Below are 121,896 nucleotides of genomic sequence, written 5' to 3'. Positions count from 1 at the left end.
AGGAGATCCGCCCTGAGATTTCTTTGAAAGGAATGATTCTAAAGCCGAAACTCCAGTACTTTGGCCACCTCATGGGAAGAGTTGACTCATTGGAAAAGACCCTGATTCTGGGTGGGATTGGGGGCAGGAGGAGAAGGGGACGACAGAGGATGAGGTGGCTGGATGGCATCACTGACTCGATGGACGTGAGTCTGAGTGAATTCCGGGAGTTGGTGATGGACAGGTAGGCCTGGCGTGCTGTGATTCATGGGGTCGCAAGGAGTTGGACACGACTGAGTGACTGATCTGATCTGATGTCTTTTATGCTTTTAGGGCCTGGCAAACCAAAGTGAAGTCGCTCAGTCGTGTCTGACTCTTTGGGACCCCATGCACTGCAGCCTGCCAGGCTCCTCCGTCCATGGGGTTTTCCAGGCAAGAGTACTAGAGTGGGTTGCTATTTCCTTCTCCAGGGGATCTTCCCAACCCAGGGATTGAACCCAAGTCCCCCACATTGCAGGCAGATGCTCTTACTGTCTGAGCAAAAACTTAAAATATTATAAACATCTGTGAGTCCCAAAGAAATAGAAATGTGATACAGCTTCTGACATCTTTCCTCTCTCTCCCAAACACAAATTCCTTTTAAATACAAAGTGCATGTGTCTTCTGTCTGGGCTAGTTTATTATTTGAACAAGTCAGGCCGGGACAAGAAGTCTTAGACAGGATCTAATGCGAATTGATATAGAAGAGAAGTACAGTTTTTTGAAATTTTACTTCAGGGTTTTCTTTCTGGAAACACTTTGATTTTTTCTTTCTTTCTTTTTTTTTTGCAGTAAATTAACATGTTCATGACTCTGATTACAGACAGCTTGGGTTGAAGAAAACCCAAATGGAATTTATTTTAAATATTATTGAGCCTTCAAAGGACCAATTATTGATAGGTCAGTAGTTTATAACCCTCAGTACTGAACTGGGCAAAAATAACTGTTTTATGCTCATTTTTGCATGTAAGAACAGCTTGTGAACTATTTGTCACTATCTTTTGTGTGTTGCTGATCTTAGTGGCTATGATAAAAAAGTTAAATAGTTTGGAATTCAAGTGCAGCACTTGTTGGCTATATTACAAAGCACCTGCTTCAAAGTGTCTTTCTTGGATCACTCTGCAGCATGTCCTTTTTCTTCTCTTTTTCCTCTTCCTCTTTTATCTTTTATCTTCGTTTCATCCTTTCACCTTTCCCCTCACCTCTCCTGTCTGTTTCTCTCCACATTTCCTGTCTCTCTCACCAAATACTTTATAATACCAAATATTGGCCAAAAATAAATACATCATAAGACTACACTCTGTGAAGTCATTTGTTTTTTAAAGGTTATATTCCATTTACATTTATTTATTTATTTATTTTGCTTTGGTCTGTATATTTTCTTTTCCTTTTTAAAAAAAATTAATTTATTCATTTTAATTGGAGGCAAATTACTTTACAATATTGTGGTGGTTTTTGCCGTAAATCAACGTGAATCAGCCACGGGTGTACATGTGTCCTCCCATCTACGAAGTCTTTCTTTGAATAGTGAGTTAAATTTAAAGTTCCTCTTTTCCCAGAAAACTCCACACCCAGTCATAAGTTGAATCTAGAAGGATTAAATTTCTTATGTATTGGAATATGGCTTTAGCAAGTGAGTTAATGAAACAAATAATCCAAGGAAAACCCACAAAAGTAAAAAAAGCAATAATTAAATCTTTATGTTAAAGATTCTATTAATAGCTTGCTTCAATTTTTTAAATCTGAGGACCTTCCCTTTTGACATTTATCCATGTTCTCCTTAACTGTTTATTTGCATTTTCAGAATCTTTGCCCAGAAACCCACTCCAGTATTATTGCCTGGAGAATCCCAGAGACAGAGGAGCCTAGTGGTCTGCCCTCTATGGGGTTGCACAGAGTTGGACACGACTGAGGCGACTTAGCAGCCGCAGCAGCGGCAGCAGCAGAGAGAATTTTGAAGTTTTCTTTAGTGATAAATTCATGAAAAGAGTTAAATCATACAACAACAACAATAATAATGTTTAAAATGTTGTAATCTTTACAGTAACCCTAAATACAGTCATACATAACCCTCCTTTAACAGGTGAAAAAATTGAAGAAAAGAGGGATTAAATGAATCAATGTTATATAGTTAATAAAGTGTAAGTCCCAGATTTAAACTAAGGCTTTGGGTTTTTAAGTTCCTCTTTCTTTGTACTTTAATGTATTTCTAACTTTACCTTTCTTCTTTTTTCTCTCCCACTTTCTCTTTTCCTCTTTTTAATTTTACTTTTTTCTTTCTCTCTCTCAGTAAATGTTCAGTTTTTGACCAGGGGAGGAGAAACAGTTTATGAATAAGATTGCAATTGTAGTAATGCATATTTTTGCCTTCAATGGCACACACTGTTGAAAAAAGAGATATGAGTGTGAAACAGTGTGACCAGTGCTATAATGGGCATTGACTGCAGCCTCCTAGATCTGGAAGATGCACACATTTTCAGTCTTGAGGAAGTGAAGAAGCTATCAGACAGGCAAAGTAGGAAAAGATATGGCTAATGAGGATCTTATCTTTTGAGTCTTTCTGTTTCTCACTGGCAGACACGTCCAGCCTTTCCAGGAATAGAATCCATATATCTTTGGGTGTTTGTGAACGTGCCACCTACGTGTCCACATCATGGATCGGCTCTTAAAGTTTGATGTGTTTTTTCTTTTCTGATTTTAAAAGTTATACATTTTTTTTGTCACCAAAAATTAAAAACAAATTAGTAAATGATAAAGAACAAAATAAATACCACATATATTTTCACTTGAAAGGATATACAAAATAAAAACCTTTTTTATGGCTTTGTGCTTGTTTTTGGCTTTTGTAAAACTAAAGAAAATAGGCATTCCATGAAATTATTTATTCCTTAAGTAAAAGGGTTATAATTGAGGATGACTGTGACTTTCTTTCCAGCAAAGTGTCTTGTCACCGGAACGGAATTCATGGAGAGGATGAATAATGTGATGGAATTCCTCCTCCTGGGCCCAACTCAAAATGTGAAGCTTCAGAAATTTTCCTTTGTTGTGTTTTTAATTGTCTACTTGGTCAACTTGGCAGGCAACCTGCTCATCATGATCACCATCAGCGCCAGCACGACCCTAGGATCCCCTGTGTAGTTCTTCTTGTCTCGTTTATCCTTTATAGATGGCTGCTGCTCTTCCTCCATGACCCTTAAGATGCTAGTTGACTCCCTTACTATGAGAAGAGCTGTCTCTTTTAGGGGGTGTATGACTCAAATCTTTGTCGAGCATCTTTTTGGTGCTGCTGAGATTATCCTTCTCATGGTGATGGCCTATGACTGTCATGTGGCCATCTGTAAACCCCTGCACTACAAGACCATCACGAGTTAACGGCTATGTAGCTTTCTTGTGGGAGTGGCCTGGGCTGGAGCCTTTGTCCATGCAGCCATTCAGATCCTGTTTACAGTCTGCCTGCCCTTCTGTGGCCCTAACGTTAGAGATCATTTCATGTGTGACTTGAACCCTTTGTTGAAACTGGTCTGCATGGACACTCATACCTTTGGTCTCTTTGTTGCTGCCAACAGTGGGTTCATCTGCCTGTTGAACTTCCTCCTTTTGATGGTCTCCTGTGTGGTCATCTTGTGCTCCCTAAGGACCTATAGCTTGGAAGGAAGACACAAAGCCTTCTCCACCTGTGTCTCCCACATCACTGTGGTCATTCTGTTTTTTGCACCCTGCATATTTGTATATATGCATCCAGGGATCACCTTTTCCATTGATAAAGCCATGGCTGTGTTTTATACCATGATAACACCTATGATAAATCCTTTAATCTACACCCTCAGAAATGCAGAGGTGAAAAATGCTATGAAGAAGCTCTGGATCAAAAAGTGACTTCAACTGAGAAATAATCACAGCAGCAAAAATTACTTTGTCTTTTAAATACAAAGATAATATACTTTCCCTGGTTTAGTGCCAAGTGAACACCATATGTAAAAGTATGTTGGTGTTGGCATATAAATCCTTTGAGGGAAATTTCAGGCAGAAAATTGTTTATCACATCCAGATACCCTATTTAGATTTATTTAGTGCCCATTTGGTTGTCAAACTTGGATATACTTTCAGAATTATTTGGAATACTTATTAAAATGTACATTCTCAGGACACAGCTCTAGAGATTCTAATTCAAAAGGACTGTTGGGTTGGCTTTTCTACATTATAAATAAATTTATACAGATGTTTCTAAGTGGGTGATTTATGCATACACTGAATAATAGTGCAGTAGATAATATATGCATCCTCAACTGATTAATGGATCACCTGATTAAAGCATATCCTGGGGATTATCTTTCATAGCATATGCTATGAGAATCACAAAACTTTCAGTTCTTCATAGATCATGCAATGCATGCTTACTACCTTTGCAATGCCAAACAAAAAATATAGTATTCTGAGAAAATAGAAGTGTTTTTGGTCTTTATTCTCCATCTTCTCTTTCTATACTTTTAAAATATTTTGCTACTTATGGTCTGTTTTGTTGTATTTTTTCTCTCTGTGCTTGCAAAGGGAAGATCTATCATCTATTCTTGTTGAGTTATTTAGACTATCAATAAAATTCATTTTTTTTTGTAATCTCAACTATTCATTCATATTGAGAACACTGCTTTTACAATTTTCCTCTGTGAAAGAGGACTTTATGTACCATTTTTATACGCACATTTGGAGGAATGTGTGATAGTGTTTAATATTCTATGATGGTTAAGAGTAGTCTCTGAGTAAGATAGATCTGAGATCAAAAATTTGCCTCACCACATCCAGTATGAGCTTTGGCAAATCATACCTTTCTGAGTTAAAGGAGAACGATAGAGGCTGTATCAGGATTAAGTAAATAATCCTCATGGATCTTTTATCACCAATAAGTGTTCCATAGCTGTTAGCCATCACAAATACCATTCCTGGAGTCTCTGTAACTGTGTAGAATCACTCATTCATCTAACATTTCTGAGCATTAGGAGAGATAATACATGATTTCTCTGCATCTGCTGTGAAGAGTAAGACTCTGAGCTGATGGGCCTTATAGCATTTCTTGGGGGCTGGAGTGATTCCCAACATTCTTGGCCATTACTGACCACTCTTCCCTGCTTTTCTGATTTCCATTGGCTTCATGTCCCTTAGGCTTTGGGGCTGATCCACTTATAGGTATGGTTTCCCCTAAACCTCCCTGGTTGTAGGACCAAAAGGTCATTTTATTAACTTGAGATCAACACAACAGGCAACCAGAATATGACCAGATATTTGTGTAGAGAAGGTCGTATAGTGCAGTGGTAAGAGTTGACTCAAGTCAGACTTTCTGAGTTTTCATGTTACTTGGGAAAGTTATTTAACCTTTCTACCTTACTTTGGCCACCTCATGCGAAGAGTTGACTCATTGGAAAAGACCCTGATGCTGGGAGGGATTGGGGGCAGGAGGAGAAGGGGACGACAGAGGATGAGATGGCTGGATGGCATCACTGACTCGATGGATGTGAGTCTGAGTGAACTCCGGGAGTTGGTGATGGACAGGGAGGCCTGGCGTGCTGCGATTCATGGGGTCGCAAAGAGTCGGACATGACTGAGCGACTGAACTGAACTGAACCTCATTATTTATCTATAACTACAGTAGCTATAATGCCTATCTTATAATGATATGGGGCCAGTTAAGTGGGTTTACAGATATTAAGTGCTTGAAGAGGTTTCTAGCTCACGGTAAATGTTATAAAAATGTTTTTTAAAAGGAAAAAAAAAATATTGACTGGTGCTGACCTGCCTTCCAGCAAGGCCAGATTTGGGATTGTATCTCTTCTTGAACTGGCAAGAGAATCGTTCCTTCTAGATCAGGACGTCCATGAATCTTACCTTGGTTCCTTAGTTGAAAAAGATGCTTCCTTATATGAGCAGTACTGTGTCAGATAACTTTTTCCCTTGAACTAACAGAGCTAGTATTGAATTCTACCTCATTAGTTTATGTAACACTGCATGTATTTCATAAGCTCACGGGATCTTTAGTCTCAGTTCATACATGCAGTGGAATGGTAGTTCATTTCATAGGTTTATTTCAAGCATTAGATGAAGACATGTATACAAAATATCCATGACAGTGCTTTTCACTCAGTGGGTGCTTGACAATTGTCATTATCTTTGCCACTTCCTTCATATCCTCCTCAGTTTCCCATTTCTGTCTGACTTAAAAAAAAAAAAAGCTGTATAATTTACATTTATTTTTCAACTCTATGTAGTTATTATATTAGGAGGTCATGAAGAACTTCCAGAATTCTGAGAGTAACTGCTACTGCTGTTAAGTCGCTTCAGTCGTGTCCGACTCTGTGTGACCCCATAGACGGCAGCCCACCAGGCTTCCCCGTCCCTTGGGTTCTCCAGGCAAGAACACTGGAGTGGGTTGCCATTTCCTTCTCCAATGCATGAAAGTGAAAAGTGAAAGTGAAAGTGAATTTGCTCAGTCGTGTCCGACTCCTAGCGACCCCATGGATTGCAACCTATCAGGCTCCGCCGTCCATGGGATTTTCCAGGCAAGAGTACTGGAGTGGGGTGCCATTGCCTTCTCCGTCTAAGAGTAAAGTCCCCTACATTAATGCAAGAAACATGGGATTCACTTTCTAAACTATCCACATTAAAATGTGAACATCTCCAAACTTAAAATCAGGTTCAGGAAGATCCCAACATTTGATAAACTTTGTATGACAACTTAAAAACCTGTAGGGCAATAATCAGTGATTGTAGTAAAGGCTATTGTTATTTACTATGATTTGGCTGGTGCTGCAAAAGCAAGTTTTTATTTAATCTCCATGAAAGCCTTATGAAAATGGATAATGTTATTCCTGCTTTCCAGAAGAATTAACTGAAGCTTGGAAAATTTAAATAATTTACCAGAGATCACAACTAGAAAACACCTGAGGTTGGTGTTGACCCTATTGAATTTGGGATTAGAACTTGCATTCTTAAAGAGTACACTCTATATCATAGTCATGACACACATCACACAGCTCACAACATTTTCTAGTGGAGGGAGATAGGTGGTAAGTAAGAAACCTATAAAAAATTGCATTCAGAGTGCAAAGTGCTTAAAAAATGGAAATACCTGACATGATAGTGACTCAGATGGCAGGGGCCGCTTTAGATTGTGTGTTCAAGGAAGACCCAAGAGCAAGAAGTTATAGCAATTGTCTAACAATGTCCAGGATGAGAGACACTGAGCTGAAGGTCATAGTTAAAACCACTAGAGAGGAATTTGTCCATGTGGGAAGGGAAGTTTTATCTGACCTGGATGAGTATCATTAACTTTTTCTAACTCAAAGATCACCAACAACCTTAATGTTATGATTAATTAAGTTCCACTCAAATCAGGAGGAAGTGAAATAGAACATATGTACTCAAGCAACCTCTTTCCCCAGAACTCGTGCTCACTTCTCAGCAGGGGTTCTCTTTGATGAACTCTTTGGTGTAGTCAGCAGCATAGATTTCCCCATTGCTCTTTGTGGCTTCTTTTAATTTCTACAGTGTCTGTCATGTAAAAGCATTAATTTAGAAGAGCTGGGTTAAACTGCTCGGTAGAAAGAAAGTTATCCATTTAATCAAATTTACACTATAAGTAATTGGTCTTGGTCTATCTCCTTACCTTGGACAAGGTGAGGAGACACCCCTCGTCCAAGGTAAGGAGCAATGGCTGCGCTTTGTGAAGTAGCCATGAAGAGATACCCCACGCCCAAGGTAAGAGAAACCCAAGTAAGACGGTAGGTGTTGCAAGAGGGCATCAGAGGGCAGACACACTGAAACCATACTCACAGAAAACTAGTCAGTCTAATCACACTAGGACCACAGCCTTGTCTAACTCAATGAAACTAAGCCATGCCTGTGGGGCAACCCAAGATGGGCGGGTCATGGTGGAGAGATCTGACAGAATGTGGTCCACTGAAGAAGAGAATGGCAAACCACTTTAGTATTCTTGCCTTGAGAACCCCATGAACAGTATGAAACGGCAAAATGATAGGATATTGAAAGAGAAACTCCCCAGGTCAGTAGGTGCCCAATATGCTACTGGAGATCAATGAAGAAATAACTCCAGAAAGAATGAAGGGATGGAGCCAAAGCAAAGAGAATACCCAGTTGTGGATGTGACTGGTGATAGAAGCAAGGTCCGATGCTGTAAAGAGCAATATTGCATAGGAACCTGGAATGTCAGCTCCATGAATCAAGGCAAATTGGAAGTGGTCAAACAAGAGATGGCAAGAGTGAATGTTGACATTCTAGGAATCAGCGAACTGAAATGGACTGGAATGTGTGAATTTAACTCAGATGACCATTATATCTACTACTGAGGGCAGGAATCCCTCAGAAGAAATGGAGTGGCCATCATGGTCAACAAAAGAGTCCGAAATGCAGTACTTGGATGAAATCTCAAAAACAACAGAATGATCTCTGTTCATTTCCAAGGCAAACCATTCAATATCACAGTAATCCAAGTCTATGCCCCAACCAGTAACGCTGAAGAAGCTGAAGTTGAACAGTTCTATGAAGACCTACAAGACCTTTTAGAACTAACACCCAAAAAAGATGTCCTTTTCATTATAGGGGACTGTAATGCAAAAGTAGGAAGTCAAGAAACACCTGGAGTAACAGGCAAATTTGGCCTTGGAATACGGACTGAAGCAGGGTAAAGACTAATAGAGTTTTGCCAAGAAAACGCACTGGTCATAACAAACACCCTCTTCCAACAACACAAGAGAAGACTCTATACAAGGACATCACCAGATGCTCAACACCGAAATCAGATTGATTATATTCTTTGCAGCCAAAGATGGAGAAGCTCTATACAATCAGCAAAAACAAGACCAGGAGCTGACTGTGGCTCAGACCATGAACTCCTTATTGCCAAATTCAGACCGAAATTGAAGAAAGTAGGGAAAACCACTAGACCATTCAGGTATGACCTAAATCAAATCCTTTATGATTATAAAGTGGAAGTGAGAAATAGATTTAAGGGCCTAGATCTGATAGATAGAGTGCCTGATGAACTATGGAATGAGATTCGTGACATTGTACAGGAGACAGGGATAAAGACCATCCCCATGGAAAAGAAATGCAAAAAAGCAAAATGACTGTCTGGGGAGGCCTTAAAAATAGCTATGAAAAGAAGAGAAGTGAAAAGCAAAGGAGAAAAGGAAAGATATAAAATCTGAATGCAGAGTTCCAAAGAATAGCAAGAAGAGATAAGAAAGCCTTCTTCAGCGATCAATGCAAAGAAATAGAGGAAAACAACAGAATGGGAAAGACTAGGGATCTCTTCAAGAAAATCAGAGATACCAAAGGAACATTTCAGGCAAAGATGGGCTCGATAAAGGACAGAAATGGTATGGACCTAACAGAAGCAGAAGATATGAAGAAGAGATGGCAAGAATACACAGAAGAACTGTACAAAAAAGATCTTCACGACCCAGATAATCATGATGGTGTGATCACTGACCTAGAGCCAGACATCCTGGAATGTGAAGTCAAGTGGGCCTTAGAAAGCATCACTATGAACAAAGCTAGTGGAGGTGATGGAATTCCAGTTGAGCTATTACAAATCCTGAAAGATGATGCTGTGAAAGTGCTGCACTCAATAAGCCAGCACATTTGGACAACTCAGCAGTGGCCACAGGACTGGAAAAGGTCAGTTTTCATTCCAATCCCAAAGAAAGGCAATGCCAAAGAATGCTCAAACTACTGCACAATTGCACTCATCTCACACGCTAGTAAAGTAATGCTCAAAATTCTCCAAGCCAGGCTTCAGTAATATGTGAACCGTGAACTTCCTGATGTTCAAGCTGGTTTTAGAAAAGACAGAGGAACCAGAGATCAAATTGCCAACATCTGCTGGATCATGGAAAAAGCAAGAGAGTTTCAGAAAACCATCTATTTCTGCTTGATTGACTTTGCCAAATCCTTTGACTGTGTGGATCACAATAAACTGTGGAAAATTCTTCAAGAGATGGGAATACCAGACCACCTGACCTGCCTCTTGAGAAATTTGTATGCAGGTCAGGAGCAACAGTTAGAACTGGACATGGAACAACAGACTTGTTCAAAATAAGAAAAGGAGTACGTCAAGGCTGTATATTGTCACCCTGCTTATTTAACTTATATGCAGAGTACATCATGAGAAACGCTGGACTGGAAGAAACACAAGCTGGAATCAAGATTGCCAGGAGAAATATCAATAACCTCAGATATGCAGATGACACCACCCTTATGGCAGAAAGTGAAGAGGAACTCAAAAGCCTCTTGATGAAAGTGAAAGAGGAGAGTGAAAAAGTTGGCTTAAAGCTCAACATTCAGAAAACGAAGATCATGGCATCCGGTCCCACCACTTCATGGGAAATAGATGGGGAAACAGTGGAAACAGTGTCAGACTTAATTTTTTTGGTCTCCCAGATCACTGCAGATGGTGACTGCAGCCATGAAATTAAAAGACGCTTACTCCTTGGAAGGAAAATTATGACCAACCTAGATAGCATATTCAAGAGCAGAATTACTTTGCCAACAAAGGTCCATCTAGTCAAGGCTATGGTTTTTCCAGTGGACATGTATGGATGTGAGAGTTGGACTGTGAAGAAAGCTGAGTGCCGAAGAATTGATGCTTTTGAACTGTGGTGTTGGAGAAGACTCTTGAGAGTCCCTTGGACTGCAAGGAGATCCAACCAGTCCATTCTGAAGGAGATCAGCCCTGGGATTTCTTTGGAAGGAATGATGCTAAAGCTGAAACTCCAGTACTTTGGCCACCTCATGGGAAGAGTTGACTCATTGGAGAAGATCTGATGCTGGGAGGGATTAGGGGCAAGAGGAGAAGGGGACGACAGAGGATGAGATGGCTGGATGGCATCACTGACTCGATGTCATGAGTTTGAGTGAACTCCGGGATTTGGTGATGGACAGGGAGGCCTGCCGTGCTGTGATTCATGGGGTCGTAAAGAGTCGGACATGACTGAGAGACTGATCTGATCAGCCTCTGCCCAATTTCAATCCCTCCACTCCCTTCAAACACACGTCTCTTTGAACTTGTCCTATATCATTCTTTACCTTGTTCACTAGCTCCAGGTGCCATGGCCTTGCTTTTGCCCATGAACCTGTGAACTCAATCTCTTTATTCCCCCAATACTCTTCCTCGAGACCTCCATCTGGTTGGATCATGGTCCCCACTCAGACTGCAGTTCACCTGTCCCCTCCTTAGAAGTATTCTTCAGCCCCCACTATAAAATCATTGTCTATCTCCCCGAATTTCTCTCTATCACATCACTCTATTACCTTTTCTCTACAGCATCTTCATCATCTGATTACTTCATTTAGTTGTTTATTATCTCTCTCTTCTAATTAGTATGTAAACTCCATGTAGTAGAGGTATTGGCTGTTTTAGTCACTACTGGATTTCCAGTACATAGAATAGCCTTGGAATAGAATAAATGCTTAATAAATATTTTCCAAATAAAAGGCTATCACTTCTAGTTACCCCTTTTAAGAGTAAATACAGGACTTCCCTGATGGTACAGTGGATAAGAATCTGCCTGCCAATGCAGGGGACATAGGTTTGATCCCAGGTCCGGGAAGGTGCCACATCTACTGAGCCTGTGCTCTAGAGTCTGCAGCCTGCCACGACTGAGCTTGCGTGCTGCCATCATTGATGCCCCCATGCGCCTAGAGCATGTGCTGTACAGCAGGAGAAGCTTGTGCACCACAGCGATGTGTAGCCTTCGATCATCACAGCTAGAGAAAGCCTGCAAGCACAAGGAACACCCAGCACAGCCTAAACAAATAAATAAAGAGTAAATGCATTTTTAAAAGGTACACTTGTTAACTGGTTGCTTCTGAAATTGATAATGGTGACTTTGATTCTTGTTGATAAATTGAAATGGAGAAATTAGATCAGTTTAGTATATCAGTCAGGATTCCTAGCTGATGATGGAATCTCCATAGGGAGTTTAAGTAGAAAAGGTACATGATAATGTGATTGAATCTTAAAGAATCTTTGAAAGGATTAGCTCCTGCTTGGAAGAATGTGTATCCTGCTGTTGTTGGATGAAGTAGTCTATAGATGTCAATTTTATCCAGTCGATTGAAGCTGTTGAGTTTAGCTATGCCCTTACTGGTTTTATGCCTACAGGATCTGTCCATTTCTAATAGTGGATTTTTTATAGTTAGAAGTCTCAAACTCTAATTACCTTCCTAAGTTGTTCCATTTTTTATTGTCTGACTTTATTATTAGAGTTTTATGTGAATGCAAGCTGAGTTTATCCTGATTTTTTTTTTGTTTTATTAACTATTATATCCATAGCTCATAGAATAAAACCTGGAAAAAAATAGATGTTCAATTTTTAAAAAAATAATGAATGATTAGATAGCTATTGCAACTACATTGGAGATAAGAATTTCATGTGTTCAACTTCACACTTCTACAGAAAAAAGTTGATTAGGTAAAAGAAAACAAAAAGTCTTTCTATGGCAAAGTAGAGAAAGTGTCAAACTCATCTTCACTGGAACAAAATGACAGGCCGATATTTCATTTTCAGCTGGCAATATTTCCATAATGGTTCTGAGGCTGTTTGTTTGCTTGTTTGTTTTTCTCTTGTTACATATTCCTTACCCTAGTTATGTGATGCGATTGGTTTAACAGGGTTTTGTTTGTTTTTAATATGTAGATGTTCTTTAAGATTTGGTGGAAAATCCCATTGAATTTAATTAAACAGCAATCAGATTTGGATACATTCCAATTGCAGGACTCCATGATTAACACCATGAGAAGGTACAGTACCATCATGACATTTTGTTTAAGTAGACGATGTTGTCCTCTTAAGAGCTAATGTAATGAATGCAGGAGATGCTTTAGTAGGTTTAAACCATGATATAAAAAAGACACAAGAATGCCATCTCCAAATCTAAAGTAGAACTATTTGGCCATATCAATACAATAGAACGAGACTGGTTACACATTGGAATGGTAGTTATTTTTTATTGATATTACTAGAACAGAATGAATAAGATAGAAATTTCCCTGGTAGAATAGCTACTCTTATCTTCATATGTAGACACAGGATGACACAGGAATCTTTTTTTTTTTAGTTTCTGAGAAACTTTTCTAATGGGAAATTTTTAGTTTTTCTTGTATCATGATTCCTCTGAAATGAAGCTACAATGTAGGTTATAATTTTCTGAGATACTTGGAAGACCATGGAGAAAATGAACAGACAAAGGCATATGAAATCAAATATGCCTTCAAAGGACAATGCAGCTTTTTGTCCTCGATGAGTAAAGCAGATGGCCCAGAGACTTCTAGGTCTTCATGAGTGGGATAAAAATCCTCCTTCAAATTGTGAGCAAGTTCCCAAAAGGTAAGACTTAAGTTAATAGTGGAAACCAGGCTTTGCATTTGTATAAATTTCTGTATTACAGTACATAGGAAATCATATTGCTTGAGTTTCTAAGAACTGAAATTAAAAAAAAAATAAAAACAAACTGCTGACCATAGAGAAAATAAAATAAATCAAAGTTAGATTCCAATTCCAGGCCTGTCATTTAAAAGCAGGTAACTTTGGGAAAGCTAATTCTGAGCCTCAATTTTTTTAAAACTCTAAATTGGAGATTTTTTTTCTTGTCGTTGTGAACATAAAACGTGATACTTTACATTACATTACAGTACATAGGAAATCACATGGCTTGAGTTTCTATGAGCTGAAAATTAAAAAAAAAAAACAAACTGCTGGCCATAGACAAAATGAAATATAATTGTATGTTATATAAATATAATTATATATACTTATATGAGTATACATGGGCTTCCCCAATGGCTCAGTGGTAAAGAATCTGCCTGCAGTGAAGGAGAAACAGGAGACATGGATTCAATCCCTAGGTCAGGAAGTTCCCCTGAAGGAGAGTATGGCAATCCACTCCAGTATTCTTGCCTGGAGAATCCTATGGACAAAGGAGCCTGGCAGGCTACAGTCCACAGGGTCACAAAGAGTTGGACACAACTAAAGTGACTGAGTGCATGTTTATATATATGCATGTGTGTATCTGATTTTGTAAATATATATGAATGTAACATTTGAACAAAATTTTGCATAACAAGTGAAATTATAGATGTTCTTCTAGTCTTGGTATTTCTTTTCATTAAGATATTTTGGTCTATATTAATGAAAACAGTTGAATAAAAATGATTGTTTTCTCATCATGTTTTACATTTTAGAGGGGAGCTTGCTGATATGCTTAAATTGAATTTCTGATATTTTGGAAAAAAAAAAGTGAAGATTGATTATTCATGTTGGTTCAAGAACTCTGTTACACACATATATGTAGTCCACTAGATACTCACAAAAACTCAGTTAAGTACCTACCAAAATCTCATTTACAAATATGAAAATTATGACTCAGAGTGGTGACCTACTTATTTAAAGTATTATACCTAGATTTATAAAAGCATATATTATAGGCTTTGAAATATCTTTCATGATAAAAATGATATATATTTTCTAAAAGAAGAGTTGTACAGACATTTGATTTACACATAATAATGATGAAGTGTATCTAAAACCCAGTTTCATAAGGCTTTTGGCTTTCATGTCATATAAACTTGTCTCTGGAGTAGAAAGAGACATTTGTGATCAAATATAATAGTTTGCTAAATGGAAACCTCCTCAAGGGATGTTCAATATCACTGAGTATCAAGTGGAACAAGATTAGAACATGGCTGGTTAAGACTTATATGCTATTTGTCATGAAATGGTTAAAAAATTAAATGAAGTCAGGAGCCATCTTTGAACCTCAAGAGGTATCCTTATCTGGAAAAGAAGGAGAGTGAAAGCATGAAAAGATGCTTCCACAGTTACACTCCTATCGTCCTCTGATAGTATCACTCCTGGTATAGGGCCTGACCATTAGTGAATTAGTAGACACTCTGAGATGTCTCTGAGTTTAAATTACCTGAAAAATGTGACTCAAGGTTAAGTAGCTGGTAAATGGTAAGTAGTTGTACTGTTCTACAATATATTCCATCGTTTTAGAGGTAAAATGTTTCTGATCTCTGAAATAACATTCTACAAAAGAATAAATGGAACTACAGAGATGGAAAAGCACTTTGCCTATCTGAGGGCTAATATAAAGTCTTAGCCGAGTGAACATGGAGAATTGTAATACATGAGCTTGGGGAGGCAGTATCTGAAACAGTGATTATTACGGCTTATATGATATAGCTGAGGACACAATTATGGTTACTTTGTGTACTCTTAAAATTTATATGTTGGTGTCTTAATCTTTAAAACGAGAGAATGTGAGCTTATCTGGAAATGGGTTCTTTACGGAGGTAATTTATTTAAAATAGGATCAGTAGGGTGAGCCTTAATGCAACAAGACTGGTTTTCTTATTAAAAGGGGAATTCAGATACAGATAGGCTTACATGGAGAACACCATGTGAACTTAAATCTGGTCATCTTTAAGCCAAGGAAAGAAGCAGGGAACAAGTCCTTTTCTCACAGTCTTTAGAAGTAACCAATACTGTTGACACCTTGATTTAGAATTTGGTGTAATGATAAATTTCCATTTTTTAATTCCACCCAGTTTTTGTTTTGTTATAAAAGCTCTAGAAAACTGATAAAGATATTGATACAAAGAAGTATTATAGTAAATACCAAAAAATGTGCAAGTGGCTTTGGGATTGGGTAATGGGTAGATGCTGAGTTTTGGGCTGCCTGATAGAAAAATCCTAAATTGCCTTTAAGCGACAATTGGTAGAAATATGAATAATAAAAGGTGATTTCAATGTTCCAAGAAGAGAACAAGGAGGGCTGTAGAGAAAGCATGTATCATCTGAGAGAAATATGCTGCTGTTGCTGCTAAGTCGCTTCATTCGTGTCCGACTCTGTGCGACCCTGTAGACAGCAGCGAATTAGGCTCCTCTGTCCCTGGGATTCTCCAGGCAAGAATATTGGAGTGGGTTGCCATTTCCTTCTCCAATGCATGAAAGTGAAAAGTGAAAGTGAAGTCGCTCAGTCGTGTCCGACTCTTAGCGACCCCATGGGCTGCAGCCTACAAGGCTCCTCCGTCCATGAATTTTCCAGGCAAGAATACTGGAGTGGGGTGCCATTGCCTTCTCTGAGAGAAATATATATATATATATATATATATATATATATATATATATATATAAAACCAGAAATTATATCACGTTGCTAGAAATATGATGTTTGAGGTCTCAAATGAAATGAAGAACATCTTACTGGAAGTAGAAGCTGGAAGGAAGGCAATTATTCTCCTGAATAAGCAGGCCTAGCAGTTAATACAGAGAAGGCAATGGCAACCCACTCCAGTACTCTTGCGTGGAAAACCCCATGGGCGGAGGAGCCTGGTAGGCTGCAGTCCATGGGGTCACAAAGAGTCAGACACGACTGAGCGACTTCACTTTCACTTTTCACTTTCATGCATTGGAGAAGGAAATGGCAACCCACTCCAGTGTTCTTGCCTGGAGAATCCCAGGGATGGGGGATCCCAGAATCCCTGGTGGGCTGCTGTCTGTGGGGTCGCACAGAGTCGGACACGACTGAGTGACTTAGCAGCAGCAGCAGCAATATGGAATTTTGGGGGAATTCTTTTAAAACATTTCTACAATGTGAGTAATAACAATTTTATGAAATATTTAGAAGATTCTGTGAAGAAAATGGGCTGACATAGTCATGTGAAATCAAATATATTTTTAGAAATAATGCAGAGTTTTGTGTTTGGTGTTCACACTGGATTGAAGACATTTCTATGTCTTTACAAGATAGTTGCAAAGGCGACTTGCTGGCTGTGAACAGGAATCCAAAAGGTAAATTTATAACAGTTAATAGTAGATGCCAGATTTTTCAGTTGTGTTAATTTATTTCCTATGTAGGAAATCGCAAACTTGGACTTATAAGAATTGAAAAGTTGAAAACCTTTTCCTGGAATCACAAGATTTTTGAAGTGAACTAGTTTAAAATTCAGTTTCTCTCACTGAAAAATGTATGATTTTGAGAAAATCAAATATTATAAGCCTGTTTCTTTAAAAAAAATGAAGTTAATATTTCTTACTGTGAAGACTAAATTTTATACCTTAAATGTGACTTTATAAGTGCACAGAGTACATGCACTTATACATATGGAGATATGAAACATCAGTGTAAGCATGGAGATTTGTTTATCCCTAAGTCACATCTAAATTTTTGCCACCCCATGGACTGTAGCCCACCAGGCTCCTCTGTCCATTGGATTTCCAAGGCAAGAATATTGGGGTGGCTTGCCCTTTCCTTCTCCAAGGGATCTTCCCAACCCAGGAGTTGAACCCCTGTCTCCTGCTTGGAGAGAGATTCTTTACCACTGAGCCATCTGAGAAGTCCAAGCATGGAGATAATATCTAACATATAGTTTGGCATAAAAATGATAAATATTCTTACAATGTTAATACTTCCTTTTATTAAACTATTCTCTACCACATAATGAGATGGAGAACATTTAGGAAGGAATAGGTTAATTGTGGAATATTGAAAATGTATTTAATAAATTTAATAAATATGATTAAAATGTATTTTAATAAATATTAAATTGATATCTGTTTGGATATGTCAATTAGATAGTTGCATACACGTTTATTACTAAATTTCCCACTTTGAATGTGTAAGTTACCTTAAGTGAGTCTTTACTTAAATTTTTCACTTTTGTGATTTTATACCTGGTTCATCTTTTCGTGGAATTCCCTATTTATGCACTATTATCTTACTTTTCCTATAAAACTCAGCGGAAGTATTGTTTTCTTTGAGAAACCTTCCCAGATCCAGAGTTGATTATAGATATTCTGGAAATGTGAACCCTTATCCATGAATATATTTGTAGTGACACTTATAAAATTTGTTGGTATGGTCTGACCCCTCATTATACATCTAATCACTGAGAATAGGGAAACATTCTTGTTTGACTTTATGATCCTAATGGCAGGTTTAACACATTGAGTGAATAAAGTACATTAAGCTTATAAGCCATGTAAAGATGTTTTTAATTTTTTGATTTGATTTCTAGGTAAACTGTTCCTCATATCTGAAGTCAGCACCTATAAGGAATAGATGGAACCAAGAAGCAATGTGACTCACTTTGTCCTCCTGGGCCTCACACAGAATCCAAAGGAGCAGAAAGTCCTTTTTGTTATGTTCTTGTTCTTCTACATTTTGACCATGTTAGGCAACATGCTTATTGTAGTGACTGTAACATTTAGTAAGACCCTGAACTCACCAATGTACTTTTTTCTTGCTAGCTTATCATTTATGGATGCCATTTATTCCTCATCTATTTCTCCCAAATTGATTTCAAGCTTGTTCGTGGGGAAAAATACCATATCCTTCCGATCCTGTATGACCCAGCTGTTTACAGGGCATTTCTTTGGTGGATCAGAGGTCTTCCTTCTGCTAGTGATGGCCTGTGACCGCTATGTGGCCATCTGCAAGCCCTTGCATTACTTGGTGATCATGAGGCAGAGAGTGTGTGTTGTGCTGCTGGTGGTGTCCTGGGTTGGAGGTTTTCTGCACTCAATTGTTCAACTTAGCATTATTTTTGGGCTCCCATTCTGTGGCCCCAATATCATTGATCATTTTTTCTGTGACATGTACCCTCTACTGAAACTCGTCTGTACTGACACCTATGTCATTGGCCTCTTAGTAGCGGCAAATGGAGGACTGATCTGCACTATAGTGTTTCTGCTCTTGCTCGTCTCCTATGGAGTCATCCTGCACTCTCTGAAGAACCTGAGTCAGGAAGGGAGGCGGAAAGCCCTCCAGACCTGTGGTTCCCACATCACTGTGGTTGTCTGCTTCTTTGTTCCCTGCATTTTCATGTATGTGAGACCTGCTAAGACCTTCCCTATTGACAAATCATTAAGTGTGTTTTATACAGTCATAACCCCCATGCTGAATCCATTAATCTACACTCTGAGAAACTCAGAGATGACAAATGCCATGAATAAGCTTTGGAGAAGGAACACGGCATTTTATGGTAAAAAAGTGCATCATCCACCATGAAGGGGGTCATTTGACATCAGAGACCACTTCCTCGGAATTCAGTAGCTTTCTCAAATCTGATGCTGATTTCTTTTTCTTCAAAGAATTTATAATTATAATACAAAAAGTTATACTATAACCATACAACTGTGCTGTTAATAACATGAATAGTTCCTCTCCATGGTAGAATGTAAGGTCTGTAATATTTTGTTATCACTGTACCTGGAAAGATGTAAGGCTTATATTGAAGGAGCCAATATCATGTAACAGATTAGTGAGGAAATTTTATATAGTTACACCAATTTTTAACCCATTGATGCATTTTTTCTTTTTTAATTTTTTCGAGACAGTATTTATTTTTAGTTAGATTCTGGTCTTTTAAGTTATTCTTTTTATTATGCTATTTAAAGTATTTAATGCTATATACTCTGTGTTCTTTATAAAATTTCAGTTGCATTATACATAAAACTTTCATGTAACCCTAATTTTTTTTAAACAATTGAAGTGAAATAGGTAATAATAAATAGTAAAAGTGCAAATCATACAAAATGGGAGAAAGTGTAGAATACATTTCCTATTTATCTCTCAATATATTTTCTAGTCCACTTCTGCAGGGGCACTCTATTTCTTAAGATCCATCTGGTAATAATCTATGTAAAAGCAATTGTATTTAAATACATGTATTTTTTTTTCTGTGTAGGTAAACTTTGCACTTTTAGTAACATCTGCGAAGTATTTCCTAGTAGTTCATTTAGATCCAATCCTTAATTTTTCCCATACTACATCATACTCCTTTATAGAGACACACTGAAATTGTTTCCATTCTTTTTCATGTTGTTCCTAAACTTTTTCTATGAAAAGTAATTTTGAAATAAAAATATATTTTTGAATGTGTGCCAGTATGAGCTCCTGGAAGTGAAGTTGTTGATATATGTGTTGTGTCTGAATCAGTGCTCAGGTAATACATTTATTTAAAATATTGATGGTCATAGCTATTTCCATCTTTGAAGTTGTACAAACAGCTACACTCCTGTCCACAGTCCGTGAGAATATTTTTGTCCACATTCTCAAAATCAGTCCTGATAAATACTGATGGCATATGATAATCAGATTAAATTTATTTGAAATTTGGTTTTATAATTTACCACAAGTCCTTTTGATATAATTGGGTTTGGACATCTTTTCACTTGTTTGATATAATTTGTATTTTTTTCCCCTAGAATTGTCTGTTACTCTCTTTTATCTATTCATTTAATTGTTGATCCTTTCCATGCTGATTTTTATGAAATAATTGTCTAATAAAGAAATGACACTTTTGGCTATTGTACACATAATGGATATCTTTCTGGCTAGTCACAGAGCAAGGTGCCCTGGAGCTGGTGTCATTTTGCTGGTTGGTAGAATGGTCAGGCCAGGGTGTCCCGGGTGGTGCTGGCCTGCTGGTGAGTGGGCTGGGATTGACTGGGCTGGCATCAGGGCCACGGTCTGGTGGGTGGGGCTTTGGCTCAGTGGGTCCTGGGCTGATGCTTGCCCACTGGTGGGTGAGACCAGGACCTGGGGCTAGGGCTAGCCCACTGGTGGTGGAGCCAAGTCCCAGCGTCCCTGGCTGTGGGCCCAGGGGCCCCAGAGCTTGTGTTGTCTGAGTGTTTAAAGGTCCCAGAGTTTCTGGGCTGGTGTCCTTGTTACTACCCAGGGTTCTTGACCTCCTTAATCAATAGAAATTGATTACAGACCAGACAAGAAATTCAGGCAAGACTTTGTTGTGGTCCCCGCTGCAGCAGGGGGTAGGAAGACAAACTCCTTAGGTGGTATTGTGTGCAGGGGGCATGCACAGGACCCTACTTTTCTCCAGACTCTCTGCTTTTTGCTCCAGGCTCCTCAAAAGTGGTGTGTGTTCATGCCAAGTCTCTTCAGTCTAGTCTGACTCTTTGTGGACAGTTGCCCACCAGACTCTTCTGTCCATGGGGTTCTCCAGGCAAGAATACTGGAGTGGGTTGCCCTGCCCTCCTCCAGGGGATCTTCCCAACCCAGAAATTGAACCCGTGTCTCCTGAGTCTCCTGCATTGCGGGCAGATTCTTTACCACCGAGCCACCGGGAAAGCTCCTATTACCTTAGTTCTTAAACTTATTTTAAAAATTGTGGTCAAATATACATAACAAAATTTTTTATTTTAACCATATTAAAGTGGCATCAATTCACCCTGTTATGCAAACGATATCACTGTCTATCATCGGCAGAACATTTCCAGCTTCCCAAACTGAAATTCCACAGCTATTAAATAAGATTTCCCATTTCCACGCAGTGAGCCCCAGGCAATCACCATTCTACTTTCTGGGAACTTGGCCACTTTAAGTGCCTCATGTAAAGTGGAATCATTTTTTTTTGATTGCCTTTTTTCACTCAGTGTAATATCCTTTCCCCATTAAATGCTGTTGGCACCCTTGTTGAAAATTATCTAAGCACATGTAAAAGGTTTATTTCTGGACTCTCTGAATTCCATTGGTTTGTTGTCTGTCTTTATTCCAAAACTGGTGCTGTGACTACCGTTGTTTGTGTAACGTTGTAGAATCAGGGATATTAGACTGACCACTTTCTCTTTCCTTTTCAAGACTGACTTGCAAAATCCTTGAGATTTCTTATGAGTCTTGGCATGAATTTTTCTATTTCTGCTAAAAACATTTTTTGGGGTTTTGATAAGGATTGCACTGAATCTGTAGGTCAGTTACAGTCATATTAATATCTTAATGCTATTAAATAACCCAATTCATAAAATTCTTTCCATATATGGGTGTGTGTTCTCTGAGTAACATATTGCAGTTTTCAGTTTACAAGATTTTTGTCTCTTTGGTTATGTTTTTCCTTAACTATTTTATTCTTTATGATGTGCTTGTAGGTGGAATTATTTTCTTTATTTCTCCTGGGTTGTTCATGATAGTATAGATATTCAACATCATTTCACATAAAATCTCAACAAATTGGAAATAGAAGGAGTGTACCTTGACATAACAAAGTTCATATATTTACAGATCACAGCTAACATCATCCTCAACTTTGAAAGATTGAAAACTTCCCCATTAAAATATGCACGAAGAGGGCACTCTCACAAGCCCCTTTTACCATAGTATTGCCATAAAAATTCTTGTGAAAATTTTAGAGTTTTCTAAGTATAGCTCCTGTCAACTCTGAGAGTAAGATAATTTTATTAATTATCTCACTTTTTAAATTGAGTTTTACTTTCTGTAATAGTGCTTCTTTATTTAAAACCTTTTTTATTTTATATTGGTGTATAGCCAATTAATGAGTGTCACCAGTGGCTCAGTGGTAAAGAATCCATCTGCAATGCAGGAGACTCAGAAGACAAGGGTTCAATTCTTGGGTTAGGAAGATTCCTTGATGACATGGCAACCCACTCTAGTATACTTGCTTGGATAATGCCGTGGACAGAGGAGCCTGGTGGGCTATAGTCCATGGTTCTTAAGAAACTGGATGTGACTGAAGTGACTGAAAATGAAGGCACAGCCATGAACAGTGTTGTGATAGCTTCAGGTGGACAGCAAAGGGACCCAGTCACGAAACCACGTATCCATTCTCCCCAAACTCCTTTCTCATTCGGACTGCCACATAACACTGAACAGAGCTTCCCGTGCTGTACAGTGGGACCCTGTTGGTTATCCACTTTAAATGAAGTGGTTTGAACATGTAGATCTCAGTCTTCCCAACTATCTCTCCCACATTGTTCTCCACTGACAACCATAAGTTTGTTCTCTGCATCTCTGAATCTGTTCTGCTTTGTTCCTTGGTATCATTTCTGTAACAGTGCTTCTGATGGTATTTGTTTTCTATCCTTTCAATATCATCTTAAACATATCCTTTTAAGAAAAATAATCTCTGGTTATATTATCCATAGTAGAATTTTCCCTCTTATTTTCTGTCACGCTACCCTATTTCTTAACTTATAAGTAGTGAAAAGAATAAAACTACTTTATTAAACTGTTTCTTTCTTTATTATCTGAATCATAAATAAATAACATCCATGCAGGAGAAAAATTTTGCATGATTTTCCAACCGATTTTAGAAATTGCTGGGCTCTCACTCAACATACAATTGCTGGCATAACACAGGTGTCCTAACCTTTTAAAAATTAATAATTGGATAAATAATTAGCTGTTATCTCTAAAATGCTAACACATTTAGTTGCATTTTCTGATATAATTTTATATCTCTAACAAAATTTTAAGCTGAGAATAAGTTCAGTTCAGTTCAGTCATTCAGTCATGTCCAACTCATTGCCACCTCATGGACTGTAGCAATCCAGCCTTCATTGTCCATCAACATATCCCAAAGCTCACTCAAATTCATGTCCGTCAAGTTGGTGATACCATTCAACCATCTCATCCTCTGTCCCCTTCTCCTCCCACCTTGAATATTTACCAGCATCAGGATCATTTCAAATGAGTCAGTTCTTCACATCAGGTGGCCAAAGTATTGGAGCTTCAGCCTCAGTCCTTCCAGTTAATATTCAGGATTTATTTCCTTTAGGATGGACTGGATCTCTGTGCAGTTCAAGGAACTCTCAAGAGTCTTCTCCAACACCATAGTTCAAAGGCATCAGTTCTTCTGCACTCAGCTTTCTTTATAGTCCAACTCTCACATCCATACATGACTATTGGAAAAACCATAGCTTTGACTAGATGGACCTTTGCAAAGTAATGTCTCTGCTTTTTAATATGCTGTCTAGGTTGGTCATAGTTTTTCTTCCAAGAAGCAAGTGTCTTTTGATTTCATGGCTGCAGTCACCATCTGCAGTGATTTTGGAGCCCAGGAAAATAAAGTCTGTCATTGTTTCCATTGTTTCCCAATATATTTGCCATGAAGTAATGTGACCGAATGCCATGACCTTTGTTTTCTGAATGTAGAGCTATAGCCAGCTTTTTCCCTTTTCTCTTTCACTATCATCAAGAGGCTCTTTAATTCTTTGCTTTCTGCCATAAGGGTGGTGTCATCTACATATCGGAGGTTATTGATATTTCTCCCGGCAATCTTGATTCCAGCTTGTGCTTCATCCAACCCAGCATTTCGCATGGTGTACTCTGCATTTAAGGTAAATAAACAGAGTGACAATATACAGCCTTGACTCACTCCTTTTGCAGTTTGACCCAGTTCGTTGTTCCATGTCCGGTTCCAGCTGTTACTCCTTGAGCTGCATACAGATTTCTAAGGAGACCCGTAAGATGGTCTGGCATCCCATCTGTTAAGAATTTCCCGCAGTTTGTTGTGATCCACACAGTCAAAGGCTTTGGCATGGTCAATAAAGCAGAAGTAGATGTTTTTCTGGAACTCTCTTGCTTTTTCAGTGATTCAACGCATGTTGGCAATTTGATCTCTTGTTCCTCTGCCTTTCCTAAATCCAGTTTGAACATCTGGAAGTTCTCTGTTCACATACTGTTGAAGCCTGGCCTGGAGAATTTTGAGCATGACTTTGCTAGCATGTGAGATGAGTGGATCGGGTGGTAGTTTGAATATTCTTTGGCATTGCCTTTCTTTGGGATTGGAATGAAAGCTGACCTTTTCCAGTCCTGTGGCCACTGCTGAGTTGTCCAAATAGCTGGCATATGAGTGCAGCACTTTAACAGAATCAGATTTTTGGATTTGAAATAGCTTAGCTGGAATCCCATCACCTCCACTAGCTTTGTTCGTAGTGATGCTTTCTAAGGCCCACTTGACTTCACATTCCAGGATGTCTGGCTCTAGGTGAGTGATCACAAAATCATCATGATTATCTGGGTCATGAAGATCATTTTTGTATAGTTCTTCTGTGTATTCTTGCCACCTCTTCTTAATATCTTCTGACTCTGTTAGGTCCATACCATTTCTGTCCTTTATTGTGCCCATCTTTGCATGAAATACTCCCTTGGTATCTCTAATTTTCTTGAAGAGATCTCTAGTCTTTCCCATTCTATTGCTTTTCTCTACTTCTTTGCATTGATCAATGAAGAAGGCTTTCTTATCGCTCCTTGCTATCCTTTGGAACTCTGCATTCAAATAGGTATATCTTTCCTTTTCTCCTTTGCTTTTAGCTGCTCTTCTTTACTCAGTTATTTGTAAGGCCTCCTTAGACAACCATTTTGCCTTTTTTTTTTTTTGCATTTCTTTTTCTTGGGGATGGTCTTGATCACTGCTTCCTGTATAGTGTCATGAACCTCTGTCCATAATTCTTCAGGCACTCTATCAGATCTAATCCTTTGAATCTATTTGTCACGTCCACTGTATAATCATAAGAGATTTGATTTAGGTCATAACTGAGTGATCCTGTGGTTTCCCTACCTTCTTCTGCTTAAGAATTTTTAAAATTAAAATTTAGTTTAAATTTAAAATTTAAGAATTTTTTTTTCTCTATACAGTCAGAAAAAGCAAGACTGGGAGTTTACTGTGGCTCGGATCATGAACTACTTATTCCCAAGCTGAGAATATTGAGTAGTAAATAGAAGAATGGAAAATCTTCCTCTGCCAGGTGCAGGAAATATATAACAAAGAAGTTCACTGGGACAAAATGATTCGGGTGATTTTATTCTTGATTGGCAATTGTCTCATAATGATTCTAAAGCTATTTTTCCATGTTGCGCCATTATGATATTTAATATGAAATTTGGTCTAATAATATCTTTACCTCTAGATGTTCTTTAACAACTTTGTGGAAAATTCCAGTGTATTAATTAAAGCAAGAATCAGTCTTGGACACATTCCAATTCCAAGACTCCATGATAAATTCAGCTGGAAGGGATGAAATATTCCATAATCTCACCCTTAACAGGGAGAAGATGCTATCCACTTAGTGATTGTCATACATTTTTCAGGAGGTCATTTCTTACACTTAAAGCATGACAAAAAAATCGCAACAGTCTTTCGAAATCTGAAGTCAACTAGTCTGTCCATGTTAACGTGAGTGTGAGAAGAGCTAAACATTCAAACGCTATTTTTCGTTTTGATGTTAGTAGGAAATAAGTTGTGAAAAACTTCCCTAGGAAATGGCTAGTTGATATCTATGTTTTCTATGAATATGGAGGATTTGCTGGTCATTTTGATACATTTCCTGATGTGATAAACTATTTTTTTCTGTGTGCCATGGAACTCCTTTCAAATAATCTATATTTTATATAAAAATGAACTTCTGAATAATCAGAAGACTCAGTGGAGGAAAAGGACAGACTGCCAAATGAAATAAACTCAAGTAATAAGGCAGCATTTGGCCTCTGTCATCAAACTGGATGAAAAACAATTTCAAGTGTTTATGAATAACTTCAAATCATCCTTAGATTCTGAACAAACCTCCACAAGGTAAGACTAACAGAAAATAATGAGAACCAGGCTCACAATTGTATGACTTTCTTTATGTTAGAAACTAAATTACTTTGAAGTCAAACAAATGTACATTCAGTTCTAGATATATCACTTAGAAATGTGTGATTTTGGGAAAATAAATGATATGTTCTGAGTATTAGATTCTTCAATTATAAAATGGCAATTGCATTTCTTATTATTGTAAATATTAAATGTGATACATTAGACTATGGGTGCATAATTGGAATATACTGTAGCAGTTTTGAGCAATAGAGTGATATCATCAGAATAAAACTTAAAAAGACAATTTGAGCTGCTTTAGGAGAACCAATTTTTTGAGAATAAACACAAAAAAACTTGGTAGGAGGGTACTGCAGAAGACCAGGAAAAAATTAAGAAGGGAATGAAAAATTAGTGATATATTTTGAAAGTGGAGACAACAGGATTTAATAAAGTTTTATGAGAGTATCAAGTGCAGAGGACGGCAATTTTTTTGTCAGGACAACAGCATGGAAAATGATAGTATTTAATGAGATAAATAGGGAATGCCTCTTTAAATTTTGTATAGGAACTGCTTCTGTTTTTCATGGAAAATTTAAAAGCTAGTTTTATAAATACTAAATTGCCAGTCAACTGGATGTCAAAAACTAGAGATGTTGCACATGCAAATTTGAAAATTAAGGGAGACAGAAGGGCTGGAGACACAAAATTAGACTGCTGCAGCATTTATTGGTCAGGAAAAGGGAAATATCCACCTGAAGACCTAAGACGTATCAATGAGGTCTGAGATAATTCAAGACAGGGATCTTCTATTCATAGTTTTGTCTACTCACATTGATTATGCAAATTACCTTAAGAGGTGTTACACATTTGTGACTTTATAAACGATGCTCCTTTTCATGGAATTCTCTTCCCATCTTTTTTTATCCTCTCATTAAAAACAAAACAAAACAAAACAAAACAAAACTCAGCTGAAGCATTGACTCCGTTGGGAAGTCTTCTCTGATTCTAGTTTGATATGCACCTATGCTGTGATTCTTAGCACTGTGTGAATATTCACGCAATGGCTGAAATTGCCTGATTCCTTATTATGTGTCACATCACTGAGGGTAGAGTTCCAAGGCTTTTTCAAGCTGGTAATTAGAATGTTCTTGACATATTGGACCCAAAATGTATGCCATTCACAATCTTCTCTTGAATGGATATATTAAAAAATTAAACATTTAATTCTCCCCACCCCCACCTTGTTTTATATGCAAACTGCTTCTAATACACAAACTCAGCTCTTGTAAGAACTAGACGGAACCAAGGAGCAATAGCAAAAAGTCCTTTTTGTTATGTTCCTGGTCTTTTACATTTTGACTGTACTGGGCAACTTTCTCATTATCATTACTGTAACTGTCAGTGAGACCCTGAACCCACCGATGTACTTTTTTCTTGCTAGCTTATCATTTATGGATGTCACTTATTCTTCTATTACCCCCAGATGGATTTCAGACTTATTCTTTTGGGGAAAAAACATACCCTTTGAATCTTGCATGACCCAACTGTTTGCAGAGCACCTTTTTGCTGGATCAGGGGTCTTCCTTCTGCTGGTGATGGCCTATGACCGCCATGTGGCCATCTGTAAGCCCTTGCATTACTTGGTGATCATGAGGCAGAGGGTGTGTGTTGTGCTGCTGCTGATGTCCTGGTTTGGAGGTTTTCTGCACTCAATAATTCAACTTAGCACTATTTATGGGCTCCCATTATGTGGCCCGAATGTCATTGATCACTATATGTGTGACATGTACCCTTTATTGAAACTCGTCTGTACTCACACCTATGTCACTGACCTCTTAGTTGCATCCAATGGGGGGCTGATCTGCACTATTGTGTTTCTGCTCTTACTCGTCTCCTATGGAGTCATTCTGCATTCTCTGAAGACCCTGAGTCAGGAAGGAAGGCGGAAAGCCCTCCAGACCTGTGGTTCCCACATCGCTGTGGTTGCTGCTTTGTTCCCTGTATTTTCATTAAGGCAAGACCTGCTAAGACCTTCCCCATTGACAAATCTGTGAGCATGTTCTATACAGTCATAACCCCCATGCTGAACCCATTAATCTACAGTCTAAGAAATTCTGAGTTGACTAATGCTATGAAGAAGCTCTGGCAAAGGAACACCATATCTGATATTAAATAAGTGCATCATCTACCATAAAGGGAGCCATTTGACATCGGGGTTCATTTACTTAGATTACAAAAGTAATTTTAAAATTTGATTCTGATTTCCCTTTCTTCAGAGACTTTGTGATAATTATATGAATGTTTGCAATTAATACAGCTATGCTATTATTAACAGTTTACCTACTTACTAGGATATAAGGTCTATAATTTCTTGTTTATTACTGTACCTAGAAAGAGGTAATGCCTATATATCTAGGAATTAGTAATATATTTTAAAAAATAGAGACATCACTTTGCCAACAGAAGTCCATATGTCAATGCATAGTTTTTCCAATAGTCATATATGGATATGAGATGTGGACCATACAGAAGGCTGAACACAGAAGAACTGATGCTTTTAAACTGTGGTGCTGCCAAAGACTCTTGAAAGTCCTTTGAAATGTGAGGAGGTCATACTAGTCAATCCTAAGAGAAATCAACCCTGACTATTCATTGGAATAACTGATGCTAAAGCTGAAGCTCCAATACTTTGGCCACCTGATGGGAAGAGTTGACTCATTGGAAAAATCCCTGATGCTGGGAAAGATTGAGCACAGGTGGAGAAGGGGGTGACAGAGCATGAGATGGCTGGATGGCATCACCAACTCAATGGCCATGAATTTGAGCAAAGTCTAGGAGACAGTGAAGGACAAGGAAGCTTGGTGCACTGCAGTCCATGGGTTCATGAAGAGCTGGATATGACTAAATGTCAAGAACAGTAATTTAAGATGGATTAAGAAATTATTATCAGTTTTACTGATTTTTAGGTTTATATATAGTTAACTTAAACTTTTTATATAGAATTTTAACTATTATATAGTCACCCTGAAATTTAATCAATTCATGTATTTATCTTTTTTACTCTTTTTCAGAGACAGGATACTTTTTATATAGATTTGTGTCATTTAATTGGAACATTTTTATATATACAATTTTATATATTTAATTTTATATAAGTTGCTTTCTTTACTATATTTAAGTTGCATTATTCACAAAATGTTTAATTTAATGCTTTAACTTTATAAGAAAAATTGAAATTGAAAAAATATATTAATAAATAGTATAAAGGAAAACCAAGTAAACTGGGATGCAATGTCAAATAAATTTCCTATTTTTCTCTCAGTATTTTCTAGTCCTCATGCTCAGAATTTAGCCCTAAGTTTGTTTCTTAATTGATGGCTTAATTGGTGGCTCAGTCAGGAAAGAACCTGCCTGCAACACAGGAGACCTGGTTTCAATCCCTGATTCCAATCCCTGATTCAAGATCTCCTGGAGGAGGAAATGGCAACCCACTCTAGTATTCTTGCTTGGGAAATCACATGGAGAGAGGAACCTGGTGGGTTATAGTTCATGGGGTTGCACAGAGTCAGATAAGACTTAGCGACTAAATCACTACCACCAATAATCTTTGAAACAAAATATATTAACCAATGTATATTTGCTTCTTTCTATATATGTAACACTTGCTTTTGGTATCTGACATATGAAAAATATTTCTATTATCAATCTATAATATCCCTTAACTTTTCTTAAGCTACACAATACTCTGTATAGATTTATACTAAAATTGACATGTCCATTCCTCTTCATTTGGTTCCTAAATGTCTCTATGAGAAATAATTTTCCAATAAATATGTTTTTGAATCGTGCAATTATGAGTTCCTAGGCATAGAATTTTTTTTTTTGCTATTTCTTTTTTTTAAAATTTTAATTTTAATTTATTTTTTTTTACTTTACAATATTGTATTGGTTTTGCCATACATCAACATGAATCCGCCACGGGTGTACACATGTTCCCAATCCTCCCCATACCATCCCTCTGGGTCATCCCAGTGCACCAGCCCCAAGCATCCTATATCCTGCATCAAACCTGGACTGGCAATTCATTTCTTATATGATATTATACATGTTTCAATGCTATTCTCCCAAATCATCCCCCCTCCCCCACAGAGTCCAAAAGACTGTTCTATACATCTGTGTCTCTTTTGCTGTCTTGCATACAGGGTTGTCATTACCATCCTTCTAAATTCCATATATATATGTGTTAGTATACTGTATTGGTGTTTTTCTTTCTGGCTTACTTCACTCTGTATAATAGGCTCCAGTTTCATCATCCAGAGGGATGGTATTGGGAGGGAGTTCAGGATGGGTAACACGTGTACACCCGTGGCGGATGCATGTTGATGTATGGCAAAACCAATACAATATTGTAAAGTAAAAATAATAATAATAATAAAAAATAAAAAACTTATATATATATATATATATATATATATATAAAAAAAGAAATCAAGCAGATAATATCCATCCCAGGAAGGGAGTCTTAAAAAGAGAGGTTTCCAAACACCAGAAAACACTCTCACTGCTGAGTCTGTGGCAAGCCTTGGAAGCACAGAGGGCAACATAATAGGTAGGAAAAATAAGTAAATAATTAAAAGCCACAGATTATGAGCCCAACGGTAACTCCTCCAGCGGAGAAGCAGCTTAGCGGCTGGCCATCGGAAGTTGACAGAGATCAGTTGAAAGCAATCATCAAAGCTGATCCTCTTATAATTACACAAGAAGTTGAGGAAGATCAAAATCAACTGTTCTATTGTCATGCAGTGTTTAAAGCAAACTGGAAAGGTGAAAAACTTCAATACTTGGATGCTTTATCAACTGACCAATAATAAAAAATTGTTGCTTCAAAGTGTCATCTTTTCTTACTCTGTACAACAACAATGAACCATTTCTCCATCAAATTGTGACCTGCGACAAAAAGTGAATTTTATATGACAACTGGCAACAACCAGCTCAGTGGTTGGACTAAAGAGAAGCTCCAAAGCACTTCCCAAAGCCAAACTTGCACCAAAAAAAAAAAAAAAAAAAAGTCATGGTCACTGTTGGTCTGCTTCTGCTTCTGCTCTGATCCACTACAGCTTTCTGAATCCCAGTGAAATCATTACATCTGAGAAGTATGCTCAGCAAATCAATGAAGTGAAGTGAAATGAAATGAAAGTCGCTCAGCTCTGTCCGACTGCAATCCCAAGGACTGTAGCCTGCCAGGTTCCCCTGTCCATGGGATTCTTGAGGCAAGAATACTGGAGTGGGTTGCTATTCCCTTCTCCAGGGTATCTTCCCAACCCAGGGATTGAACCTGGGTCTTCTGCATTGCAGGCAGATTCTCTACTGTCTGAGCCACTAGAGAAGTCCCAGCAAATCAATGGGATGCACCAAAAACTGCAATGCCTACAGCCGGTATTGGTCAACAGAAGGGGCCCAGTTCTTCTCCAGGATAATGACCGAGTGCACCTCACACATACAGTTTTTCAAAAGTTGAATGAACTGGTCTAAGTTTTACCTCATCTGCCATATTCAGCCTGACCTCTTGCCAGCTGACTACCACTTCTTCAAGCATATCCCTTCAACGACTTTTGCAGGGAAAACACTTCCACAACCAGTAGGAGGCAGAAAATGCTTTCCAAGAGTTTGTGGACTCCCCAAGCCCAGATTTTTACATACAGGAATAAATAAATGTATTTCTCATTGGCAAAAATGTGTTGATTGCAATGCTTCCTGTTTTGATTAATAAAGATGTTTGAGCCTACTTATCAATATGTTGATTTAATAGTCACAGTCTGAAACCACAATAATGTTTGCACCAACCTGTTTTATTATGACTCACTGCAACTTCTATTTAACATATCGCTGATCCATGTAGCATAAATTACTCCCTGTCACTTTGAGGGTAAACCCATCCCACTCAGTGTTTCATCAGTAACTTTGGTACCTCTATTTGCAAGGTGGAGTTTTGGTCTAATCTGTAGTGCAAATTCTCATTGCTTTGTAGGCAAGGAAGTTTCCTATTGTAAAATCTCATCTTTCCTCTGCAAAACCAGACAATCTGAAGTCCGGAGGAGCACAAAATCCTTCAACAGTGTTTGATAACTTGCTTTTAAAATCTGAGTTTGAAACTCCAAAATAAAGAGTTTGTGTTTTTGTTCCTTCTTTCTCCTTCTTTCTTTCTTCTTCTTCTTCTTTTTTGTCTACTTTCTTTATTGATTCATCCTGAGAACTTAAACAATGCCTGGCCCACAGGAGGTACTCAATATTTGTTGCATTGATTAGATAAAACTTTGGAATTAGCATATACAGACTACTATATTTAAAATTGACATCCAGCAAGGACTTACTGTGTAGTACAGGAAGCTCTGCTCAACATCCTGTAGTAACCTAAATGGGAAAAGAATTTGGAAAAGGATAGATACAAATACGTGTATACCTGAATCACCTTGCTGTACACCTTAACTAACACATTGTTAATCAGCTATATTCCAATACAAAGTAAATATTAAAAATAGAGATTTTAATTTAGTAGTTTTGCTATTGATTGACTATTTGTCAATTTGCTATTGATTAGAAAGATTACCTTGGTTTATTTGAAGCCAATGATCTTTACATATACTTTGGGCTATTGTGCTATAGTTTATGTTCACATCATAAACCAGTTAATGAGGTCACCTTAGTTCTTATATTTACTTTAAAAATTGTGGTGAAATATGCATAACAAAATTTACAATTTTTACCATTTCAGAGTAGCACTAAGTTAATTCACATTGTTATGCAAACATCACCACCATCCATCTCCAAAACTTTTTCAACTTTCCAAACTGAAATTCCACAGCCATTAAACAAAATCCTTCATTTTCGCTCACTGCTATTTTCTGCCTATGAATTTGACTGCTTTAAGTGCCTCATGGAAGTGGAATCATACCATTTCTGGTTTTTGGTGATTGCCTTTTAAACACTTATTATAATTTCTTTTCCCCATAAAATGCTTGGGACACTTGTTGAACATTATCTAAATACATATAGGAAGATTTATTTCTAAACTATCTGTTTTACTCCATTAGTCCATCGTGCATCTTTATTTCAATGCTGGGGCTGTCATTACCATAGATTTGCATAATATATTTTATAATCAGGAGGTATGAGACTCCCAATCTTCTTTTCTAGATTGTTTTGACAATTTGGAGTCCTTGAGATTCCTTATGAATTTTAGCATGGATTTTTCTGTTACTGCAAAAAAGATTTTTTGGTTATGATAGGAATTGCACTGAATCACGAGGTATTATTAAGTAATGCTCAAAATATTCCAAGTCAGGCTTCAGCAATACATGACTTATGAACCAGATGTTCAAGCTGGTTTCAGAAAAGGCAGAGGAACCAGAGATCAAATTGCCAACATCTACTGGATCATTGAAAAAGCAAGAGAGTGTCAGAAAACCATCTATTTCTGCTTTATTGACTATGCCAAAGCCTTTGACTGTGTGGATCACAATAAACTGGGGAAAATTCTGAAAGAGATGGGAATACCAGACCACCTGACCTGCCTCTTAAGAAACCTATATGCAAGTCAGGAAGCAACAGTTAGAACTGGACATGAAACAACAGACTGGTTCCAAATAGGAAAAGCAGTATGTCAAGGCTGTATATTGTCACCCTGCTTATTGAACTTATATGCAGTGTACATCATGAGAAACGCTGGGCTGGAAGAAGCACAAGATGGAATCAAGATTTCTGGGAGAAATATCAATAATCTCAGATATTCAGATGACACTACCCTTATGGCAGAAAATAAAGAAGAACTAAAAAGCCTATTGATGAAAGTAAAGAGAGTGAAAAAGTTGGCTTAAAGCTCAACATTCAGGAAACGAAGATCATGGCATCTGGTCCCACCCCTTCATGGCAAATAGATGGGGAAACAGAGGAAAGAGTGGCTGACTTTATTTTGGGGGGCTCCAAAATCACTGCAGATGGTGATTGCAGCCATGAAATTAAAAGACGCTTACTCCTTGGAAGGAAAGTTATGACCAACATAGACAACATATTAAAAAGCAGAGGCATTACTTTGTCAACAAAGGTCTGTCTAGTCAAAGCTATGGTTTTTATGGATGTGAGAGTTGGATGTGAAGAAAGCTGAGCGCCGAAGAATTGATGCTTTTAAAGTGTGGTGTTGGAGAAGACCCGTGAGAGTTTCTTGGACTGCAGGAGATCCAACCAGTCCATCCTAAAGTAGATCAGTTCTGGGTGTTCATTGGAAGGACTGATGTTGAAGCTGAAACTCCAATCCTTTGGCCACCTGATGCGAAGAGCTGACTCATTTGAGAAGACCCTGATGCTGGGAGGGATTAGGAGCAGGAGGAGAAGGGGACAACAGAGGATGAGATGGCTGGATGGCATCACCAACTCAATGAACATGGGTTTGGGTAGACTCCGGCAGTTGTTGATGGACAGGGAGGCCTGGCGTGCTGGGATTCATGGGGTTGCAAAGAGTTGGACATGACTGAGTGACTGAACTGAACTGAATTGTTGAATAGCCCAGCTTATAAACGTCTTCTCGTATATGTGTGTGTGTTCTATATATCTCTCAGCAATATTTTGTAGTTTTCAGAGTGTAAGGCTTTATTTTATTCTTTTTTTTGATACTTTTGTAAGTGAAATTATTTTCTTAAAGTCTCCTTGGGTTGTCCATGATCAGATAGAAATTCAGTTATCATTTCATAGAAATCTCTCAACAAGTTGGAAATAGAAAGTACCTTGACTTAATAAAATCCATATATTACAGATCTACAGCTAATACCTTTCTCTACATGAAAGGTTGAAAGCTTTTCCATTAAAATATGGAGTAAGACAAGAGGGCATATATTCTCTGGTCCTTTTTAACATAGTACTGCCATAAAAATTCCTGTGAAAATTTTAGAGTTTTCTAAGTATAGCTCTTGTTTTCTCTGAAGTGAGATAGTTTTATTCATTAATTTCATTTAGTTTAATTTCTGTAACAGTGCTTCTGATGGTAGCCACTCGCTATCCTTTTAATCTCAGCTTAAACATCACCTTTGAAGAAAGGTCATCTGTACGCTTTCCACAGTAGAACTCTACCTCTTATCTTTTTTCACAGTATTCTAATTCTTATAAGCAGTGAATAAGACTGCAGCTACTTTGTCAAGTTGTCTCATACTTTATTGTCTGGCTCTAAGAAAGAAGATCCAGGCAGGAAGAAACCTTCATGTGCTCTCCCAGGTTTCACTCATCCCTGTGTCCTCACTCAGAGGACAGTTGCTGACATGACAGAGGTGCCCAGACTTCAAAAAAAAATGATAATAATTGGATAATTAGCTATTATATCTAAAATTTTAATACATTTAATTGTTTTTTGATATAATTTTCATATATCTAACCAAATTAAGGTGATTAAATTGAGTACTAAACAAAAGGAAAGAAAATCTTGCAATGGCAGGTGGGGAAAGAAATAACAAATAAGTGCACTGGGACAAATGTTTTATTATTTTTGATTGACTTTAGCCTCTTAAAGATTCTAAAGCTGTTTTGTTTTGGGTATTGTACTTTTTTGATATTATTTTTGTGACTTTGCCTATAGATAAAAAAAAAAAAACTCTAGGGGAAATCCAAGTGATTAATTAAACAAGAATCAGTCTTGGACACATTCCAATTCTAAGACTCAATGATGATTGTGGCTGAAAGGGATGAAGTATCCCATGATCTTCCCCCCTAATAAGAAGAAGATGTTATCCACTTAGTAACTGGAATCAATTTTTCAGGTGGCCCTTTTATAGACTTAAAGCATGACAAAAAAAAAAAAAATGAGAATGTCTTTCAAAATCTCAGTCAACAAGTCTGGTCATGTTAATATGACAGAATGAAAAGGGCTAGACAGTCAAATATTATTTTTCTTGTTGAAGTTAGTAGGAAAGACGTTACTTGTGAAAACTTCCCTGCCAAATAACCAGTTGATTTATTCTATGTATATGTAAGATTTGCTGGTCATTTTGATAAATTTCCTAATGTGGTAAGCTTTTGTTTTTCTAGGTGTGCACCATGGAATTCTTTTGGAAAACTCAACACAGCACATAAAAATGTGCCTCTGAATAATCAGAAGACTCCATGGAGAAAATGGACTGAGAGTCAAATAAAATGAAATGTGTCCTCAAGTAATAAGGTGACCTTTTGTCCTCTGTTGTTAAATTGGATGAAAAATAATTTCAAGTGTTTGTGTGTAACTTTAAGTCACCCTTAGATTCTGAACAAGCCTCCACAAGGTAAGATTAGCAGTAAATAGTGGGAACCAGGCTCATTATTGGGGATTGTCTTTATTATGTAAGAAATTTAATTACTTTGAAATCCATCAAACTTAGATTCAGTTCTAGGTATGTCCCTTAGAAATGTGTGATTTTGGGAAAATGAATGAGATCTTCTAGCATTAGTTTCTTCAACTGTAAAAAGAGGGTTACAGTTCTTGTTACTGTCAATATTAAAAGGAGGGGGAATTACTTTTGTTTATGTTCCTGTTTGTCTATGTTTTGACTGTGGTGGGCAATTTTCTAATTATAGTCACTGTAGCTGTCAGTAAGACCCTGAACACACCAGTGTACTTTTTTCTTGCTTGCTTATCATGTATGGATATTGCTTATTCCTCTTCTATGAGTATGATTAGATTATACTCTAGGATTTTTGAGCAGTAGCGTGATGTCATTTGGGCTGCTTCAGGAGAACTGATTCTTGGAGGCTAGAATAAACATGGAGAGACTTGATAGGCATCTATTGCTGTGGACCAGGAAGAAATTAAGAAGTAGGAAATGATCAAATTTCTGATATATTTTCATAGTAGAGTGAATAGGATTTATTAAAGTTTTATGAGAGTAACAAATGAATGAAGAGTACAGCAATTTTTTGTCTGAACGATAACATGATAAAGTGAAAGTGAAGTGAAGTTGCTCAGTCGTGTCCAACTCTTTGTGACCCCATGGACTGTAGTCTACCAGGCTCCTCTGTCCATGGTATTTTCCAGGCAAGAATACTAAAGACAGCATTTAATGAGATAAATAGGGAACACCTCTTTAAATTTTGTATAGAAAATGCTTATGGTTATTATGGACATTTCAAAAGTTTTTAAATACTAAATTACTATTCACTTGGATGTCAAAATTAGAGATGTTGCATATCCAAGTTTTCAAATTAAGAGGAGAGGTAGGGGTTGGAGACACAAAATTACTGCTGTAGTATTTAATTGTCAGGAAAAGGGAAATAACCATCTAAAAACCTAAGAAGTGTCAGTGAGGTCTGAGACAATTCAGTACAGGGAACTTCCTCACAGTTTGATCTACCCACATTGATTATGTAAATTACCTCAAGTGGGCCTCAGGTATTAGACTTTTGTGGCTTTATAAATATTGGACTTTTTGGATTTCTCCTCCTTATTTTTTTATTCATTCAATTCTTTTTTACACTCAGCTGAAGCTTTGCTTCCTCTGGAAAGTCTTCTGTCATACCTATTTGATATACTCCTGTAGCATGACTCTTAGCACTGTTTGAATATTCATTTAATGGCACTAATAGCGTGGGTCTGGAATCGGTTGATTTCTCGTTATGTGTCATAGCACTGAAGGAAAGAAACTCTGCCTTCAACCTGATAATAATAAAAATGTCCATGACACATTGGACACAAATAGTTGTTCTATACTCATTCTTTCAACAAATGGAAAAAAAAATTCTTATACATTTTAGCATTTTACCCCTTTATCTTCCCCTCCTTGTTTTGTAGGTAAGTTGCTTCTACTGTATGAAGTCAGCTCCTGTTCAGATTAGATGGAATCAAGAAACAATGTAACCTACTTTGTTCTCCTGGGACTCACACAGAATCCAAAGGAGGAGAAAGTACTTTTGTTTATGTTCCTGTTTGTCTACCTTTTGACTGTGGTGGGCAATTTTCTAATTATAGTCACTGTAGCTGTCAGTAAGACCCTGAACACACCAATGTACTTTTTTCTTGCTTGCTTATCATGTATGGATATTGCTTATTCCTCTTCTATTACCCCCAGATTGATCTCAGACTTGTTCCTTGGAGAAAAAACCATAACCTTTAAATCTTGCATGACCCAGCTATTTACAGAGCACCTTTTTTCTGGATCAGGGGTCTTCCTTCTGCTGGTGATGGCCTATGACCGCTATGTGGCCATCTGTAAGCCCTTGCATTACTTGGTGATCATGAAGCAGAGGGTGTGTGTTGGGTTGCTAGTGGTGTCCTGGGTTGGAGGTTTTCTGCATTCAGTAATTCAACTTAGCACTATTTATGGGCTCCCATTCTGTGGCCCGAATGTCATTGATCACTTTATGTGTGACATGTACCCCTTATTGGAACTTGTCTGTACTGACACCTATGTCATTGGCATCTTAGTTGTGGCCAATGGGGGACTGATCTGCACTATAGTGTTTCTGCTCTTGCTCGTCTCCTATGGAGTCATCCTGCACTCTCTGAAGAACCTGAGTCAGGAAGGAAGGCGGAAAGCCCTCCAGACCTGTGGTTCCCACATCACTGTGGTTGTCTGCTTCTTTGTTCCCTGTATTTTCATATATGTAAGACCTGCTAAGACCTTCTACATTGATAAATCATTGAGCGTGTTCTATACAGTCATAACCCCCATGCTGAACCCATTAATCTACAGTCTAAGAAATTCTGAGTTAATTTATGCTATGAAGAAGCTCTGGAAAAGAAACATCATATCCCATATTAAATAAATGCATCATCCATCATGAAGGGAGTCATTTGACATCATGGTTCATTTTCTTGGAATGCAGAAGTCATTTTAAAATTTGTTGTGATTTCTCTTTTTCAAAGAGTTTATGTTAATTATAATTAAAGATTACAATTAAACAACCAGGGTATAATAACAGGGTATAATTATAATATATAATTACCTACGTACTAGAATTCATTATCTTGTTTATCAGTGTACCTAGAATGGTGTAATGCCTACATAGCAAGGAATTAATATGTAATGAATTAGCGAGTAAATTGTTCATAGTTATACTGATTTTTCACCAACTTATGCATTTACATTTTTTATTCTTTTTCAGAGACAGTGTAATTTTTATTTAGCATCTTGTCATTTAAGTTAACATTTTTACTTATACAGTTTAAAATACATAATTATACATGGCTTGCCTTTACTGTATTTCATTTGCATTACACAGCACTTTTACGTTTGTACTTTTAGTGTTTACAATGAAGCTGAAGTAAAATAGATAATAATAAATAGCATAAGTGAAAACTAAATGCTACGAAAGTGTAGTCACTCAGTAGTGTCTGACTCTTTGCAACCCTGTGGACTCTAGTCCACCAGGCTCTTCTGCCCGTGGAATTCTATAGGCAAGAATACTGGAGTGGATTGCCATTGCCTTTTCCAGGGGATCCTCCCAACCCACGGGTGAAACCCAGGTCTCCCATATTGCAGGCAGTTTCTTTACTGTGTGAGCCACAAGGAAATCCAAACAATATGGGTGAAATGTAAAATGAATTTTCTATTTTCTCTCAGCTTCTTTCAGTCCTCATTCTCAGAGGTTGACCCTAAATTTGTTTCTTAATTTTCATCTAGTAATAATCTTTGCAGATGCAAGTGTATTCTCTATATGTATATGTATTTGTTTCTTTCTATATATGTATCACTTGCTTTTGCTATGCAATATCTTAAAGGTATTTCCATGCCAGTCCATACATATTTCTTAAATTTTCTTATTTTGCAAAACACTCTTCATAAATTTATATCAAAATTAATATGTCCATTCCTTTCATGAGAGTCCCAAACTTTTCTAAGACAGTTATATTTCCAATAAATGTATGTTTTAGAGTATGTGCAAATATAGTTCTTAGGTGTAGAATTGTTGATATTACATTTGGTTCAATGGTCAAGTAGTATATGCATATAAAATGCTGATATTGATATTTATTACCAAATTAATTTTTAATTGGAGGAAAATTGCTTTATAATATTGTGTTGGTTTCTGCCATATAACAGCCCAAATCGGATTTAATTATACATATGTCACCTTCCCTCATAGCTCAGTCAGTAAAGAATCTGCCTGCAATGCAGGAGACCTGGGTTTGATTCCTGGGTTGGGAAGATCCCCTGGAGAAGGAAATGGCAACCCACTCCAGAATTCTTGCCTGGAGAGTCCCATGAACAGAGGAGCCTGACAGGCTACAGACCATGGGGTTGCAAGAGTCGGACACGACTTAGTGGCTGAACCAGCACCACCTCCATCTTGAGCCTCCCTCTCCTCCCCTGACTCCACCCCTGTAGGTCACCACAGAGTGCCAAGCTGGGCTCCCTGTGTTATATAGAAACTTCTCACATTATCTGTTTTACACAAGGAAGTGTATATATGCCGATGCTACTTTCTCTGTTTATCTCACTCTTTCCTTCCCCTACTGTGTCCACGACTCCCATCTCTATATCTGCGTCTCCATTTCTTTCCTGCAAATAGGTTCATCAACACCATTTTTCTAGATTCCATATAGATACGTTAATATACTATATTTGTTTTTCTCTTTCTGACTTACTTCACTCCAAACTATTGCTCTTGAGGTTGTACTAACAGCTACTGTGTCTGTGCTTAGCTGCTCAGCTGTGTCCTACTCCTTGTGACTCCATGGACTGTAGCCTGCCAGGCTTCTCTGTTTTTGGGATTTTTCAGGCAAGAATACTGGAATGGGTTGCCATTTCCTCCTCCAGAGGATCTTCACTCAGGAATCGAACCTGTGTCCTTTGTGTCTTCTTTATTCACTGAACCACCGAGAAAGCCCCACTAACAACTACTGTCCTGCCCATGCTGCTGCTGCTGCTGCTAAGTCGCTTCAGTCGTGTCCAACTCTGTGCAACCCTATAGTCCATGTGAATTTTCTTGACCACATTTTCAATGACCAGTACCTAATAAACATTTATCACATCTGATTAAATTTACTTTTTACTTTAACTGCAAACCTTTTGATATAATTGAGTTTGAGTATCTTCCTACATTTTTAATTTGATTTGTATTTATTTGTGGATTATATATATGTCTTTAATCTGATTCATTCAATTTTTGATTTTTATGAGAGAATTTTAAGCAAAAGAAATTATCTCTTTACATTGTATATATAGTTAATGTTTTCTGGCTATATGTTTTTAACTTTTTATCCTATGTAGAATTATTTTTGCATGTAAAATTTTTGTAGCTTATATTAAATTAAAAAATTATATCTTGCTTAGGAAGAATTTTCTCATTTCATTTGAGCCAAAAATTCTTCAATTTTTTTTTTGCATTTAATTTTTCAAGCATTTTTCATATCTTACATCTTATAACATTTGATTCATCTTGAATTTATTTAGGAGTTTAAATAGGGGTTGATTTTATTTGTTCTGTAAATTTTAGAATTTTTAAAAAATATTCACATATTATCTTTTTGCCATTGATTTGAAATTCTGACTACTGTATTTTGAACTCCCAAATGTATTTGGGTCCAATTCAAAACTTTAATCTTTTTCACTGATCTCTTTATTCATGTACACATTGGCACATAATTGCTATGATATCTAAGATATTTTGACATGTGAAGAATCTAGCAGTCACTTATTAGTATTTCTCAGAATTTTGCCTAAGCCTGTATATGTCTATTTCAAAATTATTAAAACTTAAATAATAAATTAAATATAGATAAGATAAAACTGTTTAAAGTTAGCTTAAAATTGTGAAAATAAATTTAAAATATGTTCAAAATTATTATTTTCATTAAGATTCCCATTAAGAAGGTTAAGAAGAGTTTATGCCTTTAAAGTATAAAAAAACTGTTATCCAGATAAGAATTGGTGTCTTCAGTTAACAAGCCACCTATTGTAACATTGGGTTGAACTTGCAGTTCCTGCCCGTGTTTCTAATCCCTTGTAGATAGCTGCTGTTCTTTAGCTATAACACCTAAAATGCTACCTGACACTTGCTTTAGGAAAAAATCATCTCTTTCAAGGAAGTTCAGGACTTAAATCACTGCTGAGCATCTTGTGCTGCTGAGATCTTTTTTCTATGTGCTGTGCTAAGTCGCTTCAGTCCTGTCTGACTCTTTGCAACTGTGTGGACCGTGGCCCGCCAGGATTCTCTGTCCATGGGCTTTGCCAGGAAGAATATAGCCACACACAAAAAAAAAAGAAAGAAGGAAAGAAAGAAAAAGAAAAATAGACTAAAAAAATGTGTTAGGATGCAGTTTTAGAGATTTTTTTTCTGAAATGAGAACATGTTTATTTTATTATGACTTACTACAACCCCAGGTGGCGCTAGTGGTAAGGAATCCATCTGCCAATGCAAGAGACGCAAGAGATTTGGGTTTGCTCCCTGGACTGGGAAGATTCCCTGGAGCAGAAAGTGGCAACCCACTCCGGTATTCTTGCCTGAAAAATTCCATGGACAGAGGAGCCTGGCAGGCTACTCAAGTAGATTACATAACACTTGGATATTGACAATACACACTAGTATATTTAAAATAGATAATCAACAAGGACCTACTCTATAACACAGGTAACTGAATATTTTGTAATAACCTAAACGGAAAAAAAATTTGATAAAATAGATACACATATATGTATAACTCAGACCCTTTGAATTAGACCTGACACTAACACATTGTTGATCAACTGTACTCTAATATAAAATAAAAATAAAAAATAAAGATTTTAATTTAGTGGTTTTGCCATTGGATTGACATATTTACCTCTTAAATAAGTTACCCAAGATTATCTGAAGCCAATGATATTTGCATATACTTTGGGCTATAGAGGTACAGTTTATGTTCCCCTCATATTTCAACTAATGAAGTCACCTTAGATTTTTTTTTCTTTTTTTTCCTTTTAAGAAACTAACTTCATTTTTTTTTTTTGGTTTTTGACATGGAATGCAACCCACTCCAGTATTCTTGCCTGGGGAATCCCATGGACAGAGGAGCCTGGCGGGCTATAGTCCATGGGGTTGCAAAGAGTTGGACATGACTGAGCAACTAACACATACACTGTTTTGTTTATTTATTGGTTGCACTGGGTCTTCGTTGCTGCACGCGGGATTTCTATAGTTGTGGAGAGTGGGGGCTGCTCTCTAGTTGTGGTGTGCGGGCTTCTCATTTCTGTGGCTTCTCTTGTTGAGGAGCACAGGCTCTAGGTGCATGGGTTTCAATAGTTGCAGCCTGAGGGCTCAGTAGTTCTGACTTGCTGCCTCTAGGGTTCCTGGGCTTCAGTAATTGCAGCACTGGGGCTCATTAGTTGTGGCTAGAGGACCCTGGAGTATGCAGACTTCGGTAGTTGTGGCGTGCGGGCTCTCTAGTTGTACCTCTCAGGCTCTAGAGCGTGTGCTCAGTGGTTACGGAGCATGGGCTTAATCGCTCTGCAGCATGTGGAATCTTCCCGGACCAGGATTGAACCTATGTCCCCTGCACTGGCAGGTGGATTCCCATCACTGCACCACCAGGGAGGTCCCTTAGTTCTTACATTTATTTTGAAAATTGTGCTCATATATACATAAAGAAGGCTGAGTGTCAAAGAATTGATGCTTTTGAATTGTGTTGCTGGAGAAGACTCTTGGGAGTCCCTTGGGCAGCAAAGAGATCAAACTAACCAATCTGAAAGGAAATCAACCCTGACTATTCATTGGAAGGGCTGATGCTGAAGCTGAAGCTCCAGTACTTTGGCCACCTGATACAAAGAGCCAACCCATTGGAAAGACCCTGATTCTGGGAAAGATTGAAGGCAGGAGAAGGGGATGACAGAGGATGAGACAGTTAGATAGGAGCACGAACTCAGTGAGCATGACTTTGAGCAGACTCTGGGAGATTAACAAAGGACAGGGAAGCCTGGTGTGCTGCAGTCCATGGGGTCAGCAAAGAGTTGGACATGGCTTAGTAACACATACATAACAAAATTTACAATTTTAATCATTTTAAAGTGACACCTACTTGTTATGCAAACATTACCTCTATCCATCTATAACTTTTCCAACTTCCCAAACTGAAATTTCAGTCATCAAACAAAGTTCTCCATATAAGCTCATGGAGCCCCAGGCAACCACCATTCTACTTCCTGTTTATGAATTTGACTGCCCTAAGTGCTTCATGTAAGTGAAATCATATGATAATTGCTTTTTTGTGATTGCCTTTTTATAACTTGTTATATTTTCCCCACTCTTGGTACCAAGAGTACCCAAATACTCTTGGTGCCCTTGTTGAAAATTATCTAAAGACATATACAAAGGTTTATTTCTAGGCTTTCTATTTTATTCCATCAGTCCATCATCCATCTTTATTCGAATACTGGTGCTATGATTACCATCGCTTTGTATAATATGTCAAGAAGTATGAGACCCCCAGCTTTCTTTCAAGATTGTTTTGGCAATTTCGAGTCCTTGAGATTTCATATGAATTTTAGCATGGATTTTTCTGTTTCTGCAAAATCAGTTTTGCTATTTTTGATCTGTGGATCACTTGAGGTAGTATTAACAACTTAATACTTTTAAGTGTCCCAGATCATAAATGTCCTTTCACATTTGTGTGTGTTCCATAATATCTCTCAGTAACCTTTTGTAGTTTTCAGTTTACAGGACTTATCTCTTTGGTTAAGTTTATTTAAATATTTTATTCTTTTTTGATGCTTTTGTACATGGAATTACTTTCTTAATTTTTCCTTGAGTTGCTAATTACACATAGAAATTCAACATCATTTCGTAAAAAAACTCTCAACAATTGGAAATAGAAGGAAGGCACCTTGGCATATAAAAAGTCCATATATAACAGATCTATAGCTAACATCATCCCCAACATAGAAAGGTTGAAATCTGCCCAATTAAAATCTAGAATAAGATAAGTCCTTTTATAACAAGTCCTTTTATAACATAGCACTGCCATAAAAATTCCTGTGAAAAGTTTATATTTTTCTAAATATAGGTCTTGTCATCTCTGATGACAGGAGATAATTTTATTAATTTTTATTTAGTTTTACTTTCTGGAACAGTGCTTCTAATGGCAGTCACTTCATATCTTTCAATCACAGCTTAAAGATAACCTTTCAAGGGTCTTCTCTGATTATATTATCCACAGTAGAATTCTCCCTCTTCTCTTCTGTCTCATTATTCTATTTCTTACCTTATAAGCCCTGATTAAGACTATAACTACTTTATTAAACGTCTCCTTCTTTATTGTCTGACCTATTATAATATCCATGCAGGAAAAAAAATTATTTTTACGTGATTTTCCCTCCGGTTTTATTAAGTGCTGTGTCCTAGCTCATAGCACAGTTCCTGGCATAAGAGATATGCCCTAACTTTTAAAAATAATTAATAATTGGATAAATCATTAGTTGTTACATCTAAAACTGCCAGAAAGAAAAACACCAATACAGTATACTAACACATGTATATGGAATTTCGAAAGATGGTAATGATAACCCTGTATGCGAGACAGCAAAAGAGACACAGATGTATAGAACAGTCTTTTGGACGCTGTGGGAGAGGGAGAGGGTGGGATGATTTGGGAGAATGGCATTGAAACATGTATAATATCATATATGAGACGAATTGCCAGTCCAGGTTCGATGCAGGATACAGGATGCTTGGGGCTGGTGCACTGGGATGGCCCAGAGGGATGGTAGGGGGAGGGAGGTGGGAGGGGGGTTCAGAGTGGGGAACATGTGTACACCCGTGGCGGATTCATGTTGATGTATGGCAAAACCAATACAATATTGTAAAGTAATTAGCCTCCAATTAAAGTAAATACATTTATATTAAAAATAAAATAAAACAAAACATTTTGAAAAAAAACAAAAAAAAAAACATTTAATTTTATTTTTAGTATAGTTTTATTTATTTAAAGGGGATGACAGAGGATGAAATGGCTGGATGGCATCACCGATTTGATGGACGTGAGTTTGACTGAACTCCGGGAGTTGGTAATGGACAGGGAGGCCTGGTGTGCTGCAATTCATGGGATTGCAAAGAGTTGGACACGACTGAGAGACTGAACTGAACTGACTGAACTGAACCAAATTTTAAGGTGATTAAATCTAGTATTGAATAAAAGGAAAGATATTCTTTCCATGGCAGGGGAGAATATATTAAGTCCAGTAGATCAAAATGAGTACATCTATATTTTATCTCATTGGCAGCAGCCTCATAACGATTCTAAAGCTACTTTTTTGCATGTTATACCTTTCTGATATTAATTATGTGATTTGCTCTAGTAATATCTTCACATATTTTTCGTTGTTGTTTAGTTCCTAGGTCATGTCCAATTCTTTTGCCACCCCATGGACTGTAGCTTGCCAGGCTCCTCTGTCCATGAGATTTCCCAGGCAAGGATACTGGAATGGTTTGCTATTTCCTTCTCCAGGGAATCTTCTCAACCCAGGGCTCAAACCTGCATCTTATGCATTGGCAAGTGAATTCTTCACCACTGAGCCATCAGGAAAGCTCCTACAGATGTTCCTTAAAACCTTTGTGGAAAATCCAAGTGAATTAATTAAACAAGAATCAGCCTTGGACACATTCCAAGATTCAGTGATAATTGCAGCTGGAAGGGATGAAATAGCCCACGATCTTCACCCCTAATAGAAAGAAGATCCTATTCACTTAGTACCTGGCATAACAATTTCAGGAGGTCCATTCTTAGACTTATAGCATGATTTAAAAAGTATCATGGGAATGTCTTTCAAAATTTCAGTCAACGAGTCTGGTCATGTTAATATGACGGAGTGAAAAGAACTGAACAGTCAAATGCTATTTTTCTTTTTGAAGTTAGTAGGAAAGAAGTTACTTGTGAAAAATTTCCCTGCCAAATAACTAGTTAATTTCTTCTATGTATATGTAGGATTTGCTTGGCATTTTGATATATTTCCTAATGTAATAAACTTGTTTTTCAGTGTGTGCACCATGGTATTCCTTTCAAATAATCTACACTGCATATAAAAATCTGAATAATCAGAAGACTCCATGAAGCAAATGGACAGACAGTCAAATAAACTATATGCTCAAGTGATAAGGTGGCCTTTTGCCCTCTTTGTCAAACTGGATGAAAAATAATTCCAAGTGTTTATGAGTAACTTCAAGTTATTCTTCAGGTTCTGAACAAGCGTCCAGAAGGTAAGACTGATATTAAATACTGGGAACCAGGCTCATAGTTGTGAGACTTTCTTTGTTATATAAGAGAGTAAATTACTTAGAGTAAATCAAACTTAGATTCAATTCTAGGTATATGGCTTAAAAATGTGTACTTGAGAAAATGAATTAGATATTCTGAGCCTTAATTTCTTCACTTCTGAAACAAGGATTACAGTTCTTGCTACTGTAAATATTAAGTGCGTTGCATTAAACTATGAGTGTGTGATTGGAATATACTGTAGGAGTTTGGAGAAGTAGAGTGATGTTATCAGAATAAGACTAAAAAGGACAGTTAGGGCTGCTTCAGGAGAACCAGCTTTTGAGGCCAATATAAATGTGGAGAGACTTAGTAGGAGGCTATTATGGTGGACCTGGAAGAAATTAAGTAGGGAATGATCAAATCTGTGATATATTTTGAAAGTAGAGTTAGTAGGATTTATTTAAATTTTATGAGAGTAACGAATGAGTAAATAACACTAAAATTTTGTCTCTGAACAATAACATGGAAAATTATAGTATTTAATGAGATAAATAAGGAATGCCTCTTTAAACTTTGTTTAGAAAATGCTCATGTTTATTGTGGAAAATTCAGAAGTTAGTTTTACAAATAGTAAATTGCTATTCGATTTGATATCAAAATTAGAGATGTTTGAAATTTAGGGCTTGGAGATGCAAAATTAGACTGCTGCAGTCTAACTTATTGGTCAGAAAAGGGAAATATGCACCTAAAGACCTAAGAAGTGTGAGTGAGGTTAGAGACAATTCAGGACAAGGATCTTCTATTCACACATTCATCTACCCATTGATTACATGTATTACCTTAAGTGTGTCTCATATATTACACTTTGTGTCTATAAATGCTACACCTTTTCATGGCTTTCTCTTCCTATTTCTTTATACTTTCAATTATTTTATACACTCAGCTCAAGTACTGCTTCCTCTTGAAAGTCTTCTGTGATACTCATTTGATATATTCCTATATTGTGACTCTTCAGCACTGTGTGAATTTAATGGAACTTAATACACGTGTCTGGAATTGCTTGCTTTTTCATTCTGTGTCATATCACTGAGGTTAAAACAAACAAAAAACAGAAAACAAAAAACTATGTCTTATTCAATTTGGTAATCAAAATGTCTTTGACACGTTAGACACAAATACATGTTCTTCCAATGAATGGATAAATTAAAAGTTATTTTTATACATTTGAGCACCTTTTTCCCTTTAAGTGTTCCCCTCCTTGTTTTTCTTAGGTAAACTGCTTTAATATGTGAAGTCAGCTCCTGTCCAGATCAGATGGAATCAAGAAATAATGTAACGTACTTTGTCCTTCTGGGCCTCACACAGAATCCAAAGGAGCAGAAAGTCCTTTCTGTTTTGTTCCTGTTCATCTACCTTTTGACTCTGGTGGGCAACCTTCTTATTATAGTGACTATAGCTGTCAGCGAGACCCTGAACTCACCGATGTACTTTTTTCTTGCTAGCTTATCATGTATGGATGTCACTTACTCCACTTCTATCACCCCCAGATTGATTTCAGAGTTGTTATTTGGGGGAAAAAACACATCCTTTGAATCTTGCATGACCCAGCTGTTTACAGAGCACTTTTTAGGTGGTTCAGAGATCTTCCTTCTGCTGGTGATGGCCTGTGACCGCTATGTGGCCATCTGTAAGCCCTTGCATTACTTGGTGATCATGAGGCAGAGGGTGTGTGTTGTGCTGCTGGTGGTGTCCTGGGTTGGAGGTTTTCTGCACTCAATTATTCAACTTAGCACTGTCTATTGGCTCCCATTCTGTGGCCCGAATGTCATTGATCACTTTATGTGTGACATGTACCCCTTATTGGAACTCGTCTGTACTGACACCTATGTCACTGGCATCTTAGTGTTGGCCAATGGGGGACTGATCTGCACTATAGTGTTTCTGCTCTTGCTCTTCTCCTATGGAGTCATCCTGCACTCTCTGAAGAACCTGAGTCAGGAAGGGAGGCGGAAAGCCCTCCAGACCTGTGGTTCCCACATCACTGTGGTTGCCTGCTTCTTTGTTCCCTGTATTTTCATAAATGCAAGACCTGCTAAAACATTCCCCATTGACAAATCTGTGAGTGTGTTTTATACAGTCATAAGCCCCATGCTGAACCCATTTATCTATAGTCTAAGAAATTCTGAGTTGACTAATGCTATGAAGAAGCTCTGGAGAAGAAACATCGTATCTCATAATAAATAAGTGCATCATCTACCATGAAGGGAGCCATTTGACAGCAGGTTCCATTTCCTTAGAATGTAGAAATCATTTTAAAATTTGATTCTGATTAAAAATTTTTTCTTTAAAAAGAAAATTTCTCTGTCTTCAAAGATATTATGATAATTGTGATTAAAGATTACAATTATACAGCTGTGCTATTAATAATAGTTTCCTCCATACTAGAACATAAGGTCCATAATTACTTCTTTATCACTGTACCTAGAAATGTATAATGCCTGTATGATAAGGAGTTAATAATAAATAATGATTAAGTGGGAAAACTATTATATAGTAACACTGATTTTTATTCAGTTTATGCATTTAGCCTTTTTACTCTTTTTCAGAGACAGTTATTTTTATTTAGTTTCTTGTAATTTAAGTAAACTTTTTAATTTTTACAATTAAAAATTGTAAACAAATGTAAAATATTTAATTCTATATAAGTCCCTTTGTTAGTATATTTCAGTTGCATTATTCACAAAATTTTTACTTTAATACTGTTAGTGTTCATAAGATAATTGAAGTAAAATAGATAATAATAAACAACATAAATAAAACCAAATAATATGGGGTAAAGTGCCAAACAAATTTCTCTCTTTTCTCTCAATATTTTCCAATCTTCATGCTAAGAGGTAGAATCTAATTTTTTTCCTTAATTTTCATCTACTAAAAATCTTTGCAAATGCCAGTGTATTTGCCATATATATATATATTTGCTTTTTCTATATATATCACACTTACTTTTGCTATGTCACATCTTAAAGCTATTTCAATGCCAGCTCAAACATATTCCTTAATTTTTCTCATGTTTCACAATACTTCTTATAAATTTATATTAAAATTCATATACCCATTCCTTTTCATGTGCTTTTAAACTTTTTTATGATAAGCAGTTTTCAAATAAATATATGGTTTTGAATATGTGCAAATATGATTACCAAGGCATAAAATTGTTGATTTGATATTTGAATCAATGATCAGGTAACACACGCATTTAAAATGTTGATATTGATAGTTATTGACAAACTATTTTTCTGGAGGTTGTATAACAACTACAGTCTTGTCCTCTGTCAGTGAGAATTCATTTGTCCATATTTTCAAGACCAGTACCTGACAAATATTTATAACAACTGATTAAAGTTATTTTTATACTTTGCTACCCCTTTGATATAATTTAGCTGGGCATCATTCAATACATTTAACTTGTGTTGTACTTATTTTTTGGTGGATATTTTATATGTATGTCTTTACTGCATTCAATTTTGGATTTTTATGAGATTATATATTAAAGAAATGATCTCTTTTACATTGTATATATAATTAATATTTTCTGGTTATATGTTCTTACATTTTTATCCTGTGTAGAGTGCTTTTTGCATTTAATATTTTTATACTTTATATTCAGGTTTTTTTGTATATTGCTTATGAAGAATTTTTTCATTTCACTTTTGACAATTTTTCAATTCTTTTTTTAAAGAATTTAAATTTAATTTAAGTATTTAATTTTTAAAACATTTTTGATATCATATGGAAACTTTTGATTTGTCTTGAATTAATTTTGCTGTAGGAGATAAATATGGATTGAATTTTTAGTTGTTTCTCTAAATTTTAGGTTTCTTTCAAATGGTCACGCAAAGATTTTTTTGCCATTGATTTTAAAAAATTGTTTTTTAATTTAAATTTATTTATTTTGGAGGTTAATTACTTTACAATATTGTATTGGTTTTGCCATACATCAACAGGAATCCTCCACGGGTGTACACATGCTTCCCATCCTGAACCTTCCTCCCACCTCCTTCCCCGTACCATCCCTCTGGTTCATCCCAGTGCACCAGCCCCAAGCATCCTGTATCCTGCATCAAACCTGGACTGGTGACTCATTTCTTATATGATATTATACATGTTTCAGTGCCATTCTCCCAAATCATCCCACCCTCTCCCTCGCCCACAGAGTCCAAGAGACTGTTCTATACATCTGTGTCTTTTTTGCTGTCTCGCATACAGGGTTATCATTACCATCTTTCTAAATTCCATGTATATGCGTTAGTATACTGTATTGGTGTTTTTCTTTCTGTGTTACTTCACTCTATATAATAGGCTCCAGTTTCATCCACCTCATTAGAACTGATTCAAATGTATTCTTTTTAATGGCTAAGTAATACTCCATTGTGTATATGTACCATAGCTTTCTTATCCATTTATCTGCTGATGGACATCTAGGTTGCTTCCATGTCCTGGCTATTATAAACAGTGCTGCAATGAACATTGGGGTACACATGTCTCTTTAAATTCTGGTTTCCTCGGTGTGTATGCCCAGCAGTGGGATTGCTGGGTCATAAGGCAGGAGCAGAAAAAGAAATAAAAGGAATCCAAATTGGAAAAGAAGAAGTAAAACTTTCACTGTTTGCAGATGACATGATCCTCTATGTAGAAAACCCTAAAGACTCCACCAGAAAATTACTAGAGCTAATCAATGAATATAGTAAAGTTGCAGGATATAAAATCAACACACAAAAATCTCTTGCATTCCTATACACTAATAATGAGAAAATAGAAAGAAAAATTAAGGAAACAATTCCATTCACCATTGCAATGAAAAGGATAAACTACTTAGGAATATATCTACCTAAAGAAACTAAAGACCTATATATAGAAAACTATAAAACACTGGTGAAAGAAATCAAAGAGGTGGAGAAATATACCATGTTCATGGATTGGAAGTGAATTTCAATATAGTGAAAATAAGTATACTACCCAAAGCAATCTGTAGATTCAATGCAATCCCTATCAAGCTACCATTGGTATTATTCACAGAGCTAGAACAAATACTTTCACAATTTGTATGGAAATACAAAAAACCTCGAATAGGCAAAGCTATTTTGAGAAAGAAGAATGGAATTGGAGGAATCAACCTGTCTGACTTCAGTCTCTATTACAAAGCCACAGTCATCAAGACAGTATTGTACTGGCACAGAGACAGAAATATAGATCAATGGAACAAAATAGAAAGCCCAGAGATAAATCCACACACTTATGGACACCTTATCTTTGACAAAGGAGGCAAGAATATACAATGGATTAAAGACAATCTCTTTAACAAGTGGTGCTGGGAAAACTGGTCAACCACGTGTAAAAGAATGAAACTAGAACACTTTCTAACACCATATACCAAAATAAACTCAAAATGGATTAAAGATCTAAACATAGACCAGAAACTATAAAACTCTTAGAGGAGAACAGAGGCAAAACACCCTCTGACATAAATCACAGCAGGATCCTCTATGACCCACCTCCCAGAATATTGGAAACAAAAGCAAAAATAAACAAGTGGGACCTAATTAAAATTAAAAGCTTCTGCACAACAAAGGAAACTATAAGCAAGGTGAAAAGACAGCCTTCAGAATGGGAGAAAATAATAGCAAATGAAGTAACTGAAAATCAACTAATCTCAAAAATATACAAGCAATTCCTGCAGCTCAAGTCCAGAAAAATAAACGACCCAATCAAAAAATGGGCCAAAGAACTAAATAGACATTTCTCCAAAGAAGACATACAGATGGCTAACAAACACATGAAAAGATGCTCAGCATCACTCATTATCAGAGAAATGCAAATCAAAACCACAATGAGGTACCATTTCACGCCAGTCAGAATGGCTGCAATCCAAAAGTCTACAAGCAATAAATGCTGGAGAGGGTGTGGAGAAAAGGGAACCCTCTTACACTGTTGGTGGGAATGCAAACTAGTACAGCCACTATGGAGAACAGTGTGGAGATTCCTTAAAAAACTGGAAATAGAACTGCCATTGACTTAAAATCCTGACTATTGTATCCTGAAGTCCAATGTATTTGGATCTAATTCAAGACTCTATTCTTTTTCATTGATCTCTTTATTCATGTGTAGATTGGCACATAATATAACTGCTATGATATATAACAGATTTTGATAAGTAAAGAGACTAGCAGTCCCCTGTTACTATTCTTTTTCAGAGGTATGCCTAGGCTTGTATATCTTTGTTCCAAATCATTGCAAATAAAATAATAAATTGAATATAAATAAGATAAATAGTATAGTTTAAAATGCTGATGCTACTAAGTTGCTTCAGTCGTGTCCGACTCTGTGCCACCCCCTAGATGGCAGCCCACCAGGCTTCCCCTTCCCTGGGATTCTCCAGGCAAGAACACTGGAGTGGGTTGCCATTCCCTTCTCCAATGCATGAAAGTGAAAAATGAAAGTGAAGTCACTCAGTCATGTCCGATTCCTAGTGACCCCATGGACTGCAGCCTACCAGGTTCCTCTGTCCATGGGATTTTCCAGGCAAGAGTACTGAAGTGGGTTGCCATTGCCTCCTCTGAGTTTAAAATGAAGTTAAAATAAATTTAAAATAGTTTAGTCACAAAATAATATTCAGTTATTATTTTCAATAAGATTCATTTTAAGAAGGGTCATTTTAGAGGAGTTGATGTCTTTAGAGTTTTAAACTTGACCCAGGTATGAAGAAGGTACAGAGAAGGTGATGGCACCCCACTCCAATACTCTTGCTTGGAAAATCCCATGGATGGAGGAGCCTGGTGGGCTGCAGTCCACGGGGTCGCTAAGAGCTGGACATGACTGAGCGACTTCACTTTCAGGTATGAAAGATGTTTTCAGTTAAAAGTCACATTTTGTAAATTTGGGTAAAGCAGGAATTACAGTTCCTGCTTGTGTTTCTGTCCCTTGTGGACATCTGCTGTTCTTCATCTATGACTCTGAAATACCAACTGACACCTGCTGTAAGAAAGCAATCATCTCCTTCAGTAAGTCCAGGACTAATGTCTTTGCTGAGCATCTTTTGCTGCTTAGATCTTCCCGCCCATAGTGGTTGCCAATGAGCACTATGTGGCCATCTGCAAAGCCCCGGACTGTGAAACCATCATGAGTGACAGGGTTGTGGCTTCCTCTTTCAAGTAATAGGAGCTGGAGGGTTGTACTTGCAACCACACAGATCTTCATAGTGTGGCTTCCTGTCTGTGGTTCAATGTCAAAGACCATTCTTGTGTGCCTTAAATGCTTTGTTGAAACGTGTCTGCATGGAATTCACATCCTTGGTCTCTGTTGCTGCCAATCATTGCTTCATTTATCCATTAAAATATTTTTCCTTGTTGGTCTCCTATGTGGTGATCTTGTCCTCCCTAGAGAGATAGCTTGGAGGGGAGACGCAAAGTTCTCTTCACCTGTGTCTCTCACATCACTGTGGTCATCTTAGTTTTTGTGCCCTGCTTATTTGTACATTTGTATCCAAGGCTTGGGTACATTTTATATCATGATAAGGCCCTTGTTAAACTTCTTAAACTTCAAGCTCAGAAATTTAGACGTGAAAATGCTATGAGGAAGTTCTGGGATGATAAAGTGTCTTTGGGAAATAATCATAACTATAAAAAGTGAGTTTGTCTTTAAAATGGAAAAGAGAAAATACAATTTTTATTTTATTTTTAATATATTTATTTATTTTAATTGATAGCTAACTACTTTACAATATAGTAAATTACTATATAATATAGAAGTGGTTTTTGCCATACTTTGACATGAATCAGCCAAGGGTGTACATGTGTTTCCCATCCTGAACCCTGCTGCCACCTCCCTTCCCATCTCATCCCTCAGGGTTCTCCCAGTGCACTAGCCCTGAGCACCCTGTCTCATGCATCGACACTGGACTGGCGATCTATTTCACATATGGTAATGTACATGTTTCAACGCTATTCTCTCAAATCATCCCACCCTAACCTTGTCTCACAGAGTCCAAAAGTCTGTTCTTTACATCTGTGTCTCTTTTGCTGTCTTGCATATAGGGTCATTGTTACCATCTTTCTAAATTCCATATATATATCTATATATCTATATCTATATATCTATATATATCTTGTATTAGTGTTTTTCTTTCTGGCTCACTTCACTCTGTATAATAGCCTCCAGTTTCATTCACCCTCATTAGAACTGATTCAAATGTATTCTTTTTCATAGCTGAGTAATATTCCATTGTGTATATGTACCATGGCTTTCTTATCCATTTGTCTGCCAATGGACATCTAGGTTGCTTCTATGTCCTAGCTATTGTAAACAGTGCTTTGATGAATATTGGTGTATATGCGTCTCTTTCAATTCTGATTTCCTCGGTGTGTATGCCCGGCAGTGGGATTGCTGGGTCATATGGCAGTTCTATTTCCAGTTTTGTAAGGAATTTCCACACTGTTCTCCATAGTGGCTGTACTAGTTTGCATTCCCACCAACAGTGTAAGAGGGTTCCCTTTTCTCCACACCCTGTCCAGCATTTATTGTTTGTAGACATTTTGATAGCAGCCATTCTGACTGGTGTGAAATGGTACCTCATTGTGGTTTTGATTTGCATTTCTCTGACAGTAGTGATGTTGAGCATCTTTTCACGTGTTTGTTAGGCATCTGTATGTCTTCTTTGGAGAAATGTCTGCTTGGTTCTTTGGCCCAGTTTTTGATAGGGCCATTTATTTTTCTGGTATGGAGCTGCATGAATTGCTTGTATGTTTTTGAGATTAGTTGTTTGTCAGTTGCTTCATTTGCTATTATTTTTTTCCCATTCTGAAGGCTGTCCTTTTAACTTGCTTATAGTTTCCTTCATTGTGCAAAAGCTTTTAAGTTTAATTAGGTCCCATTTGTTAATTTTTGCCTTATTTCCATTACTCTGGGAGGTGGGTCATAGAGGATCTTGCTGTGATTTATGTCAGAGAGTGTTTTGCCTATGTTTTCCTCTAGGAGTCTTATAGTTTCTGGTCTTATATTTAGATCTTTAATCCATTTTGAGTTTATTTTTTTGCATGGTGTTAGAAAGTGTTCTAGTTTCATTCTTTTACAAAAGGTTGACCAGTTTTCCCAGCACCAGTTGTTAAAGAGATTGTCTTTTCTCCATTGCATAGTCTTGCCTCCTTTGTCAAAGATAATGTGTCCATAGGTGTGTGGATTTATCTCTGGGCTTTCTATTTTATTCCATTGATCTATATGAGAAAATACAATTTTATGATTGAAGACAACTGTACACTACTTAACAAAAGCTTGCTGATTTTGACATATAGCCACACAGAGGCAAGTTCCAGGTAGAGAATGATTTACCATTACAACATTATGTTTAGGTTTGTGTACTACCCAGTTGGCAGTTAACATTTATTTACTGTCAGAATTAGTTAGGATTTGGAAATTCCCTGCCAGTCCAGAGGCTGGGACTACACACTGTCATTGCCAAGGGCCTGTGTTCAGCCCCTGGTAGAAGGAGTAGAATCCCACAAGGTATACCACACAGCCACACACATAAAAAAGCCACACCAAAACAGACAAGTGGACAGACAAAAAGTAGGCATGGAATATTGAAAAAAAAGAGTTTGTTATAATACAGTTCGAAAGTTTTTTTGAAATGCAAATGTTTACTTTACTATGACTCATTACAGTTTCTATTTAACTCATCACGCTTCCATGTAGCATAATTTATTCCCTGCCACTCTGAGGGTAAACCCACCCCACTCAGTGTTTCGTCAGTCACTTTGGTGTCTCTGCAGAGTGGAGTTGAAGTCCAATCTGTGGTGTGTAATCTGGGTGTATGTTCCCACTGCTTTGTAGGGAAGGAATTTTCATATTATAAAATGCCCTCCTCCCCTGAATAACCAGGCAATCTGAGCTAGTCTGGAGGAGCACAAAATACTTCAAAAATGTTTGCTCTCTTGCACGTAAAATCTGATTTTCAGACTCCAAACTTATTTCAGGTCTGCTTTGTTTATTGATGAATCCTGAGTACTTAGAACAATGCCTGGCCTATGGTAGATACTCAATGTTGATTGAGTTGATTACATAATACTTGGGTATTGACAATACACCCTAGTATATTTAAAATGATAACCAATAAGGATCTACCATATATAGCACAGGGAACTCTATTCAACATACTATAATAACCTAAATGGGAAAAGAATTTCAACAATAATAGGTACGTGTATATGTACAACTCACTCACTTTGCTGAACACCTGAAGCTAATGTTGTTAGTCAGCTATAATCCAATATAAAATAAATATTGAATATTAAAAAATAGAAAATTTAATTTAGCAATTATGTCATTGGATTCCTAGATGTTAATTGGCAGGTGAATGGATAAGAATGTTGTAGTATACATATCCAATGGAATAATTACTCAGTTATAAAAGGAATGCATTTAAGTCAGTTCTAATGAGGTGGATTAAGCTAGAGCCTATTATAAGTGTGAATTAAGTCAGAAATAGATATTGTGTATTAAAGTATATATATGGAATCTAGAAAGATAGTACTGATGATCCTATGTGAAGGGCAGCAAAGGAGACAGTCGTAAAGAACAGATGTTTGGACTCAGTGGAAGAAGGAGAGAGTGGGATGATTTGAGAGAGTAGCATTGAAACACACACCTTTACCGTGTGTAAAACAGACAACCAGAGGGAGTTTGATGTAAGACACAGGGCACCCAAGCCAGTGCTCTGTGAAAACCTGGAGGGGTGGATCGGTGCAGAGAGGGTGGGGGTTCAGGAGGGAGGGGACACAAGTATGCAGCAGAGGCTATCATCCTCCAATTGAAGTAATAAATAAATTAAAAATAAAATTATTAAAAAATAGAAATTTTAATTTAGTTTTGTCATTAGATTGACATATTTACGTCTTAAATTCAGGTGTATCTAAAGCCAGACACGTTGGCTATCATGCTATAGTTCATGTTCATATCATAAACCAAACTAGGGGACAAACTTGCATCTTATGCATTGGCAAGTGAATTCTTTGTCACTGAGCCACCAGGAAAGCTGCTATCAGTTCAGTTCCATTCAGTCACTCAGTCGTGTCCGACTCCTGGCGACCCCATGAACCGCAGCACGCCACGCCTCCCTGTCCATCACCAACTCCCAGAGTCCACACAAACCCATGTCTGTCGAGTCGGTGATGCCATCCAGCCATCTCATCCTCTGTCGTCCCCTTCTCCTCCTGCCCCCAATCCCTCCTAGCATCAAGGTCTTTTCCAATGAGTCAGCTCTTCGCATCAGGTGGCCAAAGGACTGGAATTTCAGCTTCAACATCAGTCCTTCCAGGGAACACCCAGGACTGATCTCCTTTAGGATGGACTGGTTGGATCTCCATGCAGTCCAAGGGACTCTCAAGAGTTTTCCACAACACCACAATTCAAAAACATCAATTCTTCGGCGCTCAGCATTCTTTATAGTCCGACTCTCACATCCGTACACGACTACTGGAAAAACCATAGCCTTGACTAGACGGACCTCTGTTGACAAAGTCATGTCTTTGCTTTTTAATATGCTGTCTAGGTTGGTCATAACTTTTCTTCCAAGGAGTAAGCATCTTTTAATTTCATGGCTGCAATCACCATCTGCAGTAATTTTGGAGGCCCCCAAAAATAAAGTCTGACACTGTTTCCACTGTTTCCCCATCTATTTGCCATGAACTGATGGGACCAGATGCCATGGTCTTAATTTTCTGAATGTTGAACTTTAAGCCAACTTTTTCACTCTCCTCTTTCACTTTCATCAAGAGGCTCTTCAGTTCTTCTTCACTTTCTGCCATATGGGTGGTGTCATCTGCGTATCTGGGGTTATTGATATTTCTCCAAGCAATCTTGATTCCAGCTTGTGTTTCTTTCAGCCCAAGATTTCTCGTGATGTACTCTGCATATAAGTTAAATAAGCAGAGTGACAATATACAGCCTCAACATTCTCCTTTTCCTATTTGGAACCAGTCTGTTGTTCCATATTCTATGTCCAGTTCTAACTGTTGCTTCCTGAAGTGCATATAGATTTCTCAAGAGGCAGGTCAGGTGGTCTGATATTCCCATATCTTTCAGAATTATCCTCAGTTTATTGTGATCCACACAGTCAAAGGCTTTGGCATAGTCAGTAAAGCAGAAACAGATATTTCTCTGGAACTCTCTTGCTTTTTCGATGGAGTCCCTATAGATGTTGTTTAAAAACTTTGTGGAAAATCCCAGTGAATTAATTACACAAGAATCAGCCTTGGACACATTCCAAGACCCAGTGATAATTGCAGCTGGAGGGGATGAAATAGCCTGTGATTTTCACCCCTAAAAGGAAGAAGATGCTATTCGCTTAGTAACTGCCACAAAATTTTAAGGAGGCCCATTCTTAGACTTATAGCATGACTTAAAAAGAATCACAGGAATGTCTTTCAAAATCTCAACTAGTTTGGTCATGTTAATATGACAGAGTGAAAAGAAGTGGAAGTCAAATGTTATTTATATTTTTGAAGTTAGGAATAAAGAAGTTACTTTTGAACAATTTCCCTGCCACATAACTAGTTGATTTCTTCTATGTGTTGTAGTATATTCTGGACATTTTGGTATATTTCCTAAAGCAATAACTTGTTTTTCAGTGTGTGCACAGTGGAATTGCTTTCAAATAATCTACACTGCACTTAAAATGACCTGAATAATCAGAAGACTCCATGAAGCAAATGGATGGACAGTCAAATAAACTATATGCTCAAGTAATAAATTGGCCCCTTTTCCTCTTTGTCATACTGAATGAAAAATAATTCCAAGTGTTTCTGAGTAACTTCAAGTTATTCTTCAGGTTCTGAACAAGCCTCCATAAGGTAAGACTAACATTAAATAGTGGGAACCAAGCTCACAGTTGTTAGACCTTATTTCTTACATAGGAAAATAAATTACTTTAAAATCAATCATAAAAAATAAAAAAAATCAATCAAACAAATTCAGTTCTAGGTATATGACTTAAAGATGTGTACTTCAGAAAATGAATTAGATATTCTGAACCATAAGTTCTTCACTTATGAAATAAAGATTATAGTTCTTGCTACTGTAAATATTAAATGTGTTCTATTAAACTATGAGTGAGTGATTGGAATATACTGTAGGATTTTGGAGAAGTAGAGTGATGTTATCAGAAGAAGGTTAAATAGGACATTTTGGGCTGCAGCAGGAGAACCAGCTTTTGAGGCCAATATAAATGTGGAGAGACTTAGCAGGAGGCTGTTACCATGGAACAGGAAAAAATTAAAAGTATGGAATGATCAATTTTGTGATATATTCTGAAAATAGAGTTAGTACATTTATTTAAGTTTCATGAGAGTGACAAATTTAAGTAAAGAGCACTGAAATTTTGTTTCTGAACACTAACATGAAAATTATAGTATTTAATGAGATAAATAAGAAATTCTCTTTAAATTATATTTAGAAAATGCTCATGTTTATTGTGGAAAATTTAGAAGTTATGTTTTATAAATATTAAATTGCTATTCATTTGGATTTCAAAAATAGAGATGTTGCAAATAACCTTTTGAAATTTAGGGGAAAGGTAAGGCCTAGAGATAAAAAATTAGACTGCTGCAGTCTAATTTATTGATCAAAAAAGGGAAATAACCACCTACGCAGACCAAAGATGTGTCAGTGACGTAGAGACAATTCAGAATAAGGAATTCATCTATTCACACATTCATCTACCTACACTGATTATGTGTATTACCTTGAGTGTGTTTCATGTATTATACTTTGTGTCTTTATAAATGCTGCACTTTTTAATGGCTTTCTTTATTTCCTTATGTTTTCAATTATTTTTTACACTCAGCTGAAGCATTACTTCCTCTTGAAAGACTTCTGTGACACTCACTTGATATACTCCTATATTCTGACTCCTCAGCACTGTGTAAATTTAATGGAACTTCATACATGTGTCAGGAATTTTTTGTTGTTGTTGTTCTGTGTCTTATCACGGAGGTTAACAACAAACAAACAAAAAACAACTATGCCTTATTCAACTTGGTAAACAAAATTTCTATGACACATTAGACACAAATAGATGTTCTATTGACATTCTTCCAATGAATGAATAAATAAAAATTCTTCTACATTTGAGCATTTTCCCCCTTTAAGTGTTCCCCTCCTTGTTTTTCTTAGGTAAACTGCTTTAATATGTGAAGTCAGCTCCTGTCCAGATTGGATGGAATCAAGAAATAATGTAACGTACTTTGTCCTTCTGGGCCTCACACAGAATCCAAAGGAGCAGAAAGTCCTTTCTGTTTTGTTCCTGTTCATCTACCTTTTGACTCTGGTGGGCAACCTTCTTATTATAGTGACTATAGCTGTCAGTGAGACCCTGAACTCACCGATGTACTTTTTTCTTGCTAGCTTATCCTGTATGGATGTCACTTACTCCACCTCTGTCACCCCTAGATTGATTTCGGAGCTGTTATTTGGGGGAAAAAACATATCCTTTAATTCTTGCCTGACCCAACTGTTTGCAGAGCACCTTTTTGCTGGATCAGGGGTCTTCCTTCTTCTGGTGATGGCCTATGACCGCTATGTGGCCATCTGTAAGCCCTTGCATTATTTGGTGATCATGAGGCAGAGGGTGTGTGTTGTGCTGCTGATGGTGTCCTGGGTTGGAGGTTTTCTGCATTCAGTAATTCAACTTAGCACTGTCTATTGGCTCCCATTCTGTGCCCCGAATGTCTTTGATCAGTATATGTGTGACATGTACCCCTTATTGGAACTCGTCTGTACTGACACCTATGTCATTGGCATCTTAGTGCTGGCCAATGGGGGACTGATCTGCACTATAGTGTTTCTGCTCTTGCTCGTTTCCTATGGAGTCATCCTGCACTCTCTGAAGAACCTGAGTCAGGAAGGGAGGGGGAAAGCCCTCCAGACCTGTGGTTCCCACATCACTGTGGTTGTCTGCTTCTTTGTTCCCTGCATTTTCATGTATGTAAGACCTGCTAAGACGTTCTCTGTTGACAAATTATTGAGCGTGTTTTTCACAGTCTTAACCCCCATTCTGAACCCATTAATCTACAGTCTAAGAAGTTCTGAGCTAACTCATGCTATGAAAAAGCTCTGGAGAAGAAATATCATATCTCATATTAAGTAAGTGCATGATCTACCATGAAGGGAGTCATTTGCCAGCAGGTTTCATTTCCTTAGAATGCAGAAGTCATTTTAAAATTTGATTCTGATTAAAAATTTTTTCTTTAAAAAGAAAAAAATCCTCTTTCTTCAAAGAGTTTATTATCATTCCAATTAAAGATCATTGTTATACAGCTTTGGTATTAATAACAGTTTGCTCCATACAAAGCCCTCTCCACCTGTAACTCTCACATCACTGTGGTCACCTTAGTTTTTGTGTCTTGCTTATTTGTGCATTTGTACCCAATTTTGGGCACATTTTATATCGTAATAAGTCCTTTGTTAAAGTTACAGTTCACCCTCAGAAATTTAGATGTGAAAATGCTATGAGGAAGTTCTGGGATGAAAAAGTGAATTTGGGAAAAGATCACAGTAATAAAAAGTGAGTTTGTCTTTAAAATGGAAAAGAGAAAATAGAATTTTAAGATTGACGATAACTGTACACTACTTAACAAAAACTTGCTGGTTTTGACGTATAGCCACACAGAGGCAAGTTCCAGATAAAGAATCATTTACCATTATAAAGTTATACTTAGTTTTATGTATTACTCAGTTGGTAGTTAAATTTTATTTACTGTCAGAATTAGTTATAATTTGGAAATTCCCTGCCAGTCCAAAAGTTGGGATTACATACTTTCATTGCCAAGGGCCTGTGTTCAGCCCCTGGTAGAAGGACTAGAATCCCACAAGGTACACCACACAGCCACACACATAAAAAAGCCACACCAAAAATAAATAAATAAACAAACAAAAAATCTAGGCAATCAATATTGCAAAAAAGAGTTTTCTATGACACAGTTCTAAAGTTTTTTTGAAATGCAAATGTTTATTTTACTATGACTCATTGCAGTTTCTATTTCAGTCATCATGCTTTCATGTAGCATAATTTATTCCCTGCCACTCTGAGGGTAAACCAACCCCACTCAGTGTTTCATCAGTCACTTTGGTGTCTCTGCAGAGTGGAGTCGAAGTCCAATCTGTGGTGTGTAATCTAGGTGTATATTCCCACTGCTGTGTAGGGAAGCAAGTTTCATATGCATTTTAAAATGCCCTCCTCCCCTGAAGAATCAGGGAATCAGAGCTATTCTGGAGGAGCACAAAATTCTTCAAAAGTGTTTGCTCTCTTGCACCTAAAATCTGATTTTCAGACTCCAAACTTTCTTCTTTCTGATCTGCTTTGTTTACTGATGAATCCTGAGTACTTAGAACAATGCCTGGCCTATGGTAGATACTCAATGTTGGTTGAGTTGACTACATAATACTTGGGTATTGACAATACACACTAGCATATTTAAAATTGATAACCAACAAGGATCTACCATATATAGCACAGGAAACTCTATTCAACATCCTATAATAACCTAAATGGGAAAAGAATTTGAAAAATAATAGGTACGTGTATATGTACAATTCACTCAGTTTGCTGAACACCTGAAGCTAATATTGTTAGTCAGCTATAATCCAATATAAAATAAATATTGAATATTAAAAAATAGAAATTTTAATTTAGTAATTATGTCATTGGATTCCTAGATGTTCATTGGCAGATGAATGGATAAGAAAGTTGTAGTGTACATATCCAATAGAATAATTACTCAGTTATAAAAAGGAACACATTTAAGTCAGTTCTAATGAGGTGGATTAAGCCAGAGTCTATTATAAGCGTGAAGTAAGTCAGAATCTAAAAAGATAGTACTGATGATCCCATGTGAAGGGCAGCAAAGGAGACAGTCATAAAGAACAGATGTTTGGACTCAGTGGAAGGAGAGAGTGGGATGATTTGAGAGAGTAGCATTGACACACACACCTTACTGTGTGTAAAACGGACAACCAGAGGGAGTTTGATGTAAGACACAGGGCACCCAAGCCAGTGCTCTGTGAAAACCTGGAGGGGTGGATCGGTGGGGAGGGGAGGGGGTTCAGGAGAGAGTGGACACAAATATGCAGCAGAAGCTATCACAATATTGCAAAAGAATTATTCTCCATATGAAGTAAATAAATAAATTAAAAATAAAATTATTAAAAAATAGAGATTTTAATTTAGTTGTTTTTTCATTAGATTGACATATTTACCTCGTAAACCGAGGTGTATCTAAAGCCAGACACGTTGGCCATCATGCTATAGTACATGTTCATATCATAAACCAAACTAGGGGACAAACTTGCATCTTATGCATTGGCAAGTGAATTTTTCATCACTGAGCCACCAGAAAAGCCCCTATCAGTTGAGTTCCATTCAGTCGTGTCTGACTCCTGGCGACCCCATGAACCACAGCATGCCAGGCCTCCCTGTCCATCATCAAGTCCTGGAGTCCACCCAAACCCATGTCTGTCAAGTTGGTGATGCCATCCAGCCATCTCAGCCTCTGTCATCCCCTTCTCCTCTTGCCACCAATCCCTCCCAGCACCAGAGTCTTTTGAAATGAGCCAGCTCTTCGCATCAGGTGGCCAAAGGATTGGAATTTCAGCTTCAACATCAGTCCTTCTAGGGAACACCCAGGACTGATCTCCTTTAGGATGGACTGGTTGGATCTCCATGCAGTCCAAGGGACTCTCAAGTCTTCTGCAACACCACAGTTCAAAAACATCAATTCTTCGGCGCTCAGCTTTCTTTATAGTCCAACTCTCACATCTGTACAGGACTACTGGAAAAACCATAGCCTTGACTAGACGGACCTTTGTTAACAAAGTCATGTCTTTCCTTTTTAATATGCTGTTTAGGTTGGTCACAACTTTCCTTCCAAGGAGTAATCATCTTTTAATTTCATGGCTGCAATCACCATCTGCAGTGATTTTGGAGGCCCCCAAAAATAAAGTCTGAGACTGTTTCCACTGTTTCCCCATAATTTGCCATGAAGTGATGGGACCAGATGCCATGATCTTCGTTTTCTGAATGTTGAGCTTTAAGCCAACTTTTTCACTCTCCTCTTTCACTTTCATCAAGAGGCTTTTGAGTTCCTCTTCACTTTCTGCCATAAGGGTGTTGTCATCTGCATATCTGAGGTTATAGATATTTCTCTTGGCAATCTTGATTCCAGCTTGTGCTTCTTCCAGCCCAGCGTTTCTCATGATGTACTCTGCATATAAGTTAAATAAGCAGGGTGACAATATTCAGCCTTGATGTACTCCTTTTCCTATTTGGAACAAGTCTGTTGTTCCATGTCCAGTTCTAACTGTTGCTTCCTGACCTGGATGCAGGTTTCTCAAGAGGCAGGTCAGGTGGTCGGGTATTCCCATCTAAGAATTTTCCATAGTTTATTGTGATCCACACAGTCAAAGGTTTGGCATAGTCAATAAAGCAGAAATGGATGTTTTTCTGGAACTCTCTTGCTTTTTCGATGAACCCCCTATAGATGTTCTTTAAAACCTTTGAGGAAAATCCCAGTGAATTAATTACACAAGAATCAGCCTTGGACACATTCCAAGACCCAGTGATAATTGCAGCTGGAAGGGATGAAATAGCCCGTGATCTTCACCTCTAAAAGGAAGAAGATGCTATTCGCTTAGTAACTGCCACAAAATTTTAAGGAGGCCCATTCTTAGACACATAGCATGGCTTAAAAAGAATCACAAGAATGTCTTTCAAGATCTCAACTAGTTTGGTCATGTTAATATGACAGAGTGAAAAGAAGTGGAAAGTCAAATGCTATTTATATTTTTGAAGTTAGGAGGAAAGAAGTTGCTTGTGAACAATTTCCCTGCCAAATGACTAGTTGATTTCTTCTATGTGTATGTAGTATATGCTGGACATTTTGATATATTTCCTAAAGCAATAAACTTGTTTTTCAGTGTGTGTACTGTGGAATTGCTTTCAAATAATCTACACTGCACTTAAAATGACTTGAATAATCAGAAGACTCCATGAAGCAAATGCATGGACAGTCAAATAAACTATATGCTCAAGTAATAAAGTGGGCTTTTATCCTCTTTGTCAAACTGGATGAAAAATAATTCCAAGTGTTTCTGAGTAACTTCAAGTTATTCTTCAGGTTCTGAACAAGCCTCCAGAAGGTAAGACTAACATTAAATAGTGGGAACCAAGCTCACAGTTGCGAGACCTTATTTCTTATATAAGAAAATAAATTACATTAAAATCAAACAAATTCAATTTTAGGTATATGACTTAAAAATGTGTACTTGAGAAAATGAATTAGATATCTTGAACCTTAAGTTCTTCACTTATGAAATAAGGGTTACAGTCCTTGCTACTGTAAATATTAAATGTGTTCTATTAAACTATGAGTGAGTGATTGGAATATACTGTAGGAGTTTGGAGAAGTAGAGTGATGTTTTCAGAAGAAGGTTAAAAAGGACATTTTTGGGCTACAGCAGGAGAACTGACTTTTGAGGCCAGTATAAATGTGGAGACTTAGCAGGAGGAATTAAGAAGTAGGGAATGATCAAATTTGTGATATATTCTGAAAGTAGAGTTAGTACGATTTAAGTTTCATGAGAGTTACAAATGAGTAAAGAGCACTGAAATTTTGTTTCTAAACACTAACTTGAAAATTATAGTATTTAATGAGATAAATAAGCAATGCTGTTTAAATTATATTTAGAAAATGCTCATGTTTATTGTGGAAAATTTAGAAGTTATGTTTTATAAATATTAAATTGCTATTCAGTTGGATTTCTAAATTAGAGATGTTGCAAATAAACATTTGAAATTTAAGGGAAAGGTAAGGCCTGGAGATACAAAATTAGACTGCTGCAGTCTAATTTATTGATCAAAAAAGGGAAATAACGACCTACAGACCAAAGAAGTGTCAGTGAGGTTAGAGACAATTCACGATAAGAAATTCATCTATTCGCACATTCATCTACCCACACTGATTATGTGTATTACCTTGAGTGTGTTTCATGTATTAAACTTTGTGTCTTTATAAATGCTGCACCTTTTCATGGCTTTATTTCTTTATGCTTTTGATTGTTTTTTACACTCAGCTGAAGCATTACTTCCTCTTAAAAGACTTCTGTGACACTCACTTGATATACTCCTATATTCTGACTCCTCAGCACTGTGTGGATTTAATGGAACTTCATACACGTGTCAGGAATTTTTTTGTTGTTGTTCTGTGTCATATCACTGAGGTTAAATAACAAACAAAAAACCACTATGCCTTATTCTACTTGGTAATCAAAATTTCTATGACACATTAGACACAAATAGATGTTTTATTGACATTCTTCCAATAAATGAATAAATAAATAAAAATTCTTCTACATTTGAGCATTTTCCCCCTTTAAGTGTTCCCCTCCTTGTTTTTCTTAGGTAAACTGCTTTAATATGTGAAGTCAGCTCCTGTCCAGATCAGATGGAATCAAGAAATAATGTAACGTACTTTGTCCTTCTGGGCCTCACACAGAATCCAAAGGAGCAGAAAGTCCTTTCTGTTTTGTTCCTGTTCATCTACCTTTTGACTCTGGTGGGCAACCTTCTTATTATAGTGACTATATCTGTCAGTGAGACCCTGAACTCACCGATGTACTTTTTTCTTGCTAGCTTATCCTGTATGGATGTCACTTACTCCACTTCTATCACCCCCAGATTGATTTCGGAGCTGTTATTTGGGGGAAAAAACATATCCTTTAATTCTTGCCTGACCCAACTGTTTGCAGAGCACCTTTTTGCTGGATCAGGGGTCTTCCTTCTGCTGGTGATGGCCTATGACCGCTATGTGGCCATCTGTAAGCCCTTGCATTATTTGGTGATCATGAGGCAGAGGGTGTGTGTTGTGCTGCTGGTGATGTCCTGGGTTGGAGGTTTTCTGCACTCAATTATTCAACTTAGCACTGTCTATTGGCTCCCATTCTGTGGCCCGAATGTCATTGATCACTATATTTGTGACATGTACCCCTTATTGGAACTCGTCTGTACTGACACCTATGTCACTGGCATCTTAGTGCTGGCCAATGGAGGACTGATCTGCACTATAGTGTTTCTGCTCTTGCTCGTCTCCTATGGAGTCATCCTGCACTCTCTGAAGAACCTGAGTCAGGAAAGGAGCTGGAAAGCCCTCCAGACCTGTGGTTCCCACATCACTGTGGTTGTCTGCTTCTTTGTTCCCTGCATTTTCATGTATGTGAGACCTGCTAAAACATTCCCCATTGACAAATCTGTGAGTGTGTTTTATACCGTCATAACCCCCATGCTGAACCCATTTATCTACAGTCTACAAAATTCTGAGTTGACTAATGCTATGAAGAAGCTCTGGAGAAGAAACATCATATCTCATAATAAATAAGTGCATCATCTACCATGAAGGGAGCCATTTGACAGCAGGTTCCATTTCCTTAGAAAGCAGAAATCATTTTAAAATTTGATTCTGATTTAAAATTTTTTCTTTAAAAAGAAAATTTCTCTGTCTTCAAAGAGTTTATGATAATTGCGATGAAAGATTCTAATTATACAGCTGTGCTATAAATAACAGTTTCCTCCATACTAGAATGTAAGGTTCATAGTTACTTCTTTATCACTGTACCTAGAAATGTGTAATGACTGTATGGTAAGGACTTAATAACAAATAATGATTAAGTGGGAAAGCATTATATAGTAACACTGATTTTTAGTCAATTTATGCATTTAGTTTTTTTACTCTTTTTCAGTGACAAGATAATTTTTATTTAGTTGTTCTTAATATACATAAACTTTTTAATTTTTACAATGTAAAATATATAAATCTATATAGGCCCCTTTGTTAGTATATTTCATTGCATTATACACAAATGTTTTACTGTTAGTGTTCACAAGAAAATTGAAGTAATATAGGTAATAATAAGGGAGAAGGAAATGGCACCCCACTCCAGTACTCTTGCCTGGAAAATTGCATGGACGGAGGAGCCTGGTAGGCTGAAGTCCATGTGGTCACTAAGAGTGAGACATGACTGAGCGACATCACTTTCACTTTTCACTTTCATGCATTGGAGAAGGAAATGGCAACCCACTCCAGTGTTCTTGCCTGGAGAATCCCAGGGACGGGGGAACCTGGTAGCCTGCCGTCCATGGGGTCACACAGAGTCGAGCACGACTAAAGTGACTTAGCAGTAGTGGCAGTAGCAGATAATAATAAACAACATAAATAAAACCAAATAATATGGGGTGAAGTGTCAAACAAATTTCTCCCTCTTCTCTCAATATTTGCCAATCTTCATGCTAAGAGGTAGAATCGATTTTTTTTTTCTTAATTTTCATCTACTAAAAATCTTTGCAAATGCCAGTGTATTTGCCCTATATATATTTGCTTTTTCTATATACATCACATTTGCTTTTACTAGGCCACATCTTAAAGCTATTTCAATGCCAGCTCAAACATATCCCTTAACTTTTCTCATGTTTCACAATACTTCTTATAAATTTATATTAAAATTCATATGCCCATTCCTTTTCATGTGCTTTTAAACTTTTTTATGATAAGCAGTTTTCAAATAAATATATGGTTTTGAATATGTGCAAATATGAATACCAAGGCATAAAATTGTTGATTTGATATTTGAATCAATGATCAGGTAACACACGCATTTAAAATGTTGATATTGATAGTTATTGACAAACTATTTTTCTGGAGGTTGTATAACAACTACAGTCTTGTCCTCTGTCAGTGAGAATTCGTTTGTCCATATTTTAAAGACCAGTACCTGATAAATATTTATAACAACTGATTAAAGTTACTATCTTTTTTAAATTTTATTTTATTTTTAAACTTTACAATATTGTATTGGTTTTGCCAAATATCAAAATGAATCCGCCACAGGTATACATGTGTTCCCCATCCTGAACCCTCCTCCCTCCTCCCTCCCCACACCATCCCTCTGGGTCATCCCAGTGCACCAGCCCCAAGCATCCAGCATCGCGCATCGAACCTGGACTGGCGACTCGTTTCATATATGATATTACATGTATTTCAATGCCATTCTCCCAAATCATCCCACCCTCTCCCTCTTCCACAGAGTCCAAAAGACTGTTCTATACATCAGTGTCTCTTTTGCTGTCTCGTATACAGGGTTATTGTTACCATCTTTCTAAATTCCATATATATGCGTTAGTATACTGTATTGGTGTTTTTCTTTCTGGCTTACTTCACTCTGTATAATAGGCTCCAGTTTCATTCACCTCATTAGAACTGACTCAAATGTATTCTTTTTAATGGCTGAGTAATACTCCATTGTGTATATGTACCACTGCTTTCTTATCCATTCATCGGCTGATGGACATCTAGGTTGCTTTCATGTCCTGGCTATTATAAACAGTGCTGCCATGAACATTGGGGTACATGTGTCTCTTTCAGTTCTGGTTTCCTCAGTATGTATGCCCAGCAGTGGGATTGCTGGGTCATAAGGCAGTTCTATTTCCAGTTTTTTAAGGAATCTCCACGCTGTTATCCATAGTGGCTGTACTAGTTTGCATTCCCACCAACAGTGTAAGAGAGTTCCCTTTTCTCCACACCCTCTCCAGCATTTATTGCTTGTAGACTTTTGGATCGCAGCCATTCTGACTGGCGTGAAATGGTATCTCATTGTGGTTTTGATTTGCATTTCTCTGATAATGAGTGATGTTGAGCATTTTTTCATGTGTTTGTTAGCCATCTGTATGTCTTCTTTGGAGAAATGTCTATTTAGTTCTTTGGCCCATTTTTTGATTGGGTCATTTATATTTCTGGAATTGAGCTGTAGGAGTTGCTTGTATATTTTTGAGATTAGTTGTTTGTCCGTTGCTTCATTTGCTATTATTTTCTCCCATTCTGAAGGCTGTCTTTCACCTTGCTTATAGTTTCCTTTATTGTGCATAAGCTTTTAAGTTTAATTAGGTCCCATTTGTTTATTTTTGCTTTTATTTCCAATATTCTGGGAGGTGGGTCATAGAGGATCCTGCTGTGATGTATGTCGGAGAGTGTTTTGCCTATGTTCTCCTCTAGGAGTTTTATAGTTTCTGGTCTTACATTGAGATCTTTAATCCATTTTGAGTTTATTTTTGTGTATGGTGTTATAAAAGTACTCTAGTTTCATTCTTTTACAAGTGGTTGACCAGTTTTCCCAGCACCACTTGTTAAAGAGATTGTCTTTAATCCATTGTGTATTCTTGCCTCCTTTGTCAAAGATAAGGTGTCCATATGTGTGTGGATTTGTCTCTGGGCTTTTTATTTTGTTCCATTGATCTATATTTCTGTCTTTGTGCCAGTACCATACTGTCTTAATGACTGTGGCTTTGTAGTAGAGCCTTAAGTCAGGTAGGTTGATTCCTCCATTTCCATTCTTCTTTCTCAACATAGCTTTGGCTATTCGAGGTTTTTTGTATTTCCATAAATTGTCAAATTATTTGTTCTAGCTCTGTGATGAATACCGTTGGTAGCTTAATAGGGATTGCATTGAATGTATAAATTGCTTTGGGTAGTATACTCATTTTCACTATATTGATTCTTCCAATCCGTGAACATGGTATATTTCTCCATCTATTAGTGTCCTCTTTGATTTTTTTCACCAGTGTTTTATAGTTTTCTATATATAGGTCTTTAGTTTCTTTAGGTAGATATATTCCTAACTATTTTATTCTTTCCGTTGCAATGGTGAATGGAATTGTTTCCTTAATTTCTCTTTCTGTTTTCTCATTATTAGTGTATAGGAATGCAAGGGATTTCTGTGTGTTGATTTTATATCCTGCAACTTTACTATATTCATTGATTAGCTCTAGTAATTTTCTGGTGGAGTCTTTAGGGTTTTCTATGTAGAGGATCATGTCATCTGCAAACAGTGAGAGTTTTACTTCTTCTTTTCCAATTTGGATTCCTTTTATTTCTTTTTCTGCTCTGATTGCTGTGGCCAAAACTTCCAAAACTATGTTGAATAGTAATGGTGAAAGTGGGCACCCTTGTCTTGTTCCTGACTTTAGAGGAAATGCTTTCACTTTTTCACCATTGAGGATAATGTTTGCTGTGGGTTTGTCATATATAGCTTTTATTATGTTGAGGTATGTTCCTTCTATTTCTGCTTTCTGGAGAGTTTTTATCATAAATGGATGTTGAATGTTGTCAAAGGCTTTCTCTGCCTCTATTGAGATAATCATATGGTTTTTATTTTTCAATTTGTTAATGTGGTTTATTACATTGATTGATTTGTGGATATGAAGAATCCTTGCATCCCTGGGATAAAGCCCACTTGGTCATGGTGTATGATCTTTTTATTGTGTTGTTGGATTCTGATTGCTAGAATTTTGTTAAGGATTTTTGCATCTCTGTTCATCAGTGATATTGGCCTGTAGTTTTCTTTTTTTGTGGGATCTTTTTCAGGTTTGGTATTAGGGTGATGGTGGCCTCAAAGAATGACTTTGGAAGTTTACCTTCCTCTGAAATTTTCTGGAAGAGTTTGAGTAGGATAGGTGTTAGCTCTTCTCTAAATTTTTGGTAGAATTCAGCTGTGAAGCCATCTGGACCTGGGCTTTTGTTTGCTGGAAGATTTTTGATTACCATTTCAATTTCTGTGCTTGTGATGGATCTGTTAATATTTTCTATTTCTTCCTGGTCCAGTTTTGGAAAGTTGTACTTTTCTAAGAATTTGTCCATTTCTTCCACATTGTCCATTTTATTGGCATATAATTGTTGATAGTAGTCCCTTATGATCCTTTGTATTTCTGTGTTGTCTGTTGTGATCTCTCCATTTTCATTTCTAATTTTATTGATTTGATTTTTCTCCCTTTGTTTTTTGATGACTCTGGCTAATGGCTTGTCAATTTTATTTATCCTTTCAAAAAACCATCTTTTGGCTTTGTTGATTTTTGCTATGGTCTCTTTTGTTTCTTTTGCATTTATTTCTGCCCTAATTTTTAAGATTTCCTTCCTTTTACTAACCCTGGGGTTCTTCATTTCTTCCTTTTCTAGTTGCTCTAGGTGTAGAGTTGGGTTATTTATTTGACTTTTTTCCTGTTTCTTGAGGTATGCCTGTATTGCGATGAACTTTCCCCTTAGGACTGCTTTTAAAGTGTCCCACAGATTTTGGGTTGTTGTGTTTTCATTTTCATTCGTTTCTGTGCAAATTTTGATTTCTTTTTTGATTTCTTCTGTGATTTGTTGGTTATTCAGCAGCGTGTTGTTCAGCCTCCATATGTTGGAATTTTTAATAGTTTTTCTCCTGTAATTGAGATCTAATCTTACTGCATTGTGGTCAGAAAAGATGCTTGGAATGATTTCCATTTTTTTGAATTTTCCAAGGCTAGATTTATGGCCCAGGATATGACCTATCCTGGAGAAGGTTCCATGTGTACTTGAGAAAAAGGTGAAATTCATTGTTTTGGGATGAAATGTCCTATAGATATCAATTAGGTCTAACTGGTCTATTGTATCATTTAAAGTTTGTGTTTCCTTGTTAATTTTCTGTTTAGTTGATCTATCCATAGGTGTGAGTGGGGTATTAAAGTCTCCCACTATTATTGTGTTATTGTTAATTTCTCCTTTCATACTTGTTAGCATTTGTCTTACATATTGCGGTGCTCCCGTGTTGGGTGCATATATATTTATAATTGTTATATCTTCTTCTTGGATTGATCCTTTGATCATTATGTAGTGACTGTCTTTGTCTCTTTTCACAGCCTTTGTTTAAAGTCTATTTTATCTGATATGAGTATTGCTACTCCTGCTTTCTTTTGGTCCCTATTTGCATAGAAAGTCTTTTTCCAGCCCTTCACTTTCAGTCTGTATGTGTCCCCTGTTTTGATTTGGGTCTCTTGTAGACAGCATATGTAGGGGTCTTATTTTTGTATCCATTCAGCCAGTCTTTGTCTTTTGGTTGGGGCATTCAACCCATTTACGTTTAAGGTAATTATTGATAAGTATGATCCCGTTGCCATTTACTTTAGTGTTTTGGGTTCAAATTTATACACTGTTTTTGTGTTTCTTGTCTAGAGAATATCCTTTAGTATTTGTTGGAGAGCTGGTTTGGTGGTGCTGAATTCTCTCAGCTTTGCTTGTCTGTAAAATTTTTGATTTCTCCTTCATATTTGAATGAGATCCTTGCTGGGTACAATAATCTGGGCTGTAGGTTATTTTCTTTCATCACTTTAAGTGTGTCTTGCCATTCCCTCCTGGCTTGAAGAGTTTCTATTGAAAGATCAGCGGTTATCCTTATGGGAATTCCCTTGTGTTTTATTTGTTCTTTTCCCCTTGCTGCTTTTCATATTTGTTCTTTGTGTTGATCTTTGTTAATTTGATTAATATGTGTCTTGGGGTGTTTCTCCTTGGGTTTATCCTGTTTGGGACTCTCTGGGTTTCTTGGACTTGGGTGATTATTTCCTTCCCCATTTTAGGCAAGTTTTCAACTATTATCTCTTCAAGTATTTTCTCATGGTCTTTCTTTTTGTCTTCTTCTGGGACCCCTATGATTCGAATGTTGTAACGTTTAATATTGTCCTGGAGGTCTCTGAGATTGTCCTCATTTCTTTTAATTCGTTTTTCTTTTATCCTCTCTGATTCATTTATTTCTACCATTATATTTTCTAATTTACTAATCCTATCTTCTGCCTCTGTTATTCTACTATTTGTTGCCTCCAGGGTGTTTTTAATTTCATTTATTACATTATTCATTATATATTGACTCTCTTTTATTTCTTCTAGGTCCTTGTTAAACCTTTCTTGCATCTTCTCAATCTTTGTCTCCAGGCTATTTATCTGTGATTCCATTTTAGTTTCAAGATTTTGGATCAATTTCACTATCATTATTCGGAATTCTTTATCAGGTAGATTCCCTATCTCTTCCTCTTTTGTTTGGTTTGGTGGGCATTTATCCTGTTCCTTTATCTGCTGGCTATTCCTCTGTCTCTTCATCTTTTTTAAATTGCTGAGTTTGGGGTGTCCTTTCTGTATTCTGGCAGTTTGTGGAGTTGTCTTTATTGTGGCATTTCCTCACTGTATCTGGGTTTGTACAGGTGGCTTGTCAAGGTTTCTTGGTTAGGAAAGCTTGTGTCGGTGTTCTGGTGGGTGGAGCTGCATTTCTTCTCTCTGGAGTGCACTGAAGTGTCCAGTAATGAGTTATGAGATGTCTATGGTTTTGGGGTGACTTTGGGCAGCCTGTGTCTTGGAGCTCAGGGCTGTGTTTTTTGTTGCTGGAGAATTTGCTTGGTATGTCTTGCCCTGGAACTTGTTGGCTCTTGTTTGGTGCTTGGTTTCAGTGTAGGTATGGAGGCGTTTGATGAGCTCCTGTCAATTAATGATCCCTGGAGTCAGGTGTTCCCTGGTGTCAGGGTTTGGACTTAAGCCTCCTGCTTCCAGTTATCGGTCTTATTTTTACAGTAGTTTCAAAACTTCTCTTTGTGTACAGCACCATTGATAAAACATCTAGGTTAAAGATGAAAAGTTTCTCCACTGTGAGGGTCACCCACGGAGGTTCACAGCGTTACATGGAGAAGAGAAGAGGAGGAGGGAGTTAGAGGTGACCCGAATGAGATGAGGTGGAATCAATAGAGGAGAGAGTGGGCTAGCCAGTAATCACTTCCTTATGTGCACTCCAGAACTGGACTGCTCAGAGTTGTTCATGGAGTTATACAGAGAAGAGAAGAAGGAGGAAGGAGACAGAGGTGGCCAGGAGTATAAATGGGGGGAATGAAAAGGAGGGAGACAGATCCAGCCAGTAATCAGTTCCCTAAGTGTTCTCCACCGTCTGGAACACACAGAAATTCACAGAGTTGGGTAGAGTAGAGAGGGGTTAGGGAGGAGACACAGGCGACCTGGTGGAGAAAAAGGAGAGTCCAAAGGGAGACAGAGCTGTCAAGCCAGTAATCTCGCTCCCTAGTGAAAAATGGGTACTGAAGATTGGGTTCTTAAAGGTACAAAATTGGTAACAAATACATAAAAGCAAAAATTAAAAATCTAGAGTAGAGTTTCAAATTTCAAAAATACAATGTTAAAGAAAAGAAGAAGGAAAAGAAAGAGAGAAAAACAAGCAAACAAAAACAAACAAAGTCGCAAAAATTATAAAGAAAATATAGGTACAAAATTGTTAACAAATACCAAAAAGCAGAAGTTAAAAATCTAGAGTAGAGTTTGGAATTTCAGAAATACAATGTTAAAAAAAAAGAAGAAAAAGAAAGAGAGAAAAAAACCCCAAAATCTAACAAAGTTGCAAAATTTATAAAAGAAAATATAGGTACAAAATTGATAACAAATACCAAAAAGCATAAATTAAAAATCTAGAATAGAGTTTGGAATTTCAGATATACAATGTTATATAAAAAAAGAAGAGAAAGAAAAAGAGGGGAAAAAAAAGTCACAAAAATTATAAACGAAAATATAGGTACAAAATTGATAACAAATACCAAAAAGCTAAAATTAAAAATCTAGAGTAGAGATTGGAATTTCAAAAATACAATGTTAAAGAAAAGAAGGAAAAAAAGGTCACAAAAATTATAAAAATTATATATATGAAGTTTGCTTTAAAAAAATAGGATCTTTTTTTTTTTTTTTTGGCCAAGTAATAGTAGATTATAAGAGTGAAAATTAAAGGAATAATAGAGGACCTAAATTTCTTTTAAAAATTAAAAAAAAAAGAAAGAAAGAATGATCGTAAAGATAGTAAAAATATATCTAGAACTTTCTCTGGTTTTGTTGAGAGTATTGTGGGATCAGTTCATTTTCGGCTAGTTCCTTGGTCCGACTTATATTTTTCAAGATCTATAGGCCCCTTCCTATGTAGTCGGTACTAACCACAGGGTTTAATCTATTGCCTGTAGCTTCCAAGGCGGTTCCTTCTGTTATAGTTTCTTCTGTTTGCTGGTCTCTTCAGTGTCTGGTTTCTGCCCTGACACAAAGGGGACGGTGGTGGACACTTTTTTTTTTTTTTTTTAGGCTCACTTGTTCAGTTGCGCTGTGGGGAGAGAGGGTTGCTGCAAACAAATAACACTGGCGTGTGCTCGCAGTGCCTCAGCCACACTGGGTCTGCCCCGACTCACGGCGCGAGTAGCCTCCCTGCCCACACTGCTCAGGCTCTAGGTTGCTCCAGCGGCATCTGTGGCCAGCCCTGGGCTGCTTGCACCTCCCAGGTCCTAGCTGCTCAGGTTCAGGCACTCGGGTAGTCCTCAGAGGTGCAGACTCGGTTGGGCCTGCGTTTTGTGCCCTTCCCAGGTCCGAGCAGCTCAGGTGATGAGGTGTCTGGCGAGCGCGATTGCTGCGACTTATCGCCTTCCCGCCGCTTGGTTATCTAGGTGTACAACTGGCGCACCTTCTCAGGCGGATGTTGACCGTCCAGACCCCCAAGAAATCTTAGTTAGCAAAATACCCTGCTTACAGTTTTATAGATAATGTCTCCCTGGGGCTGCGATTGCCCTCTTCTGGCTCTGGCTGCCTGTCACTGGAGGGGGATGGTCTGCAGCCGGCTATCTGTGTTTAGTCCTTTGTTCCGTGTGCGGGCCTGGTGGTGTCTTAGGTTAGGGCTGGCTTTTTGCGTAGTAGATATCCCACAGTCTGGTTTGCTAGCCCAAATTATTTCACTCACATAGCGCTTGGGGTATTTAGGCCAGATCTTTACTCTAAGCGATGCAGCCCGCGCCGCACCTCCCTGCCCAGCCCCCGCTTGCTAGTGGCGTGTGCAGGCATCTGCCCTGCTTCTCCGCTGGGGGAGTTACCGTAGGGTTCGCAATCTGCAGGTTTTAATTGTTTATTTATTTTTTCTCCCTGTTATGTTGCCCTCTGTGCTTCCAAGGCTTGGCACAGATTCGGCAGTGAGAAGGTTTCCTGGTGTTTGGAAACTTCTCTCTTTTTAAGACTCCCTTCCTGGGATGGAACTCCGTCCCTCCCTCTTGTCTCTTTTTTTGTCTTTTATATTTTTTCCTACCTCATTTCGAAGACTTGGGTTGCTTTTCTGGGTGCCTGATGTCCTCTGCTGGCATTCAGAAGTTGTTTTGTGGAATTTACTCAGCGTTTAAATGTTCTTTTGCTGAATTTGTGTGGGAGAAAGTGTTCTCCCCATCCTACTCCTCCACCATCTTAGCTCCTGCTCCTGATTAAAGTTATTTTTATACTTTGCTACCCTATTTATATAATTTAGCTCAGCATCATTCAGTACATTTAACTTGAGTCATATTTATTTTTTGGTAGATATTTTATATGTATGTCTTTATTGCACTCAATTTTTGATTTTTATGAGATTATATATTAAAGAAATGATCTTTTACATTGTATATATAATTAATGTTTTCTGGTTATATGTTCTTAAATTTTATCCTATGTAGAGTGCTTTTTGCATGTAATATTTTTATACTTTATATTCAGGTTTTTTGTATATTGCTTATGAAGAATTTTTTCATTTCACTTGTGACAATTTTTTAATTCTTTTTTAGTATTTATTTTATTATTATTATTATTTTTACTTTACAATATTGTATTGGTTTTGTCATACATCAATATGCATCTGCCACTGAACCCCCTCCCACCTCCCTCCCCATACCATCCCTCTGGGTCATCCCAGTGCACCAGCCCCAAGCTTCCTGTATCCTGCATTGAACCTGGACTGGTGATTCATTTCTTATATGATATTATACATGTTTTAATGCCATTCTCCCAAATCATCCCACCCTCTCCCTCTCCCACAGAGTCCAAAAGACTGTTCTATACATCTGTGTCTCTTTTGCTGTCTCGCATACATGGTTGTCATTACCATGTTTCTAAATTCCATATATATGCATTAGTATACTGTATTGGTGTTTTTCTTTCTGGGTTACTTCACTCTGTATAATAGGCTCCAGTTTCATTCACCTCATTAGAACCGATTCAAATGTATTCTTTTTAATGGCTAATACTCCATTGTGTATATGTACCACAGCTTTCTTATCCATTCATCTGCTGATGGACATCTAGGTTGCTTCCATGTCCTGGCTATTATAAACAGTGGTGAGATGAACATTGGGGTAGACATGTCTCTTTCAATTCTGGTTTCCTCGGTGTGTATGCCCAGCATTGGGATTGCTGGGTCGTATGGCAGTTCTATTTCCAGTTTTGTAAGGAATCTCCACACTGTTCTCCATAGTGGCTGTAATAGTTTGCATTCCCATCAACAGTGTAAGAGGGTCCCCTTTTCTCCACACCCTCTCCTGCATTTATTGCCCATAGACTTTTGGATCGCAGCCATTCTGACTGGTGTGAAATGGTACCTCATTGTGGTTTGATTTGCATTTCTCTGATAATGAGTGATGTTGAGCATCTTTTCATGTGTTTGTTAGCCATATGTATGTCTTCTCTGGAGAAATGTCTATTTAGTGCTTTGGCCCATTTTTTGATTGGGTCGTTTATTTTTCTGGAATTGAGCTGCAGGGGTTGCTTGTATATTTTTGAGATTAGTTGTTTGTCAGTTGCTTCATTTGCTATTATTTTCTCCCATTCTGAATGCTGTCTTTTCACCTTGCTTATAGTTTCTTTTGTTGTGCAGAAGCTTTTAATTTTAATTAGACCCCATTTGTTTATTTTTGCTTTTATTTCCAGTATTCTGGGAGGTGGATCATAGAGGATTCTGCTATGATGTATTTCGGAGAGTGTTTTGCCTATGTTAATTTTTAAAACATTTTTGATGTCATATGGAAACTTTTGATTTGTATTGAATTAATTTTGCTATTGGAGGTAAATATGGATTGAATTTTTAGTTGTTTCTCTAAATTTTAGGTTTCTTTTAAATGGCCAAGTAAATATATTTTTGCCATTGATTTAAAATCCTGACTATTGTATCCTGAAGTCCAATGTATTTGGATCTAATTCAAGACTCTATTCTTTTTCATTGATCTCTTTATTCATGTGCAGATTGGCACATAATACGATTGCTATGATATATAACACATTTTGATGAGTAAAGAGACTAGCAGTCCCTCATTACTATTCTTTTTCAGAGGTATGCCTAGGCTTGTATATCTCTGTTCCAATTTATTACATACAAAATAATAAATTGAATATAAATAAGATAAATAATGTAGTTTAAAATGCTGCTGCTGCTAAGTCACTTCAGTCATGTCCGACTCTGTGCGACCCCATAGATGTCAGCCCACCAGGCTCCCCCGTCCCTGGGATTCTCCAGGCAAGAACACTGGAGTGGGGTGCCATTTCCTTCTCCAATGCATGAAAGTGAAAAGTGAAAGTGACGTTGCTCAGTCGTGCCTGACTCTTCCCGACCCCATGGACTGCAGCCTACCAGGCTCCTTAGTCCATGGAATTTTCAAGCAAGAGTACTGGAGTGGGTTTCCATTGCCTCCTCTGAGTTTAAAATGAAGTTAAAATAAATTTAAAATGGTTTCTTCACAAAATAATATTCCATTGTTATTGTCAATAAAATTCTTTTTGCTGCTGCTGCTGCTAAGTCGCTTCAGTCGTGTCTGACTCTGTGCGACCCCGTAGACAGTAGGCCATCAGGGTCTATCCATCCCTGGGGTTCTCCAGGCAAGAACACTGGAGTGGGTTGCCATTTCCTTCTCCGTTGCGTGAAAGTGAAAAGTGAAAGTGAAGTCGCTCAGTCGTGTCCGACTCTTCGCGACCCCATGGACTGCAGCCTACCAGGCTCCTCCGTCCATGCGATTTTGTAGGCAAGAGTACTGGAGTGGCTTGTCATTGCCTTCTCACAAGATTCTTTTTAAGAAGGGTCATTTTAGAGGAGTTGAGTCTTTAGAATATAAAACTGTGACCCAGGTATGAAAAGATGTTTTCAGTTAAAAGTCACCTTTTGTAAATTTGGGTAAAGCAGGAATTACAGTTCCTGCTTGTGTTTCTGTCCTTGTGGACATGTCCTGTTCTTCATCTATGATACCTGAAATACCAACTGACACCTGCTGTAAGAAAGGAATCATCTCCTTCAGTAAGTCCAGGACTCACGTCTTTGCTGAACATCTTTTGCTGTTCAGATCTTCCTGCCCATAGTGGTTGCCAATGAGCACTATGTGGCCATCTGCAAAGCCCCAGACTGTGAAACCATCATGAGTGACAGGATTGTGGCTTCCTCTTTCAAGTAATAGGAGCTGGAGGGTTGTACTTGAAACCACACAGATCTTCATAGTATGGCTGCCTGTCTGTGGTTCAATGTCAAAGACCATTCTTGTGTGCCTTAACCCTTTGTTGAAACTTGTCTGCATGGAATTCATATCCTTGGTCTCTGTTGCTGCCAATCATTGCTTCATTTATCCATTAAAATATTTTCCCTTGTTGGTCTCCTATGTGGTCATTGTCCTCCCTAGAGAGATAGCTTGGAGGGGAGATGCAAAATTCTTTCCACCTGTGTCTCTCACATCACTGTGGTCATCTTAGTTTTTGTGCCCTGCTTATTTGTGCATTTGTATCCAAGGCTTGGGTACATTTTATATCATGATAAGGCCCTTGTTAAACTTCTTAAACTTCAAGCTCAGAAATTTAAACTTGAAAATGCTATGAGGAAGTTCTGGGATGATAAAGTGTCTTTGGGAAATAATCATAACAATAAAAAGTGAGTTTGTTTTTAAAATGGAAAAGAGAAAATACAATTTTTATTTTATTTTTAATATATTTATTTATTTTAATTGATAGCTAACTACTTTACAATATAGTAAATTACTATATAATATAGAAGTGGTTTTTGCCATACTTTGACATGAATCAGCCAAGGGTGTACATGTGTTCCCCATCCTGAACCCCGCTGCCATTTCCCTTCGCATCCCATCCCTCAGGGTTCTCCCAGTGCACCAGCCCTGAGCACCCTGTCTCATGCATCGACACTGGACTGGCGATCTATTTCATATATGGTAATGTACATGTTTCAATGCTATTCTCTCAAATCATCCCACCCTCACCTTGTCTCACAGAGTCCAAAAGTCTGTTCTTTACATCTGTGCCTCATTTGCAGTCTTGCATATAGGGTCATTGTTACCATCTTTCTAAATTCCATATATATATATCAATATCTTTTATTAGTGTTTTTCTTTCTGGCTTACTTCACTCTGTATAATAGCCTCCAGTTTCATCCACCCTCATTAGAACTGATTCAAATGCATTCTTTTTCATAGCTGAGTAATATTCCATTGTGTATATGTACCATGGCTTTCTTATCCATTTGTCTGCCAATGGACATCTAGGTTGCTTCTATGTCCTAGCTATTGTAAACAATGCTGTGATGAATACTGGTGTATATGCGTCTCTTTCAATTCTGATTTCCTCGGTGTGTATGCCCGGCAGTGGGGTTGCTGGGTCATATGGCAGTTCTATTTCCAGTTTTGTAAGGAATTTCCACACTGTTCTCCATAGTGGCTGTACTAGTTTGCATTCCCACCAACAGTGTAAGAGGGTTCCCTTTTCTCCACACTCTCTCCAGCATTTATTGTTTGTAGACATTTTGATAGCAGCCATTCTGACTGGTGTGAAATGGTACCTCACTGTGATTTAGGTTTGCATTTCTCTGACAGTAGAGATGCTGAACATCTTTTCACGTGTTTGTTAGCCCTCTGTATGTCTTCTTTGGAGAAATGTCTGCTTAGTTCTTTGGCCCATTTTTTGATAGGGCCATTTATTCTTCTGGTATGGAGCTGCATGAATTGCTTGTATGTTTTTGAGATTAGTTGTTTGTCAGTTGCTTCATTTGCTATTATTTTTTTCCCATTCTGAAGGCTGTCTTTTTAACTTGCTTATAGTTTCCTTCATTGTGCAAAAGCTTTTAAGTTTAATTAGGTCCCATTTGTTAATTTTTACCTTTATTTCCATTACTCTGGGAGGTGGGTCATAGAGGATCCTGCTGTGATTTATGTCAGAGAGTGTTTTGCCTATGTTTTCCTCTAGGAGTCTTAAAGTTTCTGGTCTTACATTTAGATCTTTAATCCATTTTGAGTTTATTTTTTTTGCATGGTGTTAGAAAGTGTTCTAGTTTCATTATTTTACAAGAGGTTGACCAGTTTTCCCAGCATCACTTGTTAAAGAGATTGTCTTTTGTCCATTGCATAGTCTTGCCTCCTTTGTCAAAGATAATGTATCCATAGGTCTGTGGATTTATCTCTGAGCTTTCTATTTTATTCCATTGATCTATATGAGAAAATAAAATTTTATGATTGAAGACAACTGTACACTACTTAACAAAAGCATGTTGTTTTTGACATATAGCCACACAGAGGCAAGTTCCAGGTAGAGAGTGATTTACCATTATAACATTATGTTTAGGTTTATGTATTACTCAGTTGGTAGTTAACTTTTATTTACTGTCAGAATTAGTTAGGACTTGGAAATTCCCTGCCAGTCCAGAGGTTGGGACTACACACTTTCATTGCCCAGGCCTATGTTCAGCCCCTGGTAGAAGGACTAGAATCCCACAAGGTATACCACACAGCCACACACATAAAAAAGCCACACCAAAACAGACAAACGGACAGACAAAAAATGTAGGCATGGAATATTGAAAAAAAGAGTTTGTTATAATACAGTTCTAAAGTTTTTTTGAAATGCAAATGTTTATTTTACTATGACTCATTGCAGTTTCTAGTTAAGTCATCACGTTTCCACATAGCATAATTTATTCCCTGTCACTCTGAGGGTAAACCCACCCCACTCAGTGTTTCATCAGTCACTTTGGTGTCTCTGCAGAGTGGAGTCGAAGTCCAATCTGTGGTGTGTAATCTGGGTGTATATTCCCACTGCTTTGTAGGGAGGAAGTTTCATATTATAAAATGCCCTCCTCCCCTGAATAACCAGGCAATCTGAGCTAGTCTGGAGGAGCACAAAATACTTGAAAAATGTTTGTTATCTTGCACCTAAAATCTGATTTTCAGACTCCAAACTTATTTCAGGTCTGCTTTGTTTATTGATGAATCCTGAGTACTTAGAACAATGCCTGGCCTATGGTAGATACTCAATGTTGGTTGAGTTGATTACATAATACTTGGGTATTGACAATACACCCTAGTATATTTAAAATTGATAACCAACCAGGATCTACCATATATAGCACAGGGAATTCTATTCAACATCCTATAATAACCTAAATGGGAAAAGAATTTGAAAAATAATAGGTACGTGTATATGTGCAACTCACTCACTTTGCTGAACACCTGAAGCTAATGTTGTTAGTCAGCTATAATCCAATATAAAATAAATATTGAATATTAAAAAATAGAAAATTTAATTTAGCAATTATGTCATTGGATTCCTAGATGTTAATTGGCAGGTGAATGGATAAGAATGTTGTAGTATACATATCCAATGGAATAATTACTCAGTTATAAAAGGAACGCATTTAAGTCAGTTCTAATGAGGTGGATTAAGCTAGAGCCTATTATAAGCATGAAGTAAGTCAGAAATAGATATTGTGTATTAAAGTATATATATGGAAGTTAGAAAGATAGTACTGATGATCCTATGTGAAGGGCAGCAAAGGAGACAGTTGTAAAGAACAGATGTTTGGACTCAGTGGAAGAAGGAGAGAGTGGGATGACTTGAGAGAGTAGCATTGAAACACACACCTTTACCGTGTGTAAAACAGACAACCAGAGGGAGTTTGGTGTAAGACACAGGGCACCCAATTCAGTGCTCTATGCCAACCTGGAGGGGTGGATCAGCGGGGAAAGGGTGAGGGGTTCAGGAGGGAGGGGACACAAGTATGCAGCAGAGGCTATCATCCTCCAATTGAAGTAATAAATAAATTAAAAATACAATTATTAAAAAATAGAAATATTAATTTAGTTTTTTTGTAATTAAATTGACACATTTACCTTTTAAACCCAGGTGTATCTAAAGCTAGACACGGTGGCTATCATGCTATAGTTCATGTTCATATCATAAACCAAACTAGGGGACAAACTTGCATCTTATGCATTGGCAAGTGAATTCTTCATAACTGAGCCACCAGGAAAGCCCCTATCAGTTCAGTTCCATTCAGTCACTCAGTCATGTCCGACTCCTGGAGACCCCATGAACTGCAGCACGCCAGGCCTCCCTGTCCATCACCAACTCCTGGAGTCCACCCAAAACCATGTCTGTGGAGTTGGCGATGCCATCCAGCCATCTTATCCTCTGTCGTCGCCTTCTCTCCTGCCCCCAATCCCTCCCAGCATCAGAGCCTTTCCCAATGAGTCAGCTCTTCGCATCAGGTGGCCAAAGGACTGGAGTTTCAGCTTCAACATCACTCCTTCCAGGGAACACCCAGGACTGATCTCCTTTAGGATGGACTGGTTGGATCTCCTTGCAATCCAAGAGACTCTCAGGAGTCTTTCATAACACCACAATTCAAAAACATCAATTCTTTGGTGCTCAGCATTCTTTATAGTCCAACTCTCACATCCATACACAATTACTGGAAAAACCATAGCTTTGACTAGACAGACCTTTGTTGACAAAGTAATGTCTCTGCTTTTCAATATGCTATCTAGGTTGATCATAACTTTCCTTCCAAGGAGTAAGCATCTTTTAATTTCATCGCTGCAATCACCATCTGCAGTGATTTTGGAGACCCAAAAAATAAAGTCTGACCCTGTTTCCACTGTTTCCCCATCTATTTGCCTTGAAGTGATGGGACCAGATGCCATGATCTTAGTTTTCTGAATGTTGAATTTTAAGCCAACTTGTTCACTCTCCTCTTTCACTTTCATCAAGAGGCTATTTAGTTCTTCTTCACTTTCTGCCATAAGGGTGGTGTCATCTGCATGTCTGAGGTTATTGGTATTTCTCTTGGCAATCTTGATTCCAGCTTGAGCTTATTCCTGCCCAGCATTTCTTATGATGTACTCTGCATATGTTAAATAAGCAAGGTGACAATATACAGCCTCAACGTTCTCCTTTTCCTATTTGGAACCAGTCTGTTGTTCCATGTCCAGTTGCTTCCTGACGTGCATATAGATTTCTCAAGAGGCAGGTCAGGTAGTCTGATATTCCCCTCTCTTTCAGAATTTTCACCAGTTTATTGTGATCCACACAGTCAAAGGCTTTGGCATAGTCAATAAAGCAGAAATAGATATTTCTCTGGAACTCTCTTGCTTTTTTGATGGAGTCCCTATAGATGTTCTTTAAAACCTTTGAGGAAAATCCCAGTGAATTAATTACACAAGATTCAGCCTTGGACACATTTCAAGACCCAGTGATAATTGCAGCTGGAAGGGGTGAAATAGCCTGTGATCTTCACCCCTAAAAGGAAGAAGATGCTATTCACTTAGTAACTGCCATAAAATTTTAAGGAGGTCCATTCTTAGACTTATAGCATGACTTAAAAAGAATCACAGGAATGTCTTTCAAGATCTCAACTAGTTTGGTCATGTTAATATGACAGAGTGAAAAGAAGTGGACAGTCAAATGCTATTTATATTTTTGAAGTTAGGAATAAAGAAGTTACTTTTGAACAATTTCCCTGCCAAATAACTAGTTGATTTCTTCTATGTGTATGTAGTATATGCTGGACATTTTGATATATTTCCTAATGCAATAAACTTGTTTTTCCGTGTGTGCACCATGGAATTGCCTTCAAATAATCTACACTGCATTTAAAATGACCTGAATAATCAGAAGACTCCATGAAGCAAATGGATGGACAGTCAAATAAACTATATGCTCAAGTAATAGAGTGGCCTTTTGTCCTCTTTGTCAAACTGGATGAAAAATAATTCCAAGTGTTTCTGAGTAACTTCAAGTTATTCTTCAGGTTCTGAACAAGCCTCCAGAAGGTAAGACTAACGTTAAATAGTGGGAACCAAGCTGACAGTTGTGAGACCTTATTTCTTATATAAGAAAATAAATTACTTTACATTCAATCAAACAAATTCAATTCTAGGTATATGACTTAAAAACGTGTACTTGAGAAAATGAATTAGATATTCTGAACCTTAAGTTCTTCACTTATGAAATAAGGATTACACTTCTTGCTACTGTAAATATTAAGTGTGTTCTATTAAACTATGAGTGAGTGATTGGAATATACTGTAGGATTTTGGAGAAGTAGAGTGATGTTATCAGAAGAAGGTTCAAAAGGACTGTTTAGTTTGCAGCAGGAGAACTGACTTTTGAGGCCAGTATGAATGTGGAGAGACTTAGCAGGAGGCTGTTACTGTGCAACAGAAAGAAATTAAGAAGTAGGGAATGATCAAATTTTTGATATATTCTGAAAGTAGAGTTAGTACGATTTATTTAAGTTTCATGAGAGTGACAAATGAGTAAAGAGCACTGAAATTTTGTTTCTGAACACTAACATGAAAATTATAATATTTAATGGGATAAATAAGGAATGCTCTTTAAATTATATTTAGAAAATGCTCATGTTTATTGTGGAGAATTTAGAAGTTATGTTTTATAAATATTAAATTGCTATTCAGTTGGATTTCAAAATTAGAGATGTTGCAAATAAACTTTTGATATTTAGGGGAAAGGTAAGGCCTGGAGATACAAAATTAGACTGCTGCAGTCTAATTTATTGATCAAAAAAGGGAAATAACCACGTACAGACCAAAGAAGTGTCAGTGAGGTTAGAGACATTTCAGGACAAGGAATTCATCTATTCACACATTCATCTACCCACACTGATTATGTGTATTACCTTGAGTGTGTTTCATGTATTATACTTTGTGTCTTTATAAATGCTGCACCTTTTCATGGCTTTCTTTATTTCTTTGTAGTTTCAATTATTTTTTACACTCAGCTGAAACATTACTTCCTCTTGAAAGAGTTCTGTGACACTCACTTGATATACTCCTAAATTCTGACTCCTCAGCCCTGTGTGAATTTAATGGAACTTCATACACATGTCAGGAATTATTTTGTTGTTGTTTACTGTGTCATATCACTGAGGTTAAACAACAAACAAACAAAAAACAACTATGCCTTATTCAACTTGATAATCAAATTTTCTATGACACATTAGACACAAATAGATGTTCTATTGACATTCTTCCAATGAATGAATAAATAAATAAAAATTCTTTTACATTTGAGCATTTCCCCCTTTAAGTGTTATCCCTCTTTTTTTTTTTTTTTTTTTAAGTAAACTGCTTTAATATGTGAAGTCAGCTCCTGTCCAGATTGGATGGAATCAAGAAATAATGTAATGTACTTTGTCCTTCTGGGCCTCACACAGAATCCAAAGGAGCAGAAAGTCCTTTCTGTTTTGTTCCTGTTCATCTACCTTTTGACTCTGGTGGGCAACCTTCTTATTATAGTGACTATAGCTGTCAGTGAGACCCTGAACTCACCGATGTACTTTTTTCTTGCTAGCTTATCCTGTATGGATGTCACTTACTCCACTTCTATCACCCCCAGATTGATTTCAGAGTTGTTATTTGGGGAAAAAAACATATCCTTTGAATCTTGCATGACCCAACTGTTTGCAGAGCACCTTTTTGCTGGATCAGGCGTCTTCCTTCTGCTGGTGATGGCCTATGACCGCTATGTGGCCATCTGTAAGCCCTTGCATTACTTGGTGATCATGAGGCAGAGGGTGTGTGTTGTGCTGCTGGTGGTGTCCTGGGTTGGAGGTTTTCTGCACTCAGTAATTCAACTTAGCACTGTCTATTGGCTCCCATTTTGTGGCCCAAATGTCATTGATCACTATATGTGTGACATGTACCCCTTATTGGAACTCGTCTGTACTGACACCTATGTCATTGGCATCTTAGTGCTGGCCAATGGGGGACTGATCTGCATTATAGTGTTTCTGCTCTTGCTCGTCTCCTATGGAGTCATCCTGCACTCTCTGAAGAACCTGAGTCAGGAAGGGAGGGGGAAAGCCCTCCAGACCTGTGGTTCCCACATCACTGTGGTTGTCTGCTTCTTTGTTCCCTGTATTTTCATGTATGTAAGACCTCCTAAGACGTTCCCTGTTGACAAATTATTGAGCGTGTTTTTCACAGTCATAACCCCCATTCTGAACCCATTAATCTACAGCCTAAGAAGTTCTGAGCTAACTCATGCTATGAAGAAGCTCTGGAGAAGAAATATCATATCTCATATTAAATAAGTGCATGATCTACCATGAAGGGAGTCATTTGCCAGCAGGTTTCATTTCCTTAGAATGCAGAAGTCATTTTAAAATTTGATTCTGATATAAATTTTTTCTTTAAAAAGAAAAAAATCCTCTTTCTTCAAAGAGTTTATGATCATTCCAATTAAAGATCATTGTTATACAGCTGTGCTATTAATAACAGTTTGCTCCATACAAAGCCCTCTCCACCTGTAACTCTCACATCACTGTGGTCACCTTAGTTTTTGTGTCTTGCTTATTTGTGCATTTGTACCTGAGCTTTGGGCACATTTTATATCGTAATAAGTCCTTTGTTAAAGTTACAGTTCACCCTCAGAAATTTAGACGTGAAAATGCTATGAGGAAGTTCTGGGATGAAAAAGTGAATTTGGGAAAAGATCACAGTAATAAAAAGTGAGTTTGTCTTTAAAATGGAAAAGAGAAAATAGAATTTTATGATTGATGACAACTCTACACTACTTAACAAAAGCATGCTGATTTTAACATATAGCCACACAGAGACAAGTTCCAGATAGAGAATTATTTACCATTATAAAATTATACTTAGTTTTATGTATTACTCAGTTGGTAGTTAAATTTTATTTACCGGCAGAATTAGTTATAATTTGGAAATTCCCTGCCAGTCCAGAAGTTGGGATTACATACTTTCATTGCCAAGGGCCTGTGTTCAGTCCTTGCTAGGAGAACTAGAATTCCACAGGCTAAACCACACAGGCACACACATAAAAAAAGCCACACCAAAAACAAACAAACAAACAAACAATCTAGGTGATGAATATTGCAAAAAAGAGTTTGCTGTAATACAGTTCTGAAGTTTTATTGAAATGCAAATGTTTGTTTTACTATGACTTATTGCAGTTTCTATTTAAGTCATCACGCTTCCACATAGCATAATCTATTCCCTGCCACTCTGAGGGTAAACCCACCTCACTCAGTGTTTCATCAGTCACTTTGGTGCCTCTGCAGAGTGGAGTCAAAGTCCAATCTGTGGTGTGTAATCTGGGTGTATATTCCCACTGCTCTGTAGGGAAGGAAGTTTCATATGCCTTTCAAAATGCCCTCCTCCTCTGAATAATCAGGGAATCAGAGCTAGTCTGGAGGAGCACAAAATACTTCAAAGATGTTTGCTAACTTGCACCTAAAATCTGATTTTCAGACTCCAAACTGTCTTCTTTCAGGTCTGCTTTGTTTTTGATGAATCCTGAGTGCTTAGAACAATGCCTGGCCTATGGTAGATACTCAATGTTGGTTGAGTTGATTATATAATACTTGGATATTGACAATACACCCTAGCATATTTAAAATTGATAACCAACAAGGATCTACCATATGTAGCATAGGGAACTCTATTCAACATCCTATAATAACCTAAATGGGAAAAGAATTTGAAAAATAATAGGTACGTGTATATATACAACTCACTCACTTTGCTGAACACCTGAAGCTAATATTGTTAGTCAGCTATAATCCAATATAAAATACAGATTGAATAATAAAAAATAGAAATTTTAATTTAGTAATTATGTCATTGGATTCCTAGATGTTCATTGGCAGATGAATGGATAAAAAAGTTGTAGTATATATATCCAATGGAATAATTACTCAGTTATAAAAAGGAACACATTTAAGTCAGTTCTAATGAGGTGGATTAAGCTAGAGCATATTATAAGCATGAAGTAAGTCAGAAATAGATATTGTGTATTAAAGTATATATATGGAATCTAGAAAGATAGTACTGATGATCCTATGTGAAGGGCAGCAAAGGCGACAGTTGTAAAGAACAGATGTTTGGACTCAGTGGAAGAAGGAGAGAGTGGGATGATTTGAGAGAGTAGCATTGACACACACACCTTTACCGTGTGCAAAACAGACAACCAGAGGGAGTTTGGTGTAAGACACAGGGCACCCAAGCCAGTGCTCTGTGCCAACCTGGAAGGATGGATCGGTGGGGAGGGGTGGGGGTTCAGGAGGGAGGGGGCACACATATACAGCAGAAGCTATCACAATATTGCAAAATAATTATTCTCCATATGAAGTAAATAAATAAATTAAAAATAAAATTATTAAAAAATGGAGATTTTAATTTAGTTGTTTTTTCATTAGATTGACATATTTACCTCATAAACCCAGGTGTATCTAAAGCTAGACACGGTGGCTATCATGCTATAGTTCATGTTCATATCATAAACCAAACTAGGGGACAAACTTGCATCTTATGCATTGGCAAGTCAATTTTTCATCACTGAGCCACCAGGAAAGCCCCTATCAGTTCAGTTCCATTCAGTCGCGTCCGACTCCTGGCGACCCCATGAACTGCAGCATGCCAGGCCTCCCTGTCCATCACCAACTCCTGGAGTCCACCCAAACCCATGTCTGTCAAGTTGGTGATGCCATCCAGCCATCTCATCCTCTGTCGTCCCCTTCTCCTCCTGCCGCCAAACCCTCCCAGCACCAGAGTCTTTTGAAATGAGTCAGCTCTTCGCATCAGGTGGCCAAAGGATTGGAATTTCAGCTTCAACATCAGTCCTTCTAGGGAACACCCAGGACTGATCTCCTTTAGGATGGACTGGTTGGATCTCCATGCAGTCCAAGGGACTCTCAAGTCTTCTGCAACATCACATTTCAAAAACATCAATTCTTTGGTGCTCGGCTTTCTTACAGTCCAACTCACACATCTGTACACGACTACTGGAAAAAGCATAGCCTTGACTAGATGGAACTTTGTTGACAAAGTCATGTCTTTGCTTTTTAATATGCTGTCTAGGTTGGTCACAACTTTCCTTCCAAGGAGTAATCATCTTTTAATTTCATGGATGCAATCACCATCTGCAGTGATTTTCGAGCCCCCCCAAAATAAAGTCTGACACTGTTTCCACTGTTTCCCCATCTATTTGCCATGAAATGATGGGACCAGATGCCATGATCTTTGTTTTCTGAATGTTGAGCTTTAAGCCAACTTTTACACTCTCCTCTTTCACTTTCATCAAGAGGCGCTTCAGTTCTTCTTCACTTTCTGCCATAAGGGTGCTGTCATCTGCATATCTGAGGTTATAGGTATTTCTCTTGGCAATCTTGATTCCAGCTTGTGCTTCTTTCAGCCCAGCATTTCTCATGATGTACTCTGCATATAAGTTAAATAAGCAGGGTGACAATATACAGCCTTGATGTACTCCTTTTCCTATTTGGAACCAGCCTGTTGTTTCATGTCCAGTTCTAACTGTTGCTTCCTGACCTGCATGCAGGTTTCTCAAGAGGCAGCTCAGGTGGTCTGATATTTCCATCTATTTAAGAGTTTTCCACAGTTTATTGTCATCACACAGTCAAAGGCTTTAGCATAGTCAATAAAGCTGAAATAGATGTTTTTCTGGAACTCTCTTGCTTTTTCGATGAACCCCCTATAGATGTTCTTTAAAACCTTTGAGGAAAATCCCACTGAATTAATTACACAAGAATCAGCCTTGGACACATTCCAAGACCCAGTGATAATTGCAGCTGGAAGGGGTGAAATAGCCTGTGATCTTCACCCCTAAAAGGAAGAAGATGCTATTCGCTTAGTAACTGCCATAAAATTTTAAGGTGGCTCATTCTTAGATTTATAGCTTGACTTAAAAGGAATCACAGGGAAGTCTTTCAAGATCTCAACTAGTTTGGTCATGTTAATATGACAGAGTGAAAAGAAGTGGACAGTCAAATACTATTTATATTTTTGAAGTTAGGAATAAAGAAGTTACTTTTGAACAATTTCCCTGCCAAATAACTAGTTGATTTCTTCTATGTGTATGTAGTATATGCTGGACATTTTGGTATATTTCCCAAAGCAATAAACTTGTTTTTCAGCATGTGCACCATGGAATTGCCTTCAAATAATCTACACTGCATTTAAAATGACCTGAATAATCAGAAGACTCCATGAAGCAAATGGATGGACAGTCAAATAAACTATATGCTCAAGTAATAGAGTGGCCTTTTGTCCTCTTTGTCAAACTGGATGAAAAATAATTCCAAGTGTTTCTGAGTAACTTCAAGTTATTCTTCAGGTTCTGAACAAGCCTCCAGAAGGTAAGACTAACGTTAAATAGTGGGAACCAAGCTGACAGTTGTGAGACCTTATTTCTTATATAAGAAAATAAATTACTTTACATTCAATCAAACAAATTCAATTCTAGGTATATGACTTAAAAACGTGTACTTGAGAAAATGAATTAGATATTCTGAACCTTAAGTTCTTCACTTATGAAATAAGGATTACACTTCTTGCTACTGTAAATATTAAGTGTGTTCTATTAAACTATGAGTGAGTGATTGGAATATACTGTAGGATTTTGGAGAAGTAGAGTGATGTTATCAGAAGAAGGTTCAAAAGGACTGTTTAGTTTGCAGCAGGAGAACTGACTTTTGAGGCCAGTATAAATGTGGAGAGACTTAGCAGGAGGCTGTTACTGTGCAACAGAAAGAAATTAAGAAATAGTGAATGATCAAATTTGTGATATATTCTGAAAGTAGGGTTAGTATGATTTATTTAAGTTTCATGAGAGTGACAAATGAGTAAAGAGCACTGAAATTTTGTTTCTGAACACTAACATGAAAATTATAATATTTAATGGGATAAATAAGGAATGCTCTTTAAATTATATTTAGAAAATGCTCATGTTTATTGTGGAGAATTTAGAAGTTATGTTTTATAAATATTAAATTGCTATTCAGTTGGATTTCAAAATTAGAGATGTTGCAAATAAACTTTTGAAATTTAGGGGAAAGGTAAGGCCTGGAGATACAAAATTAGACTGCTGCAGTCTAATTTATTGATCAAAAAAGGGAAATAACCACGTACAGACCAAAGAAGTGTCAGTGAGGTTAGAGACATTTCAGGACAAGGAATTCATCTATTCACACATTCATCTACCCACACTGATTATGTGTATTACCTTGAGTGTGTTTCATGTATTATACTTTGTGTCTTTATAAATGCTGCACCTTTTCATGGATTTATTTCTTTATACTTTCAATTATTTTTTACACTCATCTTAAGCATTACTTCCTCTTGAAAGACTTCTGTGACACTCACTTGATATACTCCTATATTCTGACTCCTCAGCCATGTGTGAATTTAATGCAACTTCATACATGTGTCAGGAATTTTATTTTTTTGTTGTTCCATGTCATATCACTGAGGTTAAACAACAAAAAAACAAAAAACAACTATGCCTTATTCCACTTGGTAATCAAAATTTCTATGACACATTAGACACAAATAGATGTTCTATTGACATTCTTCCAATGAATGAATAAATAAATAAAAATTCTTCTACATTTGAGCATTTTCCCCCTTTAAGTGTTATCCCTCTTTTTTTTTTTTTTTTAAGTAAACTGCTTTAGTATGTGAAGTAATCTCCTGTCCAGATTGGATGGAATCAAGAAATAATGTAATGTACTTTGTCCTTCTGGGCCTCACACAGAATCCAAAGGAGCAGAAAGTCCTTTCTGTTTTGTTCCTGTTCATCTACCTTTTGACTCTGGTGGGCAACCTTCTTATTATAGTGACTATAGCTGTCAGTGAGACCCTGAACTCACCGATGTACTTTTTTCTTGCTAGCTTATCCTGTATGGATGTCACTTACTCCACTTCTATCACTCCCAGATTGATTTCAGAGTTGTTATTTGGGGAAAAAAACATATCCTTTGAATCTTGCATGACCCAACTGTTTGCAGAGCACCTTTTTGCTGGATCAGGCGTCTTCCTTCTGCTGGTGATGGCCTATGACCACTATGTGGCCATCTGTAAGCCCTTGCACTACTTGGTGATCATGAAGCAGAGGGTGTGTGTTGGGTTGCTAGTGGTGTCCTGGGTTGGAGGTTTTCTGCACTCAGTAATTCAACTTAGCACTATTTATTGGCTCCCATTTTGTGGCCCAAATGTCATTGATCACTATATGTGTGACATGTACCCTTTATTGGAACTTATCTGTACTGACACCTATGTCACTGGCATCTTAGTGTTGGCCAATGGGGGACTGATCTGCACTATAGTGTTTCTGCTCTTACTCATCTCCTATGGAGTCATCCTGCACTCTCTGAAGAACCTGAGTCAGGAAGGGAGGCGGAAAGCCCTCCAGACCTGTGGTTCCCACATCACTGTGGTTGTCTGCTTCTTTGTTCCCTGTATTTTCATAAACGCAAGACCTGCTAAGACCTTCCCCATTGACAAATTATTGAGTGTGTTATATACAGTCATAAGTCCCATGCTGAACCCATTAATCTACAGTCTAAGAAACTCTGAGTTAACTAATGCTATGAAGAAGCTCTGGAGAAGAAACATCATATCTCATATTAAATAAGTACATCATCCACCACGAAGGGAGTCTTTTGACATCAGGGTCCATTTCCTTACAATGCAGAAGTCATTTTAAAATTTGATGCTGATTTCTCTTTTTTGCAAAAACTTTATTATAATTATAATTAAAGATAATTGTACAACTGTGCTGTTAAGACAGTTTTCCTCTCTATTAGAGTATGAAGCCTATAAATACCTATTTATCACTGTAGCTAGCAAGATTTAATGCCTATGCAGCAAGATAATAATACGTAATTAACTTGCAAGGTTACTATTATATAGTTACACTGATTTTTGATCATTTATGCTTTCATCTTTTTTACTCTTGTTCAGACACAGAGTAATTTTTATTTAAATTCTTGTCATTTAAGTGAGCTTGTTTATTTATATAACTTAAAAATTGTAATTTTATATAGATTGTTTTCTTTGCTATATTTGCATCACATTATGCGCCAAAAATTTAACTGAAATATTTTACTGTTTACAAGAAAATTCAAAGTAAAATATGAATTAATTAACAGCATATATGGAAACCAAACAATATAGGATTGAAAGAAAGTGAAATTTGCTCAGTCATGATGGACTTTTTGCAACACCATGGACTGTATAGTCCATGGAATTCACCAGGCCAGAATACTGGAGTGGGTAGCCTTTCCCTTCTCCAGGGGATCTTCCCAACCCAGGAAACAAACCCAGCTCTCCTGCATTGCAGGCAGATTCTTTACCAGCTGAGATACAAGGATAGCCCAAGAATACTGGAGTGGGTAGCCTATCCCTTCTCCAGTGGATCTTCCCACCCCAGAAATTGAACTGAGATCTCCTGCATTGCAGGCGGTTTCTTTACTAACTGAGCTATCAGAGAAGCCCAAACAATATAGGATTAAGTCTCAAATAAATTTCCAAATTTCTTATTTTTCTCCCAGCATTTTCTAGTCTTCATAAATGTAAACCCTAATTTTATTTATTAATTTTCATTTGGCAATAATCTTTGGAAGTGCAAATGTGTTTAACATACGGATGTTGTTACTTTCTTTGTATATAATCCTTGCTTTTACTATGCAATGTCTTGAAAAAATGTTTTTGTAGGAGTTTTTTATATATATATATATATCTTTATATATATATATCTATAAAGGTTATAAATCTCATAACCTTTCTTATGATGCACAATACTCCTCATAATTTTATATGATAAAATTAAAATTAATATGACCAGATCAGATCAGATCAGTCGCTCAGTCCTGTCCGACTCTTTGTGACCCCATGAATTGCAGCACGCCAGGCCTCCCTGTCCATCACCAACTCCCGGAGTTCACTCAGACTCACGTCCATCGAGTCAGTGATGCCATCCAGCCATCTCATCCTCTGTCGTCCCCTTGTCCTCCTGCTCCCAATCCCACCCAGCATCAGAGTCTATTCCAATGAGTCAACTCTTCGCATGAGGTAGCCAAAGTACTGGAGCTTCAGCCTCAGCATCATTCCCTCCAAAGAAATCCCAGGGCTGATCTCCTTCAGAATGGACTGGTTGGATCTCCTTGCAGTCCAAGGGACTCTCAAGAGTCTTCTCCAACACCACAGTTCAAAAGCATCAATTCTTTGGTGCTCAGCCTTCTTCACAGTCCAAGTCTCATATCCATATATGACCACAGGAAAAACCATAGCCTTGACTAGACGAACCTTTGTTGGCAAAGTAATGTCTCTGCTTTTGAATATGCTATCTAGGTTGGTCATAACATTGGCTGCTAAATTTTTCTATAACAAATAATTTTCCAATGAACATATGGTTTTGAGTATGTACAAATATAGTTCACAGGCATAGAATTGTAGCTATGGTATTTGAATTAGTGGTAAAGTAGTATATGCATTAAAAATATTGAAATTGATAGTTATTGCCAAACTACCATTCTTGAGGTTGTTCTAACAGCTACAGTCCTGTACACTGTCTGTGAGAAGTCTTTGTCCACATTCTCAAGACCAGTCACTGATAAATATTTATGATATCTGATTAAAGTTAATTTTACATTTTAACCACCACCCTTTTGATATAATTGAGTTTGGACTTTTCCCCATATGTTTAATTTGATTTGTATTTTTTTATTCTTTTGATGCTGAAGCTGAAGTTCCAATACTTTGGCCATTTGCTGTGAAGAACCCACTCACTAGAGTGTGTTATTAATTTTTGAGTTTTGATATTGAAATTCCAAATAACAATGCTAATTTGTATACTTAAAAAATAATTCTAATATATAGTGGAACTATGAACTTCCCTGATGGCTCAGCAGATAAAGAACCCTGCCTGCAATGCAGGAGACACAGGAGATGTGGATTCCATTCCTGGGTTTGGAAGATCCCTTGGAGGAAGGCATGGCAACCCACTACAGTACTCTTGCCTGAAAAATCCCATGGACAGATGAGCTTCATGGGACACAGTCCATGAGGTCACAAAGAATTGGACATGACTGAGTGACTGAGCAGGAGAAGGCAATGGCACCCCACTCCAGTACTCTTGCCTGGAAAATCCCATGGACGGAGGAGCCTGGTAGGCTGCAGTCCATGGGGTCGCGAAGAGTTGGACACGACTGAGCGACTTCACTTTCACTTTTCACTTTCATGCATTGGAGAAGGAAATGGCAACCCACTCCAGTGTTCTTGCCTGGAGAATCCCAGGGACTGGGGAGCCTGGTGGGCTGCCGTCTATGGGGTCGCACAGAGTCGGACACGATTGAAGCGACTTAGCAGCAGCAGCAGCAGAGTGACTGAGCACACAGCCCACACACATTGGAACTATATGTAACTTTGTTCTGTATTTCCAAGTCTCCTGTAAATGTGTTATCATACTTTCCTAATTTTAAAAATAAAATAGAAGGAAGGAAAAAAAAAAGATCTTTTTACCATTGCATATGTAACTAATATTTTCTGATTATATGTTTTTCTCTTTTTAAACTACTTGCAGCATCTTGATGAAAGTGAAAGAGAAGAGTGAAAAAGCCAATGCTATCTCAAAATGCATTCTGTGGCTGAGGGGCCTGGTGCAACTCTCTCTGTTTTCAGGCATTTCCTTTCTCTAATTAGAAACTTGCGAATAGGCATATAACTTCTTGCTAAAAACTAGCAAGGCGGCACTCTATCTGTCCCCTTCTGATGTCTGTGTCAGATTTCACTGTCTCTTTTATACTGTAATAAAACCTTGCTACACAAAAAGCTCCGAGTGATCAAGCCTTGTCTCTGGCCCTGGATCGAATTCCTCTCCTCTGGAGGCCACAAATCCCAGCGTCGTTACCTGCTTGTAGCAGCAACCTTTCAAAACCATCATACCATGAGTGACATGATGGTTTCACAGTACAGGAAGGAATGTGGCTTACTCTTCCAGGTATAGGAGCTATAGGATTGTCCTTGCAACCACCCAGATTCTCTTCATAGTGCTGCTGCCTGTCTGTGGCTCCCATGTCACAGACCATCCATGTGTAATCTAAACCCTTTATTGAAACTTGTCTGCATGGACTCTGTCACACCCTTGGCTTCTCTTGCTGCTAACAGTGGGTTCATTGATCTGTTGAATATTTTTGCCCTGGTGGTCTCCCATGTGGTCAGCCTGTGCTGCATAGAGGCTTATAGGTTGGAAGGGAGAGGCAAAGTCCTCTTCACCTGTGTCTTTCCCATCACTGTGGTCATTGTCATCTTTGTGCCCTGCTTATTTGCACTGAAGGCCTGGCTCATTTTATATCATGATAACTCCTTTGTTAAGCTTCTTAAACTTATTCATTCAGAAATTGAGAGGTGAAAAAAATGCTATGAGGAATTTTTGGAGAGAAAATGTGAGATTGGGAAATAATCATAACAATATGAAATGGCTTTGTATTTTAAATGGTGAATAGAAAATAAATACAATTTTATGGTGCAGGGCCAACTGAACATTGCTTATCAAAAGTATGGTGATTTTCACATATAAGTACTCAGGGGTAAGGTCCAGGCAGGAAATCACTAACCATTATGAAAATTGTATTTAAATTTACATATTGCCCAGTTCAGAATTCATTATGGTTCTGAGATTCCCTGGGTTTCCAGTGGTTGGGACTACAGACTTTCATCGCCTAGGGCTTAGATTCAGTCCCTGGTAAAAGTAGGATCCCACAATTCACATAGCATGACCAGAAACAAACAAGCAATAACAAGAAAAACATACAAATAAAAACTAGTTAACAAATAATCAAAAAAAGAGAAGTTGTTAGGATACAGTTATAGAGATTTTACTTTTTGAAATGCAAACATGTTTATTTTATTAAATACAATTTCTATTTAAGCTGTCGCTCTTCCACGTAGCACGGATTATTCCCTGTCACTCTGAGAGCAAACTCTTCCCAATCAGGGGTCCACCAGTCACTTTGGTGCCTTTCTTTGCAGCGTAGAGTTTAAGTTCAGTCTGTGGTGTATAATCCGTGTTGTGTATATTTCCACTGCTTTGAAGACAGGGATGTTCACTTTATAGCCCCCTCTTCGCCATTCATAACCAGGCAATCTGAACGCATCTAGAGGAGCACAACATCCTTCAAATATGTTTGCTAACTTACATCCAAAATCTGATTTTGAAACTTCAAAATAAAAAATTTGGATTTCATTTCTTTCTTTCTTTCCCAGGCTTGTTTGGGCCTCCTTTCTTTTTTGATGCATCCTGAGTACTTAAAACAGTGCCTAGTCCATAGTAGGTACTTAATATTTGCTTAATTGATTATAAAAATTTTGAGACTGACAAATATATGCTACTATATTTAAAGTACATAGTCAACAAGACATACTATATAACACAGGGAAATCTACTCACTATTTTGTAAAAACCTAAATGAAAAAAAATTGAGAAAAAATAGATACATAGATACAGGTGTGTGTGTATGTATACATATATACACACACACACATATATACATCTATCTAACTACCTATATTTATATATTTTGAATCACTTTGCAGTACACCTGCAACTAACACATTGTTAATCAACTATACTTAAATATAAACTAAAAATTTGAAACTAGAGGTTCTAACTTAATAGTTTGTCATTGGATTGACACGAAACCAAGTGTTAGGTGCTTAGTCATGTCCAACTTTGTGACTTCATAGACTATAGCCCACCACGCTGCTCTGTCCAGGGACTTTTCCAGGCAAGAATACTGGAGTGGGGTGCCATTTCCTTCTCTATTGGATTGACAGGTTTACCTCTTAAACAAATTACCCAAGTGTATCTGAAGCCAATGATATTTGCATATATTGGGGGCTATTGGGTTATTTGCCTATTGTACTCTGGTCCAGATTCACATCATAAATCAATTAATGAGGTGACTTTAGTTCTTAAATTTGTTTTTTAAATTATGGTCAACTGTACATAATAAATTTATATTTTCCACAGGACTGGAAAAGGTAAGTTTTTATTCCAATCCCAAAGAAGGGCAATACCAAAGAATGTTCAAATTACCACCCAGTTGCACTCATCTCACATGCTAGCAAATTAATCCCCCAAATTCCCCAAGCCAGGCTTCAATAGTATGTGAACTGTGAAATTCCAGATGTTCAAGCTGGATTTAGAAAAGGCAGAGGAACCAGAGATCAAATTGCCAACATCCGCTGGATCATTGAAAAAGCAAGAGAGTTCCAGAAAAACACGTACTGCTGCTTTATTGACAATGCCAAAGCCTTTGGCTTTGTGGATCACAAGAAACTGTGGAAAATTCTTCAAGAGATGGGAATACCAAACCACCTTACTTGCTTCTGAGAAATCTGTATGCAGGTCAGGAAGCAACCGTTAGAACCAGACATGGAACAAAGGATTGGTTCCTAATTGGGAAAGGAGGACATCAAGGCTATATATTGTCACCCTGCTTATTTAACTTATATGCAGAGTACATCATGAGAAAGTTGGGCTGGATGAGGCACAAGCGGGAATCAAGATTGCCAGGAGAAATATTAATAACCTCAGATATGCAGATGACACCACACTTATGGCAGAAAGTGAAGAAGAACTAAAGAGCCTCTTGATGAAAGTGAAAGACAGTAGTGAAAAAGTTGGCTTAAAGCTCAACATTAATTAGCTTCCAATTAAAACAAATAAATTAATTAAAAAATAAAAATAAAAAATTAATGAAACAAAGAAAAAAAAGATGTTCACAGTTGTGCCACTTACAAGAGTTAAAACAGCAGAAAAAACCTACATGTCTAATAAACAACTGCTTAAAGAAAAAAAAAAGAAAAAAACCTCAACATTTGAAAAACTAACATCATGGGATCGAATCCCATCACTTCATGGCAAATAAATGGGGGAAAAAAAGGAACAGGGAGAGACTTAATTTTTTTGGCTCCAAAATCACTGCAGATGGTGACTGCAGCCCTGAAATTAAAAGATGCTTATTCTTTGGAAGAAAATTATGACCAAGCCAGACAGCATATTAAAATGCAGAGACATTACTTTGCCAACAAAGGTCCATCTAGTCAAAGCTATAGTTTTACCAGTAGTCATGTATGCATGTGAGAGTTGGACAATAAAGAAAGCTGAGTGTCAACTATTGACGCTTTTGAACTATGGTATAGGAGAAGACTCTTGAGAGTCCCTTGGACTGCAAGGAGATCCAACCAGTCCATCCTAACGGAAATCAATCCTGAATATTCATTGGAAGGACTAATGCTGAAGCTGAAACTCCAATACTTTGACCCCCTGATGCAAAGAACTGACTCACTGGAAAAGACCCTGATGCTGGGAAAGATTGAAGGCGGGAGGAGAAGGGGATGACAGAGGATGAGATGGTTGTATAGCATTATCAACTCAACAGACATGAGTTTGAGCAAGCTCTGGGAATAGTGAACAGACAGGAATTGGGTGAGGGACACTGAAGCCTGGTGTGGAGCATTTCATGAGATTGCAAAGAGTCGGACATGACTGTGTGACTGAACTGAACTAAACTGTTACATAATAAAATTTACAATTTTCACCATCTTAAGGTGGTATTAATTTAATTAATGGTGTTGTATAAATGTTACTAATGTTTATCTTGAGAACTAGTCCAACTTCACACACTGAAAGTCCACAACTATTAAAGAAAATTTCCCATTTTCACTCACAGAGACCCAGGCAACCTCCCTTCTACTTTGTATTAATCTATTTTATTTGTCTCAGTCAGTTGGAATCATACAAAATCTGCTTTTGTGTGTGTGTGTGTGTGTGTGTGACTGCCTTTTTCAATTAATGTCATATAAAACCCTTTTTCCATTAAATGTTCCTGACACCCTTGTTGAAATTTATTAAATATTAGAGATTATTATTTAGAGATTTATTTCTAGGCTGTCTATTATATTTCATTAATCTGTTATTCATCTTTGTTTCAATATGGGTGCTGTGATTACTATAGCTTTGTAGCTTGTTTTAGAATGTGGAAGTATGACATCTCTAACTTCATTTTCAATATTGCTTTGGCAATTTGTAGTCCTTGAGATTCCATATGAATTTTAGCATGGATTTTTCTATTTTTTCTAAAAATATTTTTGGTGTTTTGATAGAGATTGCACTATATTTTATATCATGAGGTAGTATTAATTTCTTAATACTGTTAAATATTCCAGCTCATAAATGTCTTCCCATATATGTGTGTGTTCTATAATATCTCTGAGTAATGCTTATAGTTTTCAATTGACAAGACTATTGTCTCCTTGGTTAAGCTTACTCTTAACTATTTTATTCTTTCTGATGTTGTAGTGGAATTATTTCCTTAATTTCTCCTTGAGTTGTTTATGATCATATAAACTTTCACATCATTTCACAAAAATACTTTCAATAAGCTGCAAATAGGAGTGTAACTCAACATGATACTGTCCAAATATGAGAGATCCACAGCTAATACACTCACATTTAAAAGTTTATAGCTTCCCATTAAAATCTGGAACAGAATGAGCAGGCACATATTTTTTAATATAGTACTTACATATAATTTTATATGAACATTTTAGAGTTTTCCAAGTACAGCCCTTGTGAGGTACTTTTGTTTTTCTTTTGCTTTTAAGTTTTGGTGGTGATATTTATTGGGATTGAATTGAATACATAGATAATGTTGGGGAATAAATTGTTATCTTTTCAATTATTTTCCTATCCAAAAATATGCAGTATTCTTGAACTTCTTAAGTATATATTATACTTTAAATGTAAGTCTTGTGCGGTTCTAGTTTACTGTTAATTCTATGACACCACCCTTATGGCAGAAAGTGAAGAAGAACTAAAGAGCCTCTTAATGAAAGTGAAAGAAGAGAGTGAAAAAGTTGGCTTAAAGCTTAACATTCAGAAAACGAAGATCATGGCATCCGGTCCCATCACTTCATGGCAAATAGATGGGGAAACAGTGGCAACAGTGTCAGACTTTATTTTTCTGGGCACCAAATTCACTGCAGATGGTGATTGCAGCCATGAAATTAAAACATGCCTACTCCTTGGAAGGAAAGTTATGACCAACCTGGACAGCATATTAAAAAGCAGAGACATTACTTTGTCAACAAAGGTCTGTCTAGTCAAGGCTATGGTTTTTCCAGTGGTCATGTGTGGTTGTGAGTGTTGGACTCTAAAGAAAGCTGAGTGCCGAAGAATTGATGCTTTTAAACTGTGGTGTGAAGACTCTTGAGAGTCCCTTGGACTGCATGGAGATCCAACCAGTCCATCCTAAAGGAGACCAGTCCTGGGTGTTCACTGGAAGGACTGATGTTGAAGCTGAAACTCCAATCCTTTGGCCACCTCATGCGAAGAGCTGACTCAGTTGAAAAGACCCTGATGCTGGGAAAGATTGAGGGTAGGAGGATAAGGGGACGACAGAAGATGAGTTGGTTGGATGGCATCGCTGACTCAATGGACATGGGTTTGGGTGGACTCTGGGAGTTGGTGATGGACAGGGAGGCCTGGTGTGTTGTGGTTCATGGGGTCACAAAGAGTCAGACATGACTGAGTGACTGAACTGTACTGAACTAAGCATTTATATTTTTGTTGCTTTTAAGGAGGCAATCTCTTTTTTTTATATTTTCCTTTTTAAAATTTTTTAAAATGTGGATCATTTTTAAAGTCTTCATTGAATTTCTTACAACATTTTTATAATATTGCATCTGTTGTATGTTTTGGTTTTTTGGCCGCGAGTCATGTGGGATCTTAACTCCCCAACCAGGGATTGAACTTGCATCCCAATGCTTTGAAAGGTGAAGTTTCAACTACTGTACCACCTGGGAAGACCTTATACTAAATAGGGTCTATTTACTTATTTCCTGTGTATGGATTGGCTGGGAGCTTCCCAGGTGACTCAGTAGAAAAGAATCTGCCTGCCCATGCAGGAGAAATAAGAGGAGTGGGTTCAATTTCTGGGTTGGGAAGATCCCCTGGAGAAGGGAATGGCAACTCACTCCAAAATTTTTGCCTGGAATATCGCATGGGCGATGAACATGGTGGGTTGCAGTCCATGTGGTCACGAAGAGTTGAACATGCCTGAACATACACACACAGGGACCGGATATGGATTTTTTATTTATCAGGTGGCTGAGGTACTCCTGACCTCTTTTAATAATTTAACAGTTTTTTTTTTTAAATTGGAGGATAATTTCTTTACAATGTAGTGTTGGTTTCTGCCATACATCAGCATGAATCAGCCATAGGTATATGTACGTCCCCTCCCTCATGAATCTCCTTCCTACTGCCTGCCCCATTCTACCCCTCTAGGCTCTCACAGAGCACCAGGTTGAGCTCCCTGTATTACACAGCAATTTTCCATTAGCAATCTATTTTATATATTGTAATGTATATGCTTCAATGTTACTCTCTCAATTCGTCCCACCCTCTTCATCCTCCACTGTATCCACCTCTATTGCAGTCTTGCAGATAGGTTCGACAGTACCATTTTTCTAGGTTCCATATATATGCATTATTATTATACAATATTTTTCTCTTTCTGACTTACTTCATGTTGTATAATGGGCTCTAGGTTAATCCACCTGAAGTGAGATAATTTTATCTATGGATTTTTATTTAGTTTTGCTTTCTGTAACAGTGCTTCTAATGGCAGCTTCTTCCTACCCTTTCAATCACAGCTTAAACATCACCTTTTCAGTTCATTTCAGTTCAGTCACTCAGTCATGTATGACTCTTTGTGATCCCATGGACTGCAGCACGCCAGGCTTCCCTGACCATCACCACCACCCAGAGCTTACTCAGACTCATGTCCATTGAGTTGGTAATGCCATCCAACCATCTCATCCTCTGTTGTCCCCTTCTCCTCCCTCCTTCAATCTTTCCCAGCATCAGGGTCTTTTGAAGGTAGTCAATTTTTCCCATAAGGTGGCCAAAGTATTGGAGCTTCAGCTTCAGCATCAGTCCTTCCAATTATTCAGGACTGATTTCCTTTAGGATTGACTGGTTTGATCTCCTTGCAGTCCAGTAGACTCTCAAGAGTCTTCTCCAACACTACAGTTCAAAAGCATCAATTCTTTGGTGCTCAACTTTCTTTATAGTCCAACTCTTACATCCATACATGACTATTGGAAAAACCATAGCTTTGACTAGATGGACTGGTTTGTTGGCAAAGTTATGTTTCTGCTTTTTAATGTGCTGTCTAGGTTGGCCATGGCTTTTCTTTTAAGGAGTAAGCATCTTTTAATTTCATGGCTGCAGTCACCATCTGCAGTGATTTTGGAGCACCCAAAAATACAGCCTTGTCTAACTAAATGAAACCATGAGCCATGCTGTGTAGGGCTACCCAAGATGGACAGGTCATGGTGGAGAGTTCTGACAAACTGTGGTCTACTTGAGAAGGGAATGGCAAACCACTTCAGTATTCTTGCCTTGAGAACCCCATGAACAGTATGGAGTGTTAGGTCCACGAGTCAAGGTAAACTGGGTGTGGCCATGCAGGAGATGACAAGAGTGAACATTGACATCTTAGGAATCAGTGAACTAAAATGGATGAGAATGGGCACATTTACTTAAGATGACCATTATACCTGCTATGTTGGGCAAAAATTCCTTAGAAAAAATGGAGTAGCCTTCATAGTCATCAAAAGGGTCTGAAATGCAGTATTTTGGTGCAATCTCAAAAAAGACAGAATGATCTCAGTTCATTTCCAAGGCAAACCATTTAACATCACAGTAATCAAAACCTATGCGCCAACCACTAATGCTGAAGACATTGAGGTCAAATGGATCTGTGAAGACCTACAAGAACGTTTGGAATTAACACCCAAAAAAAAAAAAAAAAAAAAGATTTCCTTTTTATTATAGGACATTGGAATGCAAAGGTAGGAAGTCAAGAGATACCTGGAGAAACAGCAAAGTTTGGTCTTGGAGTACAAAATGAAGCAGGGCAAAGGCCAACAGAGTTTTGCCAAGAGAACCAACTGGTAATAGCAAACTCCCTCTTCAACAGCACAAGAGAAGACTCTACATATGGACATCACCAGATGGTCAATACCAAAATCAGATTGATTATATTCTTTGCAGCCAAAGATGGAAATGTTCTATACAGTCAGCAAATAGAGCAGGAGCTGACTGTGGCTCAGATTATAAGCTCCTTCTAGCAAAGTTCATACTTACATTGAAGAAAGTAGGGAAAACCACTAGACCATTCAGGTTTGACCTAATCAAATCACTTATGATTATACAGTGGAAATGGCAAATACACTCAAGGGATTAAATCTCATAGACAGAATGTTTGAAGAACTATCAACAGAACTTTGTAACACTACCCAGGAGGTGGTGACCGAAACCACCCCCAAGAAAAAGAAATGCAACAATGCAAATTGGTTATCTGAGGAGGCCTTACAAATAACGGAGAGAAGAAGAAACATGAAAGTAAAAGGAGAAAGGGAAAGATATACCCAACTGAATACAAAGTTTGAAAGAATAGCAAGGAGAGATAAGAAAGCTTTCTTAAGTGGACAATGCAAATAAATAGATTTAAACAATAGAGTAGGAAAGACTAGATATTTCTTCTAAAAAGTTGAAGATACCAAAGGAACTTTGCATGCAAGGACAGGCACAATAAAGGACAGAAATGGTATCGACCTAAAAGAAGCAGCAGATATTAAGAGATGGCAAAAATATGCAGAAAAAATGTACAAAAAAAGGTTTTCATGACCCAGATATCCATGATGGTCTGGTCACTCACCTGAAGCAGATATCCTGGAGTATGAATTCAAGTGGTCCTTAGGAAGCATTACTATGGACAGAGCTGAGGGGGAGGGGGTGAAAAAATTCCAGCTGAGCTACTTCAAATCCTAAAAGATGATGGTGTTTAAGTTGCTGTATTCAATAAGCCAACAAATCTGAAAAACTTAGCAATGGCCACAGGACTGGAAAAGGTCAGTTTTTGTACCATCAATCCCAAAGAATGTTCAAACTATTGTAAAACTGTGCTCATTGCACATGTTAGCAAGGTAGTGCTCAAAATCCTTCACTAGGCTTCAACAGTATGGGAACCAAGAAATTTCAGAAATACAGTGTGGATTTAGAAAAGCCTGAGGAAGTAGTGATCAAATTGCCAACATCCATTGGATCATAGAAAAGGCAAGAAATTCATAAAAACATCAGCTTCATTGACTACACTTGAGCCTTTCACTGCATAGATCACAATAAGCTATGGAAAATTCTTAGAGTTGGGAATACCAGACTGCCTTACACAGCTTCTGAGAAACTGTATGCAGGTCTAGAAGCAGCAGTTAGAATTCAACATGGAACAGTAGACTGGTTCCAAATGGGAAAGGAGTATGCCAAGGCTGTATATTGTCACCCTGCAATTTAACTTCTTTGCAGAGTGTTGTTGTGGTTTTCAGTCACCCAGTCATGTCCGACTCTTTGTGACTCCATGGAATGCAGCATGACAAGCCTCCCCTGTCCCTCACATTCTCTTGGAGTTTCCCCAAGTTAATGTTCATTGCATCTGTGATGCCATCCAGCCATCTCATCCTCTGACATCCTCTTCTACTTTTGCCCTCTGTCTTTCCAGCATCAGGGACTTTTCCAGTGAGTCATCTGTTTGTGTCAGATGATGAAACTCCTGGAGCTTCAGCTTCAGCATTAGTCCTTATAGTGAATATTCAGGGTTTACCTTCCTTAAGATAGACTGGTTTGATCTTCTTGCTGTTCAGGGGACTTTCAAGAGTCTTCTCCATCACCACACTTTGAAGGCATCAATTCTTTGGTGTTCTGCCTTGTTTATGGTCCAGCGGTCCAGCTCTCACAATGGTACATGACCACTGGAAAGACCATAGCCTTGACTATCTGGACCTTTGTCAGCAGAGTAATGTCTCTGATCTTCAACACACTAGCTAGGTTTGTCATAGCTTTCCTGCCAAAAAGCAGTCATCGTTTGATTTCATGGCAGCAGTACTATCCACAATGATTTTGGAGCCCAAGAAGAGGATATCTGTCACTGCTTCCACCTTCTACCCATCTATTTGCCATGCAGTAATGGAGCCAGATGACACGATCTTAGTTTTTTAATATTTAGTCTGAAGCTGACTCTTTCACTCTCCTGCTTCACTATGCAGAGTTCAGTTCAGTCGCTCAGGTGTGTCCGACTCTTTGCAACCCCATGGAATGCAGCATGCCAGGCTTCCCTGTCCATCACCAACTCTGGGAGCTTACTCAAACTCATGTCCATTGAGTTGGTGATGGCTTCAAACATCTTATCCTGTTTCATCCCCATCTCCTCCCATCTTCAATCTTTCCTAGCAACAGTGTCTTTTCCAATGAGTCAGTTCTTCACATCAGGTGGCCAAAGTATTGGAGTTTCAGCTTTAGCATCAGTCCTTCCAATGAATATTTAGGACTGATTTCCTTTAAGATTGACTGGTTGGATCTCCTTGCAGTCTAAGGGACTCTCAAGAGTTTTCTCCAACACCACAGTTCAAAAACATCAATTCTTTGGCTTGCAGCTTTCTTTATAGTCCAACTCTCACATCGATACATGACTACTGGAAAAACCATATCTTTGACTAGATGGACTTTTGTCTGCAAAATAATGTCTCTGCTTTTTAATTTGCTGTCTACGTTGGTTATAGCTTCTTCCAAGGAGCAAGTGTCTTTTAATTTCATGGCTGCAGTCACCATCTGCAGTGATTTGTGAGACCAAGAAAATAAAGTCTCTCAATAATTCCATTGTTTCCCCATCTATTTGCCATGAATTGATGGGGCCAGATCCCAAGATCTTAGTTTTATGAATGTTGAGTTTTAAGCCAGCTTTTTCACTCTCCGCTTTCACTTTCGTCAACAGGCTTTTCAGTTTCTCTTCTCTTTCTTCCATAAACATGGAGTCATCTGTATGTCTGAGGTTATATATTTCTCCTGGCAATCTTGATTCTACCTTGTGCTTCATCCAGCCAGGCATTTTGCATGATGTACTCTGCATAGAAGTTAAATAAGCAGGGTTACAATATACAGCCTTGATGTACTCCTCTCCCAAATTTGAAACAGTCTGTTGTTACATGTCCAGTTCTAACGGTTGCTTCTTGACCTGCATACAGATTTCTCAGGAGGCAAGTAAGGTGGTCTGCTATTCCCATCTCTTGAAGAATTTTACACAGTTTTTTGTGTTCGACACAGTCAAAGTCTTTGGCATAGTCAATAAAGCAGAAGTATATGTTTTTCTGGAACTCTCTTGGTTTTTTGATGATCCAACAAATGTAGTCAATTTGATCTCTGGTTCCTCTGCCTTTTCTAAATCCAGCTTGAACATCTGGAAGTTCACGGTTCACGTATTGTTGAAGCCTGGCTTGGAGAATTTCGAGCATTACTTTGTTAGCGTGTGAGATGAGTCCAAGTATGTGGTAGTTTGGACATTCTTTGGTATTGCCTTTCTTTGGGATTGGAATGAAAACAGCTTTTCCAGTCCTGTGGCCACTGCCGAATATTCCAAATTTGCTGGCATATTGAGTGCAGCACTTTCACAGCTCTTTAACAGTCATCTTTTGGGTCTTGAAATAGCTCACCTGGCATTCCTTCACCTCCACTAGGTTTGTAGTGATGCTCTCTAAGGCCCACTTGACTTTGGACTCCAGGACGTTTGGCTATAGCTGAGTGATCACACCATTGTAATTATCTGGGTCATAAAAATCTTTTTTGTATAGTTCTTCTGTGTATTCTTGACATATTTCTTAATTCCAAAGGAAATAGCTAGTTCCAAAGAATAGCAAGGAGAGATGAGAAAGCCTTCCTAAGTGATCAATGCAAAGAAATAAAGGAAAATAGTAGTATGAAAATGACTAGAGATCTCTTTAAAAAATTAGAAATACCAAGGGAATATTTCTTGAAAAGATGGGCACAATAAAGGACAGAAATGTTTTGGACCTAACAGAAGCAGAAGATATTAAGAAAATGTGGCAAGAATGCACATAAGATCTACACAAAAAAGATCTTAACAAACAAGGTAACCACGATGGTGAATTTAAAATTAGCTACTGTATATTTTATTTTAAGGCATTTAACTGTGTTTTCTGATGTAACTTTCATACATCTAACCAAAATTTAAGGTGATTAAATTACATCTTAAATAAAAGGACAGAAAATCATGCTATGGCAGGTGGGAAAGTACATAACATGTCTGTTCACTGGAGTAAAATGACTGGGTTTTTATATTAATCTTGATTGTCTTTAGTCTCATGGTGATTCTTTTTTTCTCATGAAGTTCTCATTCTCATGAAGTTTTTTTCCCATGTTGGACATTTCTGACATGAATTATGTGACTTGTCCTATTAAAATCTTTACATATAGATGATCTTTAAAAACTTTGGGGAAAGTCCCAGTGAATTAATTAAATAGGAATCAGTCTTGGACATATTCCAGTTCCAAGACTCAATGATAATTGCAGCTGGAAGGGATGAAATATCCCATGATCTTCACCCCTAAGGGTGCTATCCACTTAGTAACTGGCATCAGTTTTTCCTGAGGTCTTTTCTTAGACTTAAAGTACGACTTAAAAAAAAAAAAATCACAGGAATATCTTTCAAAATCTTAGGTCAACTAATCTGGCCATGTTAGCATGACAGAATGAGAAGGGCTAAACAACAAAATGCTACTTTTTTTTTTTTTTCCAAAATTGGTCTAAAGAAGTACTTGTAAAAAATTTTCCTGGGAAATGGCTACTTGATATCTTCTATGTATATATAGGATTTCTTGGTCATTTTGATAAATTTCTAATCTGATAAACTTTTGTTTCTCTGTATGCACCCTGGAATTCCTTTCAAATAATCTACACTGCACATAAAAATGACTTGAATAATCATGAGACTCCATGAAGAAAATGGACAGACAGCCAAATGAAATCAGATTTATCCTCAAATAATAAGGAAGCCTTTTGCCCTCTGTTGTCAAACTGGATGAAAAATAATTCTTAGTGTATATGAGTAACTTAAAGGCATTGTTCAGATTCTGAAGAAGCCTCTAAAGGTAAGACTAATGGTAAATCATGGGAACAAGACTCACAAGTGTGGGATGTTCTTTATTGTAAAAAAAAGTATATTACTTTGGAATCAATCAAACTTAGATTCAGTTCTAGATGTAACCCTTAAAAATATGTGATTGTGGAAAATGAATGAGATATTCTGAGCATTAGTTTCTTCCATTATAAAATGGGAATTCCAGTTCTTGTTACTCTAAACATAAAATGTGATACATTAAACTATGAATCTGTGATTGGAATATACGGTTAAAACTTTTCAGGTGCAGGATGATGTCATCAGAATAAAATTTAAAAGGACAATTTGGGCTGCTTCAGGAGAATCATCTTTTGGAGGCCAGAATAAACATGGAGACATTTGGCTACTGCAGTAGACCAGGAAGAAATTAAGAAGTAGGGTATGATCAAACGTGATATATTTTGAAAATCGAATAAATAGGAATTATTAAATTTTTATGAGTGTATCAATGAGTGAAGAGTATTGAAATTTTTGTCTGAACAATAACATGGAAAATAATAAGATTTAATAGACAAATAGGGAGCACCTGTTTAAATTTTGTATAGGGAATTCTTATATTTATAGTAGAACTTTTAAAAGTTAGCTTTATTAGTACTACATTGCCATTAAACTATGCTAAAATTAGAGATGTTGCATATCAGTTCAGCTGCTCAGTCATATCCCACACTGCGATCCCATGGACTGCAGCATGCCAGGCCTCCCTGTCCATCACCAAATCCCAGAGTTTATTCAAACTGATGTCCATTCAGTTGGTGATACTAAGAAACCATCTCATCCTCTGTCATCCCCTTCTCCTCCACCTTCCATCTTTCCCAGCATCAGGGTCTTTTCCAATGAGTCAGTTCTTCACATCAGGTGGCGAAAGTATTGGAGTTTCAGCTTCAGCATCAGTCCTTCCAGTGAATATTCAGGACCAATTTCCTTTAGGATGGACTGGTTGGATCTCCTTGCAGTCCCATGGACTCTCAAGAGTCTTCTCCAAAACCACAGTTCAAAAGCACCAATTCTTTAGTGCTCACCTTTCTTTATAGTCCAACTCTCACATCCATATATGACTACTGGAAAAACCATACCTTTGACTAGACAGATCGGTTTGTTGGCAAATTTATGTCCCTACTTTTTAATATGCTGTCTAGGTTGGTCACAATTTTTCTTCCAAGGGGCAAATGTCTTTTAATTTCATGGCTGCAGTCACCATCTACAGTGATTTGGGAGCCCCAAAATAAAGTTTGTCACTGTTTCCACTGTTTCCCCCTCTACTTGCCATGAAATTATGGGACTGGATGCCATGGTCTTAGTTTTCTGAATGTTGAGTTTTAAGCCAACTTTTTCACTCTACTCTTTCATTTTCATCAGGAGGCTCTATAATTCTTCACTTTCTGCTTTAAGGGTGGTATCATCTGCATATCTGAGGTTATTGATATTTCTCCCAGCAATCTTGATTCCAGCTTGTGCTTCATTCAGTCTGGTGTTTCTCATGATGTACTGTTCATATAAGTTAAATAATCAGGGTGAATTCAGCCTCATTGCGTACACATGTTTGAAAATTAGGGGAGAAACAGGGGCTGACCCAAAATTAGACTGTTGCAGCATTGTCAGAAAAAGGGAAATATCCACCTAAAGACCTAAGTGTCAGTGAGGTTTGAGACAATTCAGGACAAGGATCTTCTGTCCACAGTTTGATCTACCTACATTGTAAATTACCTGAAATGGGTCTATTTTATTATACTTTCTGACTCTATAAATGATGCACTTTTTCATGGAATTCTCTCCCATCTATTTTATACTTTCAATTTTTTTTTTAAAACTCAACCAAAGTGTTGCTTCCTCCAGGAAGCCTTCTTTGATTACAGTTTGATATACTCCTAAAGTGAAGGAAAGTGAAAGTGAAGTTTCAGTCATGTCCGACTCTTTTCGACCCCATGGTCTGTAGCCTACAAGGCTCCTCCATCCATGGGGTTTTCCAGGGAAGAGTACTGGAGTGGGTTGCTATTTCTTTCTCCAGGGGATCTTCCTGACGCAGAGATCAAAGCCGGGTCTCCCTCACTGTAGGCAGATGCTTTTACCATCTGAGGCACCTATGATCCTAAGCACTGTTTGATATTCATTAAAAAAACACAAAAAACAAAACAGTTGCTCAGTCATGTCTGAGTCTTTGTGACTGCTTGGACTATACTTTGCCAGGCTCCTCTCTCCATGGAATTTTCCAGGCAAGATAATGGAGTGCATTGCCATTTCCTTCTCCAGTGGATATTAACAATCCTGGAATCAAACCTAGGTCTCCTGTACTGTGAGCAGATTCTTTACCATCTGGGCACCAGAGAAGCCAAATATTGATGGCATATGTAACTTGGGTCTGGAATTGTCTGATCCCTTGTTATGCACCATATCACTGGGGGAAAGAAACTATGCTGTTCTCAACTTGTAATCAAAATGTCCATGACATATGGACACAAATAGATGTTCTATATACATTCTTCAAGAGAATGTGTAAATAAACAATTGTACATGTAAGTGTTTTCCCCTTTAAGTGCTTTTTTTCCCCCAGTATAAGTGGTTTTTTTTTTTCCATTGTCTTTTAGACCAACTGCTTCTAATACCTGAACTCAGCTTCTGTCCAGACTGGATGGAACCAAGGAACAATGTAACTTACTTTGTCCTCCTGGGCCTCACAAAAAATCCAAAGGAACAGAAAGTACTTTCTGTTATGTTCTTGTTCTTCTATATTTTGACTCTGATGGGCGACCTGGTCATTATTATGAATATAACTGTCAGTAAGACCCTGAACTCACCGATGTACTTTTTTCTTGCTAGCTTATCATTTATTGATGTCACTTATTCTTCTTGTATTACCCCTAGAATGATTTCAGACTTGTTCTTAGGGGAAAAGATCATATCATTTGAATCTTGCATGACCCAGCTGTATACAGAGCACTTTTTTGGTGGATCAGAGATCATCCTGTTGGTGATGGCCTATGACTGCTATGAGGCCATCTGTAAGCCTTTGCATTATTTGGTGATCATGAGGCAGAGGGTATGTGCTGTGTTGCTAGTGGTGTCCTGGGTTGGGGGTTTTCTGCAATCAGCAACTCAGCTTAGCACTGTTTGTGGGCTCCCATTCTGTGGCCCAAATGTCATTGATCACTTTATGTGTGACACGTTCCCTTTACTTAGACTCGTGTGTACTGACACCTATCTCATTGGCATCTTAGTGCTGGCCAATGGAGGGCTGATCTGCACTCTTGGCTTTCTGCTCTTACTTGTCTCCTATGGAGTCATCCTGCACTCTCTAAAGAACCTGAGTCAGGAAGGGAGGCGGAAAGCCCTCCAGACCTGGGGTTCCCACATCACTGTGGTTATCTGCTCCTCTGTTCCCTCTATATTTGTAAAGGCAAGACCTGCTAAGACCTTCCCCATTGACAAATCATTGAGCGTGTTTTATACAGTCATAAGTCCCATGCTGAACCCATTAATCTACAGTCTAAGAAACTCTGAGTTAACTAATGCTATGAAGAAGGTCTGGAGAAGGAACATCATATCTCATTTTAACTAAGTGTATTAATTACTATGAAAGGAATCATTTGACATCAGGGGACATTTCCTTTGAATGCAGAAGTCATTTTGTGCTTAGTCACTCAGTCATGTCCAGCTGTTTGCAACTGCATGGACTGTAGCCTGCCAGGCTCCTCTGTCCATGGAGATTCTCTAGACAAGAATACTGGAGTGAATTGCCTTGCTCTCCTCCATGTGATCTTCTCAACCCAGCGATCAAACCCAGGTCTCCCCCATTGCAGGCAGATTCTTTACAATATTAGCCACCAGGGAAGCCATTTTACAATTTGATTCTGATTTCTCTTTCTTCAACAAGTTTATGATAATCATAATTAAAGATTGCAGTTATACATCTGTGCTATTAATAACAGTTTTCCTCCTTACTAGAATGTAAGGTCTATAATTACTTGTATATAACTGTACCCAGCATGGTATAAAACCTATATAGCAAAAAAAAAAAAAAAATGTATAATGAATTCATGAGAAAATTATTGCACTGATTTTTAACTAATTTATGTATGCTCAGTCGCTTCAGTCATGTCTGAATCTATGTGACCCTACAGACTGTAGCTCATCAGGCTCCTCTGTTCATGGAATTCTCCAGGCAAGAATACTGGAGTGGGTTGCCATGCCCTCCTCCATGCGATCTTCCTGACCTAGGGATTGAACTGGCATCTCTTATGTCTCCTGCATTGGCTGCTGAGTTCTTTACCACTAGAGCCACCTGGGAAGCCCAACCAGTTTATGGACTTATATTTTTACTCTTTTTCATGAAAAAAAAAAAAGAGCAAAAAAGATATTGCAGTTCATGGAGTAGCAATGAGTTGGACTTGGTGATTGAACAACAATAACAACTCTTTTTCAGGACAGGATGATTTTTATTTAGATTCTTATCATTTAAATGAACTTTTTTATTGATAGAACTTAAAATATTTATTTATATATATATTGCCTTTTTTTTAAACTATACTTCCATGGCATTATGCAAAAAATCTTTAACTTAATACTTTCCTATTTACAAGAAGATCTGAAGTAAAACAGATATCAATAAACAGCATAAATGGAAACCAAACAATATGGTATGCAGTGTCGCATGAATTTCCCACTTTTTTCTCAGCATTTTCCAGCCCTAATTGTTAGCCCTAAATTTGTTTCTTTTCATCTGGTAATAATCTTTACAAACGCAAGTGTAATTAACATACACATATTTGCTTCTTTCTATATATGTAACTGTTGCTTCCTGACCTGCATACAAATTTCTCAAGAGGCAGGTCAGGTGGTCTGGTATTTCCATCTCTTGAAGAATTTTCCACAGTTTATTGTGATCCACACAGTCAAAGGCTTTGGCATAGTCAATAAAGCAGAAATAGATGTTTTTCTGGAACTCTCTTGCTTTTTCGATGATCCAGCTGATGTTGGCAATTTGATCTCTGGTTACTCTGCCTTTTCTAAAACCAGCTTGAACATCAGGAAGTTCACGGTTCGCATATTGCTGAAGCCTGGCTTGGAGAATTTTGAGCATTACTTTACTAGCGTGTGAGATGAGTGCAATTGTGCAGTAGTTTGAGCATTCTTTGGCATTGCCTTTCTTTGGGATTGGAATGAAAACTGATCTTTTCCAGTCCTGTGGCCACTGCTGAGTTTTCCAAATGTGCTGGCATATTGAGTGCAGCACTTTCACAGCATCATCTTTCAGGATTTGCAATAGCTCAACTGGAATTCCATCACCTCCACTAGCTTTGTTTGTAGTGATGCTTTCTAAGGTCCACTTGACTTCACATTCCAGGATGTCTGGCTCTAGGTCAGTGATCACACCATTGTGATTATCTTGGTTGTGAAGATCTTTTTTGTACGATTCTTCTGTGTATTCTTGCCATCTCTTCTTAATATCTTCTGCTTCTGTTAGGTCCATACCATTTCTGTCCTTTATCAAGCTCATCTTTGCATGAAATGTTCCCTTGATATCTCTGATTTTCTTGAAGAGACCCCTAGTCTTTTCCATTCTGTTGTTTTCCTCTATTTCTTTGCATTGATTGCTGAAGAAGGCTTTCTTATCTCTTCTTGCTATTCTTTGGAACTCTGCATTCAGATGTTTATATCTTTCCTTTTCTCTTTTGCTTTTCGCTTCTCTTCTTTTCACAGCTATTTGTAAGGCCTCCCCAGACAGTCATTTTGCTTTTTTGCATTTCTTTTCTATGGTAATGGTCTTGCTCCCTGTCTCCTGTACAATGTCACGAACCTCATTCCATAGTTCATCATGCATTCTATCTATCAGATCTATCAGATCTAGAACAACAGACTGGTTCCAAATAGGAAAAGGAGTTCGTCAAGGCTGTATATTGTCACCCTGTTTATTTAACTTATATGGAGAGTACATCATGAGAAACGCTGGACTGGAAGAAACACAAACTGGAATCAAGATTGCTGGGAGAAATATCAATAACCTCAGATATGCAGATGACACCACCCTTATGGCAGAAAGTGAAGAGGAACTTAAAAGCCTCTTGATGAAAGTGAAAGTGGAGAGTGAAAAAGTTGGCTTAAAGCTCAACATTCAGAAAACGAAGATCATGGCATCCGGTCCCACCACTTCATGGGAAATAGATGGGGAAACAGTGGAAACAGTGTCAGACTTTATTTTTCTGGGCTCCAAAATCACTGCAGATGGTGACTGCAGCCATGAAATTAAAAGACGCTTGCTCCTTGGAAGGACAGTTATGACCAACCTAGATAGCATATTCAAAAGCAGAGACATTACTTTGCCAACAAAGGTTCGTCTAGTCAAGACTATGGTTTTTCCTGTGGTCATGTATGGATGTGAGAGTTGGACTGTGAAGAAGGCTGAGTGCTGAAGAATTGATGCTTTTGAACTGTGGTGTTAGAGAAGACTCTTGAGAGTCCCTTGGACTGCAAGGAGATCCAACTAGTCCATTCTGAAGGAGATTAGCCCTGGGATGTCTTTGGAAGGAATGATGCTAAAGCTGAAACTCCAGTACTTTGGCCACCTCATGTGAAGAGTTGACTCCTTGGAAAAGACCCTGATGCTGGGAGGGATTGGGGGCAGGAGGAGAAGGGGACGACAGAAGATGAGATGCCCGGATGACATCACTGACTCGATGGACGTGAGTCTGGGTGAACTCCAGGAGTTGGTGATGGACAGGGAGGCCTGGCATGCTGCGATTCATGGGTAGCAAAGAGTCGGACACGACTGAGCGGCTGATCTGATCTGATCTGATATATGTAACACTTGCTTTTACTATACAACATCTTGAAGATGTTTCTATACAAGTCCATATATTTTGTACATGCATGATCAGTTGCTTGTAGTTTCTGACTCTTTGAGATCCCATGGAGTATAGCCTGCCAGTCCCTTCTGTCCATGAAATTTCCCAGGCAAGAATATTGGAGTGGGTTGCCATTTCATACTCCAGGGGATCTTCTTGACCCAGGATCGAGCTTGTGTCTTCTGCGTCTCCTGCACTGGCTGGCAGATTCTTTACTACTGGGCCACCTGGGAAGCCTAGTCATATATATATATACACACACATATATATATAATTTTTCTTATGGTGCACGGTTCTCCTTATAAATTTATAGTAAAATTAATATGTAAATTTCTATTAATGTGGTTGCTAAACTTTTCTATGGTAAATAATATTCTAGTTAATATAAGTTTTATGTATATGAAAATACAATTTTATAGGGATAGCATTGTTCCTATGATATTTGAATGAATGGTCAGGTAATATATGCATTTAAATGTTGATATTGATAGTTATTGTCAAATTACCATACTTGAGGTTAAGTAGTTACAGTCCTGTCCACTCTATGAGAATTCTTTTGTCCACATCTCAATCATCAGTACCTGATAAATATTTATGACATCTGATTAAAGTTACTCTTATTCTTTAACCACAACCCTTTTGATATAATTGAATTCAATCATCTTTCCACACATTTCATTTGATTTGTATTAATTTTCTGTGAGTTTATATGTATATATTTATATAAACACATTTATATGTATATATTCATTCAAATTTTACCTATTTAATTCAATGGTTACTCTTTTCTATACTGATTTTTATGAGACATTTATATGCTAAGAAATGATTACTTTTACCACTGCATGAGCACTTTGTATTTTCTGCTTGTGTGAAAGTGTCTCAGCTGTGTCCTACTTGTTGTGACCCCAAGGACTGTAACCTGCCATGCTCCTCTGTCCATGGAATTCTCCAGGCCAAAATATTGAGGTGGGTAGCTGTGCCCTTCTCCAGGGGATCTTCCCATCCCAGGGACTGAACCAAGGTCTCCTACATTGCAGGTGGATTCTTTACCATCTGAGCCACCAGCTGCTAAACAAATAGAATAAAAACACTGAGGACTATGGTACCACTCACTGTAGTGAAAAGCAAAAACCTAAACAACCAAAAATATTTGACAAGTAAATGAATACAATCTGTTCATAAGATGGGTTATCATGCAGCTATTAAAAATTGTGTGGGAGGAGGGAGGAGGGTTCAGGATGGGGAACATATGTATACCTGTGGTGGATTCATTTTGATATTTGGCAAAACTAATACAATTATGTAAAGTTTAAAAATAAAATAAAATTTAAAAAAATTGTGTTTTCAAAGAAAATTTGAAGATGTGAGAAAAAGTGCATGAAACGTTAGTTCAAAAGGGGTAATTAAAAATACACGCACAATATGTCATCAAATTAGGTTTAAAAATTAGATTTCTTGTTGTTTAGTTGCTAAGTTGTGTCTGACTCTTTTGCTACCCTATGGACTGTAGCCCATCAGGCTTCTCTGTCCATGGGATTTCCCAGACAAGAATACTGGAGTGGGTTGACATTTCCTTCTCCATTTCCTGGTTCCATGTTTTTAACTTTTTAAACTATGTAGAATGATTTTTGCATGTACTTTTTTTTTTTACATTTTATATTCAATTTTTTTCATTTGTGTATCTTGCTTAGAAAGATACGTTTTCCCATTCCACTTGTGCCAAATAGTCTTCAATTCTTTTCCAGTGCTTATTTTTTAAAACATTTTTATATATTATACTAAAACTTTTGATTAATCTTGAATTTATTTTGCTATAAGAGTTAAATAGGTATTGAAATTTTAGTGGTTTATCTATATTTTATGGTTTTTAAAAATAGTTGCATAACTATCTTTTTGCCATTAACTTGAAATCCTGAGTTTTGTTTCCTGAAATCCCAGTTTATTTTGACCCAATTCAAGACACTTTTCTGTTTCACTAATCTCTTTTTTCATGTACAGGCTGACACATAACTGCCATAATATGTAACACATTTTGATCTGTGAGGATACTAGCCGTGTCTCATTCCTATTGTCTCTCACAAATATACCTAGGCTTGAGGGTTGCCATGCCCTCCTCCAGGGATCTTCTCAACCCAGTGATGGAACCCAGGTCTCTGGTGTCTTCTGCATTACAGGTGGATTCTTTACCAGTGAACCACCAGAGAAGCCCCAGATACACACTAATATATTTAAAATAGATTATAGCAAGGCCTATTCTATAGCATAAGGAACTCTACTCAATATTTTTTAATAAACTAAATGGGAAAATAATTTGAAAAAGAGTAGATACATGTATATGTATAACTCAGTCACTTTGCTGTAGTCATTTTTTTTAGCAATGTAGATAATTGTAGCAATGTAGACATTGCTAATCACTATATCTTAATATGGGCTTTCCGGGTGTCTCTGTGGTAAAGAATCCGCCTGCAAAGCAAGAGCTAATGGAGATGTGGGCTGGATCCCTGGGTCAGGAAGATCT

General features: G+C 37.5%; 8 protein-coding genes, 1 long non-coding RNA gene and 2 pseudogenes across 13 annotated transcripts; all 11 read left to right on the top strand.

Moving 5' to 3' along the window:
- The first annotated feature begins 555 nt into the window (after window positions 1-555).
- Window positions 556-16,882, top strand: LOC113905299. Its single transcript, XR_003514633.1, has 3 exons — window positions 556-918; window positions 12,726-13,415; window positions 16,774-16,882. It is a non-coding gene; the product is annotated as an uncharacterized LOC113905299 (long non-coding RNA).
- Window positions 2,886-4,450, top strand: LOC113905298 (annotated as a pseudogene).
- Window positions 16,883-18,135: 1,253 nt separating the features above from the next.
- LOC113905293 (olfactory receptor 4A47-like) lies at window positions 18,136-50,233 on the top strand. 2 transcript variants are annotated; one of them, XM_027562335.1, is made up of 4 exons: window positions 18,136-18,222; window positions 36,491-36,620; window positions 47,380-47,599; window positions 48,869-50,233. In XM_027562335.1, exon 4 carries the CDS (start codon window positions 48,912-48,914, stop codon window positions 49,839-49,841), a length of 930 nt encoding a protein of 309 aa, XP_027418136.1. In that variant the 5' UTR covers window positions 18,136-18,222; window positions 36,491-36,620; window positions 47,380-47,599; window positions 48,869-48,911; the 3' UTR covers window positions 49,842-50,233. The 2 variants fall into 2 exon arrangements, with proteins under 2 accessions (XP_027418136.1, XP_027418137.1); XM_027562336.1 differs by lacking the exons at window positions 18,136-18,222; window positions 36,491-36,620 and adding an exon at window positions 46,469-46,514.
- Window positions 18,154-19,442, top strand: LOC113906062 (olfactory receptor 4A47-like). Its single transcript, XM_027564070.1, has one exon. It carries the CDS (start codon window positions 18,154-18,156, stop codon window positions 19,099-19,101), a length of 948 nt encoding a protein of 315 aa, XP_027419871.1. The 3' UTR covers window positions 19,102-19,442.
- On the top strand, window positions 27,698-28,629 carry LOC113905296 (annotated as a pseudogene).
- On the top strand, window positions 37,957-39,211 carry LOC113905295 (olfactory receptor 4A47-like). The gene has a single exon (XM_027562338.1). It carries the CDS (start codon window positions 38,267-38,269, stop codon window positions 39,194-39,196), a length of 930 nt encoding a protein of 309 aa, XP_027418139.1. The 5' UTR covers window positions 37,957-38,266; the 3' UTR covers window positions 39,197-39,211.
- On the top strand, window positions 48,942-69,070 carry LOC113905292 (olfactory receptor 4A47-like). Of its 2 annotated transcripts, XM_027562333.1 has the most exons (4): window positions 48,942-49,022; window positions 60,275-60,496; window positions 66,615-66,836; window positions 68,098-69,070. In XM_027562333.1, the coding sequence occupies exon 4, from the start codon at window positions 68,141-68,143 to the stop codon at window positions 69,068-69,070; it is 930 nt and encodes a 309-aa protein (XP_027418134.1). In that variant the 5' UTR covers window positions 48,942-49,022; window positions 60,275-60,496; window positions 66,615-66,836; window positions 68,098-68,140. The 2 variants fall into 2 exon arrangements, with proteins under 2 accessions (XP_027418134.1, XP_027418135.1); XM_027562334.1 differs by lacking the exons at window positions 48,942-49,022; window positions 60,275-60,496 and adding an exon at window positions 61,887-61,971.
- On the top strand, window positions 61,824-62,790 carry LOC113905294 (olfactory receptor 4A47-like). Its single transcript, XM_027562337.1, has one exon. It carries the CDS (start codon window positions 61,861-61,863, stop codon window positions 62,788-62,790), a length of 930 nt encoding a protein of 309 aa, XP_027418138.1. The 5' UTR covers window positions 61,824-61,860.
- A 19,674-nt stretch (window positions 69,071-88,744) lies between the features above and the next one.
- On the top strand, window positions 88,745-89,714 carry LOC113905289 (olfactory receptor 4A47-like). The gene has a single exon (XM_027562329.1). It carries the CDS (start codon window positions 88,785-88,787, stop codon window positions 89,712-89,714), a length of 930 nt encoding a protein of 309 aa, XP_027418130.1. The 5' UTR covers window positions 88,745-88,784.
- A 3,995-nt stretch (window positions 89,715-93,709) lies between these two features.
- On the top strand, window positions 93,710-116,231 carry LOC113905290 (olfactory receptor 4A47-like). Of its 3 annotated transcripts, none has more exons than XM_027562331.1 (3): window positions 93,710-93,797; window positions 112,362-112,510; window positions 115,122-116,231. In XM_027562331.1, the coding sequence occupies exon 3, from the start codon at window positions 115,166-115,168 to the stop codon at window positions 116,090-116,092; it is 927 nt and encodes a 308-aa protein (XP_027418132.1). In that variant the 5' UTR covers window positions 93,710-93,797; window positions 112,362-112,510; window positions 115,122-115,165; the 3' UTR covers window positions 116,093-116,231. The 3 variants fall into 3 exon arrangements, with proteins under 3 accessions (XP_027418132.1, XP_027418131.1, XP_027418133.1); XM_027562330.1 differs by having other exon boundaries at window positions 93,712-93,797; window positions 112,351-112,510; XM_027562332.1 differs by lacking the exon at window positions 93,710-93,797 and having other exon boundaries at window positions 111,980-112,510.
- LOC113905288 (olfactory receptor 4A47-like) lies at window positions 93,717-96,688 on the top strand. The gene is made up of 2 exons (XM_027562328.1): window positions 93,717-93,797; window positions 95,102-96,688. Exon 2 carries the CDS (start codon window positions 95,144-95,146, stop codon window positions 96,071-96,073), a length of 930 nt encoding a protein of 309 aa, XP_027418129.1. The 5' UTR covers window positions 93,717-93,797; window positions 95,102-95,143; the 3' UTR covers window positions 96,074-96,688.
- Window positions 116,232-121,896: the final 5,665 nt, after the last annotated feature.

This window comes from Bos indicus x Bos taurus, chromosome 15 (assembly GCF_003369695.1).
Source record: "Bos indicus x Bos taurus breed Angus x Brahman F1 hybrid chromosome 15, Bos_hybrid_MaternalHap_v2.0, whole genome shotgun sequence".
In the NCBI taxonomy this organism is placed as follows: domain Eukaryota; kingdom Metazoa; phylum Chordata; class Mammalia; order Artiodactyla; family Bovidae; genus Bos; species Bos indicus x Bos taurus.
The sequence above is the reverse complement of the archived record's forward strand: the minus strand, read 5'-3'. Positions and strand labels throughout refer to the sequence as shown.

Excerpts from the sequence above, each read along its gene's own strand:
- LOC113905294 (XM_027562337.1), top strand. The coding sequence starts at position 61,861 with ATGGAATCAAGAAATAATGTAACGTACTTTGTCCTTCTGGGCCTCACA.
- LOC113905289 (XM_027562329.1), top strand. The coding sequence starts at position 88,785 with ATGGAATCAAGAAATAATGTAATGTACTTTGTCCTTCTGGGCCTCACA.
- LOC113905293 (XM_027562335.1), top strand. The coding sequence starts at position 48,912 with ATGGAATCAAGAAATAATGTAACGTACTTTGTCCTTCTGGGCCTCACA.
- LOC113906062 (XM_027564070.1), top strand. The coding sequence starts at position 18,154 with ATGGAACCAAGAAGCAATGTGACTCACTTTGTCCTCCTGGGCCTCACA.
- LOC113905290 (XM_027562331.1), top strand. The coding sequence starts at position 115,166 with ATGGAACCAAGGAACAATGTAACTTACTTTGTCCTCCTGGGCCTCACA.
- LOC113905292 (XM_027562333.1), top strand. The coding sequence starts at position 68,141 with ATGGAATCAAGAAATAATGTAACGTACTTTGTCCTTCTGGGCCTCACA.
- LOC113905288 (XM_027562328.1), top strand. The coding sequence starts at position 95,144 with ATGGAATCAAGAAATAATGTAATGTACTTTGTCCTTCTGGGCCTCACA.
- LOC113905295 (XM_027562338.1), top strand. The coding sequence starts at position 38,267 with ATGGAATCAAGAAACAATGTAACCTACTTTGTTCTCCTGGGACTCACA.